The sequence below is a fragment of the Papaver somniferum genome, chromosome 11 (genome assembly GCF_003573695.1).
Source record: "Papaver somniferum cultivar HN1 chromosome 11, ASM357369v1, whole genome shotgun sequence".
Taxonomy (NCBI): Eukaryota; Viridiplantae; Streptophyta; class Magnoliopsida; order Ranunculales; family Papaveraceae; genus Papaver; species Papaver somniferum.
Window position 1 is genome coordinate 64,804,982 of NC_039368.1, and position 127,601 is coordinate 64,932,582.

General features: G+C 37.5%; 2 protein-coding genes and 1 long non-coding RNA gene across 8 annotated transcripts; all 3 read right to left on the minus strand.

Moving 5' to 3' along the window:
- Positions 1-5,037: 5,037 nt before the first annotated feature.
- LOC113322618 lies at positions 5,038-29,005 on the minus strand. 5 transcript variants are annotated; one of them, XR_003347240.1, is made up of 12 exons: positions 28,934-29,005; positions 28,772-28,793; positions 28,629-28,652; positions 21,932-22,037; positions 21,243-21,377; positions 19,927-20,045; positions 19,634-19,845; positions 7,137-7,184; positions 6,893-7,012; positions 6,588-6,798; positions 5,723-5,773; positions 5,038-5,198 (listed from the first exon to the last, which is right to left on the minus strand). It is a non-coding gene; the product is annotated as an uncharacterized LOC113322618 (long non-coding RNA). The 5 variants fall into 5 exon arrangements; XR_003347241.1 differs by having other exon boundaries at positions 19,927-20,057; XR_003347239.1 differs by having other exon boundaries at positions 19,927-20,060.
- Positions 29,006-39,889: 10,884 nt separating this feature from the next.
- LOC113320352 (haloacid dehalogenase-like hydrolase domain-containing protein 3) lies at positions 39,890-42,943 on the minus strand. Its single transcript, XM_026568267.1, has 6 exons — positions 42,576-42,943; positions 42,361-42,467; positions 41,751-41,859; positions 41,521-41,682; positions 41,260-41,433; positions 39,890-40,398 (listed from the first exon to the last, which is right to left on the minus strand). Exons 1-6 carry the CDS (start codon positions 42,858-42,860, stop codon positions 40,369-40,371), a joined length of 867 nt encoding a protein of 288 aa, XP_026424052.1. The 5' UTR covers positions 42,861-42,943; the 3' UTR covers positions 39,890-40,368.
- Positions 42,944-119,737: 76,794 nt separating this feature from the next.
- LOC113321555 lies at positions 119,738-125,753 on the minus strand. Of its 2 annotated transcripts, XM_026569450.1 has the most exons (8): positions 125,675-125,753; positions 124,973-125,403; positions 124,763-124,870; positions 124,442-124,609; positions 123,408-124,357; positions 123,140-123,323; positions 120,505-122,996; positions 119,738-120,408 (listed from the first exon to the last, which is right to left on the minus strand). In XM_026569450.1, the coding sequence occupies exons 7-8, from the start codon at positions 120,995-120,997 to the stop codon at positions 119,831-119,833; spliced, it is 1,071 nt and encodes a 356-aa protein (XP_026425235.1). In that variant the 5' UTR covers positions 120,998-122,996; positions 123,140-123,323; positions 123,408-124,357; positions 124,442-124,609; positions 124,763-124,870; positions 124,973-125,403; positions 125,675-125,753; the 3' UTR covers positions 119,738-119,830. The 2 variants fall into 2 exon arrangements, with proteins under 2 accessions (XP_026425235.1, XP_026425234.1); XM_026569449.1 differs by lacking the exon at positions 119,738-120,408 and having other exon boundaries at positions 121,006-122,996.
- Positions 125,754-127,601: the final 1,848 nt, after the last annotated feature.

Sequence of the window (127,601 nt, forward strand, 5' to 3'; positions counted from 1 at the left end):
GAAATGATAAAAATTAGGAAAGGTGTCGTGGGACCAAGCTCACTAGCCGGCCAGCCATGCCCTAGCCGTGGCCGGTCCCACACTTCATGGTTACTTATTATTTTTTTTATTTCCCTCATCCCATGAAAATTCTCTGATTTCATGATATTTCCCTAAACCCATGAAAAATAATATAAAATTAGGGAAACTCGTGGGACCGGGCCCTAGCCGGCCGGTCATGCCCTAGCCGGTCCCACACGCCCCTTATTTTGTTGTTGTCCTACCCGTCCTAGCTATTGCACATGACGTCACAATACCAATAATAGTAAGAGAGAGAGTTGCCTTTCCATTATACCTTGTCCTTCCTTATATAGGCTTTTCTAAAAACCCTTCTTTTTATGACATCATGCCACATGTCCTAAACCTTCTTAATTACCACTAATGTCATTCCTTAACATAACCTCTTCCTTCTTTGTTAATTCCTCCTTTGTCCTTCCACCCTTTATGGGTATCTTTTATGCGGGCTTGGGTTTAGTCCCCAAGCTCCTACGTCTTGACCCAAGTTTTATCCCTACTATTTGGGGCATCCCCATCCCGCTAAGGGGTGTTATTTTTCATGTATCAACATTAGTCCCCTAACTATTGGATTAATCATTGGATGATACAATAGTCAAAAGATCTTTTGGGGAGTCTCCCTGTGTCCACAACGAGCTTTGTTATCTCGTCGGACCGTGGGCGACGTTTCGATTCCTCATCGTGCAAAACTATTTTTCCTTTTTCAATATTATTCTTTCTTCCCCCTCTCTAAACACGCCCTAAGTTTAAGGGAATTCCGCGGAGGTAAACGCGTTTTCCCTCTAGAAGATGTTTTAGTTTCTCGTCTCTTAAATCCTTTTGTGCTGCCTTACCCTGCTGCTCCTGGATGACTTATACAACCTGAATCAGAGAGCATGGATGCCTTTACATTCAAAATTGTTCCTGAGATGTCCATTCATCGTGGCGATTGCAACCTTCCCTTTATTGATATTTGTTCCAAGTCCAAGACTCATCCAGTATGGCCACATTGGGCAGCTCGTATTCGTTCTAACCTTGATCATGTTGCTACGCTTTAGAAGACCGGCATTGATGAGGAAGAGGGCACTCTTGCATTGGCTCGTCGGGATCGTGACGAGCATGAGGGCACTCTTGCATTGGCTCGCAGAGCGAAGGCCAAGGGGAAGATCATTCGAGATATCCATAAACTATTGAGTGATGCCGATTGGGGACTGTCTCGAGCCAATATCCAATGTAGTGAGAGTAGGCTCATGGAGAAGGCCGTGGGTACGGACATTGCTCATTGTCACGCGTTGACGGAAAGTCCACTTCTGATCAACAAATCGCCAGCATGGCCAATTCTCTTCATGGGTATGTTCTAGCCTTGGCACCCATTCCCATGTTAGTCTCGGAAACGTTTGAGCGGGATGAGCTGAAACGACTTCTGCTCGTAAAGCCGATATTGAAGAGATTCGGGCCCAGAGGAAGGTGAATAGGGATGCTAAACGCGCGAGTTTCAGGGCACAGTATGAGGTGTACCAAGCTTCTCAGCAAGCCGAATCGTCCGGTCGGGTGTCGTTGGAGATCCAGCGGGGATTGGATGAGGCTGTTACTGATCGTGATGCGGCCAATCAATTTTTCGCGGATTACCTGATGATGGTAGATACTATGGATCGCGCCATCTCAGATTTCCCTCTTTGAATCTCTCATCAGGGGGGCTTACCACTTCTTGGACATACCCTGACCTTAGCAGCTGCATCCACGCTTGTATCTTACTCTTATCTCGAGGACGAGTTGGCTTGTTTATTGATTCTGAAGGAGGAAGCGGGTCTACTGTGGACGCTCAGGTTGATTCATCAGGATAAGGTGTGCAAGGAATACGACGATCATGAGGATACTCTTTCAGTCGCCCGTGGGGCCGGGGCTGAGAGTAATGTTATTCATGACATCCTTAAATTGGTGAATGAAGCTGATCAGGATCTCCGTTTGGCTACTGCGCAATGCGACGATGGCCGCTTGATGGTGGAGGCTTTGGACGCGGACATTGCTCGTTGTCGGGAGTTGATAGCTGGTTAGGTTGTGTGTCCCTTTGTGGGATGTCTTTAGTTATCTAGTTCTTTTGTGTGTTTTTTGTGTTTTCACTACAAAACAGAGTGCCTTTAGTGACGGTTACGAAACTGTCATAAATAGCAAAAATGGTCACAAATATCTAAAAGACCGTCACAAATGTGTCTTTGCGACGGTCAAAAATCCGTTGTTACTACTGGGATCACAAATGTTTTTTGTGACGGTTGAGATCATTTGTGACGTTTGATAAACTGTCACGAATAGTTATTCTATTTGTGGCGTTCGGTCAAACCGTCACAGGTTGTTTCCTTGCCAGCCGTCATTTTTTTTCCACAACGGCAGCCGTCGCCGGATTTTTCTGTGGCGGCGGTTTTTCGCCGGCGTTTGCCAGACACCAATGGTCGTCTGCCAGACATCAAAGGTCGTCTGTCGCCGATTACTTTTCTCCGGCGCCGGATTTTAGATTCTCATAATTGTAGAATTCTCAGAAACCATTCACACAAAAATTAAAAAGATTGTCAAAACTCGCATAACCTTCCATTGCAGAATTCTTATATCATTCATAACAAAGTTTTACATTGGCGCATTATAGGCAACAAAACACTCAGAGAGTTCAAAAAGCTGGTAACTAAGATTATCAACATCCAAAATGCCTGTGGAAAGTTTGGGACATGATAAGAACACAGCTGATGGCATGAAAACAAAAAAGAGAGATCCCATTCCCTTGTATTACAAAAAAAAAAACAAGCACCTGAGTCAATTTCTATGTTATGTTTGAGAAGATTATTTGCCCAGTATGGAAGTTCGTAAAAAATACTCAATTTCTTCAATTGCTTGGCATATTATTTGCGGCTCTACTTGATCCTCGCGATTTTCTCTTGCGTGGACGATCTCCCCTCAAATTGTTTCCCAAATGTGTGCGGAATGTCTTTCAGCAAGCTCAAGATATCAGGCCCTAACAATGGGTTTGGACGTGGGCTAAGTTCTACTTTGCCATCAAAATGTTTCTTAAGTGTGGTGCGAAACCTATGATAACAATTCAGACAATCAACTGTCAAATACATAGCCATTTCAAAACAAATATCATTAATACATTAAAATCCACTACCACACTGTGCTTCAAACATCTTATATTCTCAAAGTTTACTGCTAATCTTAGCATCCAGATGTGAGCATTCACAAGCTAACACAACTGCAATAACACTCATATATTCTCAAAGTTTACTGCTAAGATTAAATAAGTAATCAATATATCTAGAAAAGTTAAATAATAATAATTTTGAACAAACATATGTCACATGAAGAAATAAAAAGAATAGCACCAGGCTCAAGCACATGCGCAAACCTAAAAATCTAGCTCTCACCATCAAAATCTGAACACTGAACGGAAGAGACTTTATTCATACAAATCAGTCAAAACAGATGTTCAAAATAACAATCAATCAGTCCATACTATTAACCAAACATCCAAGAGATATTGAAAAGGATGAGTCTAAGTCAGAAAAGATTAAACTATGTTTTGTTTAAGATCTAGCGCATGAACCTTAATCAACCTTAATCACTAGTCTAAAGCCCTGTTTGATATTGTTTTCTAATATTTTTTTTCAAGTCTAAGGCCAGGAACAAGATTATATGTCAAACAGAAAGAAGTATGAAAGGGTCACCAGGTTGCACTGAAACATGATGGGGTTGGTTTGACCTAACTAATGTTTATGAGCTATCATGACATTACAAAGATTGAAAAAATAGAGAGAATCATTTTGACAGGGAACTCAGTTAAAGTATAAAGATTATTACCTATGATTCACGGTAAGAATCGTCGTTGGCCCATGTAGACTGTTTTTCTTCCATTCTTCAACCATTGGTGCCGAGTTTCTTCAAGACACGTTGAACATGCCAAATTACCTTTATTACTCCATCCAGAGAGCATTGCAAGTCCAGGATAATCACTTATAGTCCATAGCAATCCCGCATTCAGATTGAACATTTTATTTCGTGAGAAATCATACGTGTCCACCCCTTCCTCCCATAATTTCTCCAGCCCATCTATTAGTGGTCTCAAATAACATCAATATCGTTACCTTCAATTTTTGACATTGAAGGTTATGATCAGTTTCAATATTTGGTTGCGAAACAGAACATTAATTGTAATCTTGACAAAACAGATAAAAATTAAGATAAATATTATTACCTGGACTATGCAGGCCTGGTATAAGCAAAGATAATAAGTACGTGACATCAAAGTAGAAAGGAACATAAGAAAACTAGATTTACAGACATAGAGTAGAAACAACGGAAGCATTTAACAAAAGAAATTACATGAAAACCAAAAAAAAAGGACATCAACAAGAGCCAACTATGTTTCAGTGACATTTTAGAGTACCCAATATATCTACGTCATTAATCTCCCTTTTGGTTTATGCTCTTCACTAAATATTTAAAATGTAAAAATATTCATTCTATAACTTCATCCAAAACCATAAAACAGTCTATGGCACCCTATTCATTTATGCTAACCATCTTAAGTAAAGTCACTTAACACTAGTGGAAATCAGATGTTTTGTGACCGACAAAGCAAGTCATTTAACTCGTATCTATGACTTGCTTTGTCAGTCAAAGAAAGGGTCGTTGTTTGAGCGTCTTTTTCAACTATGACGTGTCTCTGAGGTCGTTGAAAATCTTATATCAACAACCGATTTTAACGGTAAATTTTTTATGACTGACTTCAATCAGTCATAGATGTAAATCTTAATATAAAAAAAAGATTCAGATTGGCTGTCTGGCCTGACTGAATCGGACTAAATCTGAAATCTAACCCAAATGAAAACCAAATTCAAATGAAACTCAAGTTACAATTCAAATGAGAATCAAATGAAACTCAAATTAGAATTCAAATGAGAATCAAATTAAACTTGCACACAAATAATCATTCAATTTAACATTCATTGATTCGTTGGTTTTAAATTAAACAAAGGATTAAAATATGTAGTTCTGACCAGTGTAATCTGTAGTTCTAGGATTCGATTACAAAACGATGAACTAAAAAACTATTGATTAAACAACAAAATTATAAACTCCGACGATGGTGAAGAACTTATTCCTACTTCATAATGGTGTACCTGCATAGCAAAAGCCATCAGCTGATTAATGTGGGGAGGTCACAATACTCAAGAAAATGCTTATAAAAAAAATAACCATGCACATGAGAGGAAAGTAATCTATAAAGGTACCATCATAACCAATATGATGTCAATCTGTTTACCTGCCTCTGTCCAACATCGACACAACGGCACAAACGTAACTAGTTCATTAATTCACGACCTTGACATATCTCGAGCACAAGATACAGAATGGGTTATACATGGAATCCTAATGTAAGAACGATAACAGGTATTGCAGGTAAGGTTGCAGAGATGCCCCAAGATGAATAACAAAAAGAACTCAATAGTTTTGCTCTTCCTACTGATAAACCAGTTGTTATTAGCGCAGTGATTGAGAAAAGCATGAGGAAACAAAGAAACCTATTTTTTGAATCAATGGCTTTAAATGGGAAATAGGTTTCTTTAGGAGAATTTATCATTCATCAACTGATTATCTGAAAAGTCAATGAATCACACTTATGGGAATAGATAGAAAGACATACTTGTGAAGTAATCTTCATGTGTGGTCGTCTTGTAAAGTAGGACACCAGTAACTTCAACAAAAACAAAAACAAAAACAAAAATCAATAAATCATATTCCAGTACACAAACAAACGTCAAAACCTAGATTATACAGCAGCAGCTAAGATGAAATGCTGCACTAACATAAGAAATAAACGTGGGAGTTATTTCTACCATAAGTGATTAATAAATACGACAGAGGAACAAACTAATATATGAGATTAGTAATCAATCATATCACAAATTCCTCGTAGATCAGTTAAGCATATATTGTTAGCATGTTTGGTTTCATTATCACAATAAATACGACAGAAAAACAAACTAACATATGAGAGAATGCAAAAAAAAACATGTTCCAGATTAAATATTGTAACTCTTTAACAGGAAGTAAGATCTGCCAATATATTCATCGAGTTTTACGAAGACAAGCAAGAAGCAACAACAATATATTGATATAGACAAATTGTAATAGCATGTCCCTTGTAATGAACTAAGAGCAAGGTTAGGGGTCTCTTTAGACAACTAACATCTCTTTTCAACATGATTAGCAGCTTCCCTCAGTAAACCCATGTCTTCGTTCATTTCTATATATACGGATAAAATCAGTTTATTGGTTCTTTAACTTTTACAAATACAAGTTCATTAGGTTTAACTGCGTACATGGTAATGAGTCAACAAGACCAGAAGCAGACATGGATTTAGACTAATGATATCCCAATTATCTAACTGCTAGAGAATACCTCTAAGCTTTACTAGCAAAATGCCTAACATAAGCACAATATTTCCAACCCTAACAGGATCTAAAACACCATGTTGAAGTAAATATTTTAAGCATCGTTTCTTTACCTTATCAATTAATGGAAATGCTTGTGAAGGATATATATCGTTCCGATCACCTCCCATCTTCCTCGAAGTGAAAGAAGTATAGCATGTGGCATGTGCCATTTACATCACCAAAAGTTACAGTTAAACTCTAGAACGAGAATTTTTTTTTTCCGAGGTTGTGTTCTTCCCACGTTGCCATGTCATTCTTATTTTGAAAAAGCTTGTTTTTCCTCTGTGAAAAATCAAACCAATTTATCAATTCACGAGACATAAATTGAACTTACAATTCAAAAATTAACACAACAAACACAAGCAGATGGCTTCACCTTCAGCTGCATCTTCCGGGTCTTCGACATATGCTTCGTTACTTGACCTAAAATGCTTTCTTGGGATTTTCTTTCTTTTCACCAGCCTCTTGTCTCCTTGCCAGCTGACAAAAATAAATCCTGTAATGCCAAACCTCTGTTACTACGACAGTATGAATTGTAAATCCAATCAATACTAAACAAATAAGCCACATTGTAAACTACTAATACAACTAACAAAAATAAAGTCTCATTTTCACATCACCTTCTTCATCATCATCATCATCATGCTAGGGTGTATTGCTGCTTGCATCTAGTTACAAACAAACCAAATAAATATTGGAACTAGACTTTCACAACTTGTAAGTTCTGAGAAGAGAGGATGTTCAGCTACAAACACCTGCAATTTGATAAAGTAAAGAACTACCACACTAGGAAGAAATTTAACAATTTGTCTAAGACTTTCATGAGTGAATATATTAGGGCTTTCACCCCTAGAAAAATGAGCACTGCGAGGACATGCACTCTTTTTCCTAGGACTGTGCCGAATAAGTAAGGAATTTTAAAAAATGAGGATGTTTTCATCAATATAAGGTGCAAAGCCAGAGAAGACAAGGATCCAAGATGTGTAAATTGTACTGTGATAGACACATTTTTGTATCTAATTTGTCCTCAATGTCAGTATTGTTGGAACTCTATTTTTGTACTAATATTGTGTTTTTATGTATTTTTAGGAAATAAACATTTTTGGAAAATTTGGCTCGAAAAGTTGATTTTGGCACCCGGAGGACAAGTGTTATTCGGACTCTCGCTTTTGGATAAGGGGTAACCTAATTACTAAGGGGCACCCCCAGAACACCTTCTTCTCAAATTCAAATAAACTTTTTGGCGGGAAAATTGGTTCATCAACTGGCAGAATTTCAATCGACAAAATGAAGGTGTTGTGGTGCGATTCAATGGCTCAAACTTGGTAGGAAGATGTGATATAGCTTAAGAAACACATTTTAGGCATCGAATTCGATGGGATTTGCCTGGATAATCACCAGGTGATGAAAACATCAAGAACAGTTTTGGCGGGAAAAAATTGTCTTGAACTGCCGTGACTAGGGTTGAGGATTCGAAGGTGTTCCAGTAAGATTCAATGGCCCAAATTAAATGGGTTTGTTCCTAGGGCCTAGACAGAGCTGGTATGGGTGTTGGATTCGGTCAAATTTGGTTAGATAATCGGTGGGAATCAAAACAGGGAAGATATTCTCAAATAGGGAAGATATTCTATTTTTGGAATTGTTGGATGGAAGAGACGTGCATGGGTTAACTCTATTGGCTGGAAACTTCTCATACAACTCAGAGATGATGCGTGAAATAGATAAACCAGGAAACAATCCGTAACAAATCAGAGAAATAAAGAAAAAAAATATCGGAAAATATTTTTTTATGGCCGGATATTCTTGGAGTTATTACAAGGATTGGAGTGACCTGTTGTGTATAAATAGGTCCCTAGGGTCGAGCAGAAGGAGTTAGTCAAGTTTAGGGAGAATTGGGAGAGGTTTAGAGCACTACAGAGCAAGAAAATCCAAGTTGCAGAGATTCTGCTGCTGCTGTGACGAGGAAGAACGTGAAGAACAGACTCTCCAAGACCGTGGTTTATCAACAGTAACATCGACTATCTGCTGTGGGTCGTAGTTCTTCAACGAAAATAGCACTTCAGCTATGTCGTTGCTTCTGGACGCCTTCTGTTGGTCGCAAAGTTCTGTTTTACATCAATTTCTTGTATTTCTCTTCATTGTAAAACACTTTTGAGCATCAATGAAATATTTTGAGAGGTTTTCCAACATGATGAGCGGCTAAAATTCTTGGTGATTGAGGCAATGGAGGATCTATTCACTCATGTTTGATTGGTAATATTTTTATTTATAATTTCTTTAATTATTTGCTTTATTTAATTCACTTGGATAAATATAAAAAAAAATGAGAAAATGGTTTTCTTAATTAGTTGTGAATCAGTTTGATGTTTTATGCTTAAAATAATTCTTTGATAAATCATGCTTAAGGATTACAACTTAATATTTGGACACCTTTTAAATTAAAAAGTGATTTAATAAGAAAAAGAGCCTAATAATAATTTCTGAAATATTATTTATAACCAATCAACTTGGAGTGGTAGTGAATCCTAAGCCTTAATCCTTCTAAAATCTTGTCATTACTATTAATTTCCTTCATTTATTTATTTGTTTAAATCTTAAATAAAAGAGTTACCTTCACAAGTTCGAAAAGAACCCAGTTTTCACCACTATCTACAACAACATTTGAAAATACATCAAGTTTTTGGCGCCGCCGACGCGGACCTGTGCTTAGGAAGAATTTTTTTTAGGTTTATTATTATTTTTTTTCCCTTTTACGTTTCTTTTTGTCTTTGATTTGCAGGTTCGAAGTGGAGTACTAAGGACCATGGAAGGAAAAGCTTAAAGCGAAATGAGCGAAAGAGGAATTTTCTTTTTTTGTTTTATATATAGAAAAGAGAGGAAAAAAAAAGAGAGATTTTTATATATTTTTTTTTTAGGTTATTTTTCTTTTTCTTTTGCAGTTTACTTTATTTGGACTTTGAACAATTGGACTTTATTTTTTTTAACCCTACGGAAGGGTATTATTATTAAAAAAAAAAAAATTATTATATAAACTGTGTGCAGGGAAGGACGACGATTACTATATTTTCTCGGCCCCTCGGGTTCGCACACGGCATAGGAGTCGTGGCCCGAGTCGACGACAATGGTTCATCGCCCGTCTGGTACGGGAGGTAAGTACAATCGAAACACCCGCGAATCTCCTGCAAGCGGGTTACTGTCTGCCTTAAGGTGATAATTGTTTGAGGACGAACCAGACTGTCTTTATTTTCCTAGTAAAGGGCAAGGCCTGGCCTAAACAAGATAAGGGTTCGGATTTCATCACCGTTCCCTTCTTTCCCGCCTTAGGAAAACGAAACCTAACGCGAACCCAAGCTTAAAATTTGGAATAGAACGAGACCGATAGGGTAACGAGCTTAATAGGTAACTCGTTCGAAAAATATTGGTTGCTCTTTAAGCACACTCCAAAGTTCATGATGGTTTCTGTGAGTTGAATGCGTGACTGCGTCGCCTTGTGATAGCGGTGAGGCCTTGGGTATCAAAGCTCCACTGAGCTTCCCTCGCCTCAATTCAACTTACTTTGACTCGGATTGATTCCAGAGGGGTTTGCTCAAATTGCAACGAATTCCCTTTCGAAAGATAGAAGCTGGTCTAGAAACAATCTAAGTGGAGCCATCATGCTTTTTGTTTGCTAGAAATCTTTAGGTTTGCTTTGGTGGAGTCGAGTCGGCCTTGTTTGTGATTGTATAGAATCCCTCTGTAGTTTATATTTCTTCGGTGATGAATCCTTTTGAGGAGACGCCACCTGCGATGACGTTGCGAGAATATATGTCTAGAAATTCTCGTTATCAAGAGACGTCTTCGGAAATGACTCTTGGTGAATATATGCGTGGGCAGCGATATATGGATACTCCAACTTTTATTGAGGAATCACCTCTAACGATCTATGAGAAATATTATAAACATAGACCATGTAGTTTGGAACAAAGATTGAGAATTATTGAATTTCAAAAATTGTATCATGATGATGAGGATAGTGATGATGAAGAATCTGAAATATGTGGAAATAGTGATGAGGAATTTGTTACCCCAGTTGAGCCTTATAATGATTATATTATTTCTGGTTCAGATCCTAATAATTTTAAAAATTATTCACCTATTCAAAAGGACGAGGATTTGACTAGAGATACCCCCGTTTCAGACGATGTAGTATATCTTGTTTACGAAACCGATGATGGTTTAGAGGAACCAGTTTATCTTGAGATCGAGTCAAACGATTTAGAAACAATAGTCTTAGATGAACTCGTAGAGATTAGCGAGGATGAACCTGACTTAGAAAAATCAATTGCCGACCTAGAAATTAGGGAGGTTATGACCAGTCTATCTAGAGACGCCGAAAACTCTAAGTTTGGGGGTGAGTATCATTCTCCATGTACTTTAACTCTTAGTAAGGTCCCTCACTTGGGACTTGACATCAATGCCTCACCCATCTTACGAGATTATCTTCGTACTCGTTTTCCAGAACCTAATAATGTCCATGAAGGAGTTCAGTCGTTAGAAACCCATCCTATGGTTGATGTGGTTTGCCCAGGCTATGATCCCCAGATTGACTTTGTTTTCCCACCAAATAGTTTTCTTCCAACTGTGGGAACGTTTATATTCCAAATGTGTCGAATATTAAGTTGTGAGACTAGACCTAAATGCTTTAGGAAATTAGAATCGACACATTTGCTTAAGAATGACCACTACTCTCACTGTGGTCAATTATATAAGTCAAACCTGATTGACTTAGAGGATCCTCAGTTATTTAGGTTATTATTATTTTATGATTCTAAGTTCTTATTCGAGTTTTTCCAAACTCTAGGACCTAATAATTTGGATCCAACCTATGAGGAAATGCATCTGAGGAAAATATTTTATTTAGACCCTTTCATAGAACCTGAACTTGAACCACAATTAGATATAAATATCTTAATCAGGAAACTAGATAAGGGCATGTTATTCTTGTTCACTTTCTTGGGTTATTGTAGTTTCCTTTGGTCAGCTCTTTTTTGTTTTGAAGACCCACAGTTATTTCGACTGTTACTTTATGGTTCGAGTTGACTAATCTTTTCCTAAGTCTGGCAGGAGACTTTAAACTTAGCACTTCTTGGGAGGTAACCCAATATTCTTGCGACACGGTAATATCCTTCCTTATCTCTTTTGCTTCAAGTGGTAACAGTTTCTCCTTGTTCATGCTTTTAGTTTCATCTTTAGAACATTGAGGACAATGTTAGATTTAAGTTTGGGGGTATGGGAGAAACTTTTTAGTTGCAATAAATAAACTCCAGAGCCTAGAAATTTACGCCTATTAAGGATAACACTAACCAATCTAAGTGGATGGAAACATTTTTGTTTTAGGAGCTGAGGAACCAATCTGACTAGATGGAAACATCTATAGAGTCTATTCATAAAAGCACAGAGCTCAGGTGTTAGAAATAACATGATAGTTTCGCCATATCTCGTCGAGTCCTTTTCACTTTCTATTTTTAGTTTTCTTTTGTTTCAAGTGATTTGGTGGGGCACACGATTCAAGTTGTTACCATTGCTAGGGTGAAATAGAGTGATTGAGATACCCATAAAATTAAAAAAAAAAAAGTTATGAAAAAAAAAAGTTATGAAAAAAAAAAAAGAGAAAAATAAAAGTGTTATAAAAAAAAAATATTGAGACCAGACCATTAGACCAAACGGAATAAAATTCAATAAAGTCGACCACTGGTACCCTTGTATATGCCAGTTGTGTTGACCTAGAGTTAGGACTATTGACCACTGGTTCCCTTGTATATGCCAGTGTGTTGATATTAGTCAGACCGGTAACTCAGTCATTTAGGATAGGTTCACCTTGGCAGAGGCCTTCAGACAGATATGGGAAACACCGTTCACTTTTCAACCATCTACATTTTTCTTTTTCCATCTTCTTAATCTTTTCATGTGATTAGTCTGACTCCGAGTATGATGTCCATCGTGAAACTATCTTAGTAGAGCTCTGTCACTTATATGAATTTTAGTATGCTTGAGTGCAAACTCGTATACAATAATTGGAATTTCGCGTCAGGGTACTTCCTCCTGTAATTAATAAGTATGCCAACCAAGGAGGTTCTTTAGTGCTTTCCAAGATTTTTCGTAGATATCTAAGGTCTGGAATATTGGTTTTTGTGGGTACACCTCTGATAAACCCACCCGAGATTAACTCGGTCACTTTTCAAGAATAAATTTGCTCGAGGACTAGCAAATAATAAGTTTGAGGGTATTTGATAGACACATTTTTGTGTCTAATTTGTCCTCAATGTCAGTATTGTTGGAACTCTATTTTTGTACTAATATTGTGTTTTTATGTATTTTTAGGAAATAAACATTTTTGGAAAATTTGGCTCGAAAAGTTGATTTTGGCACCCGGAGGACAAGTGTTATTCGGACTCTCGCTTTTGGATAAGGGGTAACCTAATTACTAAGGGGCACCCCCAGAACACCTTCTTCTCAAATTCAAATAAACTTTTTGGCGGGAAAATTGGTTCATCAACTGGCAGAATTTCAATCGACAAAATGAAGGTGTTGTGGTGCGATTCAATGGCTCAAACTTGGTAGGAAGATGTGATATAGCTTAAGAAACACATTTTAGGCATCGAATTCGATGGGATTTGGCTGGATAATCACCAGGTGATGAAAACATCAAGAACAGTTTTGGCGGGAAAAAATTGTCTTGAACTGCCGTGACTAGGGTTGAGGATTCGAAGGTGTTCCAGTGAGATTCAATGGCCCAAATTAAATGGGTTTGTTCCTAGGGCCTAGACAGAGCTGGTATGGGTGTTGGATTCGGTCAAATTTGGTTAGATAATCGGTGGGAATCAAAACAGGGAAGATATTCTCAAATAGGGAAGATATTCTATTTTTGGAATTGTTGGATGGAAGAGACGTGCATGGGTTAACTCTATTGGCTGGAAACTTCTCCTACAACTCAGAGATGATGCGTGAAAGAGATAAACCAGGAAACAATCCGTAACAAATCAGAGAAATAAAGAAAAAAAATATCGGAAAATATTCTTTTTATGGCCGGATATTCTTGGAGTTATTACAAGGATTGGAGTGACCTGTTGTGTATAAATAGGTCCATAGGGTCGAGCATAAGGAGTTAGTCAAGTTTAGGGAGAATTGGGAGAGGTTTAGAGCACTACAGAGCAAGAAAATCCAAGTTGCAGAGATTCTGGTTCTGCTGCTGCTGCGAGGAGGAAGAACGTGAAGAACAGACTCTCCAAGACCGTGGTTTATCAACAGTAACATCGACTGTCTGCTGTGGGTCGCAGTTCTTCAACGACAACAGCACTTCAGCTATGTCGTTGCTTCTGGACGCCTTCTGTTGGTCGCAAAGTTCTGTTTTACATCAATTTCTTGTATTTCTCTTCATTGTAAAACACTTTTGAGCATCAATGAAATATTTTGAGAGGTTTTCCAACATGATGAGCGGCTAAATTCTTGGTGATTGAGGCAATGGAGGATCTATTCACTCATGTTTGATTGGTAATATTTTTATTATATTTCTTTATTATTTCCTTTATTTAATTCACTTGGATAAATATAAAAAAAAATGAGAAAATGGTTTTCTTAATTAGTTGTGAATCAGTTTGATGTTTTATGCTTAAAATAATTCTTTGATAAATCATGCTTAAGGATTACAACTTAATATTGGACACCTTTTAAATTAAAAAGTGATTTAATAAGAAAAAGAGCCTAATAATAATAATTTCTGAAATATTATTTATAACCAATCAACTTGGAGTGGTAGTGAATCCTAAGCCTTAATCCTTCTAAAATCTTGTCATTACTATTAATTTCCTTCATTTATTTATTTGTTTAAATCTTAAAAAAAAGAGTTACCTTCACAAGTTCGAAAAGAACCCAGTTTTCACCACTATCTACAACAACATTTGAAAATACATCAAGTTTTTGGCGCCGCCGACGCGGACCTGTGCTTAGGTAGAATTTTTTTTAGGTTTATTATTATTTTTTTTCCTTTTTACGTTTCTTTTTTCTTTGATTTGCAGGTTCGAAGTGGAGTACTAAGGACCATGGAAGGAAAAGCTTAAAGCGAAGGAGCGAAAGAGGAATTTTCTTTTTTTTTTTTTATATAGAAAAGAGAGGAAAAAAAAGAGAGATTTTTATTTATTTTTTTTTAGGTTATTTTTCTTTTTCTTTTGCACTTTACTTTATTTGGACTTTGGAACAATTGGACTTTATTTTTTTAACCCTACGGAAGGGTATTATTATTAAAAAAAAAAAATTATTATATAAACTGTGTGCAGGGAAGGACGACGATTACTATATCGTCTCGGCCCCTCGGGTTCGCACACGGCATAGGAGTCGTGGCCCGAGTCGACGACAACGGTTCATCGCCCGTCTGGTACGGGAGGTAAGTCAATCGAAACACCCGCGAATCTCCTGCAAGCGGGTTACTGTCTGCCTTAAGGTGATAATTGTTTGAGGACGAACCGGACTGTCTTTATTTTCCTAGTAAAGGGCAAGGCCTGGCCTAAACAAGATAAGGGTTCGGATTTCATCACCGTTCCCTTCTTGCCCGCCTTAGGAAAACGAAACCTAACGCGAACCCAAGCTTAAAATTTGGAATAGAACGAGACCGATAGGGTAACGAGCTTAATAGGAAACTCGTTCGAAAAATATTGGTTGCTCTTTAAGCACACTCCAAAGTTCATGATGGTTTCTGTGAGTTGAATGCGTGACTGCGCCGCCTTGTGATAGCGGAGGCCTTGGGTATCAAAGCTCCACTGAGCTTCCCTCGCCTCAATTCAACTTACTTTGACTCGGATTGATTCCAGAGGGGTTTGCTCAAATTGCAACGAATTCCCTTTCGAAAGATAGAAGCTGGTCTAGAAACAATCTAAGTGGAGCCATCATGCTTTTTGTTTGCTAGAATCTTTAGGTTTGCTTTGGTGGAGTCGAGTCGGCCTTGTTTGTGATTGTATAGAATCCCTCTGTAGTTTATATTTCTTCGGTGATGAATCCTTTTGAGGAGACGCCACCTGCGATGACGTTGCGAGAATATATGTCTAGAAATTCTCGTTATCAAGAGACGTCTTCGGAAATGACTCTTGGTGAATATATGCGTGGGCAGCGATATATGGATACTCCAACTTTTATTGAGGAATCACCTCTAACGATCTATGAGAAATATAAAATAGACCATGTAGTTTGGAACAAAGATTGAGAATTCTTGAATTTCAAAAATTGTATCATGATGATGAGGATAGTGATGATGAAGAATCTGAAATATGTGGGAATAGTGATCAGGAATTTGTTACCCCAGTTGAGCCTTATAATGATTATATTATTTCTGGTTCAGATCCTAATAATTTTAAAAATTATTCACCTATTCAAAAGGACGAGGATTTGACTAGAGATACCCCCGTTTCAGACGATGTAGTATATCCTGTTTACGAAACCGATGATGGTTTAGAGGAACCAGTTTATCTTGAGATCGAGTCAAACGATTTAGAAACAATAGTCTTAGATGAACTCGTAGAGATTAGCGAGGATGAACCTGACTTAGAAAAATCAATTGCCGACCTAGAAATTAGGGAGGTTATGACCAGTCTATCTAGAGACGAGACGCCGAAAACTCTAAGTTTGGGGGTGAGTATCATTCTCCATGTCTTTAACTCTTAGTAAGGTCCCTCACTTGGGACTTGACATCAATGCCTCACCCTCTTACGAGACTATCTTCGTACTCGTTTTCCAGAACCTAATGATGTCCATGAAGAGTCAGTCGTTAGAAACCCATCCTCTGGTTGATGTGGTTTGCCCAGGCTATGATCCAGATTGACTTTGTTTTCCCACCAAATAGTTTTCTTCCAATGTGGGAACGTATATTCAAATGTGTCAATATTAAGTTGTGAGACTAAACCTAAATGCTTTAGGAAATTAGAATCGACACATTTGCTTAAGAATGACCACACTCTCACTGTGGTCAATTGTAAGTCAAACTGATTGACTTAGAGGATCCTCAATTTAGGTTATTATTATTTATGATTCTAAGTTCTATTCGAGTTTTTCCAAATCTAGGACCTAATAATTTGGATCCAACTATGAGGAAATGCATCCGAGAAAATATTTATTTAGACCCTTTCATAGAACCTGAACCACAATTAGATATAAATATCTTAATCAGGAAACTAGATAAGGGCATGTTATTCTTGTTCACTTTCTTGGGTTATTGTAGTTTCCTTTGGTCAGCTCTTTTTCGTTTTGAAGACCCACAGTTATTTCGACTGTTACTTTATGGTTCGAGTTGACTAATCTTTCCTAAGTCTGGCTGAAGACTTTAAACTTAGCACTTCTTGGGAGGTAACCCAATCTCTGCACACGGTAATATCCTTCCTTACTCTTTTGCTTCAAGTAACCGTTTCTCCTTGTTCATGCTTTTAGTTATCTTTAGAACATTGAGGACAATGTTAGATTTAAGTTTGGGGGTATGGGAGAAACTTTTTAGTTGCAATAAATAAACTCCAGAGCCTAGAAATTTATGCTATTAAGGATAGCACTAACCAATCTAAGTGGATGGAAACATTTTTGTTTTAGGAGCTGAGGAACCAATCTGACTAGATGGAACATCTATAGAGTCTATTCATAAAAGCACAGAGCTCAGGTGTTAGAAATAACATGATAGTTTCGCCATATCTCGTCGAGTCCTTTTCACTTTCTATTTTTAGTTTTCTTTTGTTTCAAGTGATTTGGTGGGGCATACGATTCAAGTTGTTACCATTGCTAGGGTGAAATAGAGTGATTGAGATACCCATAAAATTAAAAAAAAAAAGTTATGAAAAAAAAAAGTTATGAAAAAAAAAAAGAGAAAAAAAAAATGTTATAAAAAAAAAAAATATTGAGACCAGACCATTAGACGAAACGGAATAAAATTCAATAAAGTCGACCACTGGTACCCTTGTATATGCCAGTTGTGTTGACCTAGAGTTAGGACTATTGACCACTGGTTCCCTTGTATATGCCAGTGTGTTGATATTAGTCAGACCGGTAACTCAGTCATTTAGGATAGGTTCACCTTGGCAGAGGCCTTCAGACAGCTATGGGAAACACCGTTCACTTTTCAACCATCTACATTTTTGTTTTTCCATCTTCTTAATCTTTTCATGTGATTAGTCTGACTCCGAGTATGATGTCCATCGTGAAACTATCTTAGTAGAGCTCTGTCACTTATATGAATTTTAGTATGCTTGAGTGCAAACTCGTATACAACAATTGGAATTTCGCGTCAGGGTACTTCCTCCTGTAATTAATAAGTATGCCAACCAAGGAGGTTCTTTAGTGCTTTCCAAGATTTTTCGTAGATATCTAGGGTCTGGAATATTGGTTTTTGTGGGTACACCTCTGATAAACCCACCCGAGATTAACTCGGTCACTTTTCAAGAATAAATTTGCTCGAGGACTAGCAAATAATAAGTTTGAGGGTATTTGATAGACACATTTTTGTGTCTAATTTGTCCTCAATGTCAGTATTGTTGGAACTCTATTTTTGTACTAATATTGTGTTTTTATGTATTTTTAGGAAATAAACATTTTTGGAAAATTTGGCTCGAAAAGTTGATTTTGGCACCCGGAGGACAAGTGTTATTCGGACTCTCGCTTTTGGATAAGGGGTAACCTAATTACTAAGGGGCACCCCCAGAACACCTTCTTCTCAAATTCAAATAAACTTTTTGGCGGGAAAATTGGTTCATCAACTGGCAGAATTTCAATCGACAAAATGAAGGTGTTGTGGTGCGATTCAATGGCTCAAACTTGGTAGGAAGATGTGATATAGCTTAAGAAACACATTTTAGGCATCGAATTCGATCGGATTTGGCTGGATAATCACCAGGTGATGAAAACATCAAGAACAGTTTTGGCGGGAAAAAATTATCTTGAACTGCCATGACTAGGGTTGAGGATTCGAAGGTGTTCCAGTGAGATTCAATGGCCCAAATTAAATGGGTTTGTTCCTAGGGCCTAGACAGAGCTGGTATGGGTGTTGGATTCGGTCAAATTTGGTTAGATAATCGGTGGGAATCAAAACAGGGAAGATAATCTCAAATAGGGAAGATATTCTATTTTTGGAATTGTTGGATGGAAGAGACGTGCATGGGTTAACTCTATCGGCTGGAAACTTCTCCTACAACTCAGAGATGATGCGTGAAAGAGATAAACCAGGAAACAATCCGTAACAAATCAGAGAAATAAAGAAAAAAAATATCGGAAAATATTCTTTTTATGGCCGGATATTCTTGGAGTTATTACAAGGATTGGAGTGACCTGTTGTGTATAAATAGGTCCCTAGGGTCGAGCAGAAGGAGTTAGTCAAGTTTAGGGAGAATTGGGAGAGGTTTAGAGCACTACAGAGCAAGAAAATCCAAGTTGCAGAGATTCTGGTTCTGCTGCTGCTGCTGCGAGGAGGAAGAACGTGAAGAACAGACTCTCCAAGACCGTGGTTTATCAACAGTAACATCGACTGTCTGCTGTAGGTCGTAGTTCTTCAACGAGAACAGCACTTCAGCTCTGTCGTTGCTTCTGGACGCCTTCTGTGGGTCGCAAAGTTCTGTTTTACATCAATTTCTTGTATTTCTCTTCATTGTAAAACACTTTTGAGCATCAATGAAATATTTTGAGAGGTTTTCCAACATGATGAGCGGCTAAAATTCTTGGTGATTGAGGCAATGGAGGATCTATTCACTCATGTTTGATTTGTAATATTTTCATTTATAATTTCTTTAATTATTTACTTTATTTAATTCACTTGGATAAATATAAAAAAAAATGAGAAAATGGTTTTCTTAATTAGTTGTGAATCAGTTTGATGTTTTATGCTTAGAATAATTCTTTGATAAATCATGCTTAAGGATTACAACTTAATATTTGGACACCTTTTAAATTAAAAAGTGATTTAATAAGAAAAAGAGCCTAATAATAATTTCTGAAATATTATTTATAACCAATCAACTTGGAGTGGTAGTGAATCCTGAGCCTTAATCCTTCTAAAATCTTGTCATTACTATTAATTTCCTTTATTTATTTATTTGTTTAAATCTTAAAAAAAAAGAGTTACCTTCACAAGTTCGAAAAGAACCCAGTTTTCACCACTATCTACAACAACATTTGAAAATACATCATACTGCCTGCCGCCTGATTTGCTTATGCTTCTCCTGCATTCTTGTTCATACTGACTTCGAACACCACCATCGGTAATCAGGACTTAAACTGCGGCTCTTACTACGACTTCTCCTTCTACTTTCCCGACCCCAATGCTCGTCACGAGACCTGGAACTAGAATGGTTTACAATCAGCGATACTGATTTCATAAATTATGTCTCAAAATATAGTCAAAATAATATACAATACCTTCGATGGGGGCTGCGACTTCTAGACTGTTCCAGACTCCCTCTAGCCAAAATAACAGATAATATATTGAGATCGATCAACCCACGACTTAGTGTATTTGCCCAAACTCCAGAGGTGGCCTGAAAAGAATCCTTCTTCAATGGATGATTAGAATCTGTTGAAGTATTTTGGTCCTGGTTTTCAAGGCACCTCTCACTAATAGAACTTTGCATTTCTATAGTTTTCTGGAGATTTGATCAGTATAAAAATTCAATGCATCAAAACGGTCATCAAAACTGTTCAGTTGCTTTCCAGAAAAGGGATCAAAAGCCTGTGAACTAATAGACACTTCAAAACTGTTCAGCATCATTCCAGAAAGGGATCACCAGTTTATGAATTAATAGACGCATCCCCGGTCTTGGTTTTAGCGTGCAAAACTGGTCTTCGAGTGGCGAAAAAATCGATCATTTTTAAAGAAGATGCAGAACTACCGGAAGGCATCGCAGAAAATATATCAACACTGGACTGCATAAATGGTACAAATAGATCTTGCTTGGTCAAGATGCCAAACAAATCTACAAAGAGCATCAACATTGGGACTTGGTTTGGGAAAAATATACTTTGGTGGGCAATGCAAAACGGACTTCTTAATGGCAAGTCATTTAGGCCACATGAAATTTCCAGTATGAATATGTAAATCTTTATCCAAAAAATATTGTTGTACAGGACATGATGAATATAACTCGCCCGAAAAAACATAAAACCATCACAAGAAAAATATGAGGAGGCTTCTACTTTAGTTCATCCATGCACTAGAATCCGGAGAGAAGCATAATATGTGTACAAGACTACAAGTCCAAGAGTTCTGTACCAAAAATGAAATGAGCATAGTTTCACTTCTCTCTATTATATTCAAATATGATCAGATTGAAAACTGTGCTGAGCCTTGGAGGTAACTCCATAAACAACATGCGGTGTTGCTGATAGAGAAATTGTATCCTCAAACAGATCAACCTCATAGAAATGATTATAGGTGTAGGGTTGTTGGTCCTCTTTTCTTCGAGACTCCCATTTTATTACATAACCATATATAAAGAGGAAACATATATCCAGACCACAAAAGTATATCATTCTAAATAAAAAATTGTTCCTGGTTAATAGTTTTCAGTCAGTGTACTATGATTATTTGCCAGACCAGGTTCCTTGAGAAGCCCAAGAGACCAACAAGTGCAAACAGGAACTGAACATATTTAGATATCCAGCATCATATAAAAATTTTCACGGAGCATCTTGGATTCTATTAGGAAAATGTGAAAATATCATTAGCTATTACTTACTAGCAGTTGAAGTTTTCTCGGGGATCAAAGTCATCAAAATCATCTTCAGCGACAGCTGTTGCAGATAAGACTTAGGAGAGACTACAATTGGAAGAAAGGGCCTCTGGAGAGCTGGATGACAAAGCAGTGTTATCCCTGAGACAAATTCAGTGTACAAGAATATAAATATCAACCAACACTTTTAATAGGCAAAAGAAGTTATCCACTATCTCAATTCCGAAACCTAGTTATTCTTCAAGTAAAGCAGAACAAGGGCCACTTAATGTTAAACCAAGGCCAACTGAACTTATAATACACTCAGGAATCGGCACCATAGATGGTTCAGATCCTTTCTTTTAAGTGGCAACCCCAACTAAAAGAACAACCGATACAAATTACTCACAACTTATTATCATTGAATATAACAACACAAACCCTCCATTCTGTGCAGGCACATCCTTAGTAAGAGACAATTCACAACTACACTACTTTTATACAACAATGAAGAACTTGAACTATAAAAACATATTATACTTAGATATGAAAGTTTTATTTACATTCGCCCAGCATTCAGACCATACTTTGCAAATTGAACCATATTATCTCTTCCATCACATTCCTTCCTACAAGTACACAAAAACAAACCCTACGAAATAAAGATTTTAAAACTAAACAAAGCTCCAAGCTCCATAAGGATACAATAAACTCACCATCAAGCTTTTCAACAACTTTTAAAGGTGCACGCTTGGATGAAGATAATCCAGTAGATTTAAAACCATATGATACCACCAGGACAGGCCACGCAAACACCCAAACCTATAAACAACAAGCATCATCACAACAATAGCAACTACTTAATACAAAACCTCAATCAATTCAAGAAAAACACTAAATGAAAAGGAGAATAAAAGTTGAAAACCCATATCTCATATCTCTTAAACAAAATCAGTAAATTTGAGTTCTATTTGAACCTTCAAATCAAAAAATTCCCAAATCAAGGAAGAACAATAAATATATCCTTAAGAAAAAGAAATTAGTGCAACTAATCTACAATAAGTCAGAAATTACCTGCTGATGTTCTTGCTTAGAGTATATCAAGATTGACAAAACGGAAAATGAAAAAATAAATAAATTGATACAAAATCAATTTCTGCAAAACCCATTAAATCAGTTACAAAAGATTATTTGAAAACCCTTAGCAAAAATCCCCAAAATTTATGCTAACCCATAGCCAAAACCCCCAAATTCCGAAATTGAAATCTTAACAAAAAAAAAAAAAAACCTTCAATACAAAAAATCGAAATTGAAATTGAAACCGGGTGATGCTCAAGATAGTAACGAGAATGGTGATTTAAAGAAGAAAAGTGTTGAAACAGGTAAAAGAAAAGAGTGATTGGTTCTTCTTACTTAGGTCTTTGAAATCGGTACAAGAAACAAAGTTAGGGTTTGGTCATTATTCTGTGATGATGGTGAGGAAGAACGAATCCTAATTTTGTATTGAATGATAATAACCATGAGCTGATCATCAATCATCATTATCTTCAAGAAAATTGGTACTGGTTTTAGTGAGAGGGAGATTGGATGTGAGGTGCGGCGTGAAATAAGACGGCTAGGTTTTTTGTTTTTGCTTCTGGGAGTGAGCGGTAATAACAAGAGAGACTGGTTGTTGTAGATGGTGGATTTTCAACAAAGGTCAAAACCGTAAAATCATGATACTGCATGTTTCTGACACGGCTTCAGGGATCCATGTGACGATTCATGTTTTACGAAGTATGATGCATATGTCGCTCGAAAGGCCTCTCCGTAGCGTTCGATACCGGGCATTTCATCATAGCCTCTACGTAGAATAACGTAATTGGGAGGTTCTCAGTAAGATTGAGATCTTAACGCCTTCAGGATGCCGGTGACACTCACTGTTTCCTGACTACATAGAGGAATTCGCCTCTACATAGAAGAACAATTGGGCGGTTCTCCATAAGATTGAGAGCAATAACGTCTTCAGGATGGTGATACTCATTGTTCCTGACTATGTAGAGATACCCGTGTATAGACTCGGGCGGTCCTCCATACATGAAATGTTGAGAGGGCAATACGTCTTTGGGACATTAGCAACACTCGCTGATTTACTGACTATACGCAAGAGATTAAATTTTAGGTCATATTCACCACTGAATTCCTAGAAGATAATCTATCTTATCTCATTACTCCTATTTCATGATCGAACTGGTAATAGATAAATGTATTACTCCGATTTCATGATCGAATTCACGGCTAATCTCATGAAATGGTAATAGATGTTACTCCGATTTCATGGTCGAATCCACGGCTGATCTCATGAAATGGTAATATCACCACTTATTTTATTACTCCGATTTCGTGATCGAATCCACGACTGATCTCATGAAATAGTAATAGATATTACTCCGATTTCATGGTCGAATCACCACGGTCCCATGGAATAATGATATCACCGCTCATTTCATTACTCCGATTTTATGGTCAAATCTGCGATTCCATGAGATGGTGATGAAATTATCATTTTATTATTCTGAATCCATAGTCCAATCCTCTGCTGATTTTATGGATTGATAATAAAATAACTACTCATCTTATTACTCAGTTTCATGAATTATTCTCCACTGAATTTCATAAATCAGTAATAAATACCCAACAACCAGGCATCTGGACCATCACTGAGTAAGCCCCACAAAAATGGTGCGAGTGTACTCGACAATGATGCACGACTGAGCACCCGGATGCACGAACGAGTGTCCAAAAATATGAAATAATGAGGAATCCTTCGCAAAACAGGAGAAAACAATGAATATTAATAAAATAATAAGAGGCGCCCAAGGCCGGACCCTAGCCATGGTCGGTCCGTGCCTCTCCCATTATTTTCCTTATTTTTTGTTATTTCGTGAACTCACGAAAACTCCTTGGTTTTAGCAACTTTCCTTGTTTTTGCAAAACTCGTGAATTCTCCATAACTTGGTGAATTCACGAAATAATATTATTATAAAATAAGGAGAGGTGTGCGGGACCGGAAAACCTAACCGGCCGGCCATGCCTAAGCCGTGGCCGGTCCCACACCTCACAATCCTTAGACTTTTACAATTATTATTCCCTAATCTCACGAAACTCCTCCGTTTCAACAAAAACTCGTGGATTCTCCATAACTTCAAGGATTCATGAAAAATAATAAAATAGGGAAAGGTGTGCGGGACCGGGCAACCTAGCCAGCCGGCAATGCCCTAGCCATGGTCGGTCCCACAACTTGCAATCCCTAATCTTGCATAATTATTATTTTCATCAATTCATGAAACTCCTGGGTTTGAGCAAAATTCATGATTTCTCCATATTTTCTCAAATATTGCTCAAATCACGAAAAACCAAAAGCCAACATAGTCGCACGACTAGCTAGCCTCTCACAACAATTCTAAATATTAAAACACTTTTATTTTATTATTTTCAAAATATTGATGAATTGAGCAAACATGCTCATTCCAACAAAAATCGAGAATTCTCAGTCAAGATGAAACTCTTCTGAAAATTCACTATGTTGCTCGAACGCACATTAGAAAATACTGAAACTCTCAATGGAAACACGGACACCACGGTAACACGTACACGCCTCCATGACCGACCAGAGTTATTCCTAGGGATTGCACAAAGCCGGTCTCACATGTTTTCATAATTTTGACCTAACTTGTTCAATTGCTCATACCGGACCCGAACTCTCTCCAACCAACTGAGGAACCCTTCAAATGACCAACAACTGGTCTCATGACCACCAAGAGCCGGTCCCATGCTCTCTTGGTCGGTCCTCATCTCTCATCCTAGGTTTGTCACCTAACGCTGAATCCAGCAATATTTCAATAAATGATGAAACCTACATTTAATCATCGTTTTTTCGCCAACTCTCAAACTGAGAACCCTGGTGCGTGCTCACTCGAGCACTGGGCATCACATGGACGCTCATCATCCCATGTGGTTGGTCACTCTTCACTCATGACCAATTTTCAGCAATTCACCAATTTTTGAAGGATTGATCAAAAATTAGGGTTTCGAACAAACGCTCCACGAATCACCATTCTGAGCAAGTTCAAACACAAAATTATGTTGATTCAGCAATCAACATCCAAATTAATAATATTCGGTAATTCACCAATATTTTTGATTAATATTTTATTTGGTCACGGCACCAGTAAATAATTCTTTGAATTGAGCAATACTTGCTCAGTTGCTCGAATATTGATCCAACCATCAATATTCGGTCATTCATCAGTAGTTTGTCGAATTGAGCAACACTTGCTCAATTGCACGTCAAATTACCAATATTCATTATTTTTTTGAATTGAGCAACACTTGCTCAGTTGCACACCAAAATCATCGAATTCGTCGAATTGAGCAATACTTGCTCAGTTGCTCGACAAACTCCCGATATTTGGTAATTCGTCGAATTGAGCAATACTTGCTCAGTTGCTCGATGAACTCTAAAAATTCGGTAATTCTTTGAGTTGAGCAATACTTGCTCAGTCGCTCTAGTCAGTAATTCATTGACATCTCATAGAACTACATGTTCAATCCTTGAATCACCGAGCATTCACCACTTATGCTCGATTCAACAAAACTAGACTCACAGTCTAAATCAGTCAACAACTGAATAACTAATACACGTCTGCCTTGCAGACTCCACAATCGTGAAATATCAATCACGTCACAAATGGGGAGATATCACTTAGGGTTTTGGTCTGGCGGTCTACGGCACGTGGATTTATGCACAATGAAAATGTGCGTAAGTCGTGTAAACGGTTGAAGGAGTTAGCAAAGTAGTGGGTGCACGATCAGTCAAGTCTCCACACGACGTGGAACTGACTTTACCACGATCTCCCACTTTCCCACTCTTTCACTCAAGAAACCGTCACACTTACAGGGATCAGTGGTGCATCATTCTTGCAAGATAAATAAGTCTAAATCGAGGACAACATAAGGAGAGGATATCATCAATCATCGATCATCATCATTATCCGTCAACAACTCGATATAAACTTATTCACATAACTCAACTTCAGCAGTTCAGCAATATTGCAGAAACCTTCAACACACCCACAATCCTTGATCATCACTAATCCCACACAATTCTCAGCTTCCCTCCTATAGATCAACCCATCTCCCTCTTTGCGACCGAATTGACTCTGGAACGGCCATTGTCTTGGTTTAGGCCGGAGTCATACAGATTGATTTCCCGAATCTAAGCACCCCCTTTGCAGCGGTGCATCTGTGTGAGGATTAACCTTTTGCCCGCTGAGGAGTCTCGACAGCACGCTCGACTCTTCACTTTTCCAAAAAACCGGCGGCTCGTTTTTCCCCATCTACAGTTGTCTTCAAACCCGTTTACTTTAGTCTACTTAATCGAAAGTGTGGGACCCAGAAAACCATAATCATAGATCATCAGTCCCATAATGAGTCCTTCAGTGAGGGACAAAATAGTAAATATTCACCGACGGATATTAACTCTTGATTATATCCTTGACTGTCTTGATCGGTACAGGATCACTTGACCGTCGATGGGTGTCGTGGATGTGGGTTGAAAATACCCCTTTTTCCACTAGCGTAAAATATAATAAAATAAAATAAAAATAGCACTCATATATCGACATTGTGCAAGTACAGTCTAGATTATCAAGATAGGATAAGTACAGAAACAACATACGGTAGAAATCAAAATGACTACACAATACACTTAAACCATATTCAGTACAGCAAAAAAAAAATGTAGGCTAAAGGAATGAACTTAGAGCACTAGTCCAATGCCTAAGGAACACCTGTTACTAATCGTGAGTGGAGTTTTTAAATAAAAAGGAGCATACGATGCTTTAGAAAACCAAAAGGGATATTAAGTAAAAATGATGATCTTCATATTACTACTACCAAAGTGGAATTTGAATACCCACACAGTACACTAAAACTATATTCAGTACAACAACAAAAATTGTAGGCTAAAGGAATAAACTTAGAGCACTATTCCAATGCCTAGGGAGCACCTGTTACTAACTGTGAGTGGAGTTTTTAAACAAAAAAGGGCATATGATGCCATAGAAAACCAAAAGGGGTATTAAATAAAAATGATGATCTTCATATTACTACTACCAAAGTGGAATTTGAATACCCAGTTCAACAAGATCACTAATTTGCATCCAGTAATTGTAAACTTAACAATGTGCAAGACAGAAAGCTAAAAGGAGTAATACATGAAAGAACCTGCCAATATAATGATCCTAGAAAACAAGAATCTCTAAACAGACCTACCAGCATGTTGACGAAAAATAAAGTTCAAAATGCAGTCTAAATAAACATCCAAAATGAGACTCAGGCCCTCTGTTTCGAGCATAATAAAGTTTCCACTTACAAACCATGAAAGGACTTTCAACTTGATCCCATCGTATATACAACAACAAAACACGTCAAAATAAACATGGGACAATAGTAAAATTCAGCTTCGTTGGAAAGCCGAGAGAGCCGTCTTCAACAAAAACATGGTAGCAAAAGAAATAAAGTATGTAGTTGCTCCAGAAAGATGCAATAAAACAGGGCAGAAACACTTTAAAATTTCAGTTTTGACTGTCTGTAGAGTCAAATCAAAAATATAAAAGACTAGTGTAATTTCTCAGCAATCAATCATAGATATCACAGTTGGAGGAAGATTTTAAATACCCATTTAATGAAAACACAAGGATTAGGATTAAACAAGAAGAACAGGGTCAATTTTCAGGCTGCATTGCATTCTCGAAAACGTAGCTCACTTATTCATTTTTACAAACAGGAAGTATGCTACTTTGGAAACAAAACTATAACACTTGATTTGAGATAAAAATAAGAACTTGGATATTTTCAGACCCTACTGAATCTTTAGGAAAACCAAAATATAAATATTTGAGAGCAATCACAGTTCCAAAGTTCATAAAACAAGATAGCATAATAAAACCCACTTAATAATAGCAAGCATTATCAGCCAGAAATCACCCCTCTGCAAATTCAAGTAAGGCTAACAATACCAGGATGATTATTAAATACCCATTTGGTGAATTTCATTTAACAGAAATTAGAGACAACAACATAAACACAATCAGAAACCAATATTTGTAAAAAAAAAAAAACACATAAAACTCAAACCCCAGTCAAATTTCTAAGCTCAAATCAAAGAAATTCAAAGCTCAAACCTCAATATCAAGTTCCATCAACAAAAACCCATATCCATATTTTGTTTATAGACCACAAATCCATAACACAAACCCTAAGAAAATAAAATTCTCCAGTAAACCCTAAGAAATTGAAACTAAAAAAAAAAACAAATTTAATTTTTTTTATCACAGTAGTGAATACAAAGAAAAGGTCTAGAAATTTCACCTGAAAATATTACTTATTTAGATCCTGCAAAACAAAGAAACAAGAAAACAAGCACTTAAAAGCAAAATCATCCCTCAATCAAAGAGACAAAGAAACAAAATGAGATTAAAAGTAATACTAATACAAAAAAGGGGGGGAATCACCTTCGATTGACTCCTTCAGATCCTGCAAAACAAAGAAACAAATAATTAAAAGTAATATTAAGCAAAAGAAGGAAAAGAACCATTAATGGATGAGAGTAGGTAAGAGAAGCAAAACCCATTGATGGTTACAGACGAGATGGGGAGAAGATAAGAGAAGCAAACCTCTGCAAACTTCTTCGACAGAGAGAACAAGAAGGTTAGAGAGAAGAAAATCAGATCCATCTGAAAGTGAGGTTAAGAGGATAAGAGAAAGAAAGAAAAAAAAATAAAGTAGGAAAATTGAAAAAATCTTCTTCTGTCGGAAATTTAAAACCGACAAAAAATAGCTTGGACTTTGACTAACCTAAATATTTGTGGCGGTTGGTCCAATAACCCTCACAAATAATAGTGTCTGACCCTTGAAACTGACTGACTTTGATTTGACTTTGACTGACTTAAGTATTTGTGGTCGTTTGTCATAAACCCTCGTGACGCCCTCTCTAAAAAACCCTCACAAATAAGACCTCTTTTTGTAGTTTTTTTTTTTTGAATTGGTGCAAGTGATCTTCGCTTTTTAATTTGAAAATATTGTTGTCCGTTTGTATAGTAAGGGGTTATTGGATGGAGTGTACGTTTGCTAATGCGCTTACTCCTTCCCCTTTTCCCCCTCTTTTTTTTGTGAGGATGGTGAGGTGGACGTTTTCTAAACGCACCTGTTTTCCCACCTTTTTATGCAGAGATTCCTTTATTTCAAGGATACTGGGTGGGGCAGTCATTGGTTAAACGCGCCTACTCTCCCCCTTTTTTGTCCTTTTGTTTCAAAGATACTGGGTGGGGCGGGCGTTGGTTAAACGCGCCTACCCCCCTTTTTGTCCTTTTGTTTCAAGGGTTTTGGGTGGAGCGGGCGTTGGTTAAAACGCGCCTACTCTCCCCCCCTCCCCCTTTTTGTCCTTTTGTTTCAAGGGTTTTGGGTGGGGCGGGAGTTCTTTTGTTTTAAGGGTTTTGGGTGGGGCGGGCGTTAAATGCGCCTACCCCCCATTTTGTCCTTTTTTTCAAGGGTTTTGGGTGGGGCGGGCTGGTTAAAACGGCCTACTCCCCCCGTCCATTTTGTCCTTTTGTTTCAAGGGTTTTTTGGGTGGGGCGGGCGTTGGGTAAAACGCGCCTACTCCCCCCCCCCCCCCCCCCCCTTGTTTTTGTTATTTTGTTTCAAGGATATATTGGGTGGGGCGGGCGTTGGTTAAACACGCCTATTCTCCCTCTTTTTCTTGCCTCAAAATTGATCGGTTAACCAGGCGCCTTCGGCTGCCCTGAGACTCTTTTGAAGAGTTTAAGGTTTCTGCAGGATTTTTCAGTCAATCAGGCACCTTTGGCTGCCCTAAGACTCTTTTGAAGACTTACAGTCAACCGGGTGCTTTTGGTTGTCCCGCGGTTTTGTATAATGTGTTAGTCGATCAGGCGCCTTTGGCTGCTCTGAAACCTTTTGTAGAATTTGACAGTCGATCAGGCGCCTTTGGCTGCCCTGAGACCTTTTTGTAGAATTTGCCAATCGATCAGGCACCCTTGGATGTCCTGAGACTCTTTTGAAGACTTACAGTCAATCGGACGCCTTTGGCTGTCCCGCGGCTTTGTATAATGTGTTAATCGATCAGGCGCCTTTGGCTTCTCTTAGAGTCGATCAGGAGCCCTTGGCTGTCCTGAGACCTTTTGTAGAATTTGTCAGTCGATCAGGGGCCCTTGGCTGCCCTGTGACCTTTTGTAAAGTTTGTCAGTCGATCAGGCGTCCTTGGCTGCCCTGAGACCTTTGGTAGAATTTGTCAGTCGATCAAGTGCCCTTGGCTTCCCTGAGACCTTTTGTAAAGTTTTTCAGTCGATCAGGCGCCCTTGGCTTCCCTGAGACCTTTTGTAGAATTTGTCAGTCAATCAGACGCCCTTGACTGTGCTGAAACCTTTTGTAGAGTTTGTCAGTCAATCAGGCGTCCTTGGCTGTCCTGAGATCTTTTGTAGAATTTGTCAGTCAATCAGGCGTCGTCGGCTGTCCTGAGACCTTTTGTAAAGTTTGTCAGTCAATCAGGCGCCCTTGGTTTCCCTGAGACCTTTTGTAGAATTTCAGTCAATCGAAAGCATGTTTTATTTTTGGAACTTACTTTATTTATCGAGGAGAGCGTTTACATGGCATGACTCATGCGTAAAATTTCTTCAACCATTTGTCATTGATGGGCGTTTTAACTTTAGTTCCGTTCATGCGTCGAAGCTTGTAGTATTCGCTTTCTGCCGCCTTTCTTATTGTAAAAGGGCCTTCCCAATTTGCCGCGAATTTTCCAGCACTGGCATTCTTTTGTACGTGCGGGGCGATTTTTAAGACTATCTCACCGACCTTGAATGTCCTCTCTTTTACACGCTGGTTGTAGTAGTTGGTTGAGCGCTTTCTGTAAGATTCCGCGAACCTTTCTGCCCGCGTTCTTCTTTCCTCTATTGTATCTAAATGGGCAAAGCATCTCACTTCATCTGGCGTGGTATGGCTAGCCATTGCTACTCTCGTGGATGGGATTGCCATCTCTGCAGGTAGAATTGCGTCTTCTTGTGTTCCTATGTTAATTTCTTCCATCTCATCCACAGTGAGGTTCTCTGGTGTTCGCTCTTCGTCAGCCTTTATAGTGACGCTTGCTAACTGATCGCATAATTCTTGGTCATTAATCGTGATGTAGGGAAGTTCGGTCAGGTTTTGGTTTGCGTATTCATCGGGAATCTACGCTTCACTCATTAACTCGTCAGCATGGTTTTCTCACTCGTGGGTATTCCCTCGGTTAATTGCTATAACCGGTACACATGTCCTCTATCAGGCCTGGAGAAGCGTTGGAAACTAGGTTCTTCGCCATGCTTTCTCTTCCTTTCTGTTGGGAACACCATCCTTGACGGGATGAACACAGATTTGGTTGGTTCCGCTTTCTCAACTTCTTCCCACTTTGGCAGTGGGGTGAGTTGGACCACAGGCACTTTATCCTCCTTTCTCGGCTCATTATAGAAAACCGCATCATCCATGTATGCTTCTTCCGGGTCGAAAGGGTTGCTCGTGGCGGGGATTCGATACTGCTTGCCTCTTATGTTGGTTTTTACGCATTGATGGTATTTTGACGCAACCACCTTTTGATTGAGTAGCCAGCCTCGCCTAAGGGTGCACACGGTACGGTTCGGCTCGGTTCTTGCCGAGGCCGAGTACCTGTACCCCCCAGAGGTTGGTACTGAACTTTTGGACCGGTACCGTGTACCTCGGTTTCGGTACCATTCGGTTCCGTTCCGGGACCGGTACCAGTCGGTACATTTTCAGCGAAAAACTGACTGCCTTTTCTTTTACCTGTTTTTTACCTGTTTTTTTCTATATAACAAATTCTCATTCAAAGCAGCAACTAATAAGTAGCAATATTACTAACAAATCAAACAAACAATGTCTTGAAAATATGGAAAAAAAAGTAGCAGTAGCCACAGACACACACACTAAGTCTTGAAAATGAGAAAATATGAAAAAAGAACAACTAGCAGTGCAGCTAGTGCTGCAGTAGTCTTGAATCTTGATCTTCTAATCCATGTCAGCAGCACTTGTGGTGTCATCAGTGTTGATAGGACCAAGTAACACTGCAAAAACAAATAATAGCAGTTAGTAACTATTAGACTATATCTATTACTGCCAAACACAAGTAATAATGTAATATGTTACCTTCTTCAACTTCAACATCATCATCTGGTATGTAATCAGATAGAAGATCAAGTTGTATTGGCTTCCTTATCCAGCTTTGTGTGCAAAGCAATGCCTCAACTGTCCTTGTAGATAAAGAGCTTCTACAAGGACTTAAGACTCGCTTTCCTGTGCTAAAAGCAGACTCAGAGGCAACAGAAGACACAGGAATGGCTAATATGTCCTTAGCCATATGTCCAATTATCTTATACTTTGTACTGTTGGTCTTCCACCAACCCAATAAGTCAAACTCCTCATCATCATCTTCTCCTTCACCTTCTTCATAATCGTCAATGAAATATTTATCCAACGTTGCAAGTGGCTTCTTCAACATTTTTCCGAGTGAAATGGCGTCATATTTCCATCACTGACAAGAGAAAAGACTTTTAATGATAACAAAAAGATACAACAAAAATTACTCAAAACTGAGTATGCAGCATAGCAATTCAAGGAGCATTAAGATAAAATTTAGACACATTTGGTTCATCGAACAACTTATGAAGTAAATGGCATAGCCCATAATTACTATCACACACACATTACACAAGCAAGCTGCTAGATTAAGTAGGAAGCACTATATATGCATGTTAATGTGAAAGAATGAAAGTTGTGTAACTTTTTACACAGACAAATATGAGAAACATTTCAACCATCATAAAATTAAAAACTCAAAACATCATAAAATTAAAAACTGAAAACAAAAAAATTGGTTAGCTCCAAAGATCTAAAAGAAGTTAAAAGAACACTCAAACAGTATTAATTAAAAAAATTATAAAAATCCTAAAGAAATACAAAGTACCTTAATGGGTTTCCTTCAGCTTCTTCCTTGAATCCTTTCCCTTCGTCTTCTCCCTGACGTGATTGATAACTTACCCTGTGAAACTGAAACCCTAAATTAAATTAATCAAAAGTCCTAGGATCATCCAGAACTCGACTTCATATAGAAATCCATAGTCCTAGGATTAAAATTGGAGAAGAAAAAAAGCAAAAAAAGTAAAAAACTTACACAAATCAAATCATTGAAATCACTGACTTTTTCTCCTTCTTCTTCTGGATCGAGAGGTGTTGTTCGGTGTTCCGTGTTCACTGATTAATGGAGTTCACTTTCAGACTTCAGAGAATCAGAGACTCAAGAACTCAATTCTCTCTCTATATCAGTCTCTCAGAGGGAAGAGTCGAACTCGAAGACGGAAAAGAAAAACGAAAATGGGAAAGAGAAACCCTATCGTTAAGGTACTATATATACCCCACCCCCCCTAATCTAACGGCTATATTTGTTCAGTACCCCTAAATCTAATGGCTACGAATGATCGGTTCTTTCGGTCCGGACGGTACGGGACTTATACAGGACCGTGTACCTGTACCTCATTAGCCTCGGTTCCTATTTTATGGACCGGTACTTGTACCCCGTTCCTCGGTTCGGGAAAAATATCGGCTCGGTTCCGCCGGTTCCGGGACGGTTCCTCGGTCCAACTCGGTTCCTGTGCACCCTTAGCCTCGCCCGAGTAGTACGTGGAAGGTGGTATCATCTTTTAGAACATAAAAAGGCATGGTCCCTCGGATAGGACCGACCTTCATTGCTAGGTTAATGATTCCAATAGTTGTTTGGGCATGTCCTCCAAATCCCTTCACCGTGGTGACTCGCATTCTTATCGCGGACCGTGGTATGCCTAAAATATCGAGCGTGTGCGTCGAAATTAAATTTAAGGACGCGCCCCCGTCAATAAAATCCCTCTTTAACGGTTGTTTGTTGATGTAAACAGTGAGATATAGTGGTCGGAGGTGCTCTCCCGGGTAGCATATGTCTTCATTGGTAAAAATGATTGCTTCCTTGGGGAGGATACCGCAGGGCCTTCCTGCTGCTATGGTTGTTATGGCTTTAGACACTTCCTTGATTTGATCCTCACTAAAACCGAGTGAATCGAAAAATTGTTGGGCCAGTACCGTCTTAGCGAATTGATGATCCACGCCATCTGTGTTAGCGAAAGTGGGGTTTTCCACATACAATTCACATGCTTCCTCGTCTTCAATTCAGGGTCTCCAGACATCCCCGCTTGGGTCATGAGACAGCATCATCACATTATGTTGGGTTGCTTTGCTGTCCTCCGCCTTGTGCATTTCGATCTCCCCTATTTCCAGCTTCTTCTGAAACATCCTCCGCAGGTTAAAGCAGTCAACTGTAGGGTGTTGTATCCTTCGATGGAAGTGACAATATCGCGCATCACTTTTATCGAGGGTGCTAGGATCCACCTTTGTTGGAGGCAATTGCGTTTCCTTGTTTTCTATCCATTGTTCTAGAAGTCCAACAATCTATTCCTTGCTGCAAGGCAGAGGTGGTGGAAGTGCTTGTGCTCCCCAGCCCTCACGACTATTGTTTGGACGAGTATTTCTTGGCGCGGTTGATACAATATTAACTGAATTATGCCAAACATAGTCCGAGCTTGGTTCTTCAACGCAATCAGCGGTCCTTGCCACTGCCTCCTCTAAATATACGAACGTGGGGAAGCGGAAGTTCACCAGATTCTTTTTGAAGGATGGGGTCATTCCTCGAACGCAAATTTCTACTAGCGCTTACTCTTTAAAATCTTCATGGAAATCGAGAGTGAGAAGGCAGAACCGGGTGATGTATTTTTCTATCTCTTCACCTAGGCGCTGATTGCACTTGATCAAGTCTATGGTTTTGACCTTCCTTTTTGTTGAATATAACTTCCTGAAGAAAAGTGTCGACATGGCGGACCATGAATGTACACTTCCTGGCTTGAGGTTGTCGTACCAGGTGAATAACGTATCAGTCAATGACTTCGGAAACTCTCTCAGACATAGCTTTACATTTGCCGCGCGATCATTCATTGTAGACAGGAATCGACTTAGGTGTTCTCTCGCGTTACCTTGGACATTGTAGACTTTGAATTTTGGTGAAGTATAATCCTCCGGGTACTGGTATTCTATGATTTCCGAGGATTAAGGGCTCGCCATGAAGTTGTAATTGTCTTTCTTCACAATTCTGTAATTCGCTTCTAGGTATCTTGCAATCGCCTCTTGCTTCATAGCCATTGGTTCGTCTTCTACTTCTTCTTCAGCGTCTTGTATTGTTTCTTTGATGTTTTTCCCCGCGCTGGCCATCTTCATGAGTTTTTTCAGCTCTCGCTCCCTTCGTACATGCTCTTCCAATTCTTTTTGCATCTACTCGAGGGAGGGATGAGCGGGTGATGCTTCCTCGCTCTCGTGTTGTTTATCTCCTTCACGCGGAGCACTAGATTTCTTCGCTTGCGTAATCGGGTCTATCACTATACCAACTCTCTCTCCTTCTGGGTTAAGCATGGGTGTGCTTGGGTTTCCGGCTGCGCCTGAGTTAGCGCCTTCTGTATGGGTCATTGTGAACTAGGCACGAGCCTCCGGGTGTGGTCGCCAAATGTTAATACCCAAATTTCGGTTTAGGTCCTACCCGTCCTAGCTACTGCACATGACCTCACAATACCAATAATAGTAAGAGAGAGAGTTGCCTTTCAATTGTACCTTGTCCTTCTTTATATAGATTTTTCTAAAAAAACGTTTTTTATGACATCATGCCACATGTCTTAAACCTTCTTAATTACCACTAATGTCATTCCATAACATAACCTCTTCCTTCTTTGTTAATTCCTCCTTAGTCCTTTCACCCTTTATGGGTATCTTTTATGTGGGCTTGGGTTTAGTCCCCAAGCTCCTACGTCTTGACCCAAGTTTTATCCCTACTCTGTGGGGCATCCCCATCCCGCCAAGGGGTGTTGTTTTTCATGTATCAACAGTTGTATCTCCTGTTGAGTTGTCCCACCTGTTCTTCAAGATGTCCTTGAAATCTGGATGATCAGTCCAATAAAATTCGAATTTGTAATGCGGAACTCTTTTTGGTGATTTTCTCATTGTGTTCAGAATGATTGGAGCATGGTCATTGTCGATTCTGGGGAGGTGTAATACTGCAGCATCTGGGAAAAGGATTCTCCATTTTGTGTTGCATAGTGCTCTGTCAATTCTTTCAAAGATTGGTGGAGATTGAGAGGCATTGTTTGACCATGTGAAAGCTGGACCAGCATAACCCAAATCTAAGATGTCTCTTTCCCTTATTAGAGTTCTAAATTCACTGCAACTAATATCTGTCATTGCAGAACCTCCATGTTTTTCATATGTGTACATTAGAACATTTAGACCTCCAATTATGCACCAAGGTGTATTGATGGTAGTAATGGTATTGCTAACACTTCTCCAGAAACCATTTCTTTGAGGATGTGCAGGAGGGCCATATATGCAAAGTAAGTCCCAGCTAGTGTGCTAAGATGAGATTCCACTGTGCAATGAATTAGATTCTGAGATTGAGAGTTAATCAGCAAGTTCAGATTATCTTTCCAAAGAAGAGCCAGACCTCCACTTCTTCCATTAGCCGGCACAAAAATAAAATTCTTGTAATCCAAAGAGCTTCATAACCTTCTGCTGTTACTCTCATTTAACCTTGTCTCAGATAGGAAAAGTATGGAAGGGTTGCAGCTGCGCATGAATGATTTTAATGTTAGAACTATCGTATCATTCCCTAATCCACGACAGTTCCAGGATTGTACTAACATCTCCCTTGAGACTTTTCTAGGCAAGTCGCTACGGCCTCTTTATTTGAAGCGCAGTGCTGCTTCATTGGTGGATCACAATCCATAGGTTCAACATTTCTTTTACTACCAATTTGCTCCAAAGTGATTGAATTGGTAGAATTTTGATTTCTTCTGGAAAATCGTTTCCACTGTTTCATAGCTTTAACTTGATCATCCATCAACTGGTTGGGATTTGGGGTAGTTGTGATATTTTGGGTAATGGGTGGTGAGGAATTTTGGGTGGTTGTGGTAGGAAAGGGGATGATATGGTGGCTTCCAGCTCGACTGTAGGATGTTTTGTGCTGGTTCGTTTCTTTTTTGATGGGATGGGTTTGGGTTGTGATTTGGGGCTTGTGGGTTTGGTGCTTGGCATCTTGGTTAAGTCACTGGGTATGGGTAAGATGGGTTGAAGTTGGTTTGGGTTCTGTTGGATATGAGTGGAGGGTTTTTGGTGATTGATGATTTGGATGCCAGGTGGGTTTACCAGGGTGGACTCAGGGTTTTCTCTGTTCTCATTAGGGCTTGACCTTGAAGTTTTCTCATGCAAGAATATTTCCTCTCTTAATGGGTGGTTATTTTGCATGCACATACTTTCCTTGTTGGTGGGAGGAATTGCCGAGACTGAAGAATATTAATTGATATTCTCCAGTTGTTGGGTCAAAGGAGTTGAAGGATTGTAGGCTTTTTTGGTAACTGATTTATGACTCGTAATGGGTATATTCTGAATTTTAGCCGGGGATATGGGAAAATGGGTGTCATGCAGATTTTCTGGGTAACTTTATGGTTTTGATCTGGTGTTTTGATGTTGGCAAGGTATTTTGGGTCTGTAATTTGCATTGATTTCTTCAGTGAACCGAGCAAGTTTTGAATCCTGCATCTTTTCCATGAAAGTTTACGGAGAGAAAAAGACCATTTTCTCGCGTTCCTTGGACAGCTCTGGACAAAGTTTCATAATGTTCCCAAATCTTCCACAGAAGAAACACACTTTTGGAAGACGCCCATACCTTAATTTCACCGTACACTTCTTTTTTGATGGGAGGATAAAGGACAACTCTTGTCTGATAGGTTCTGTTATGTCAATCTTCACTTTGACTTTGCAAAAGCTTCCCCATTTTGCTTGCTCGGCTGGTTGTATAGGATATGGTATACCAATCTTCGAAGCCACGAATTCCACCATCTTGATTTTTTGATTACTCATTGATAATCCATGAACTTGAACTGTGAAATGTGCAAACTTAAACTCATACTCATGTGGTTGCTTATCTGGGTCGGACACGTCAAAAAGGAGAAGGTCTTCATTTAAACCCCATGGAGATCTCAGTATGACATTGTTGTAGTCGCATCCAAGTTCGAACTTAACCCTGTAAATAGCTTGACCAAAACTGGATATCTCAATGCCTCCAGGTGGTCTCCATGATCTTTGGAGCATATTGTAGAGAATGCTGAGACCGTATTCACGTCGTGTGACAGTGGTAATGATCAACTACATCACATGGTTCAACTACATCTTCTGGTACTTCAAAAAACAGATCATCTTCCTTCAATAATGAAGCCATCTTATTTGTGGTGTCATTGTAATCTTCCTCTACCGAAGAGGATGATTCGCCCATGTCTTCAAGATGGTCCCCAAAAAATTGAATGACTTTATCTATAATCCACAACTGATGAGTCAAAAGAGAGATCAAGAAAATGAAACCAAACTCAAGTTAACCTGCAAAAATCACAAAACAAACAACTAAAACACGTTAGCAAGAGAGGAGAATCGTCCTATAGACGAGAAAAATATCATCCAGAGATGAAAGAAAGATCTCCTTTTTTTAGGAGAGAGAAAATCGTCCTATAGACGAGAGATATAAGTCCGGTTTTTGTCATGGAAATGAACCATCAACAAATTTCATTACCCGGAATTTGCGAAACTAAGGTAGCATCAATGTTTTTGACATGAAAAGTAGTTATCATCCTTTGACTCCAAAATGATGATATTTGTGATTGAGTTGAGCGAAAGCTTGAGATTCGAGTATGTTTCATGATTAAGCACAAGGTAAATCAAGAAATCAAGATATGAAATCGAAAGACCAAACAATCGAGAAAGACAAGATCTACAACAACATTGAACAAACAAACCAAATGAAAACCATAACTCGATCAAACCTGAGTAAAAAGATCTTCGTGATTTACCAACGCTTCTCTAGGAATCAACAAAACTCAACGGAAGAAGATAATGAACACACTCTTGATGAAAGATGATCAGGAAAATTAGATGATCGATTAGTTGAATATCAATGATAAGACCGTGTCTTATGGTCCAAGTCAACAGTGTAGACCTGATACGCCATTCAAGCATATTCCGCGTATATGATCTTTTATACGGGTCAAGTCTCTCAAGATTATGGAAGCCACCCTGACTAGCGAACATTGGACGCGACGAGTACACAAGTTTAATGGAGGCACAAGGCGTTGGATAATTGTAGATTATCTATTATTAGGATAATATTTATTTAGGTATTTTATATTTGAAGTATCTATTTTATTAGGAATTTATATTTATTAGGAGTAGTATTGTTTTCTTATTTTCCAAGTAATGTAGCCTATTTATAGGCCTTATCAATTGATTAATCATAAGAAGAAAATTATTAAGTAAATTGCTACTTTTTGGTTTATTGATTTCTTTGAATCTTGACCTTTTGAACTTGAATCTGCTGGTCGTTGAATAAAAAACAAATCATTCTTATCAATCAGCTTTACCCTTATGATACTATGATAACACTCATGCATGTATAGGAGATACAGAAATGGTGAAAGAGAAACCCAGATTTTCATTAACAACTAAAGAAGTTATTACTGTTATTACAGGACTTAAATACTAATCATTCACAGATTAATATTACTGACTTCACTAAGAGAAAGAGAAGTGTAAGGACCACACGTTTACATTAACACGAAAACACAAAAACTGACACCTCAGATACACCTTAACCTACACTACTGAAATATTGCTTATCCTGCACCGCATAAGCTTGCAGGCATATCTGTGTCAATAAGCATCTTCACTACAATCTTGGACTGTTGTGCAGAACTTTAAACTCATGAACAAAAAGATAAATCCAACCAGCTGTCAACATCGAGACGGGAAACACGGAAGTAGTAAAAGCTCTCTTACTAGTTACAATCATTCTAGACTATACATATTTATTACAACAAAGGAGCAATATTTACAAGTAGTACAGGACAGCGTATTCCTTGGAGTGATGGGGCAATCTCTTTGATCCACTTCAGACTTGGACGCCAATTTTCTCCGCTACCTAAGACAAGAACAATTCAGATGAGTCACAAAACATTTTGTAAAAGTTTGTTCTTTTGTGACCAAATATGGTGCGTAAGTACGAACATAACCACCAGGAGGTGTAAATTTAAACTGGGTTCAAAAAGAAAAAGAAAAAAGAATACGGGAAATAGAAATAGAAGGAATGAAACAAACATATAGACAGAATTCACCAAGAATTGTTTATTCTGGGAGTGGGTAACATTGCTACATTAAATAATAACACCACTGGTCATTGATCTTCCGTAATAAATCTTTTTCTGTGGTACTCGAGGTGAACATAGTATGTAGAAAAGTAATACTGACATCCTTTATCTGTTTCTCTGGTACTTTCAGAGTGAACATAGTATGTAGGAAAGCTTTTACTGACAATACTTGCCATTCATACAAATTTTGTATGAAGCATCATTTTCTTCCTCATCTAAAGACAAAAAAGATTTGAACACCACAGGAGTCGCTCTTAAAACAGAAATTGTGCTTTGCTCAATTCTGAATGTGTATGTAGAATAACCTTCAAATAGAAAACCTACAACAACCTAGCTACTAAGCTACTGCACTTAAATAATATGGTTTGAAGAAGTGACAAAGACCACATGCTGGGTATCATCAACAACCTTCCTAAGTGACATCTTCTTATCAGTTTACATATTATCTTACAGTAGATTCCACGGGGCTTGTTTGAAGTAACACACATTCCATGTACTGTTACTTCTGCTACTGCCCAGGTGGGCACGTCACTGTGTCACCACTGATAAATTAGCTAGTTCTTTATTAGGTCAGATGTTTTGTGACTGTAGCAGTGATCTATATAAAGTTGAGGCCAAAAATGGGTTCTTCTTACCTCCTTAAAAGAGTTAACATCACTTCCCCACAACCAAGCATCACAACCGGCATCTCTGGCACCCCAAAGATCATTCCTACGATCATCCCCAATATGTAGAGCATCCTCAGGTTTAACCTCTAGTAAATCGCAAGCCTTCAAAAATATTGTTGGATTTGGCTTCTCTGCTGCGACCTGGTTATCAACAGAAATGTTTAATTGGTTCAATAATGCAATTGATGATAAGAAAAGCAAAGTGGCCAGGAAAAGAGCAACACTTACTTCAGCAGACACAGCCACTGCATCAAACCAGTGATCACAATTCAAAGCCCGTAAAACTGACCGTAGTCGTGTGTCGAAGTTCGAAACAACAGCTAACTTGACACCAGCTTTTTTAAGGGCCATAAATACTCTCTCAGCATCAGGATCACATAGGCGCCATGCCTGTAAAACAAATGTTAAGAATTAAAATCATCGTACACCGTTTGCAGAGAAAGACAAAAAGACCCCACCTTGTCCGTTGCATAATAGTGATAAAGTTCTTCAAAGTACTGAGAATCTGAACATCCAGTTGACTGACTGACTATATATTGCCAAAATGGTCTTCCATCGTCAACATATCTGCAATTAAGAAAATACCTGAGTAAGAACTTACAATTCAAGCAGATTGTACGGGGTGAGTTACACTCAATGAAGTTGAATCTGATTAGTGAACTTCACTTGTGAGTTTTAAATTTTATTGTCATCATACAGGGAAATATGTGACTCAGGAGGCTAATGACCGACTCCAAATATATTTCAATATACCTAAGCTTGGAAATTCTGAACGATTTAAATTTTGATTAAGGTCCAAAAGCTTGAAAGAAAAAGGTAGAAAGACACTAAAACCACCTTAAAGTGTAGGGTATGGCAATAACTATACAGGCAAGTGGAGAACAAATTTTGCACATCTCCACTCCAAGCAACATACTTATGCATTCACTTTCCATCTTTTTGATTTCATCTGTTCTCAATAATATTTTATTGCAAAATTTCAAATCATGATGCTACTGACAACAAGCTGATTTAGAGGACAATATGAGTAGAATGCAAGAAATTTTAATTGAGATCTAGAAAACTAACCTGAGCCGAGAATTACCCCAAGGTTTTTCATAAGCCCATCTATAACGGTTCAGTATTTCACCTTCTGAATATTCCACCCCATATTTCTCCCCAATCTGTCTATAAATCTACCAGAAGAAAAAAAACCAACAATTAATTACAGCAAAACAATATTGAATTCAATACAAAGACACGAAAAAAAAAAGAATACCGATATCTCTCTGTGTCTAACTTACTTGAGCCATAGGTTGAGCAGGAACAACAAGAGTACCAACAGCATCAACAAGGAGAGCTTTGTGAGTAATATTACCACCATATAAAGACCTTCTGTACTCTTCATAATCTTTAAATCCTCCTTCTGATACCATCGTCTTCTCAACAGAAGCAGATGAAGCGAAAAAACATGGTTTCCCGAATTCTCTTCCGTTGAAACAAAAACCGCTTCTGGAATTTGATCTTTCATTTGAAGATAACAAATTCCTGATTAACAAACTAGAAATTGCTTTTGTGTTCTTCGCCATTTGAGCTTCAGTTTTTCTTCATTAACAGAGAAGAATATGATATAATGATATAAAGATTATGGAGATGGAGTGGAACTCGTTTTTTGTTCGAGTCTTCTATTTTATTATTATTCCCTCAGCTCACTGTTGCCTCGACACTTGTACGTCACTGGGACGGCTATGACCTCGAAATTACAAAAGCGGGACCACTGTGGGCTTGGCTGTTTCCATTTTTATCTCTTTTAGAATTCAGATTAGAACAGAACGAATATGACAGATTTAAATTCACGTTTGAGTAATGCCACGTGGGATGACTTGTCAGCTTGGTGAGTGTGGATGAGGAGTGAGAACTGTTGGTTAGGATAATCAGGTCCCATACCGCATAACATATACCACAAGTTAAGGTTGAAACTGTTGGTTAGGATAGTTGAGGTCCCGTACACCACCACCATACACCACATGTTACGGTTGAACTGTTGGAAAGCTAGATAAGCAAGCGGCTTAGTAGCCGCACGATCATTCCGCTAACCGTTGGATTAAAGTTATTAAAATTATATACAGCCGGTAGATTTGCGTAATTCAAAATAGGTCTTTTTCTAAGAAAACTCATTTGGTAACTGGTCCCGTGTCCTTTTTCTTTATCAATCTAGTTAGTTCTCGATGAGTGTTTCTTACTTATTCCTCTATATATTTAATTTTCGTTGACGGAGAATTTACTAGCAATAGATTTCAATGAGTTATGAGCGTGTACTGCAAGAAAAAATCAGTCCAATTAATGGCGAAAAAAATTGGAGAAAAATTACATGAATATTACTTAATCTATGAAAAGATTTGGGTTAACGGAGAAATCTCTAAATCAAGTCAAAATTTTGATATTTGATGTTTTCTTAAGAGCTCAAACGGATTTGTAGAAAACAATTTGCTGATATTGAATATGTAACCCAAACTGATATCAGATATCGATTAAGATTTTGAAAGAAAAATCAAGATTTTGTTAAAGAAAAAGCCCTGGTTTTTATGAACAAGTTTTCTAGAAGTTCTGGATTGAACTTCCAAACCAGTATGACTAAATGCAAGATCCAAAGACTAAAGAGAAAATCTATTGTTTTCGAATCCATCAAATGGGTTTTATACGAAATAACAGTGTTGCTTCTAAAAGAAAAGAAAAAAGAAAAAGAAAAAAAGGGGGGGGGGGGGGGGGGGGGGGGGGGGGGTTGTTGTTGTCTGATCTTTGGTAAAATCGACCGTTGGTGTGTGTTTTATCTCTGTGTCTCTCAAATTTTTATTCGCAGGGAACTTGCCAGAGATAGATAATTTGATAGAGACGAAGAGCATAGTACGAAATGAATTTTTTTTAGAGTATTTACTTATAATAAACAAAAGTTTGCCGACTGTTTTTAACAGGAAAAGCTTTCCTAATGTTAATCCAACGGGTAGCGAATCTATCCGACGACTACTAAGCCGCTTGCTTATTTAGCTTTCCCGCGCAGCACTGCTCTATTTTAAAAGAGTAAATTTTTTAGAAATGTAGACGTACTCTCTCATCTCTGACCTAGTTCAAACTTCAAACTTTGCGCCACTCTCAAACCAAGGCAGTGACTAAATACATTTGCATTTGGGTTAGGTGCCATTATTTTTTTTATTTTTATTTTTATTTTTTAAGCATTAATAGAAGATTAGGTTACAATTTGATGTGGGTATGTGGTACCCATCGAGTCATGAAAGATAACTTGACTAATACAAATCGGGATCTCCTGGTCCCAAAATTTGATTAAAAAGTTTCTCATTTGACTTTCGTCTGCCGCCTGATTGGCCAAGCCATCTGTCGCTTGATTTCCTTCTTTGTAGTTGTGTTGGATAGCGACCTGCGGAATTTGTCGTATTTTATACTTTATTTCTTCAATCATCCCTGAGATGTGCCAAGGGGGTTCAGTAGCGGATGTGACGAAAAGCAGAAGGTTTTCTGAATCAATTTCGAAGAGAATTTTTGGCCATTGTCTTTCTGTTGATGTTCTTGATGCCAAAAGCATAATCAAGTTTCTGCATTTAAGGATGTTTTAATTCCTAGAGGTTGAGCTAAAGCCATAATTGTTCGTGCTTCATAATCTCTGCAAATGAAACCCGCCTCTGCAAAACCTAGATGCCCCATTTGTGTTAATCTTAATCCAATTCAAGTTTGGTGTGGACCACCCTACCGAAATTGTTGAGATTCTTTTGGAATTTCTTGAGTGGTTAATTACCGGAGAATTTCCTGGTAACACAGGAGGTGAGGATTCCATTGCCATAAAATACTCTTGTTGTTGTTTTTTCGCCCAAGCTAGGATTTCTTCTGATGTTGTTTGCTTTTGGAGGTAAATTAGTTCATTCCTAGCCAACCATAAGGTCTGGAATAGAAAGCAGATAGAAGAGACGACAGATACTGGTGCTGGTTGTTGTAGAATTTGGGAAATGGTTGTTTGAGGCGTTAAAGGACATGTGGGGTTATAATTGGAGTTTTGTAAGGTTGGTAGATGAATGAATAAGGTGTTCCAAGCTGAAATCGCAGTTGGACAGTGAATTAGCAGGTGAGACGCTGATTCCTGATTAGTGTTGCATCTGGGGAAAATATCGGAGTTGGTCAGATGGATGTGATGTAGAAGAAACAAGGTTGGTAGACCCTCATTGATTGCTTTTCACAAGAAAAGTTGAATTTTTAGTGGACACGGTAAAGTCCACAAGAATTTTGCTGGTGGAAGGGGGTTTTGAGTAGGTTGACCTCGGATTAGACATTTGTATCCCGATGAAGTAGTGTATTTTCCAGATTTTGAGTGGGGCCAGATTATTTTGTCTTGGGGGCTATCTTGAGGTAGGTGGATGTTTATTATTTTTTGAGCTGTAAGATTTGGTAGGGTGTTTAATTTTTTCTGGTTCCAGTTATGATAGATCTGATCAATGATATCAGCTACTTTCCGGATAGGGTAACATTGAGCTGGGTCTAGGTTTGGGGAGTGTGGAATCCAATTGGCTTATATTGGTGTTGACAACTCATTTCCAATACGATGAAAAATCAATTGTTGCATGAGAGGGACGAGTGAAGCTAATTGTCTCCATTGAGCGCTAGAAGAAGACAGTATAATATCAATTCCCTGTAGAATTGGTTGTTGATTGAGATATTTTTCATTGCAAAAACTTCCACGGATGAAGTTAGGTTGTTCATGTAAATTCCAGATTTTTTTCATGAGAAGTGGCTTGTTATGATCACTGATTTTTCTTATGCTTAGCCTTCTTTCAGATATTGGTTTTATTACTTCATCCCAACCAATAGGATGAAGCTTTTTAACTGACGAATCATGTCCCCAGGAAAAAAATTCCTGGTGATACGATCTATTTGTTTGTGTACATTTATGGGTAGATTTTGTGTTTGCATTAGGTACATTCATGTGGAGGTTAGGGAGGTTTTAATGAGGGCCAATCTTCCAGCTGGAGTCATACATTTTGTCATCCACCCTTTAGCTTTCGAGCTAATCTTTGAAGAAGACGCGCAAATGTGTGATTAGATGCTCTTCCTTGTTTGAATTGGACTCCAAGATAGATTGGAGGTTTTGATGTGGACAACATTTCGAAAAATTGTTGCAGATTACTTATCTCAACTGAATACAATCTCGGATGATGAATAATTACTGATTTGCAGGTATTAATTACCTGGCCCGCCGAAGTGCCGTAAGAGGGAAATAGGTTCTTGAGATGGAGATTACTCTGAGAAGAGGCTTTATAAGTGATTAGCAGGTCATCGACATACATTAAATGAATAATGGGTGGTGCTTTTCTTGAAATGTTAAGTCCTCGAACCAACTTTTGGTTATGAAAGTTTCCCAGATTTGTAGACAGGATTCTGCACATATTATGAATATATAAGAAGATAGTGGGACTCCTTGTCTAATACCTCTAGTTGAGCTGATATATTCATGAGGTGTACCATTTATGTTGACCGAGTATGTAACTGTTGTGACGCATAACATAATGTAATCTACATAGATTGTTGGAAATCCAAGTTTGGTGAAGGTAGCTTTGATGAATCCCCAATCTAAGCTATCGTAGGCTTTCTGGATATCCAGTTTTAAAGATATTTTTGGGTCTTTGGTGGGGCTTGAAGTTTTTATATGATGGAATAACTCTCCAGAAATTGCTATGTCATCATGAATTGATCTTTGTGGTACAAAGGAACTTGAAAAGGGTTTATTAGAAAAGGAAGTAGGGGTCTAATTCGATTAACTAGGATTTTTGCAATGATTTTATTAGTGATGCTACAGAGTCCTATGGGTCCGAATTGAGAAGGCTTTGATGGGTGGTCCACTTTGGGTATCAATGTTAGGTTTGTGTGATTCATGAGTGGATGTATATTAAGATCATTGAAAAAACTGCGAACCCTAGCAATCAATTAAAGGTGAATTGTGTCCCAAATTATTTTGAAAAACTTATTCGTATAACCATCTGGACCAGGAGCACTTTCGGAGTTTATGGAGAATAAAGCTTGTTTGATTTCTACTGCAGTTACCTCCTTGGTAAGAAAGTCCATTTGTCTGGGAGTTAATCTGGGATTGATATCTGTGAAAAGATCTTCATTTATGATTGTAGGTTGAGCCGCACATTGTTGGGTGAAATGGTCAAGAATAAGTTGAACCACATCTTCCTTCTTGTTAACCCAATTTCAGTGGGTCTTGAAGTTGTTGTATATTGTTGCATGCTCGGTGGATGGTTTCTTTAGTGTGGAAGAAGGTTGTGTTGAGATCACCTGATTGTATCCATTGAATACTAGATCTATGTTGCAAGTATGTTGCGTGACATTGTAGCAGTTCTGTGTGATCACTTCTTAGTTTTTTTTCCTGACCCAGCAAAAATTCTAGGTCGTTACCCGATTGGATATCACACTGATGTTGAGCCTCTTTTATCTTTGCCGTCGATTTTTTGATCATAGTTGGAAGATGGACAAAAGTTTCCTTGTTCCACTCCATAAGGGTTTATCCGATTGTTATTAGCTTTAGTTGAAGGTCCAAGGTAGGTTCTGAATCCTGTTGTACCCAAGCCGAATCAATGATAGACGCGTTTATGTATCTATTTTGATCTCAATTTCATATATCGTTAGTACCCATTTCTGTACTTATTTTGGCATTTTGTGTCTTTGCAGGTGTTTTTGGAGAAATAAGATTTTGCGGCGAAATTGGCTCGAAAAGTGGTTTTTGCGTTCGTAGGAGGACATTTGCTATTCAGACTCTCACTTTGAATAAGGGGTAACCTAATTACTAAGGGGCATCCCATTTCCAGGCAGCCGCTAATCGCATCCCTACTCTGGTTAGGGGGCATCCATGTTCTTCCCCATTTGAACTGAATTTGGCGGGAAGACCTGGTTATTCCTGCGTATTCTCTTGACATGATTTTGAAGAGTTTGAGACGGATTTAGTTTTTGTTTTTGATTGGTATTGTCCTATAACGGCTAAACAGGGATTCTAAGTGCTTTAGATTCGATAAAGCAAGGATGTACACCGAGTTGTATCAAAATAGAGAGTGAGACTTTCACGGGAAAATGGTTGTTGAACTGCGTACTTTCCAGAGAGGCTTTCCAGCGAGATTTGGTCGGATATTTTCTCTGATTTAGATTGGGAGTGACGTGAAAAGATTGAACAGGGAAGGTAAGGCGGCCAGATTCGAAAAAAGAGCAATAGTTGTCGAGTTGGGATAAAACATAGGAGGTTTAATATCACGGGATATCTTTGCTGTATTTTTGGAAAAAATGTGGTGAGATTCAAAGAGAATATACTCTGCAAGATTTACTGATATTTTTAGAAGAGTTTGCATCAAACAGAAAGCCGCGTGAGAAGAGAAAAAGGAAATAATAACCAAACTTGCCGGAACTTGGAAAAGAAGAAAAAACAGGGGTGTTCTCGGGATTTAATGACCCTGTGAAGTATATAAAAGGAGTTGGGAGGTTCAAAGAAGGATATCGAGTAGTTGGGGGTCGGTACGAAAACTTATGAGAAGTTTAGAGGAGAATAGAGAGCTCCAGAGATCGAGTTGCAGGAAAAATACAATATTTTGCTGCTGCTGAAGAGGAAGAACACGAAGAACATTGACGCACAAGCAACTGTCGCAGCAAACTATCATTGTTTCACAGCAGTACCTATCTGTCGTTCATCACAGATGTTGCATTAGGTCTTTAGCTATTATTTCTCCCTGTAACAGTGAGTCTGCAACACCAGCAAACAGTTGTGAATCGTCCGTATTATCACTTTTCATCTTTTTAATCATCTTTTGAGCCATAAACAGTTACTTTGAGATCATGATTAATATGAGGAGCTAAACCCCATTGCTGAGGCGATATAGGAAGCTATTTTTCCAACAAAATGCGGTACAATCTATTTTATTTAATTTATTGTAATTATTATTATGATTATTTTCCTTGAACTATTATTGAATATGATTTTTATTTGAGTGATTGTAATCTATTTTGATGGAGTATGTTTAGTTTATAGACTCTTGATGGTTCATACTTGGTATTTACAATTATTACTTTTGAAAATCTATTAGTTGCAATATTTTAGAATCAGATTAAACGAGAAAATTGCATGAATATAAATATTTGGACCAAATCACTTTGAACTTGGAAAATAGTGGAATCTTAGCCTCAGTGTTCTTTTAATATTGATACCAACTTTGTCGGTGTTTGTTATAATTATTAGCGAGTTTTCTATTTAGTTTTGAATTTAAGTCTAAAGTTATCCTTCACAAGTTCGAGAATCGAATCACTTTTTACCACTATCTACAAATTTTTCTTTTCCTTTTGGACTTTGGGACATATTTTTTTATTACCCTACGGAAGGGTACTTTAAATATGAACTGTTTGCAGAGAAGGAGGACAATTACGACATTGTCTCTGCACCTTGGGTTCGTACACTTGACATCGGAGTCAGTGGCCCGAGTCGACTACAACCGATTCATCCCCCGTCTGGAACGGAAGGTAAGATTCTAAACACTCGCGAATCCCCTGTCAGCGAGTTACTGGACTCCTTCGTACGCATATATGTTGAGGACTGAATACGGACATTTATTTTTCTAGTAAAGGGTAAGGCCTGGCCATACAAGATAAGGGTTCGGATTTCATCACCGTTCTCTTCTTGCCCGATTTAGGAACACGTAACCTACGCGAACCTAAGCCTAAAATTTTGACTAGAACGAGACCGATAGGGTAACGAGCTTAACAGGAAAGTCATTCGAAAAATATTGGTTACTCTTTTAAGCATACTTCGAAGTTCTTGACGGTTTCTGTAAGTTGAATGCGTGACTGCGCCGCCTTGTAATACCGGTGAGGCCTTGGGTATCAAAGCTCCACCGAGCTTCCCTCGCCTCTATTCAACTTACTTTAACTCGGATTGATTCCCGAGGGGTTTGCTTAAATTGTAACGAATTCTCGTTCGAAGGATTAGAAGCTGGTCTAGAAACAATCTAAGTGGAGCCATCATGCTTTTTGTTTGCTAGAAATCAATAGGTTTGATTTGGTTGAGTCGGCCTTTATCTGTGTTTACTTACCCTTCCAATTTAGAAAATTCTATTGTATGCCTGAACGTAAAAGAGACGCACTAGGTAGATTTTTTAAAGAGAAACCTAGTAGTTCGAAGCGTCTCGATTACCTTAATCTAGAGAGTCCGACTTTTGAAGAGTCTGTTTTTGAACGTCCTTTGACTGAGGAGAGAATCCATGTTGCTCCGATAGCGCCAGAAATGGCAACTTTGAAAGCTTTGTTGAATCCAACTAGGACTACTCGTCCCTCATGTATCAGGTTAGCTGAGACGGAAGCAACTTATGAACTTAAACATGGGACCTTACAACTGCTCCCAATCTTTTTAGGGAAAGAAAATGAAAACCCCTATTTCCATGTTAGAGACTTTGAGGAAATTTGTAGTACCCTCAGGATTAGAAACCTAGATGATGATGCTTTGAAACTTAGGTTATTCCCCTTTTACCTGAAAGATAAAGCTAAATCGTGGCTATATAGTTTGGCTTCCGGGTCAATCGAAACGTATGAACAACTTAGATCTGCCTTTTTGAACAAGTTTTTTCCTAGGCACAAAACATCGTCTATTAGGACACAAATCTGCACGTTTTCTCAACAGGAGGGAGAAACTTGGTATAGGTATTTGGAAAGATTCAATGATTTATTAGCCCAATGTCCTCATCATGGTTTAATTAGAGAAGGTTAGGTTAGTTTAGATCCTTTATGAGGGTTTAGATTATCCCACCACAACCACAGTAGAACCTATGTGTACTTGTGGATTTGAGAACTAAACAGTTGATGACGCGATGACATATTTGCATGAAGTCGCCGAAAAAACCCAACAATGGGAAAGTAGTAGAGGACCTCAGAAAACAATTCTTCTCGGCAGAGGAAACGTTAATAGGGTAGAAGGAGGCTATGAATCAGATTCCAAAATTGCTGCTATAGCGAAAAGGTTAGAAGCTTTAGAAGTGGGTAACACTAGTGGTAGAGTGGGGCCTTTTTGGGAAGGCCAGAATAATGAAGAGAAATCCAATGCTCTATATAATAATACTAGGTTTGATAATCGTCAGAAGTTTGACCCATATTCAGAAACCTATAATCCTGGTTGGAGAAACCATCCGAACTTTTCATGGTCTAGGGCCAGAGTCAGGGTCAGTCTAATAATTCTAATGCTCCCCCAAGTTTTGGCTACACTAGGAATACATCAGGCCCAGAAAATAAAACGACTAGCTTAGAGGAATCTATTAAGATGTTAGCAAAAACTCAGGAAATGTTAGCACAGAGCCATGTTAGTTTTCAACAGGAAACCAAGCAGAATTTTCAAACTAATGCTCAGAGCCTTGCTAAGTTAGAACTTCAAGTCAGAAAAATAGCTAAGACCTTAAGTGAGAGATATAATGGTAGGTTCCCTAGTCAGACTAATCACAATCCTAGAGGAGTTCATGAAGTAGGTACAAAACCATCGAATCAATTGAATGCTATTAGAACCCTTAGGAGTGGTAGAATAGTAGACAATCAGGTAACCATGCCCGATAGTGAACATACTGTAGTTCACCCCTCAGGACCACTAGCTAAGGAAACTAATAAAATTTCTGATGATGCCAGCTCAGTTCCTGAGAGGTCTGATTTTGTGCGTAGAGCCCCATTTCCTCAGCTATTAGTACCAACAAAGAAGGAATCGAACTTTAATGATATATTGGAGGTTTTTAAGCAAGTTACCATAAACCTTCCTTTATTAGATGCAATTAGGCAAATTCCTGCTTATGCCAAGTTCCTTAAGGATATGCGTACGTGAAAACGAAAACTTAGCGTCCATAAGAAAGCCTTTTTAGCTAGTCACGTAAGTTTAATTATTCAAAACACTACAACTCCAAAGTACAAAGACCCAGGTTCCCATACCATTGCTTGTACAATAGGTAAACATCGGGTAGAAAAAGCTTTACTTGACTTAGGAGCCAGTGTGAACCTACTTCCGTACCATGTGTACTTACAGCTAGGACTTGGTGAAATGAAACCTACTCAGATAACACTGCAGTTAGCTGATAAGTCTGTTAAAATTCCTCGAGGTGTTATTGAGGATGTCCTTATTGAGGTCGACAAGTTTATCTATCCAGTGGATTTCGTGGTCCTAGATACTCAACCTGTCCCTGACCCAGATAACCAGATACCTGTGATTTTAGTTCGCCCGTTTTTAGCCACGTCGAATGCGATCATTAACTGTCATAATGGTGTGGTGAATTTATCTTTTGGTAATATGACTATAGAGATGAACATTTTTAATGTCAGTAAGCTACCTTATGAGCTAGATGACACATGTGTTGAAGAGGTGAACATGATAGAAGCCTTAGTTCAGAAGTCATTATCAAACATTTTATTTGAAGACCCATTAGAAAGTTCTCTATCCCATTTTGGTTTAGATTTTAATGACGATAGCACTATTGAACAAGTGAATACTCGATTAGATTCTACCCCTGTGTTAGACACTGATAGATGGAAAGCTAGGTTCGAACCGTTACCAGTTTCTGAGACTATCATAATTACTTCTTTAGAAGAGCCCCCAAAGTTGGACCTTAAACCACTACCCGATACTCTACAGTATGTGTTTTTAGGCCCATCTCAGACTTTACCTGTGATTGTAGCTTCCGATTTGGATAGTGATCAGGAAATTAGGCTAGTAAAAGTACTTCAAGACAATAAAGAATCTTTAGGGTGGACTATAGCAGACATTAAGGGTATGAGTCCTACTGTGTGTATGCATCAGATTCATTTAGAGGAAGACTCCAAACCTTCTAGTGATATGCAACGTCGACTGAAACCTAACATGAAAGAGGTAGTTCGAAAAGAGGTGCTTAAGTTGTTAGATGCGGGTATTATTTACCCAATTTCAGACAGTAAGTGGGTCAGCCCTGTTCAGGTTGTCCCCAAGAAATCAGGTATCACTGTAGTCCAGAATGATAATAATGAATTAATCCCAACCCGAGTGACCACGGGATGGCGTGTGTGTGTTGACTATAGGAAATTGAACAAGGTCACAAGGAAGAATCACTTTCCTCTTCCTTTTATCGACCAAATGCTAGAGCGATTAGCTGGACATAGTCACTATTGCTTCTTAGATGGATACTCCGGTTATAATCAGATCGTTATTGCCCCAGAAGACCAATAGAAAACCACTTTTACCTGTCCCTTTGGTACCTTTGCGTATAGACGCATGCCTTTCGGGTTATGTAATGCCCCTGCGACTTTTTAGCGTTGTATGATGAGCATATTTTCTGATATGGTATAACGGTTTTTAGAGGTCTTTATGGATGATTTTTCAGTATTTGGTTCATCTTTTGATGAGTGCTTGCATCATTTGACATTAGTGTTGACTAGGTGTAAGGAAAAGAATTTAGTTCTTAATTGGGAAAAATGCCATTTCATGGCCGAATCAGGAATTGTCTTAGGGAACATCGTTTCTTCAAAGGGTATAGAGGTAGACAAAGCCAAAATTGACCTTATTAAGACTCTATAGGTCCCAAAAAACGTAAAAAGGTATTAGGTCATTCTTAGGGAATGCAGGTTTTTACCGTCGATTCATTAAGGATTTTAGCTTGATTTCTAGACCTCTTTGCAATTTTCTTGCAAAAGATGTTAAGTTTGTCTTTGATGATGCTTGCCTAAAGGCTTTTGATAAGCTTAAAACTTTACTCACTACTGCCCCGATAGTCCAGGCACCTAACTGGAACCTACCCTTTGAAATTATGTGTGATGCTTCAGATTATGCTATAGGCGTTGTGCTAGGTCAGCGAGAAAAAAATTACTCCATGTGATTTACTATGCTAGCAAAACTCTGAATGATGCCCAAATGAACTATACAACTACCGAGAAGGAATTGCTAGCCATCGTGTTTGCCTTGGATAAGTTTAGATCCTATTTATTAGGTTCTAAGATCGTAATCTATACTGATCATGCTGCTTTGAAATACCTTTTGTCTAAGAAGGATACCAAACCTAGATTGATTAGATGGATCCTTTTGTTACAAGAATTTTGTCCAGACATTAGAGACAAAAAGGGTGCAGAGAATGTAGGCAGACCACTTGTCTAGGCTAGTTGTTAGTTCCCCTAATAATTCCCTTCCTATAAGGGATAGTTTTCCTGATGAACAATTGTTCTCTGTTTCCCAATCACCTTGGTATGCAAATATAGTGAATTATCTTGTTACTGGTCGAATGCCTCAACATTGGGGTAAGCAAGATCGTTCTAGGTTTTTAGCCGAGGTTAAGCATTTCTTTTGGGACGATCCTTATCTGTTTAAGTATTGTCCGGACCAGATTATTAGGAGATGTGTATCTGAGAGTGACCAGTCTAGTATTATCTCCTTTTGTCATGAACATGCATGTGGGGGTCATTTTAGTGCTAAGAAGACTGCTGCTAAGATTTTGCAGTGTGGATTTTACTGGCCTTCGTTGTTTAAAGATTCCCATAGTCATTGTGTTTCTTGTGAGCGTTGCCAGAAGTTAGGAACCATTTCCCGTAGAAATATGATGCCTTTGAACCCTATTTTAGTGATTGAGGTCTTTGATGTGTGGGGCATTGATTTTATGGGTCCATTTCCTATTTCGTTTGGTTATCTTTACATACTTGTCGTGTGACTATGTGTCTAAGTGGGTTGAGGCGGTTCCGTGTAAAACGAATGACCACAGGGTCGTAGTCCAGTTTTTGAAAGAGAATATACTTACACGTTTTGGTACGCCGCGAGCTATAATTAGTGATGGAGGTTCACACTTTTGTAATAGACCGTTTGCTCTTTTAATGAAACAATACGGTATTACCCATAAAGTAGCAACCCCATATCACCCTCAGACTAGTGGTCAGGTAGAGGTTTCCAATAGGGAAATTAAACGTATTCTAGAGAAAACAGTTAATCCAAATAGGAAAGACTGGTCGTCGAGGCTTACTGATGCCTTATGGGCTTACCGTACTGCGTTTAAGACACCCATTGGAATGTCACCTTATCGTTTAGTGTTTGGAAGGCATGTCACCCCTGTTGAGTTAGAGCATCGAGCCTATTGGGCTATTAAGAACTTAAACTTTTCACTTGACAAGGCAGGAGCTCAAAGAAAGCTCCAGCTCAATGAGTTGGACGAGATTCGTAGAGATGCATACGATAGTGCTAAGGAGTATAAGAACAAAATGAAACTTGTGCATGATAGGAATATTTTACGAAAGTCATTTTCTCCAGGTCAAAAAGTTCTTCTATATGACACTCGTTGCATCTATTCCCCGGGAAGTTGCGCTCTCGATGGACCGGTCCTTTTGTGGTCCGTACTGTTTTTCTCATGGCCTGTTGAGATTGAGACACCAGATGGTAGTAGTTCTTCGAAGGTTAACGGTCAGCGATTGAAGCCCTTTTTAGAGCCTTTTCCTACAGGTGATGTTGAGGAGGTCCCTCTGGAGGACCCTGTTTACCTTGATTGACCATCGAGGCGATTTTGTATGTTGTATATTATTTTTGTAGGTTTTTGGTTACACTTCACCCAGGTACTATCTTTCCGACTTCTCTCTTTACTATTTCCTCATGTTACTTATATTTTTGGTACTGTTCTTTAATTAGAAACATTGAGGACAATGTTAGATTTAAGTTTGGGGGTGGGGTAGAACTTTTTGTTACCTTTTCGTTGCAATAAATAAACTCCAGAGCCTAGAAATTTATCCTTATTAAGGATGGCACTACCCAATCTAAGTGGATGGAAGCATTTTGGTTGTAGGAGTTGAGGGACCAATCTGATTAGATGGAAACATCTAAAGAGTCTATTCATAAAAGCACAGAGCTCAGGTGTTAGAAATAACATGGTAGTTTCGCCATGTCTCATTGAGTCCTTTTCACTTCTATTTTTATTTTTTTATTTTTAAAATATGTTTCTCTAAGTGATTAGGTGGGGATCACGATTCAAGTTGTTACCATTGCTAGGGTGAAATAGAGTGATTGAGATGGGCATAAAAAAAAGTTGAAAAAAAAAAGAGAAATTGAGACCAGACCATCAGACCAACTGGAATAAATTCAATAAAATCGACCACTGGAACCCTTGTATATGCCAGTTGTGTTGACCTAGAGTTAGGATTATCGACCACTGGTACACTTGTATATGCCAGTGTGTTGATATTAGTCAGACCGGTATCTCAGTCCATTAGGATAGGTTCATTATGGCAGTGGCCTTCAAACAGATATGAGAAACACCGTTCATCTTAGTCAACATCAAAACCATCTATGTTTTTCTATATCCATCTTCTTAATCTATCCATGTGATTTGTTTGATTCTGAGTTTGGATGCGACTATCTGAGTGGAGCTCTGTCACTTCATATGAATTTTAGTATGCTTGAGTGCGAACTCGTATACGGCAATTGGAATTTCGCATCAGGGTACTTCCTCCTGTAGTCAATAAGTATGCCAACCAAGGAGATTCTTTAGTGCCTTCCAAGGTTCTGTGTAGATAGCTAGGGTCTGGAGTATAAAGGTTTTGTGGCTATACCTCTGGTAAGCCCTCCGGAGACAACACTCCGCCACTAGGGCCACCTAGGGGTTTAAAGGCTTGTTGCATACGCTAAATGCAAACGACGATGCCTGCGACAGTGAGTTAGGATTTTATTTTGCAGATTTGATTTGCTCGGGAATAACAAATAATAAGTTTGGGGGTGTTTGATAGACGCGTTTATGTGTCTATTTTGATCTCAATTTCATATATTGTTAGTACCCATTTATGTACTTATTTTGGCATTTTGTGTCTTTGCAGGTGTTTTTGGAGAAATAAGATTTTGCGGCGAAATTGGCTCGAAAAGTGGTTTTTGTGTTCGTAGGAGGACATTTGCTATTCGGACTCTTAATTTGGATAAGGAGTAACCTAATTACTAAGGGGCATCCCATTTCCAGGCAGCCGCTAATCGCATCCCTACTCTGGTTAAGGGGCATCCATGTTCTTCCCCATTTGAACTGAATTTGGCGGGAAGACCTGGTTATTCCTGCGTATTCTCTGGACATGATTTTGAAGAGTTTGAGACGGATTTGGTTTTTGTTTTTGATTGGTATTGTCCTATAACGGCTAAACAGGGATTCTAAGTGCTTTAGATTCGATAAAGCAAGGATGTACACCGAGTTGTATCAAAACAGAGAGTGAGACTTTCATGGGAAAATGGCTGTTGAACTGCGTAATTTCCAGAGAGGATTTCCAGCAAGATTTGGTCGGAGATTTTCTCTGATTTGGATTGGGAGTGAGCGTAAAGATTAAACAGAGAAGGTAAGGAGGCCAGATTCGAAAAAAGAGCAATTGTTGTCGAGTTGGGATAAAACATACGAGGTTTAATATCACAGGATATCTTTGTTGTATTTTTGGAAAGAATGTGGTGAGATTGGAAGAGAATATACTCTGCAAGATTTACTGATATTTTTAGAAGAGTTTGCATCAAACAGAAAGCCGCGTGAGAAGAGAAAAAGGAAATAATAACCAAACTTGCCGGAACTTGGAAAAGAAGAAAAAACAGGGGTGTTCTCGGAGTTTAATGATCCTGTGAAGTATATAAAAGGAGTTGGGAGGTTCAAAGAAGGATATCGAGTAGTTGGGGGTCGGTAGGAAGACTTAGGAGAAGTTTAGAGGAGAATAGAGAGCTCCAGAGATCGAGTTGAGGGAAAATACAATATTCTGCTGCTGCTGCTGAAGAGGAAGAACACGAAGAACATTGACGCACAAGCAACTGTCGCAGCAAACTATCATTGTTTCACAGCAGTACCTATGTGTCGTTCATCACAGATGTTGCGTTAGGTCTTAAGCTACTATATCTCCCTGTAACAGTGATTCTGCAACACCAGCAAACTGTTGCGAATCGTCTGTATTATCACTTTTCATCTTTTTAATCATCTTTTGAGCCATAAACAATTACTTTGAGATCATGATTAATATGAGGAGCTAAACCCCATTGCTGAGGCGATAGAGGAAGCTATTTTTCCAACAAAAAGCGGTACAATCTATTTTATTTAATTTATTGCAATTATTATTATGATTATTTGCCTTGAACTATTATTGAATATGATTTTTATTTGAGTGATTGTGATCTATTTTGATGGAGTATGCTCAGTTTATAGACTCTTGATTCTTCATACTTGGTATTTACAATTATTACTTTTGAAAATCTATTAGTTGCAATATTATAGAATCAGATTAAACGAGAAAATTGCATGAATATAAATATTTGGACCAAATCACTTTGAACTTGGAAAATAGTGGAATCTTAGCCTCAGTGTTCTTTAATATTGATACCAACTTTGTCGGTGTTTGTTATAATTATTAGCGATTTTTGTATTTAGTTTTGAATTTAAGTCTAAAGTTATCCTTCACAAGTTCGAGAATCGAATCACTTTTTACCACTATCTACAAATCACATCAATCAACCACATGTTTGAGTTGCGGGTGTGAGAGCCATAAATGTTCAAATTTGTAAATTTTTTGTTCCTTATCAATCAATTTCTTTTCCTTCTCGAACAACCATTATAGGATTGGGGCACATGATCAAATGTGAATTGGGGCACATGATCAAATGTGAATGTTGGAAGATGAGTAACTGTTGCATGTGGATTTGCAGTACGCCAATGATGGGTTTCCATTGCTCTATCTAATCTCTATAGAATGTTATCTTGCCTATCTGGTTGTTTGTCCATGTGTATGGGTCGCCTCGGAATCCTAAATACATAAATCTCATCTAATCCATCATTGTGAGAAGATGTTGGGATTGTGTATACGTTACTTGTCTTCCTCCTTCCTTTTTCTGATTGATCCAGAACATCGTTGAAATCTCCTAGCAAAAGCCATGGTATATCCGGGTTGGTGTTGTAGAAGATTGACGGAAAGTTTTGCCAAAAGTTTTTCCTTATGTCTGGGCATGGTGGACCATATATACCCGTGCATATCTAGGGTTGTTTAGGGAGAGGTGGCGTAACCAATGCGTGAATGAAGTTTTGTGAATGAAATAATATTTGTATATTTAGGTTATCCTCCCACATTAGACAAATACCACCCCGCCTTCCAATTTTTGGGACAGAAAAATGGTTATAGAACCGAAGAGATTGGGCCAAGCTTCCCATATGATGATCAGTTGCAAAGGTTTCATAGAGGAATATGATGTTGGGTCTGTGAAGGGAAATCAATCCCCGTAAATGTTGTTTGGATGATGTTTGGTTGATTCCTTGACAATTCCAAGCTAGGATGATCATTACCAATCTGAAGAGGTTGACTGATGACTCCCATCAGAGTAATTTGAAGTACTCGCAAATATGAGAAAAAGTAAACTATAACCTAGTAGGTGTGCTCTAGATTACAGCACTTACAAAAATATCTTATGAAATACAATTATAACCTATAAGGAGTGCCGTAAAATTATAGCCTAGGCGTGCTTTATAAAACAACACATACAAATTGATATACAACTATGACTTAGAAGGTGTGCTTTATAAGTCGGCATTTACAAGGAGTAGTACAAGAGACAGAAGGTGGAGAAACGCTAAATTAAACACTTCAAAGTTACTTCCTAAATGCTTTAATACTAAACTTATAATGGTTGTTCGAGAAAAGGAAGTCGTGAAGCACCTCCTAAAGCCTTCATACTAGAAAAATATACCAGATTATTATTAAATCGAAAGACCTATTACACACTTGAAAAAGCAAATGTGAAAGGATTTCTAGCAAAACTTTAAACTAAAATAGTAGGGGAATGTCGATTTTTATGTATTTTGATGATTCTTTTGGAGATATATGAGCATATGATTAGAGTTTCTCATATAAAGCTCCTAGGTATGGAACAAGATTGATTCTCAAACTTACTGTTCTTATTGACGTTCTTGCTCAACTTACAATGGATACAGGAACTTCCTATTTATAGGCTTCACATACCGACTAGGACTCTTTCTATAAATCTCTAGGTTACTCTGACCAGACCCTTTACTCTGAGATATACACTTTCTCTAGATTTTTATTTTACATAAATTATTAGGACCGACCTTCACTTGTTCCCATTACAGAACTCTTTAGCCTACTCTAGAGTCTTCTAACTTTTGAACCTCGTTCATACTTCTCAAGCTCAAAATACAAAACTTGACACATTTAGACATTATAAATTACATTATTCCAACACTCCCCCATAATTTGTAATGGGCTTCGAATCTGTTCATCACCCAACCTTCTCCTGGCAGTTCTTGTTTTTGGTTTCACTTGCTCGCAGTAGTTGTTCTTCATGCTCAACGCCTCGTCACGCTGTCGCCATGTCTTCTTTGGTTCTTGTTCTTACTAGCATAGCAGATAGAGTTGCACAAGACTCGCCCAACTTACCCGTACCCGCTAAACATGTGGGTTTTTAATCCGAACCCGCCCATTTTGGGTGCGGGATTGGTTATGGAAAAAAAAACGCTATAGTTGGGTTGATAGTTGGTATTAGCTAAAACCCGCCAGAAAAAAACCCGCTAAATATACGCAATTGATAGAACTAATCCTAGCCGTCCGTTATTGAAACCCTAGTGGTACTAGTAGATAAGATAACCCTCTTTCTATCCACTTTCTAGTCTCTTCCTCTATGTTCGGCCTCCTCAGTTCTTCTTATTCGCCTATGACAACAACAACAACTGCGTACTTCGAATCTTCAGCAACAATCGACAACAATAAAGACTTATGTTTATGGTTTGATTTTTTAAGTAATTAAGAACTTAAGTAAGAAGTGTTCTTAAACTTTATAACATGTGTGTGTGAATGATCATTGAATATAAAACAGGTACATATATAAACACTACATGTGAAAAACTTGCAGAAAATATTGAACTACAATCTGAAGCGGGTTTAAACCTAAACCCGACCGACCCTTAGCAGGCGGGTCAAAAATCCGCCAGTTGTTTGTGGGTGTGGGGTTGGTTATGAAAATAAAAACCCGCTATAGTTGGGTTGGTATTAGCTAAAACCCGACCCGCCCGACCCATGCGCAACTCTAATAGTAGATTGCTAGCATCTCTTTTTTCCAGTGAATACATGCCCACCATCTTTGTCGCGAAGCTTGATCATCGCGATTCAGAGGCTCCTTGCTGCTGTTCTTTTTTGTGGGTTTTTACAAAACTTAACCACATAGTTGGTTCAGAGGTTCCGCCTTTATCCAGCCATTTTTTTTTTCTTATCACGAGTAGAAGTTAGAATATCGTGACAAACATGGCACCCTGCCTTTTTTTTCCAGACAATTGAGGAAGCAATCTGTATTGCTCTTACCCTCAATTTCTTGTTTTTTTCGATTTGAGGAAGCAATCCTATTGCTCTTACCCTCAAATTCTTCTCTGGTCACTTATTAGGAAGTGACCCTCTTTTCCTTTTTTTTTTTTTGGGGGAATTTTAATCAAGTGCCACACTTCCAATTTCCAGTTTAAAAAACTGCCATCGTTTTTTTCAGAATTAATAAAGCGCCACAACTGTTATATGTTCCGTTAAGGCCCACATGATTGGTCATTTATAGTTGACCTGGTCAATTTTTCATGATGCAATTACCTAATTATTCTTCCATTTGGTTATTATCTAATTCTCATTGAAGAGAAAATCAATTCTCTTCCTCTCTTGTTATCTTCTTCTTCACCTGCTCTTCATCTCTTTTCTTTTCTGATTTCAATACCAGAGAGTTGAACTTTAATTTGCGCAAGAACTTTATAATTTAGTGAATTCAAGAGAGTGTTTATGAGATTATAGAGTTGTTCTTTGTCAGAATTTATGTTAATTGAGGAAATGTAAATTAAGGTTAGGGTCTCTCTGAGAATCGAGGATGAAGATGATAATTCTGAGGCTTAGATCGAGAGAAGAGGAAGAAAATACAGTAATGATTGGTGGGAGTGAAGTTGATTTGAGAAAATAAACAAGTTAACCTCAAATTAAAGGTAAATCAAATATTCAATTTAGGGTTTATGTTCTATTTTGGGTTAATATAAAATTGGTACTGTTATTAATCCACAAATGATGAGTTTTCTGATGTGAGAACCATGAAAAAAAAATTAACATATTATAATGAGGATTAGAGAATTAGGGTTCATGAAATTGGAATAGGGAAAGAAGATAAACTACTGTTATAGATGTAATTAGGGGTTTTGAAGAATGGGTATGAATCAGAGATAGGGCTTAAACGTGATTTAGGTTTTTTTTCTTCAATTTTTGCTTTGTAGATTTCCATTCTTATCTCTAACAGACAATTTAATTCTTTTTTTCCATAATTTTTCTCTGCTGATTTTGGAACTAAGGAATTGCTTTTGAAACATTGAGAAGTTTATGTTTGAATTGGCAGAACTTGATGTTGTTGTTGAGATAAGATTCAGTGCGATTTTGGGTCTTAAAAGAAATGATGTTTGCTGAGATAAACAGAGAACTTGATGTTGCTGAGATATGGTGTTGGTTCTGTGGCTAGTGGTTGTTCAATCTCGACACTATATAAGAGATATCATAGGTGTTTTACAAGAGCAGAAGGAATTGATGTTGGTTGAATATCAGGTGGTGGTTTGAGGTGTTATTTTCTCTGGAGAGTACAAATGGTGTCGTCGAGTGGAATATAGGGAAATGAGTTGAAAGATAATGCTGCGTAGGTGCTGGCTGTTATGGAGAATGAATAGATGAATGTTACGATGGAAATGTGCAGGGAAGAATAGCCTGAAACAGGGTGTAGAATGACCAGAAAACAGTCTAATCTCTTAAAGATCGTTATGATGACTTGATTTAGCTCTGACTCACAACTTAACCGGCTAATGACTCGCTATGATGACTTGATTTAACTCAGTATAGTGAGACGATTTGGGGGCGTTGATGTCTTTTACTAAGCTGGATAACTGCCACCTATGCACTAACGGATGTTAACTGTTTTTTTGAAAAAAATGGGATGGAAAAGGTCAAATGTGTGGCACTAAATAAATTCTGAAAAAAACAATGGCACTTTCTTGAACATGAAATTGAAAGTGTGGCACTTTATTAAAATCCCCCTTTTTTTTTCTTTTCTTGTTTTCTTTGTCTTCACGGAGACGTATTTGATCTTCAAACTTAATTCTTCTTAGTAAGCCACGAGCAAACTTTTTCTTCTTCTTTTTTTTTTCTTCAACTTTCATCCTTTGTAGCAATCTTCATCTTCTTTTTTTTGTTCCTCAAAAACTTTTTCTCTTGATCTTCTTTTTTTAGACACTTGATTTGGGTGATGTTTTCTTAGCATGTGGGGGTTTTATCCTCTCATCTTCAACATCGTATCTTTCTTCTTGTCGGAAGAAACTTACGCCCATCTCGGATCGAACGATGCTCTGATACCACTGTTAGATTTTGAATGTTTGGAACTCTCATAGTTTGATGGAGTTGTATTTGTTGGACAAATAGTGGAGCAAGATTATTTTTTGTAAACTCTCTTATTAGTATATTTGCTTGCTCAAGTTGTTACAAATTCATTCACTGCCTATTTATAGGCTTAGTTTACCGACCTAGACATTTTCTATAGTTCATTTTCTTTTTCTTCATTACGCTATTTTGACTGACCATTACAACAGACTCTAGATAATTCTTTTTTCCATCTTTATCTTGACCAACTAGTTAAATTTTATACTTTTCACACCATAACACCCGACTCATTTCCATATCAAGTATTCTCTAGAGATTTCTAACACTTGCTGTTAGAGAACTTCTTTCACACTTACTCAAACCAATCTAGATTACAAATTAGTTTCCAACATCCCCCGGTAATTTGTGATCTCCATAGAAGTTGTATTTTTATCTTCACCCAATCTATACCAATACCAGCTTCTTATCCTGCTCGTGTAGCTTTTTCGCGTCCAACGTCTCGTCACGTTGTTGTGCCTTGTTTTCCTGCAGTCGTCTCCATTTTTTGTCTTTTGTTCTTTTTTTCTAGCTAGCTTAGTAGTATACCAGCATCACTTCTTAGACTTCCCCTGGCCTGTACGAAGCTTGACCACTATCAATTCAGAGGCTCCGCCTTTAGTCGTTCGTTCCAGTCGAGCTTTTACGAAACTTAACCACTCAGCTGGTTCAGAGGTTCCGCCTCAAGCTGAAAATCTTCACGTTGGACCTTCTATGAAACTTAACCAATTAGGTGGTTCAGAGGTTTCTCTTGTCCAACTTTTTTTTTTCGATTTGAGGGAGCAATCAACCATTGCTCTTACCCTCAATCAACCATGTTGATTTTTTGTATTTTGATGATTCTTTTGGTGAAATATGAGCATATGATTAGTGTTGCTCATATAGAGCTCCTAGGTATGGAACAAGATTGATTCTCAAACTCACTCTTTTTATTGATGTTCTTGCTCAACTTACAATAGATACAGGAATTTCCTATTTATAGGCTTCACATACCGACTAGGACTCTTCCTAGAAATCTCTAGGTTACTCTGACCAGACCCTTTACTCTGGAACATACATTTTCTCTAGATTTTTCTTTTACATAAACTATTAGGACCGACCTTCACTTGTTCCCATTACAGAACTCTTTAGCCTACTCTAGAGTCTTCTAACTTCTGAACCTCGTTCATACTTCTCAAGCTCAAAATACAAAACTTGACACATTTAGACATTACAAATTACATTATTCCAACAGGAATTAGACGAGTGATAAAGCAAATAGTTGTAAGTGAAAACTAGAAGTTCAAGTGAACTTACCTGGGGGATTATATTGATCAGAGGAGCTTGGGGTTGGACTGAGGATGAAATCTTCATTTGGACACAATTATTTGCAGGTAAAACACAACTAACAGCTCAAAATGCATACCAGATATCTAAAATAGGTTCAAACATTAAAATCAAGATGAAAACAGGCAACTATAACTAGAATTCACAACATATATAACATAATTACAACTTATGATTTTATAAAATTTAGAGCTAGGCCCAAAAAAAGGGTGTCATCCTATATTCAGAAAATCCTAGAAGAAAAGGCTTAAGAGAAACAAACGAAGGAGCAGAAAAGAAAAGAAGTAACCACATAAACTCAAACCAAATTCAGATCAGGTAAAAGTGTACAATTCCCAAGCAATTCAAGAATACCTGAACTAAAGAGACTTTCAAGGAATTAAATAAGAGACAAGAGGAAATGAAGGGTAACAAGCTCAAAAAGTTTAAGCAAAAAACAAAAAAACAAACACATATTTAATAAGGCCACAATCACAAATGGAACAACTACCAACTAGCATACTCCTTCTTCTGAACGAAGCCGCAAAGAAGAGAAGATACACTAACAAAAAGGCCAATAGTTTACAACAGCCTACATATAAGAGCATCTACTACACGAGCAAATTAACAGAAGGAGCTGGTCATGAGGTGATCGAATTTTATATAATGGTAAGAAAGTTGTAATTCACTCGGACTTGATGAGATTGATTTTAAGAATTAATAAACTAAAATAAAAGAAAAATATATACAAAATATTGTCACAAGATGAAAAGAGTTACTGGGACTAGGATTTCGTCAAATTCATAACATAGGGTTCGATTTATTTATTCTCAACAATTAAAGCTCAATAAATAAAATTAACATGGACTCTGATTTTGCCAAGGTAGATTCTCAAAAGATTAGTTGTAAATCCTAAGCATGATGTATCAAAATATTTAAGCTAAGCATACTTCATCAAATTAAATTACAACCAATTAAGTCAAATCATATTTCAATTAAAATTAATGCAAAAGTCTTAAAAAGATTACATAATTTTACCCATGTATGACACTCGTCTTCCTCCATCGTCCCAGTGTTGGGGATTAGCTCAGCACGTCGAAAACACACTTAAAATATTTATTCATGGCTCAAAAAACTGGTTTACAAATGATGAAAATGTGAGAAAATTATTAAAGCAGTGATTTTATTTTCTCTCCCAAACTCCCAAACTTAAATCTAACATTGTCCTCAATGTTCTAAAGATAAAATTAAAAGCATATGAACAAGGAGAAACTGTTACCATTTGAAGCAAAAGAGTTAAGGAAAGATATTACCGTATTGCATGAGATTGGGTTACCTTCCAAGAAGTACTAAGTTTAACGTCTTCAGCCAGACCAAGAAAGGATCAGTCACCTTATAGAATCATAAAGTAATAGCCGGAATAACTACGGATCACCAAAACCAAATAGAGCTATCACGAGTAAAAGGAATCCGCAACATGCCAAGAAAATTAACAAATAAAGCACAACCTTGTCTAGTTTCCTGTTTAAGACAACTACATCTAGCTGTGGTTCATGTTCAGGTTCTATAACATGGTCTAGATAAAATATTTCCATGGGTTGCATTTCCTCATAAGTTAGATCCGAATGTTCAGGTTCTAGAGTCTGGAAAAACTCAAATAAAAACTTAGAAGCACATAATAATAACCTGAATAACTGGGGATCCTCTAAGTCAATCATATTTGACTCACACATCTGAGCACAATGAGAGTGGTGGTGTTCCTTAAACAAATGTGTCGACCCTAATCTCCTAAAGTAATTAGGTTTAGTCTCAAAACTCAATAACTGACACATTTCAAATTCAAACGTTCCCACAATTGGAATAAAAGTTTTTGGTGGGAAAACAAAATCAATCTGGGTATCATAGCCTGGGTAAACCACATCAACCATAGGATGGGTTTCTAACAACTGAACTTCTTCCTGGACATTATTAGGTTCGGGAGAGCTAGTATGACGGTAATCTTGCACAATGTTTTAGGCACATATATCAAGTCCCGAGTGAGGGACCTTTCTAAGAGTTAAAACATACAGAGAATGATAATCACCCCCAAACTTAGAGTTTTCAGTGTCTCTAGAAAGACTAGTCACAACTTCCCTGATTTCTAGGTAATCAGATTCCTGGAAATGGTCAATTGATTCTTCTAAGTCAGGTTCATCCCCACTCATCTCTAGGAGTTCACTTTCTTTGTCTAAGACTATTGTTTCTAAATTCCTAGACTCAAAATAATCTCGTTCCTCTAAACCTTCGTTGGATTCATGAAAAGGAAAAACTACATCGTCTAAAACGGGGATGTTTCTAGTCAAATCCTCTTCCTTTTGAATAGGTGAATAATTATTAAAATTATTTGGATTTGTACTAGAAATAATATTATCATTATAAAGCTCAACCGGAGTAACAAATTCCTGATCACTATGCCTACATATTTCATATTCTTCATCAATACTATCCTCATCTTAATCATCATTATATGAAAATGATTGAACCTCAACTAAACAAGTAGTGTTACCAATTCTAACCTCGTCATCTTGATTATGTGAATAAAAACTATCCTTATTTTCAAGGGTGGTATTGGGAACACTGTATTGGAATTTAAGACTATCTTGAGCAAATTTTTCCACAATCATATTTGTACTCTCAGTAAATTGCTTGAGGGACTCTTCTAGAGACATCTTAGTTGACTGCTCTACGGACTCTTCTGGAAGCGGAATATTATAAGTCTCCTTCATAAATAAGTGAAACTTCTGTGTTGACTCATTGAAACTCTTGAGAGACTCTTCTAGAGAAATAGGAGGATCGTTTTGCTCGTATAACCCGGGGGTGTGCGAATAGTAATTGGGCTCACCATGGTATGAGCAACTTTCAATAGGTTGATGTTCCCAATCACTATTCACATTATGGTCAAAGTAATAATGTCCATTTTGTTCAGTCGGATATTCGTTGTATTGGCTATTATAATACCAGTTCGACATTCTTAACACAAAATAAAACCCACTGACAGGGGATTCGTGGGTGGATAGAGTCTTACCTCCCATACCAGACGGGCGATGAACCGTTGAAGTCGACTCATGCCACCGACTTCTATGTCATGTACGAACCCGAGGGGCCGAGGCGATATCGTAATCGCCGTCCTTCTCTGCAAGCAATTTATATTTAAACTACCCTTCCGTAGGTTTTTTTTAAAAAAAATAAAGTCCCAAAGTCCACAGTCCAAAAATATAGTGCAAAAGAAAAGGAAAGTCTAAAAAAAAAAGTCTAAAAAAAAAAGTCTCTCTCTCTCTTTTTGTTTTTTAAATATTTTTCTTCTTCTTTTCTTTCGCTTTGCTTTTACTCCAAATCTTTAAGTATTCACCAAAAGCTTTGGCAAATTTTTCCTTTGCTCCAAATTCCAAAATCTGTAAGGAAAAGACAAAAACCAAAAAACGTAAAGAAGAACAAATAAAAACCTAAAAAAAAATCTAAAAACTCTAGCCTAAAGACAAGTTCGCGTAGGCGGCGCCAAAAATTGATGGGATTTTTCAATGATGTTGTAGTAATAGGTTCATTGAGACTTGTGAAAGCAAAAGATTCTAGATTTAATTTTAAGACTAAAAATATAGCAAACTAAAAGTGATATGAAAAATATGGAGAAGACTGGGGCTATGGATTCCACTATTTACCAATATCAAAGTGATTTATATTCTCTAATTATAATCATGCAAATCATGCATTCAAATTGATTCTTAATATTGCAATAGTTGATTTTTTAGAAATAACAATTGTAGATTGAAAGTATGGGACATCAAAACCCTAGGCTAGCATGCTCCATCAATTGAAATGACAATTGTTTGACAAAAACCATTTTATCAATTTATTTATCAAGGCAAATAATCATATAATAATTGCATAAATTAGAGATTACCACTTTTCATTGGTGAAATAGCTTCCTCCTTTGCCCCAGAGAATGGGTTTAGCTCATCATTGTGTAAACACGCTCAAAATATTTGTTCATTGCTTAAAAAATTGTTTACAAATATGAAATGGAGAGAAATAATGAAAATCGGGTGTTTGCAACGTTTTTAATTGTTGCAAAACACTGTTACAGAGAACGATAAAAAGAAATTGTCGTTGTTACTGTAGCATCTAGGACCCACGCCTCTGTGTCGTTAACACTGTTGATAAACGACTGTCTTGGTTGGTCTGTTCTTCGTGTTCTTCAGCTATGCAGCAGCAGAAATGGTAGCTCTGCAACTCGATTTTTCTTTGCACTGTGGTGTTCTAAACTCTCCCAAACTCTCTGTCACCCTTGTACGACCCCCAGACACTTCTTTTATACTCAAAAGGACCTCAAAATATCACTAGTTAATGCCAATATCTTCTCTTTACTCACTCTGCATATTACCGAGATTTCTTTCCTTGTTTAACTCCTACACGTTTCTGTTGCATCCAAACATACTCCAATTTCTCTCAGAACAAGAACAGAAATATCCCAACACTTCAGACACACGCAATCCTCAAACACTTCCATGCCTTGGCTCTAGATTAGCCTATCGGCAATCTGCTTTGTCAATCACCAACTACCGTATCCAAGAAAGCAAATGAGCGCTCAAAGATAAGTGAATGCAGGTACGAAGAAATCCTTGTGATTCAATATGCACTACTGAATTTGGGAATTGAAGACCGAGAATATATTTCTTCCCTGTATGACTGAAACACCGAGGAAACTTCATTATTTCTTCAAACTAACCGGGTTACCAGTCCTGTTTCGTCTTAACATGCCCATACAACTCCAAAACCATGAAAGAATCCCCACAAAGTCTCCCCAAACTTGATTCAGCAGTTACACAGGTGACAACATATTTCTCCCGTGCACGAACTGCCCTGGTTTGATCCCTTGGATTATCTAGCCAAATTCAGCCAAAACAGACAATCATACCACGTGTTACGCACAAACAACTCATCCCAAAGAATCTCATCCATTGAATCTCTCTAAAACAACTCTAAATCACGAACCCTAATTCTGATAATAGTCTGCCACATTCTCCCGCCAATTTCAAATTTGAATTCGTGAAGAAGAAGGTTTCCCCCTATCTGAGACTTGGGGTGCGAATAGCATGTGTAACTGAGGTGCCCCTTATCCAAATCTGGGGTCCGTATAGCAAATGTCCTCCGGGGTACCTTTAGCAGTTTTTCGAGCCGAATTTTTCAAAAAATGTTTATTTCCCAAAAATACCTACAAACACACAAAACACCATAATAAGTACAAAATCAAGTACCAACATAGTGAAAATTGAGGACAACTTAGATATAAAAATGTGTCTATCATGAGGCCAATAGCTAAACATAATCCTCTTTCTTTCTTTTTATTTATGCGAAAAAGAGATATTGTTAACCAAGGTTGATATTCAAAGACATCTGACCTTCTAATACACCTGGAGGTTCATACCAACTATCGGAAATGTTATAATTCCTACTATATTTTGCAAGCACATCTGGGTTATTACAATTTCCTAAAATGTATGTGTTTAGCTAAATACAACCCAAGTCACTTTAGAAAGAAATATACAGCCTAAACATGTTGATTTATTAGTATTTTGTCAATATTTCATTTATACCTTCAAACCTTATTTGCTAGCTTTTTCTGCTAATTTAATGAGTGAAAATTCTTCACGAACACATATGGTTTCATAACCTCTCGACATCCTTGTAAAAATTCATTTAAATAATTAGTCACCACCCAAAACAATAAAAAAATTCAAAACCCCAAAGTCATTTCTTCCTGCGCCACCAAAATCATGGTGAATTGCATATGTTTTTATCATTCTTTCTTCCCTTTACAGAAATGAACACATTTGCATCGTCGTTATCAACAGGGACAGAACTAGGATTTGGAACTAGGGGTGGCTTGGAACCAGTTTGTGTATACTTGTAGTTTTCTACCCTGGCTTGATAACAATTTCAGTTGGATTTTCATTTGATTGGGCTAAGCTCAACTATCCATTTAAAAAATATTTTAGATTGGGGGTGGCTTAAGCCAGCCTTAGTCTACATGTAGATCCGCCCCTGGTTATCAAAATCTCTAATCAAACTTGATGACTTTATTACTTGATTCATTAAATTATTACCTTAAATATCTGATCAAATGTGATGACTTTATGTTCAATATCATAGTAAAACTAACTATAACTCTAGAGAATGGCTACTGATTTGTTTTTATGGTTCTCCTAAAAATTAAAACTACAGGTTATGTGTAACACCCCGTGTTTTTTAGCATGGCGCATGCTCAAAGATGTGCCATGGTCTGAGATGAAGCTTCATTTAAAGATTTCGTTGCGCTGAAAAAGGAGCATTGGCCTATGACAACACGCTGCCAAAATGACATATTGCGTGGACATATTGGTCAAGGCCAATAGGGCACCAAGAGGGTGTAAGCTGTAAATCATATTGGCCAAAAGAAAATCTCGCATCAAATGATGCATCATGACAGTTGGGAGGATGGCCTGGAAAAAATTTGCGCCAAAATGGCGCAATACGCAGGTAATTGGCCTATGGTCAATATCGCACCACAATGGTGCAACAGGCCAGAGCAGGCTGGCCTTAGAAATGTACATCCATCATGGTTGGACATTGGAGTGGCCTATGGGCCAAAGCTGGAAATACAGCCATCACGACCCTTCACTGGACATGGCTCATGAAATGTTCATCCATCATGGTCGGACATTGGCACTGGCCTGTGAGCCAGAAGTGAATGTACAACCATCTTGGTCGGTTATTCAGAAATTCATGGCAACGACCATGAATAGTAAAATTGGGTGTTGATGGATGATTTTTTCTCCCCAACTTAAGTTGTAAAAATGTCAAGTTAACATATATATGGAGGGGTAGTTGGTTGAAGGTACATATGCGGACCATGTACCAAGTAAGCTTCATAGCTCAGCCGAAAGAGTATAAATGATGCTTAGGCCTCATTTATAGATGCATAGCCTTACAAATGGAGCGTGTTAAGTATGGGCTTCTGTAGATACCCCAATTTTGCATAATCACAAAAGTATGCCGTGAATCGTATCCGAAGAGGGTCAAGTCAAAAATGAGTCACGGTGTTGTCGTTTTAGTACAAAATAGGCTTAACCTTGTTAAACCATAACTTTGCTTAATATAGGCTCTCCATGATCACCAAATTAGTTAACTAGTGGGGCTAGCAGGTCCATTTTATGAATCCCCATGTTCGACCATTTTTAGGAGTCCACTGGTTAGTCCTAGGCTAACCCTTATAGGCTAGATTAAACTGCTAGATTGGCCAAAAAGTGTTACAAATCAAGAAAAAAGTGTGGGAAAAAAGTTAACACTACTTCTGGCTACTTCTCTCTCCTATCATTTGCTCGCAGTTCAACTAGCAGCGGGATTGAAACGCTGAATGATTCAGCGCTCAAAAAGTGGTCCCAACGCTGAACGATTCAGCGTTATGGGAATATTCCAGGGCATCAACGCTGAACAATTCAGCGCTCTTCTAGACGTTGTTCCATTCCGCGTTAGAGATTGACACTGCACCATTCAAAAAATTAGGTGTTTTAGACAAGAACGCATAAATACTAGATATAAAATTAGGTGTTTTAGACACCTATCAAATGCCCCCACACTTAGACTTTGCTAGTCCTCGAGCAAATCAAAAAAATAATAATTCTAAAACATACATACAACTCCGTGTCTCCGAGGATACGGATGCTCTTAGCATGAATAACAGGCCTTTAAACCCCTAGGTGTCCCTAGTGGACGAGTTATAGTCTCTTGAAGGTTTACAAGAGGTCTACCTACAAAACCTATATTTCCAACTCCAGCTACCTGTGACAAATCTATGAACGAATCCAAAATGGTTGCAAAAGGAGGTACCTTGTTATGAATCCAAATTAATATATATAAATTAAGCTCTGTTAAGAAAGTCGAACAAGCCACAATCTCGGAAACTAACAAACCACAATCACAAATGAATAGATAAAGATGATGGAAATAGATATAGATGGTTGCGATGTTTACTAAAGTGATCGATGTTTCCCATATCTGTCTGAAGGTCGCTACCAAGATGAACCTATGGATCCTATTGGATTGAGCTACTGGGCTGAATTCTAATATCCACAGCTGGCATATACAAGGGAACCAACGGTCGACAATCTTAATTCTAGATCAACTCAACTGGCATATACAAGGGAACTAGGAGTCGATTTTATTGAACAATAATAATACTTTTTTCTTTCTTTTTCTTTTATTTTTTCAATTTTTTTTCAAATCGACAACATGATTGGATTTTATTTTTTTTAGAATCCAAGCGCATGATTCTTGTCAGCAGATTACATGGTAATTTCCTTGGATCCTGCACTCCACACTTGCTTAGGCGACGGAGACAGGGAGAACACACACATATTGCTTTATCCAAGTGTCAAATTTATTCCGTTTGGTCAATTGGTCGGTCTCTTTTTTTTTATCTTTTTGTAGTAACTCAATCACACCATTTCATCCTAACAGCAATAACAAGTCGATGTTAGTGACCCACCAAATCACATAGATATAACATAAAGTTTGAAAAAATAAAAACAGAAAGTGATATGGTGATATTCCGAGATATGGTAACAACTTTCATACTATTTCTAACACTTGAATAATTATGTCCCTTGTATTTAATGGGTTCCTCAACTCCCGCAACCAAAACGGTTTCATCCACATAGATTGGTAGTGTCATCCTAAAGGCACATATTTCTATGTTTTGGAGTATCATCATTTATTTATTTTTAATCATAAAAGGGAAAAACTAACAAGGCTAAAAACTCTATATTTAATCATAAAAGGGAAAACTAACAAGGCTAAAAACTCTATATGCGAAAACACTCCCCCACACTTAAACTTCACATTGTCCTCAATGTAAATTAAGTCATCCAAAGTAAAATTTATGATGGGAAATTCATAACATGATACATATACACAATAAGAAAATAAAATGCGTGATAAAAAACTGATATTCCAACTCATAGCTATTTCTGAAAAATAGAGGATAAACACTAAACAAGCTATTTAGTTGGCATCTAATCCTAACTCAGCCAATATATATACCTCATTATCAAGAAAAAATTCCATCTACTTAGAAAGACTAGTGTTTATTCTAAATTGTTCAAAAATTTCTAAAAGTTGGAGTTTTGATATGCAAATATCCAAAATAAGAAAATAAAGATAAAAGACTTGAGAAATAAAAAGATAGAGATAAATAACAAAACCAGTGGGTTGCCTCCCATTTAGCATTTGGTTTAAAGTCGTCAGCGCGACATGCAAGACTGATTCCCCATACACCAATAACCTGAAAAGTTGAGGATCCTTCCATAGAACCTGTTTTGCAAACACTAGATTCGCACACATATTAGTAATATAAAACATAAACGAAGCTATTAACCGATAAAAGTTTCCCCCACACTTATTCTTGTCCACACTTGGAAGTGGATATAAAATATAGAATTCGGCAACTTTCATGGTTTCTTGTTCACAAACCTGCATAGCATGAGAATCAAATGTTTCCAATGGAGGATATCGAGAAACAAAGTCATTCAACAATGTTTTCGAAGCACATACATTCAAACCAATAAGAGATAAAGGATAAGAAACAATATGCAAAGGGTTAGAAAAACCTTGCACAATCTCTTGTATTACGGAATCCTCTTCATCCTTGAAAAACTCAAGTGAGTTATTCACCTCTTTTATATCATGGTCCTCTATCAAACCTTGAAACCATTCTTCGTCTGTTGCTGCCTTAACCAAAGTCTCGACATAAACATCATCATTACAATCCTTTGCAAGCTCAATTGGGTCTTCCACAATATTGGTCATATCGGTTTCATTCTCAACACACTCCTCTTTGTTGCAAGGTACATACTCCACTGCGGATTCAAGTCTCTCCATAAGGAACTTTTTAAGAACATGCGATGCATCATCCTCAAGCTCTACATTTTTTTGAATATGTTCTTGATCGTTATAAAGATCAATGCTCGAGTAATCTACACTAGTGTCATCACATTCCTTTTCATCTTCACCTTGATCGCAAAAAGAATCCATTGTACACTCCTCGGGGATGTCACCATAAATTGGTTCAAGCGTTGTACTTTCATAGTCATCGTCACTATCATAGTTGACATAAGATTGGCTACCACTTCCCAATGATTGGTCTTTCGCAGAATTTTGCATGTCCTCTTTGTATTCTTCAATGCCTTGTCTTAAAATGGAAACACCTTTGTGAATCTCCTGGAGTGATCCATCCAAATTTTGAAAATAGTGTTCCATTTGTTGGTAAAGCTCGTTCGACAAGGAAAAGTAGAATCACTTACTTCAGTATTGCTAGGCCAATTATCTTCCCTTTGAATGGGTGAATGATCATAACTACGATCAGAAATTGGGCCAAATATATTATTAGCATATTTGGTCGACGAAATTGGTTCCACGCTTGGTTGTCTACAAACTGACTCCATGCCGACCATAAATTTTTGCATCTCATCTACCAAACTCGAAGAAATATGAATAGGAGTACAACTAATCTCCCCTCCTTGTGGTTGCCCACTTACATACCTACCGTAAGAAGGTTGGTATGTATGAGAATAACTCAAAGGGTACGTAGAATATTGACCATAACCAAAGGATTGGTTTTGATTGTATTCTCCGCAAGGATGATAGTTGTCATAATTTTGTTGAGGTTGAAAACCGTACCCACTGTTCCAATATGCTCCGTCCATAGTAATTGGTACCTGAAACAAAAGTTCTCAAAACAAGGTTAAAAACCAGAAAATAAAGACAAAAACAAAAAAACAAGACTAAAAACAAAAATAAGAAACCAAAAACAAGTGACAACCGCTGCCTCCCCGGCAGCGGCGCCAAAATTTGATCGCTGTCGTATGCGTCAAAAATAAATTACGCTTTCTTACTACTCAAAATATATATATATAAAGGGAAAGAAAGGATCGTTCCCACAGAGAGGACTAAGTTTGTCAAATTGTTTCAGTTTCTTATTAAATACCAATGGGGGTTTTCTGATTTTTATGTACTAAAATAAAATAAAAGCAAAAAAAGAAATAAACACGCAAATCAAGGATATAAAGATATTGGTTAAGGATTTCGTTTTCTTTCACTAACATGCTTTCTAACAATAACTAAAATTGATATTTAATCTCTCTTTTATCAAAGGCCCTAAGATACCTTGATCGCAAGTATATCCCGCAAATCTCCTATTTTCATCAACAAACACAATAAAAGATGCGAGTATGAATTCTACCTTAGAGAACAACCTAACGTGTAAAAGCACTAATCAAGTTTAATTCCCTAGATGCATTAAGTTCTATGAAATCAGGCCAATCAAAGCAATCGAACGTGTAAAAGCACTAATCCGATTTAACAAAGGTTATGACTCACTTGTGACTACTAAGATGTATCACTACAAGAAATAATCACAATTATGCTATTTGTATTCAAGGTGTATCACGTTTACGTATAATAAACCCTAAACTAGCAATAGATATGATTACGAGTTCTACCAATTATCAACTTGACAAAACTAACAATCAATCATACATGGCGATATTTCTAGTGAATCATAATCGATAAAATTGAGACAAAACTAATTTATTGAGCACAACCCATGTTTGAAAATCCAACTTATTCCTTAACCAAAAGATAATTAGTTACACATGTTCATGGAGTTCATGACAAGAATAAAGAGAAGAATCATGTCTCTAAACCCTAGAACAAAAGTAGAAGAAGATATCCCCCCTACTGTTGTGTGAATAAGCTTTTTATATACCGAATTGTTCCAAATCTCGACCAACTCTGCTTTCATATGGCCCATGAGTGAAGCCCAGTAAAAACAAGTCCAAATCCATCTGAGTCAAATCGGATCACCGAGTCAACTCGCCTTAGTAGAAAACCCGGTAGAATCTCCTTTTTTTCAGACAATGCTCAGACCAATTTCTGGTCAGTTTCTTCCTCTCTGCACAACCTAAACATTCATCTATTCATCTTAATCATTCATTCAGGCCTAGCCATTACATTACTGAAAGTAACAACACCTCATGTTCAGTACCATGTCTCAAGATATACTCATAGCAACAACTTCACTTGGTCTCAATTCCATGTTCTCTATCTCTGCAGCTTCAACTGCATTCTTAGCTGCACACCAACTCCATCACAACAGAACCACCACGAGCTAGAGCACCAGTTCAGCTTATCTTTGATCCTGAAAGCAGCCTCACATTAACATCAATACCAGCAGCAACACAGAACTCAACTCCAATAGCTAATTCAACACCAAACCCATATCATCTCAGGTCCTGCAATACATCACCAACATCTTCTCCATCCATGAAATGAACATCAACCCTTGTAATCTTCATCTGCAAGAACACCAACACAAACCCATCTTTGTATATTCAACAAACGAAATCATTTCCTCTCCTTACAGCTCTAATTCTTCCATCTCAGGCACTCGCCAGCAACAAAACCACATCAATACATCCTCGGCTTCGTCACTTGCAATTTCAGCTTGATGTATATTCAAATGGTTGTTGTAGTGATAGTGGTAAAAAGATTCGTTTCAGATTTATGAAGGAAATAATTTTTAGATTTAATAAAAATAAAGCAAATTAATTTTCAAAGAGTGATGTCAAGATTTAAAATGGACTAAGGCTCCGGATTCACTATTACTTCAAGTTGATTGGTTACAAAAATATTTCATAATTATTACCTAGCTCTTTTTCCATTAAATCACTTATTAATCTATAAGGTGTCCAAATATTAAATTGTAATCCTTAAGCATGATTTATCAATGAATTAATTCTAAGCATAAAACATCAAACTGATTCACAACTAATTAAGAAAACCATTTTTATCTCTTTTTTTTATTGATCCAAGTGAATTAAATAAAATAAATAATTAAGAAATTATAAAAAGAATTTACCAATCAAACATGAGTGAATAGCTCCTCCGTCGCCTCAGTCACCAGGTATTTTAGCCGCTCATCATGTTGGAAAACCTCTCAAAATATTTCATTGATGCTCACAAGTGTTTTACAAATGATGAAAAGGAAAATAATTGAGTAAATCGGGTGTTTGCAACACTTATAATTTTTGTAGAACACTGTTACAGAAACGATAGAAATAAACTGTTGCTGACGGTAATTCTAAGACCCTCACGTGTTAGTCGTTATCATTGTTGAAGAACGACTGCCCTGGTCTGTCCGTTCTTCGTGTTCTTCAATGGCAGCAGCAACAGCAGCAGAAACTTTCCTGTAACTTAATTTTCTCGCTCTGTTAATGCTCTATACTTCTCCCAAACTCTACATCCCCTCTATGCTAACCCAAGAGTTATATTTATACACCTTTGGACCAAGAATAACTTCTCATTAATCCAAAAAATCTTCCCATTACTCGGCAGTGAATGAAAATATTCCCAAGAAATTTTCTTTCCATGCACACGTCTGTTGGCTTGTTTTAACCTCTCCAAAATCTTCATAGGATGTACCCAAATCAAACAGAATATCTTCTTACCCATCTGGTCACGTAACTTCTATAATTGGAACCAAACAGGACCCGTAATAACTCATGGCTCTATTTTTCCGAGAACAAATTAACCAGCCCAATCTGCTTCGTGAAATCACTTGCACTAGCCATGTTTAGCTTAATCACGTTTAGCCCAGCTGTTTCTAGCGATTGAATCTCTTAAAATCTGCTCCAAAATTCGAGTCCAAAATTATCCAGTGAATATGCATGAAATAACCAGTTTTCCCGCCAAAATTCTTATTTTCCAAAGGTGCCTACAAACATATAAAACACCAAAATTAGTACAAACTCGAGTGCCAACAATATACAGTATTGAGATCAAATTAGACACAAAAATGTGTCTATCAAATACCCCCAAACTTATTATTTGCTTGTCCTCGAGCAAATCTAATCTAGAAAGTAAAATGACTACACTTAGCACGTGCAGCAAGCCGTTAAACCACTAGGTGGCCCTAGTGGCGGAGCGTTGTCTCCGGAGGGTTTACCAGAGGTGTACCCACAAAACCATTACTCCAGACCCTAGCTATCTATGTCGAACCTTGGAAGGCATTAAAGAATCTCCTTGGTTGGCTTACAATCACTGACTACAGGAGGAAGTACCCTGATGCGAAATTCCAATTGTTGTACACGAGTTTACACTCAAGCATACTAAAATTCATATAAAGTGACAGAGCTCTACTCAGATAGTTGCACTATGGACATCATATTCGGAGTCAAACTAATCATATGGATAGAAAAAAGATATGGAAATAGAAAAATGTAGATGGTTTTGATGTTAACCAAATGATCGATGTTTCACATATCTTTCTGAAGGCCACTGCCAGAATGAACCTATCCTAATGGACTGAGATACCGATCTGACTAATATCAACACAACTGGCATATACAAGGGAACCAGTGGTCAATAACTTAAATCTAGATCAACAAACTGGCAAATACAAGGGAACCAGCAGTTGACTACACAGAAAAATAACCATTTTTTTTATTTATTTTTTTTAACTTAACGGCATGAATAGATATTTTTGATTCAAGCGCATGCTTCTTGTCAGCAGATTACACGATAGTTCCCACGGGTCCTGCATTCCACGCTTGCTTAGGCGACGGAAACAGGGAGAACACACGCATATTGCTATCCAAGTTTTAATACTTATTCCGATTGGTCTAACTGGTCCGGTCTCTCTCTCTCTCTTTTTTTTTTTTTTTTTAGTAACTCAGCCACTCTAATTCACCCTAGCAGTGGTAACAACTTGAATCGTGTGCCCCACCTAATCACTTAGAGAAACATAGTTTAAAATGAAAAAATAAAATGAAAAAAAATGAAAAGGACTCAACGAGATATGGTGCAACTATCATGTTATTTCTAACACCTGAGCTTTGTGCTTTTATGAATAGACTCTATAAATGTTTCCATCTAATCAGATTGGTTCCTCAACTCCTACAACCAAGATGCTTCCATCCACTTAGATTAGTTAGTGCCATCCTGAATACGCATAAATTTCTAGGCTCTGGAGTTTATTTATTGCAACTGAAAGCTAACAAAAAGTTTCTTACCCACCCCCAAACTTAAATCTAACATTGTCCTCAATGTTTCTAATTAAAGAGCAGTACCAAAAGTAAAATAACACGAGGAGAAATTGGAAAGATAGTACCTGGGTGAAGAAAATCAAAAACTAATATATAACATACAACTGCCTCGATAGTCAATCAAGGGTAAACAGGGTCCTCCAGAGGGACCTCCTCAACATCACCTGTAGGAAAGGGCTCTAAAAAGGGTTTCAATCTCTGACCGTTAACCTTCGAAGAACTACTACCATCCGGTGTCTCGATCTCAACAGCTCCATGAGGAAAAAACAGTGCGAACAATAAAAGAACCCGTCCACCGAGAACGTAACTTCCCAGGGAAAAGATGCAAGCGGGTATCATACAGAAGAACTTTTTGACCTGGAGAAAATGACTTCCGTAAAATGTTTCTATCATGCACAAGTTTCATTTTGTTCTTATACTCCTTCGCACTATCGTAAGCATCTATACGAATATCGTCCAACTCATTGAGCTGAAGTTTCCTATGGGATCCTGCCTCGTCAAGTGAAAAATTTAACTGCTTAACAGCCCAATAAGCTCTATGTTCTAACTCAACAGGTAAGTGACATGCCTTGCCATAAACAAGCCGATAATGCGACATTCCAATGGGGATCTTAAACGCAGTACGGTAAGCCCATAAGGCATCAGTAAGCCTAGACGACTAGTCTTTCCGATTAGGATTAACTGTTTTCTCTAATATAAGTTTTATCTCCCTATTGGAAACCTCTACCTGACCACTAGTCTGTGGATGATACGGGGTAGCTATCTTATGTGTAATACCATATTTCTTCATCAGAAGCTTAAAAGGCCCATTACAAAAGTGCGGCCCTCCATCACTAATTATAGCTCGTGGTGTACCAAAACGTGTAAGTATATTATTTTTCAAGAACTCAATCACAACCCTGTGGTCATTGGTTTTACACGCAACCGCCTCAATCCACTTAGAGACATAGTCTACGGCGACAAGGATGTATAGGTTACCAAAAGAATTAGGAAACAGACCCATAAATTCAATACCCCACACATCAAAGACCTCAACAATTAAAATAGGGTTCAAGGGCATCATGTTCCTACGGGAAATGGTTCCTAATTTATGGCATCGTTCACAAGTAACGCAGTAACTGTGGGAGTCTTTAAACAACGAAGGCCAATAGAATCCACACTGCAATATCTTAGCAGCAGTTTTCTTAGCACTAAAGTGACCCCCACAAGCATGATCATGACAAAAGGAAATAATACTGGACTCGTCACTCTCAGGTATACATCTCCCAATAATCTGGTCTGGACAATACTTAAACAAATAAGGATCATCCCAAAAGAAGTGCTTAACCTCAGCTAAAAATCTAGAACGATCTTGTTTACCCCAATGTTGGGGCATTCGACTAGTAACAAGATAGTTCACTATATTCGCATACCAAGGTAATTGGGTAACTAAGAACAATTGTTCATCAGGAAAGCTATCCCTTATAGGAAGGGAATCATATGGGGAACTAACAACTAGCCTAGACAAGTGATCTGCTACAACATTTTCGGCACCCTTTTTGTCTCTAATGTCTGGAGAAAACTCTTGCAACAACAGAATCCACCTAATCAATTTAGGTTTAGTATCCTTCTTAGACAAAAGATATTTTAAAGCAGCATGATCAGTATATATGATGATCTTAGAACCTAAGAGATAGGGTCTAAACTTTTCTAAGGCAAACACAATGGCTAATAGTTCCTTCTCGGTAGTGGTATAGTTCAACTGGGCATCATTCAGAGTTTTGCTAGCATAGTAAATCACATGAAGTAACTTATTTTCTCGCTGACCTAGCACAACACAAATAACATAATCTGAAGCATCACACATGATCTCAAAGGGTAGGTTCCAGTTGGGTGCCTAGACTATGGGGGCGGTAGTGAGTAATGACTTAAGCTTCTCAAAAGCCTCTAAACAAGCATCATTAAAGGCAAACTTAACATCTTTTGCAAGCAAATTGCAAAGAGATATAGAAATCAAGCTAAAATCCTTAATGAATCGACGATAAAAACCAACATGTCCTAAGAATGACCTAATATCTCTTACGGTTTTTGGGACCGGTAAAGTTTTAATAAGGTCAACTTTAGCTCTATCTACCTCTATACCCTTCGAAGATACGATATGCCCTAGAACAATTCCTGAACGAACCATGAAGTGACATTTCTCCCAATTAAGCATTAAATTATTTTCCTTACACCTAGTCAAAACTAATGACAAATGATGCAAGCACTCATCGAAAGACGAACCAAACACTGAAAAATCATCCATAAAGACCTCTAAGAACCGTTCTACCATGTCGAAAATATGCTCATCATGCAACGCTGAAAAGTCGCAGGGCATTACATAGCCCGAAAGGCATGCGTCTATACGCAAAGGTACCAAAGGGACAGGTAAAAATGGTTTTCTCCTGGTCTTCTGGGGCAATAACGATCTGAAATATCCATAGTAGCCATCTAAAAAGCAGTAGTGACTATTTCCAGCTAACCTCTCTAGCATCTGGTCGATGAAGGGAAGGGGAAAGTGGTCCTTCCTAGTGACCTTGTTCAATTTCCTATAGTCAATACAAACACGCCAACCCGTGGTCACTCGGGTCGGGATTAACTCATTGTTATCATTCTGGACTACAGTAATACCAGATTTCTTGGGAACAACCTGAACGTGGCTGACCCACTTACTGTCTGAAATAGGGAAGATACTGCCTGCATCTAACAACTTAATAACCTCAGTTCGAACTACTTCTTTCATATTGGGGTTTAGTCGACGTTGCATTTCCCTAGAAGGTTTGGTATCTTCCTCTAAATAGATCTGATGCATACAAACATTAGGACTTATACCCTTAATGTCTGCTATGGTCCACCCTAAAGCTTCCTTATTGTTTTGAAGGACGGTTACTAGCCTATTTTCCTGATCTCTATCCAAGTCGGAAGAAACAATCACAGGTAAAGTCTCAGACGGGCCTAAAAATACATACTTCAAGGTATCTGGCAATGGTTTTAGGTCCAACTTAGGAGGCTCTTCTAAATAAGGAACTAGGGTAGACTTAGAAACTGGTAGTGGTTCGAACTTAGGTTTCCATCCATTACTAGTATCTAACAAAGGGGTTGAATCTAACAAAGCATTCACCTCATTAATCACCTTATCATCATCAAAATCAATCCCAAAGTGAGCTAGGCATTTCTCTAATGGATCTTCTAACAAAGTGTTTGGTAATGACTCCTCGACTAATGTTCCTATCATGTTCACCTCTTCTATATTCGAGTCATCTAGTTCAGAGGGTAGCTTACTAATATTAAAAATGTTCAGCTCAATAGTCATATTACCAAAAGACAAATTCATAATACCATTTCGACAGTTAATGATCGCATTGGATGTAGCTAAAAACGGGCGACCTAAAATCACTGGTATTTGGTTCTCTGGGTCAGGGACAGGTTGGGTATCTAGGATAACAAAATCCACCGGATATATAAACTTGTCGACCTCTATGAGAACATCCTCGATCACACCACGAGGAATTTTAACGGACCTATCATCTAACTGAAGTGTCATCTGTGTAGGTTTCATCTCACCAAGTCTTAGCTTAAGGTACACATGGTATGGCAGTAAGTTCACACTGGCTCCTAAGTCAAGCAACGCTTTCTCAACACGGTACTTACCTATTGTACAAGCAATGGTAGGGGACCCTGGGTATTTATACTTAGGAATAGTGGTATTCTGAATAATAGAACTCACATGACTAGCTATGAAGGCTTTCTTCTGGACACTGAGCTTACGCTTTCGCGTACACAAGTCCTTAAGGAACTTGGCATAAGAGGGAATCTGCCTAATTGCATATAATAATGGAAGGTTGATATTAACCTGCTTAAAAACCTCCAATATATCATTAAAGTTGGACTCCCTCTTAGTCAGAACTAGCAGCTGGGGGAACGGGGCTCTGGGAACAAAAACGGGCTCATCAGGACCCTCATTGGTCTCTTTAGAGACTCTATCAGTCTCCTCATTTTCTGTCTCATAAAGGTGAACTACAACATGTTCACTTTCAGGTATGTCGACCTTATTATCAACTTTCTTTCCACTCCTAAGGGTTGTAACAGAGTTCACATGATTGTACGATTTCTCTCCTCTAGGGTTAGGATCAGTATGACTAGGGAACCTTCCTTATTCTCTCTCATTGATAAACTTAGCTATTTGGCCGACTTGAAGCTCTAATTTAACAAAATACTGGGCACTATTCTTAAAATTCTGTTTGGTTTCCTCTTGAAAATTACCCTGGCTTTTTACTAACATTTCCTGGCTTTGTGATAGCATCTCCTGGCTCTTCCTTAATATACTAAGGGTTTCCTCTAAGCTAGTTATTCTATTCTCAGATGGGTTCTGGGTATGACCTGAAGAGTTCTTAGTATAACCAAAACCTGGGGGAGGCTGAGAATTACTAGACTGTCCTTGATTCTGTCCCTTAGACCAAGAGAAATTAGGATGGTTTCTCCAACCAGGGTTGTAGGACTCTGAGTATGGGTCAAACTTATGACGGTTTTCAAACCTAGCATTGTTATAGACAGCATGAGCTTGCTCTTCACTAACCCGACCTTCCTAGAATGAGTTATCGGGCTCTATTCCACAACTAGAGACTTGAGAGGCTCTATTAGGTTCAACAAGGGACTTATTTTTAGATTGACCCATTTCCAATGCTTCTAACCTTCTAGATAAATCAGCAAACTTAGCATCTGACGCAAAACTCGTATCTACCATATTGGTGCTACTTCTATTGACCAAGAGTCTTTTAGGGGGTTCAACACAAGACTCCCACTGTTGGGGTTTTTCAGTGATAGCTCCTAAGAAGGTAAAAGCATCATCAGCATTTTTACTAGTGAACTCACCAGCGCACATAGACTCGACCATGGCTTTGGTCGAATAGTCTAAACCATCATAAATAATCTCTACAAGTTTCATCTTATCAAATCCATGGTGAGGACACTGCGATAGGAGATCATTGAATCTCTCTAAAAACCTATAAAGAGACTCTCCCTCTTGTTGCTGACTAACACTAATTTTCTGCCTAACAGCTGCAGTTTTATGCTTAGGGTATAATTTCATATAGAAAGCAGCAATAAGTTCCTGCCATGTTTCAATGGATTCAGATGGTAGGTTGTCCAGCCAGGTCTTGGCTTTATCTCTCAAGGAAAAGGGAAACATCTTAAGTTTCAAGACTTCATCAGTAAGGTCTTTTATTCTAATTGTCCCACAAATTTCTTCAAAGTCCCTAATATGGAAATAAGGGTTCTCATCATCTTTTCCTAAAGAATATAGGGATCATCTGAAGAATACTAGGTTTTATCTCGAAATTAGCCGTAGTGGCTGGCAATTTAATGCACGAAGCTCAATTGGACCTAGTTGGGAATATGTAATCTTTCAAAGTTGTCATCGGTGGCACAGCAGAAATACTAGGGGTACTTTCCTCACGAAGAGACAGATTCTCAAAACTGAAGTTTCCAAAAACGGGGCTCTCAAAAGAAAAGTCTTCGAGCTCCCCGCTTCCACAAGAAGATCTTTTAGGCTCGTCACTAATCAAACGGCCAAAATTATCTCTTTTCCAAGCACGCTCTGTAAAGGACTCGAGCGCTTTTGGGATACACAAACAAAAATCCTAAGGAAGGGAGGTTCTAAGCAAACACACAGCAGGCCGACTCCACCAAATCAAACCTAAAAAGTTCTAGCAAACAAAAAGCATGATGGCTCCACTTAGATTGTTTCTAGACCAACTTCTAATCCTTCGAAAGGGAATTCGTTACAATTTAAGCAAACCCCTCTGGAATCAATCCGAGTTAAAGTAAGTTGAATCGAGGCGAGGGAAGCTCAGTGGAGCTTTGATACCCAAAGCCTCACCGGTATTACAAAGCGGCGCAGTCACGCATTCAACTCACAGAAACCATCAAGAACTTTGAAGTATGCTTAAAAGAGTAACCAATATTTTTCGAATGACTTTCCTGTTAAGCTCGTTACCCTATAGGTCTCTTTCTAGTCAAAATTTTAGGCTTAGGGTCGCGTTTGGTTTCGTTTTCCTAAGGCGGGCAAGAAGAGAACGGTGATGAAATCCGAACCCTTATCTTGTATGGCCAGTCCTTTCCCTTTACTAGGAATTTAAAGCAACTGGTTCAGTCCTCAACATATAATCACCTTAAGGCATACAGTAAACCCGCTTGCAGGAGATTCGCGGGTGTTTCGAAAGACTTACCTCCCGTACCAGACGGGCGAAGAACCGCTGAAGTCGACTCGGGCCACGACTCCTATGTCGTGTACGGACCTGAGGGGCCGAGACGATATTGTAATCGTCGTCCTTCCCTGCAAACAGTTTGTATTTAAGGATACCCTTCTGTAGGGTTTAAAAAAAATAAAAAAAAATTTGTCCAAATGTCCAAAGTAAAGTGCAAAAATATTACAAAAATTTCCTAATACAATTCTAAAAAAATTAAAAATTAAAAAAATAATAATAAAACTAAATCCTAAAAAATTATTTGTCTTCTTTTTTTCTTTTCTTTTAGCTTTGAGCTTTGTTCCAAGTCCTTAGTGTCCAATCTTCAAACCTGCAAATCAAAGACACAAACAAAGAAACGTAAAGAGGAACAAATGAAAATAATAGAAAATAATAAAAACCTAAAAATTCTACCTAAGCACAAATCCTCGTCGGCGGCGCCAAAAATTTGATGTATTTTCAAATGGTTGTTGTAGTGATAGTGGTAAAAAGATTCGTTTCAGATTTATGAAGGAAATAATTTTTAGATTTAATAAAAATAAAGCAAGTTAATTTTCAAAGAGTGATGCCAAGATTTAAAATGGACTAAGGCTCCGGATTCACTATTACTTCAAGTTGATTGGTTACAAAAATATTTCATAATTATTATCTAGCTCTTTTTTCATTAAATCACTTATTAATCTATAAGGTGTCCAAATATTAAATTGTAATCCTTAAGCATGATTTATCAAAGAATTAATTCTAAGCATAAAACATCAAACTGATTCACAACTAATTAAGAAAACCATTTTTATCTCTTTTTTTTATTGATCCAAGTGAATTAAATAAAATAAATAATTAAGAAATTATAAAAAGAATTTACCAATCAAACATGAGTGAATAGCTCCTCCGTCGCCTCAGTCACCAGGTATTTTAGTCGCTCATCATGTTGGAAAACCTCTCAAAATATTTCATTGATGCTCACAAGTGTTTTACAAATGATGAAAAGGAAAATAATTGAGTAAATCGGGTGTTTGCAACACTTATAATTGTTGTAGAACACTGCTACAGAAACGATAGAAATAAACTGTTGCTGACGGTAATTCTAAGACCCTCACGTGTTAGTCGTTATCATTGTTGAAGAACGACTGCCCTGGTCTGTCCGTTCTTCGTGTTCTTCAATGGCAGCAGCAGCAGCAGAAACTTTCCTGTAACTTAATTTTCTCGCTTTGTTAATGCTCTATACTTCTCCCAAACTCTCCATCCCCTCTATGCTAACCCAAGAGTTATATTTATACACCTTTGGACCAAGAATAACTTCTCATTAATACAAAAAATCTTCCCATTACTCGGCAGTGAATGAAAATATTCCCAAGAAATTTTCTTTCCATGCACGCGTCTGCTGGCTTGTTTTAACCTCTCCAAAATCTTCATAGGATGTACCCAAATCAAACAGAATATCTTCTTACCCATCTGGTCACGTAACTTCCATAATTGGAACCAAACAGGACCCGTAATAACTCATGGATCTGTTTTGCCGAGAACAAATTATCCAGCCCAATCTGCTTCGTGAAATCACTTGCACTAGCCATGTTTAGCTTAATCACGTTCAGCCCAGCTGTTTCTAGTGATTGAATCTCTTCAAATCTGCTCCAAAATTCGAGTCCAAAATTATCCAGTGAATATGCATGAAATAACCAATTTTCCCGCCAAAATTCTGTTTTGAATTTGGTAAGAAAACTGATCTCCCCCAAATCCAGTTATGGTGTCCCTTTAGCACATGCCCCTCATGGGGTGCCCCTTATCCAAAGTGAGAGTCCGAATAACACTTGTCCTCCTGGGAGCTTTTACCGAATTTTCGAGCCGAATTTTCCAAAAAAATGTTTATTTTCCAAAGGTGCCTACAAACATATAAAACACCAAAATTAGTACAAACTCGAGTGCCAACAATATACAATATTGAGATCAAATTAGACACAAAAATGTGTCTATCACAGCTCTAATCTTCTTTTCTTGCTCCACCAACAACAACATTTTCTCCTCAAGTCACAACTGATTCTAGCATCAATTAACAGCTTCAATAATTCTCCTCAAACCCATTCAGTCATCCACCAATTTTCCGAACCAAAATCAAGTCGAACTCTAACCAATTTCATCATCTACAGCTTCATTTTCAGCTTCTCAAACTTCTCCATTACCAACTGTTCACAACCAAGACCACCAAAAACCCATCAAACCCATCTTTTCAAAACTTGCATCGAAACAACAGTTGGTAACAACTTCTTGTTTCTTGCCTATCTTCTCTGTTCAACTTCACAGAACCCTAAATATCGAATCCTAATTCCTTCTCAGTTCAGAACCCCCTTTTCTCATTTAATCTTCATATAAATCCACCAGGTTCTTCCTTCAGAATAGAAAATCAACACAAACCCCTTGTTTCAATTCGCACCAGATCCCCTTTCTCAACTCTAATTTCTTGATTCGATTGAGCAACAGCAAAACCCTAAGTTTCTTCATCTCAATTTCTTCCCGATTCACCCTTTCTTTCTTGAACATCATCTCTGCATGTCTGAATTCGAACAGTGTCTCCCTGAATCTCTTCATCATCTCTCAATTTCTCTACTAGCTTCTCGATCTGATCTCTAGCAGGAGCTGCTGCTTTTCTTTCTCAATTTCAGGTAACTGTAATGAAATGAATGAGAGGTAGAGATTTCTCAAATCTCGATTATAGGGTAGGATTTGATTTAGACACCTCAGTCACCTTGATAAGGGCTACCCAGATGGCAACCCCCCTTAACCATAGCTGGTTGTCCTTTAGTACTCCTCCAAAAGAGTTGTCCCTTGTCCTTAACTGGGCTCCAGATAGTGTTCTCCCATGAAATGGCAAGTTTTCCCTTTTTTCTCAAATTGTGTGATTTCTTCTTCTTTTCCTCCGTGCGACTCCAGAATATCTATAAAACTCAAAAGCAAACATAAGATACATAATTTACAAGAAAAGTAGCAAAGAAAGCATAAATACTAGATATAAAATCAGGTGTTTTAGACACCTGTCATAAGAGAAATCAAATCTTCCATTACATTGCAAAACAAGGTTACAATGTTTTTTGAAAAAATTTAAAAAATACATTAAAATTAAAATAACCTAAAACATAAAAAAAAATATACATTGAAATTGAAATCTTACTTCTAAATAACTTAAAACATAAAAAAAGTACATTAAAATTGAAATCCTACTTCTAAATAATTTAAAACATAAAAAACTACATTGAAATTGAAATCCTACTTCTAAATAACTTAAAACATAAAAAACTACATTGAATATGAAATCCTACTTCTAAATAACTTAAAACATAAAAAACTACATTGAAATTGAAATCCTACTTCTAAATAACTTAAATTATTACTAATATATCACTTTAATTTAGGGGATAAGTGGCAATCCATGACGGGCCAAAATATCGTTCTTCCATATTTTGTAGACGGGTTTCTCCCATTCCTGTAATTCATCCAAGGGTTGTCGTAGGATCTTCGTGTCCGATTCTCTTTGTTGTTTTTGTGCCAAGATTGAAGAGTTTTCCATGTTCTTCTTCAGATACTCTTCCTCTGTTTCATACTTGGCCACTCTTTGTGCTTGTGCGTTTTCAAGAAGTTCGATGAGTTTATCCATTTTTTCATCTGCTTTCCGCGATGCTTTAGCCTCACGAGCCCTTTTCTTTTCTTGATCTCTCCCTCCACTTCTAACGTCATCTGTTTGTTCGAAATATCGTCTTTTCTTTGATATGTCTGAGGTTTCATAATTATGAGTAGATGAAGTGCTACCAAACCTTGCCATATTTTCCAAATCTTCATCCATATTATCAGCTTCATTTTCTTGAGTAGCTTGAGTTTGTTGAGTAGGTTGAGTGGAAGTACCGGCTCCATCATCATTATTCACCGCTGGGTTGTAATCGGGTTGATAGGTCTTCAGGATCTGAAAAACCGACTCGTGCTTCCAAAGTCTTCCAACCTCTGCTTCATAATTTTGTTGTCCAGGACGATACTGGGAAAAAAATGAAAGGAAAAATTTAGAGAAAGAAAGAAAGATATCAAAATGGAATAAAGAAAACATTAAAAAAAATTGAGGTACTTACATAATCCTCCTCTATCAACCCCGTAGGTCTGTTTCGGAAGTAGGGCCTAACATGTGAAAGATATATTTTCACTTCGGCTCTCAATGTGTTGCACTTTGTTTGCAATGCCCTTTTATCTCTTTCGACACCATCAGGGCCTTTTCTTTTATCGTATTCTTCAATAATCTTCCTCCAAAATACTGCACCTTTTTTTCTTTTTCACAAATCGGATCGTTGCTTGCTATAACCCAACCATAAATTAGTGCCTCTTCTTCTTTTGTAGTAAAGTGTGTCATAATTTTGTATGAACAAAATTATGTGAAGAAGAAAAATAAAATCAATGAAGAAGATAATCAATTGATTTTTGTGTGAGGGATGAAGGAGAAGTAGTTCTCTATTTATAGGGTAGCCTGAAAATATAGCTGTTGAGGTTTGAAACGTCCACTAAATCAGAACCGTTGAAATTCAACGGTCATATTTGATCTAATGGATGAGATTGCTCAGCGCTGGACTGTTCAACACTGCAGCGCGGAATGGTACAACGCTTCATTTCCTGCTGTTGAGATTCAAAGGTCACTTTTGATCTTGCGGCTGTTAGGCAAAGCGCGGTTTGGTTCAGCGCTGGACGTTGTTTGGTTCAGGCTTTGACTAACGGCTACATTTTCAGCCCAAACTCATATCACTTCATATCTCTATATAAACTCAACACATGAACTTAAAATCCCCACCCCAAACTTGTGAAGTTTCACTCTCTTCTTCTTCTCCTAAATTCTCAATTCAAAAATCAACCATGGTTGCATTCTCAATTTACGAAGACAATGAGTTGGTGAGAAGTTTTCAAAAAATTAACATGTCTCAAACAACCAACATCTTTTGGGAACAAGTTGTTGAAGAATTTGTGAGAATTTATGGTAATGCTAATGGTAGATGCAAAAAAAAATTACAATCTCGGTTAGCAAACATCAAGCGTTATTGCAAGCTTTTTGTCATTTCATTAAGGGCGTCAAATGGTAATCGTGAAGATGCTATGGATTTATACCAAACGGATAATGGAATGTCGTTCATTCATAACACCGCTTTGGAGATATGTGGTAATGAAGCATATGCATGAAGAAGTATATGCATGAAGAAGTATTATGAAGTTTTAGTTAAATATGTAATGTAATTGTAAACGTACTTAAGTGAAAAATGAGTATTATGGGGTTTACAAGAACTGATTAAAATGTCTACTTATTAATGAAAACGTGCTTGATTAAAATAAAGGAGTATTATGGTTAAATAAATTGGTGAATAGGAAATTTACTCTCCATTTTCATAAAATGTACCATCTCCTTGAGGGTCATATTGGTCTTCATCAGTGTCCACGTCGGTTGTACCCTCATGAACTTCCGGTAAGGCATCACCCATAACCATGTTTGAAATATCATCATCTCTCAAACCTTCTCTGTGTTGTTTCCAAGTGTGTGTAGTGAGTTTCAAGCGAAGTTGTGACCAAATCACAAGGTTGTACAATATATGAGGAGCTAGCCTTACGTTTCCTTGAATTGGCGGTTGAGGTTCATCTCCATGATCCTCCCCCAATCCCTATTGCGATATTCCAGCTAAATTCGTACCCTTGGTTGACCAATCGTCGAGATATTTATAGGTATTACCTAACGAAGATAGACCCCAATCATACTCCCCAACTCTATCTAGGTCCGCCAACAACAAAACCCAACATTTATCTACTTTTCCAGTGGAATACGCTAGAAGAAAATGACCAAAACACCACATAAAGAATGCTCGTGTCAATGTCTCTGTACACCCAGTATTATCCTGGTCTTTTCTACTTTCAATGTAGTTTTTCAAGATAGCCAAGGAAAATGAATTTTTCTTAGAGTCCCATGCACCATGATTTTTGATATCCGAAAAATATAAATCATCCAGAGCAGGATATGTTAGATCACTACCCAACTGCGGCATAACTACTGGTTATTTACTATGGTCACCAGTGGGAATTCCCGTTAACATGTACCAATCTAAAGGAATGAGGCCAATTTCAAACTCCCTAAAATGAAAGCTCTTGGTTTTTGACCACCATCTCTCAGCTATGGCTACAACTAAGGCTCTATCCCCATTAGCGAAATCAAACTTAAAAACAGAAGAAAATCCACAATTGTCACAATATCGTTGTACCATCAGATTATCTTTCACTACAATTTTGTAATACTCTTCAATATCATTCAAACTACCTCTAAAGCTTAGTTTGCGAGCGTCTTTCATAACAACGTGACATACATATCTATCACAATTCTTTGATGAAACTACATCCAACCGATCTAGCATTTCATCCATACTCATACTACAATCAATAATAAACATGAAAAAAAAAATATCATTATCATTCATTTTCATCCATACAAACCAAATTATCATTAGCAATTTATCCATACAAACTAAATTATCATTAGCAATTCATCCATACAAACTAAATTATCATTATCATTCATTTTCATCATACAAATAATCAAATTATCAAAATTTTATTTTTTGTTCATCACAAATACTCAAATTAAACCCTAAAAATTCTAAAAATCAATTTCAATCACATATCATTCAAATCACGTAATCATATCATCTAAATCATGCATTGTATCAACTATCAATCATCAAATTTTCATCATAATCAAAAATCAAGAAGAAAAAAAACCTAAAAATTTAAATCCTTACCTCAATCAATTTCGTGGAGGGAACTGAATGAAAATACTCTCAAACGATCAAGGATTCGATGGAGAACAAACCCACAGAAGGATTTGAGAAATAAATTCCTAGAATGATTGATCTGCAAAATCCATTTTCGGGTGTGTTTGAGAAACAAATGAAATAGGGAAGAACTGAGGGAAAAGGCTTCTGCGCTGGAGAAAACCCGATTCTTGGACGTTGAATAGTTCAGTGTTGTCAACCTAGCTGACCAAGTCAAACGCTGTCTGGTTCAGCGTTCACCTCGACGCTGTACTGTTCAATGTTCGACGCTGTACCATTCAGCGTTTCGCTGCTAGATTCGCCACACCATAAGACTTAGGAGGTTGCGCTACCTGACGTGGATGGCCAATCTAGATGCTAGATTAGAAGACTATAGGGGTTAGTCCAAGTCCTGTTACCTAAACATATGAGTTCGACCAAAATTAAGTCCACCTAAATTTGTCCATATCCACTACTCAGTGCCAAATTAGTTAGACAGTAATCCCTACAGTTCGACTAATCATGAAAGACCACAGGTCCTGTCCATTTTCTAAAGTGTCCGCTTGTTATTTCCATTAGCTAGACGGCTACCGCAAAATGTCGACATACTTTTCACATTAGGTTTTAGAGTTCCACCGTTTAATCGCAGGCATTCAATCCTAGGGTCCTGGATGGTTGTAAGAGACTATAAATAGGAAGCTATATCATGAGTTTTGGGAGGGAAAAATTTAGAGGAAATTGATCATAAAAATCGTGGAAAGGGAGGAGAAATTCCGAAGTAAGTTTTAGGGCGTTAAAAGATCAGTGAGTCCCGGATATGATTTTGCGAAGGCAGACATACAATTGGATCCAAATAATCTAAATAACATTTATAATCAATTGGCGAAACAGTGGTTCTAAACGGATCGAGAAACTGAACCACACAAAAACCATGCTTGAAGAAGCTCTCATAGTTTTTATGGTGGATCCCGATGGGCCCCGCCAGAGAGCAGCAAGGAGGCCATTTATGGTGGAGGCCATTTATGGTGGAGCCCATTAAAAATTTTGTGAGGAGTAGTTTTCACGTAGTTTAATTTTTCCGTTTAAATAGACTTTTTGTTGGCGAAAACAGGTAGCATCTCTCAAGTTTTAAGTCTTTAATTATGTTTCCACTTTTCTTTCTTGAGAAAGGCTTTCTTTTCTTTATGTATTCGCCCAGTTTTAGGCTAAAAAAGAAGTTAGAAGAAACAGCACACTTATTCACCAGCTTTATCTCTGGAGGTGTAGGGTGATGCAACGCCTTTAACAGTTCAACTCTAACACAACCTAATCTAGTGAAAACCTGAAAGCTCCACAAGAGTCTGATTCTGACCAGTACACAAGCAAATGAGACGCTTGAAAGTGGCAATCATAACAAGAGAAACGAATCAATGATGCGGAGGACAGGGGATCAATTGACTTGTCATTATTATTATTTTGGTTAGTAAAGAATGCGATTATATAAAGGATATCCCAAATAAGATGGGGACCAAGAAGCAATACAACAGCAAGAACGAAAAGATAAAAGATGTCCAGACAAGACCCAAAGAAACACCATCTAATACAGATTATGAAGGGTCGAAGAATTTCGACTTAGCAAAGGAGCATTCGAGGAAGAGACGCAGAAGTCTTTGGCTGCTGATGACAAAGGAGGCAAGAGTTGGCTATTGGATTTCCACTATGAGAAAGCAAGCAGCTGTTACGTTGATGTTGGCTGTTAGAACTTATCATCATTAGATGAAAATACATTTGCTTGGTTCAAGATTGCATCTCCCTGCAGACACTGCATAGTGCTTACCACTCCACCAGTACAAAATGTAATTAGCACATTCGTCCCATGATAATGGAACCCCTCCTATAGGTTATCTTCCTCCATGCCCTTGGATAGTTTCAAGTTCAAGTCAGTATATGCACACATCATACATCTTTCCTTTTCAATTATACTTGCATATTATGCTACTGTACCCAAACCAATTAGTGGTATAGAACTAGTGTAACCCAAATGTTAATATGTATGATGTTCTGTAATGGGAGATAAACCGTATTACGAATTGCGACAAAAAAAATCATCAGTAGGTATGAGATTAATAACGATGTCAGCAATTAGTCTAACTCTATGCTGCATCGTTTAAATTATATAGTAAAGCATATGGAAACTGTTGTTAATATTTGAAGCTTGATAGGCATAGATTAGCTAATCAGTAGCGTAAACATAACCCATTTATCATTTGAACTGATTTTCTAATATAAGATTTATTTTCCATTTTGTAGCACTATACGAACTTACAAAGATTCCAAGAAAATACTAGGTTACCATTCAGATTTAATTTAAGGATAGAGTCTACAGAATATGCAGTGGTGTACAGATGCATTAAAACTCTAAGAAGACAAGTGGCATAACAAAGGCAAATTTGCACCAGTCACAAACCTAACGGGATTACCAGAGCTAAGAAAACGAAAGAGCTAGCATGTACCTTGAATTGAGTTCTGATCATCGATTCGAGATACTGAAAAGAACTAAAATTTCTGGCAATAGCACATGATGGAAAAGGAGAATGCCCATATCCTATCTCACGGTTTAAAATTCTTCAACCCATTTCTAGGATTTCAGAAACAAAACTACGAGTTCAATAATCAAATCTTATAATAGCATACGTAATTTCTTTAATTCACAAAAGCGAAAACAAACGAAATGAAAAAAATACATAACAGCAGGAAACTTAATCGACCGAAGATTTTTAACTTTTTCTCCGTTCTAAAAGTGGGTAAACCCTTCTCATAAAAAAGAAAAGTGAAAATCAAAGTACACGTAAGCAGAAAGAGAAAACCCAAAATATGAAAAAGTCTTGCCACATCATCCGGTGGGATTGACCGTGGGATTTTTGGTGGGTTGAATAGAATTATTGTTATTTTATATCGTTTAGTTGTTTTCGTGCAGAGTATTCTGAATCAATACAGTTAATAAAAATTGATTGTTTGGAGTACTACGTAATGGTCAATATTTAATTGATTAACAATTCTTTAATTTGACTCTTTGCTTGATCGACATAAGTGAATACATGCATGAGAAAACTTAATGCAAATTAAGTATTGGTGGTGTTTGATATCAATAGGTGACCAGTGATCTGTTGAGTCCGTTAGTATAATCTTGGTTAGTTAATTGAAAGTGGTATATAAAGCATGCATTAGATGTTATTCATCTGTCACATGAACTTGATCCGTATCAGTTGGTTGCACGTCTTTCTTTGGGTTAGTGCGAACTAAAATTGCTTTAGCTAGGTGACAGTAGCAAATCGGTAAGACCACTAATTCTGGATTTAATGGACCATAATATTTTGAGCACGCGTTGATGTTTATATTCATGGACCATAATATTTTGAGTCATATTAATGATCTCCATCTTCATTAAAGACGGGCACCTAGCTCAGCTCGTCATTCCCGTTTTCCAAAGTTTCATGTGCTCCAGGAGGTGCCAGGTTCGAGCTCCCAATGACGTAATATTGTAGAAACTAACATGGAAGGTAGAGTTAGCTTACCCCCCTTGTGACACAATTTCAGTCCCCATCCGCTTCGGCTCCCTTGGCTAGGTTACCCATGAGGCTCGCTGGTAGGTTAGCACAACAACCTGTTCAACTAATGTAGTAGTATGTTATTGGAGCTTTAGCTTATTAGGCTTCCAACTAGTTAATGTAATACTCTTTATCCAATAATAATAGAAATTCAAATAAAAAAATAATATTAATATAATAATAAACTAATAACTGGATAAAGAGTATTACATTAACTAGTTGGAAGCCTAACAAGCTAAGCTCCAACAACCCACTACTACACGAATTGAACAGGTTGTCGTGCTAACCTACCAGCGAGCCTCATGGGTAACCTAGCCAAGGAAGCCGAAACGGGAGGGGGGGCTGAGATTGTGTCACAAGGGGGACAAGCTAACTCTACCGTCCATGTTAATTCCTGCAATATTACGTCATTGGGGACTCGAACCTGAAACCTCCTGGAACGCATGAAACTTTGGGAAACGGGGATGACCAGCTGAACTAGGGGCCCGTCATGTTATAATAATAATAATATTTTGAGTCATAATAATGATCTCCATCTTCATTAAGTGTTGATCTCCATATTCATTAATACTATGGTGGTTAGTAGGGTTGAGAAGACAGTTCACCTGATGAGCAAAGTACAGCAGCTGAATGACTCACAGTGTGAGTTATCATTATTACGCAATTGCATTTCCAGGCTCTACTTCACGCTGCGTACTACCAACCCTATGGCCATCCAATCTGTGACCTCTCTTTATGATCAACACTTAATCCATTACTTACGTCAGTTGGTTGTGGGAGACAGCGCCGACTTTGGTCCTGCGCAGCAACGATCGGCCACCTTACCTATCAAGTCCGGCGGTTTTGGTGTTTACACTATGGAAGATACTGAAAGTATTGTTATCTTGCCTTTTACGCGCAAACTTTGTCCTTACAACACAATATTTTAAAGCTTGCTTCTCCTTCAAAACTAAGCACTTGTTATGAATATGCTTTGCAGACATTTATACAGGCTTGTGGTACTACAGTTTCCAACTTCGATATCAGAGACGCTGCCCCCCAGTTTATGAAGACCTTGGCAGAAAAATACTTTGATTTCGTCAAGAAAACCTTACCCTCAAGCTTTCCCTTGAATGAAAGAGAAGCTATCTTATGGCAACACAACAGAGACAAGCATGTTATGGACTTCTTAAAAGCCATTCCTATCGCCGGTTTAAATCAAATTGTTGGGACGAGACAATTTAGCGTCGTACTTCAGTATCGTTTAGGCATACCCTTGTTTGAAGCCGGGAGCTCATGTTCTGTCTGTAGACGGCCAATGGACCAATATGCTGATCACGCAATACATTGTGCAAGTGAAGTGGGTATCCAATTTAGGCATGATATGGTTAGGAATGGTTTTGCTGACATATGCTATAAAGGTGGAGTTGCCACAAGGAAAGAAGCTTCTTTGGGCTTACTTACCAACAGATCCAAATCTGCGAAATCAGCAGACGTTTTGGTTTATAATTGGATAGATGGTAAATATGTTTGCTTCGACGTCACAGGGGTCTCTCCATTTACAAGTGTTAGAACTCGCTCTTTCACTTCCGACCATGCCATTTCTACTGTTGTATCACGCAAGTTGCATAAATATTAAGAATTGTGCGCAAGGCATGGTTACGGCTTCCAGGTTTTAGCCTTTACTTCCTTAGGTGAACTAAGTGAAGACACTGTCACTTTTCTAAAGCGTTTGAGGAACTGTTTTGTTAGAAATGACGCCAACTATAAATTTGGTAATTCACTTTTTCATAGAATATGTATTATTATTCAAAAAGGTGTGGGTGCCCAGCTTGTCGCTAGGATAACCACCATTTCTTGTAACGTTGATCTTTCCTTTTATGAATAAAATAATAATAATAATATTGCAGAAATTAACATGGAAGGTAGAGTTAGTTTACCCCCCTTGTGACACAATCTCATCCCCCATCAGCTTCGGCTCCTTTGTCTAGATTATCCATGAGGCTCGCTGGTAGGCTAGCACAACAACCTGTTCAATTAATGTAGTAGTATGTCGTTGGAGCTTAGCTTGTTAGGCTTCCAACTAGTTTCGTGTAATAATGGTTATCCAATAATATAATAATATTTATAAATAAAAAATATTATTTTTGTTTTTTAATAATAATAATACTATTCGCTTTCTTTGAATTTTTGTTCCTTTTCCAATAATAATAATTCAATCGGGGTATCTAATATTTTGGTATTTTGCAGGTGATAATTGTACAAAATTGACATTTATGTTGCAGGGGCTATGGCCCATAGATGTGCCGCCCAACTAGATAGTTAGGGTTTTCCCATGGTTGTATATAAAGCATACTCTGCTATGTAATATGGTTGATGCCTATCAATACAACCTCTCTTGTCGTTTCTCATTCTCTTGGTCTTCTCACTGTTTTCCCTTTAAAACGTTATCATGCACGATCTCTTCCCTGCCGCCAAATTTTTTTTTTTGGAGTTCTCATCAATCAGAGGAGATTTTGTTTTAACCATGAGAAGCCTACAAATAAAAATTTAGGGATTTGGATTTACATCAAGACAATTATGCGGTCATCGTCAAAGATAAGTTGGGTTTACTTTATCGCATTTTTTTTTCTATCGCCTGATTGTCTCCTTATTAAGAAAAAAAACTATTTATTAAAATTTAAATCTACCAAGAATCAATGATAATGATGGTCGATGCGTTTTGATTGTATATTGTACTGCACTAATTTGTCTCATAAAATTGGTTGTCCATGTAATGAAAATCTGTTGTTGGAGTTTCCAAGGAGACAAATCTGTTGAACGAAAAAAAAGAAGAAAACCATGTCTGTTCAGATCCTGTATGTCCGCGTAGCTGTGAGAATAAAAGGAAGAGAATACGGGGGTTGCTGAAAAGAGGAAGAAAAAAATCTATTCGTGACATCTACCCGTCTCCTGAAGAAAAAAAATATGTTCATGATATCTACTCGTCTCCTGGAAAAAAAATGTTCGTCTCCTGCAGCTCATCCATGCTCGAGCCGAGCCGAGCCGGTCGTGTCCGGTTCTAACCGAGCCAGTCCTGTTTCGATTTGGTTCTGCTCCGTTCAGGTTATCCTGTCCCGTTCCGAACTAGTTCTGGGGCGTGCGTGATTATTGTCGTTCTGGTACGTAACAATGATTAATTTTTGGGCTCACTTATTTTATTTTTCATTATTTTTGTGTTTGTTTTAAGATAAGTCCATACCATATTAGCGGCCGGTCAACTTAAATTATGATCGTTGATCTCGATCATTAAGAAAAGGTGTATATCCCATATAAAACTCTCTACCAATGATAATGTACCGTCTAAAAGGTGGATCCATATGTCTCTACGCTATGAAGAAAATTTAAACACTCGTGATTTTATTTTATTTTTCCCGGAGTATGAATCTCCAGTGGGATGAAATCCGCTTATTAGATTGTTGTATTATAAACAGTAGCGTCAACAAAGTTATGTTCTAGTTAAAAACACATGAATCTCAACTTTGTTGAAGGACTCACAGAAAGTGACATGAGTCGGATTTATTTTTCTTCCATTTTTTTTCTTCTATTTCATTCATAATACTAACGAACCAGTATAGTTAAAGTATGCAAACAAGAGATCCACTATTTTTTTTAGTAAGCTATTCAACCTAAAGCAAGTGGTTGACATGCAAAATGGGATTCTCTTGACTTGTTGAGATAAAGAAATTTCTCAAATTAAGTTAAATGTAGCTAAATTGAAAATGGAAAGAACCCCGAAGTAATGAGGGTTAGACGTACCGACTCATATAAAGCATGTGAAAAGGGACATATATATCATGAGACAAGGATGTATTTTATTTTCCCCACGGTAGTAATGACACCAAAATACAGGTATCAACCGAATATGGGATGAAGCTAAGATGTAATTCTATCTCTTAGCAAAGAGTTGAGAATGAATCTTCTTACCGGTATTGGTACAAGCAATGCAATGCGGGTACGGACCGTAGTAGTAACAAATTTCCATATGAAGGTAATACTTACAACATCAACTTTAATGATAAAAAGAACTTTGCTTGGCCAATTGATTATTTAATTGAACTACATCAAATTTCTGTGGTTAAGGAAAAAAAATACATCATTGCCACGAGACATAAATTCTCTAAAGCACTTGAGATATATCAAGATGAAATATAACATATATTCGCTCTAAAGTAATTAAGTTGAATCCTACTTTTGTTACGTAATAAGGCCACACCACTTATTAAATTACTCAAGACTCAATGTCTAACTAATAGTGGTTTTTCACATACTAATTTAAGGAATATACACTAGTTTTTGGACTAATTTTTTTTATAATGATTGGATCATCGAGCGAAGTAATGCTCAAATTTTGTTTCCAAGATGGAATAAAGATTAAAAGTCACAAAAGCTCTATATGTACCGAGAGCTAATCACCTTGTTAAATTTCAAAGAGACCCATGCAGGTGGATATTATATGGAAACTCACAATGATGAGAATGTAACTGATTGCATCTTGTATAGTCTCTAATATATTTGGAAGGACATATATAGTAGATAAACTAATGAGTCAATATAGTGGAATGTAAATCACTATAGTATTTGGATTATTGAATCTATATTGACTCCGACGATGAAATGTTGGGAATTGACTCACATAGGCTTTGACATAACCATAAAGGCATTTTAGTTGTGACATGATGTTTTGTTTTGAAATAAATCATACGTACATCACTGTGTTTGAGTGGATGAGACAATGGGAAAAAGATTGACAGAATGCGAAGTGACGGCATTATCTCTCAATAAGTTTTTTCTAAAGTACTAGATGCACAACCCCCTTCCCATTATGCTTTTAGGTAAGAAATCATATCACTCATTTTATTGTAAAAAGGATTGAGACCATCTGAAGATGCAAAAGGTAAACAACCTATATTACAAAGAAAGCGAGGTGAAATTTTTAGAAAAAATATTCATACAGAATGCGGACTATTAAAGTGACTTATGGCTCTGGTGAATGTTTTGACATTTTGGAATAGTTATAGTTCCCAAGAACTTTCCGTTTGAGAAACTACTAGCACATATTTTACATGTAACGCTCACCACCTCTTGTAAATGCTAGTGAGTGTACATCAAAAGGACTTGATGGTTATTGCATGTTTAATAGGATCAATGAAGAGCATCCTATACCCTATGGTCTCGCAAAGGCTATCATCAAAGGTTACATATAGTGCTTAAGGCATGGTTATGTGTACAAACTTACCTTTAACTGCTTGGGGAATATGCAATATTACACGCATCTCCACTTATTCGTTTTAGACCCACAATTGGTCAACCATTCTTTGCCTACCAGTTGGTAACTGGATATAATCCTGACATTTTGTGTTCTTACGCATTTTTGGTTGCACTATATATGTGCCCTTACGACCCCACATCGTACTATGATGGGTCATCGAAATGATTAAGTGATTATGTTGGACAAGAATTTCCAACAATTATCCGCATTTTAAAACCTTTGGCAGGAGATCTCTTACCACTAGATTTGCGGATTATCACTTTAATGAGACAGTCTTCCCATCGTCATGGGGGAGATAAGAAAAAGTATTTTCGAAGGGAACGAAAGGAATTGTCGTGGTGTGTTCCCACTGTGTCTCATATTGATTCTTTTACTCCACAAATGTAAATGTGAAGTGAAAGAATAATCAATTTTCAGAATGTACATTGATGTCGCTAAAGTGATGAGATCACACATACTGTCTGCAAACCTACCTGCAAGTTTACAAATCCTCAATAAGGGATATACACCATAGACTAAGGTGTTGCAACTACACTTAGTGGAAGTATGGTTGAGGTCGTGGCCCCATAAAGGAAGTTGGAGAGACCACTTGGTTCGATCAATCCTCAACTAGAAAGAAAGTAGGTGAGGAAGGCACAACTTACTTATATCGTCAGAAATCATCTCATAAGATTGTCTCTGAATCTGTCCATGAATCATACAGGAGGACGCTCCAAAGTTTAATGATTCCAGAGAACAATGACATCCCAAGTGGATTATGAGAATGCGCACGAGTCACTGGAAAGATCATGCGAGCATATTGATGATTAACTTCATATACATTTGATTAATGAAATAAAGCAAGATGAGATCGAACCAAGCTCCTTGTTGCTTAATTTCAACGAAGGGCGTATTTGGCCTATACAATCCAGGTAGAACTTGGTTTTTTGACAAATATACAGGTATTTGGTGTGGTAGTGCTAACCAACCAAGTGTAAAGTCTATTGGACATACTTGATTAATTTTTCACAAAGCATAATGAGAAGAAAGCAGTCTTAAAGTATAAAGACTCGCCTTGTGGCGCGAGGTTTCTCACAAAGCCCTGGAATTGTTCTCTTGTAGTGAACTTTATAATGGTCCGCTACTTAATGAGCTTGGTAATTTCAATGGGACTTGAAATGCAGCATATGTATGTGGTTGTTACGTATCTCTGAAAGAATCAAGAGATAAAAGATATTTACAAAAGTACTTGATAGCCTTTTATTACCCAAATCAAGTGACTCTAAACCACAAAGTGCGTTTATAGTTAGATATAACGCTCACTTATAGATTGAAGCAATCAGGCGGATGTGGTATACCCGTCTAAGTGACTGTTTGATTTGGAGGGTGTAGAAAAGTAAGTTATTTTCATTGCATATTCACAAGAAAGTTCCTTATTTGGAATTATAGCTATCTATGTTGATGATACAGACATGATGGGTACTCTTGATGTGATAAGAGACCTTGAAAGCTAGTTCAAATCCGAATTTGAGATGAAAAATCTGGGGAAAGCTCGACCGAATACTGAGCTTGTGGTATATTATTCCACCAGTTTTCATATGTCTAAAGTTGTCAGGCGATTTAACAAAGACATGCATCTTGATAGCACTCCCATGATTAGTCGAGGTTCAAATGTAACTAAGTGACCATTTCGTCTAAAGGAAAATGACGAAGATGTGTTGGGAAATGAAATTCCCGTATCTAAGTACAATAGACGCACTGTTGTACTTAGTGTAATAATGTACTCGATTAAATCTTAAATCCTCCGGGAACTTGTTAGATAGATATAGCTCAGCGCCAACGCAACGTCATTGGAATGGCACAATGAATGTAATCATGTACTTAAAAGTAACCATTGACATGAATTTTTTAATCACTGCAAAGACATAAAAAGGAATGCTAAAGGAACTGCAATCCAAAAGTTGTTGATTATGAAGGAACAATAATATCTCTTCTCCAACGAAAGTAATCAGGGGGAGATATGGTAGACTATTTTTTAAGTCATTACTGATATTCAGTTTTGAAAAGTACATGACTAAAGGAACTGTTTGGAACAAATCCGAAAGTAATAAGGGGGAGATGCCGACATCAGGGGGAGGATCCAAGGATATGATGTCAACATATTTTACTTCGAAATTGAAGCTGTGTTGTACTCTTTTTCCCTTCGATCGAGAATAGTTTTTCTTTGAGGGTTTTGCTACTCGACAAGGTTTTTAGCGAGACAACACTAAAAGCATCAAGTATGTTGAACGTTGAAGACATAAAGGTCGCGTTGATATTACTGAAAATATATGAATCAAAGAAATGAAACGCGATAGTCTGTTAAGCAACGTAACTTCCAGAATCAACAACAAGGTCTTATAAACATTCAAGTCACCAAAGTAGAGTGTGATAAAATTATTCTGACTGCATTAGACTAATGAAGATTGTCTGACATCAGGGGGAGCATCTAATAGTGTGTTGAACTATTTTCCTTCACCGAGGTTACTTTTTCCTACAGGGTTTTGTTACTCGGCAAGGTTTTTAATGAGACAACAACAAACACTGGTAATGTAATTTCTCAGCTAAGGCTATTGTCTTTTCCACATAGATTTTCTTCCTTAGGAGTTGTGAAGCAACTAGTCAACTGCAACGGACCAAAGTGATCAGCTGCAACAGATCATCTTTACTTGCATCTTTCACGTTGTACTCTTTTCCCTTCGTCAAGGTTTTATCTTATTTGGTTTTCCTTGTCAAGGTTTTAATGAGGCAACGTATACTCATCCAACTATGCTCTAAGTTTAATTGATATTGTACTATTTTTCTTTAGTTCAGGTTTTGTCCCTCTGGGTTTTTCATGGCGAAGTTTTAACGAGGCATTTAACTTACTTCATCGATCTTTGAAGATCGTATTGCATGTGATGAAGTACATGTAAAGTAAGTGACAACATGTGAAGTACTACATGTGAAGAATTTTACCTAAGTTTTATCCTACTGGGTTTTTCTTTGTCAAAGTTTTAATGAGGCAATTGATTTCGGCACAAGTCACCAAGGAGAAGACGACCTTTGAAGAACTACATTAGAAGCACTATATGTGAAGCACTGCATATGAAGTTCTATTGGACCGCGCAAGGGGGAGTTTTGTAGGGGCTATGGCCCATAGATATGCGGCCCAACTAGATAGTTAGGGTTTTCTCATGGTTGTATATAAAGCATACTCTGCTATGTAATATGGTTGTTGCCTATCCATACAATCTCCCTTGTCGTTTCTCATTCTCTTGGTCTTCTCTCTGTTTTTATGCATTTATTTATTTTATATATGGTAATCCAAACCATAATATCCCAGTTATAAAGTAGAGGCCGATCTTCGGATTGTACGGGTTGGGTGCCTCACAACTTCTTAATCCGTATCTTGATTTCCGGACCCATTCTCTGAAATTGGACTAGTGTTTCTTTTGGGACCCAACTCCCTAAGTTGGGTGGCGACTTCCCCTAATAATAAAATCCAAGTGTATTTTCCCATTTAGATATTTAGAGATCCTAATGGATTTCGACGGTATCTATAGTGGCGACTTCACTAAGGACTTAGCAATCCCCAGTAACACTGTAGAAACCGTCGAAATCCGTTAGGATCTCTAAAATATCTAAAATGGAAAAACACAAGGAAATAATTATTATTCGAAGCCGCCACCCAACTTAGGGAGTTGGGACCCAAAAGTAACACTGGTCCAAGTTTCAGAAATTATGTCCGGGAATCAAAACACGGACTAGGAAGGTACGAGGCACCCAGTCCTTCTAATCCGGAGGTTGACCTCTACTTTATATTTGAGATTTTAGAATTCTAACTTACAATAACAAATAAAGATCATGTTCACTAATTAAATTATAAGCCAATAAAATATTCCACTAAATCTTGTAAAAGAAGCAAACTTCAATCAGTATCCCAAAATTTCATTATTATTATCAGATTATTATTATTATTATTATAAGAAAATATTATTTAGGCCGAACAGAAAATCGAAACATCAATCAAGCCAAAATTATTACTATTATCAATTATTATTATTCCAAAATCTGATGGAACTGGGAACGCAATATCAATCCATTTATTATTATTCAAAATCCAGTGGAACAGCAACCAGCTACATCAACATAGCATTGTTATTATTAAACAAGACGTGATTTCATACCGTATAGACCAAGCAGAAATGCATTTCCTTAATCACTGATAGCATGCGAACAATGGTCATGTGACGCAATGAATACCAAACACAATCACTAGCCTATTGGACGACACTTATCAATCTCTCGACACCTAGTCAGTAAGTGCCTCGACAAGAGCTCTCGCGAATTGGCAGAACACAACTTAGAGAGATGGTTGGTAAAGACAAAACAATCACATTCATGCCCACATCAATAGCACAGGTTCACTTAACATAGGAAAATAAGCATGCAAAGAAAAGTGGACCGATTATATAACGGAGATTCACTAAATGTACATATAGCACTCAGTATCAATGATTTTCCATTTTATTAGTGAAACGAGAATCTATACTATCATGTGATGAAGCCGACAGTTGAGATGTGATACGAAAAAGATTAAAAAGCGAGTGTATAGAAGAGGACTAGTACCTTCATAAACAGACGACAAAAACATTCCATTTCATTCCATCGTATGATCATGATAACATCACTATAACACCGCTACCACGGTGAGAAAATCTACCGAAAAAAATCGAAACACCGTTATAATTGGATCGTTAAAAAAAAACAAAAGTACAAGCAAATCTGATTACTGGTATAATGAACGGCTAAATAAGAGGCAAAATGGTATTTGCGATGAAAAGCTCGAACTCGTCATATCACGTTACCGATAATAACACCGCAATACTCAACCATGTTAACCTTTGCTTAATTTTTTCAGTGTCACTCTAAGAAAAAGAGTGGAGGGACAGAGAATTATTCTAATTGTTAAATTACTTAGAGGCAAATGAATGGTAAAGAATAAGGGGATCTGGTGCTCTTAAAGTTAAAGAAAATAGTTGGTGACGTGTCAATGTCTACGACACGTTTCATGTTCTTATCCAGCCGTACCAACAAGTCAAATCCCATTGCTCTGAACTCATTACAAATACTTGGGACTCTTCTTCGGCTGATCTTGATTTAACTCATAAACTTTGCGATGCTGAAAAGGAAACTTTCTAGGTGGAATACAGAGTATTTTGATAAAATTGGTTTTCACTTGAAATACATCGAAAATCAGTTGTTTTATCTCCAAGATCAATCTTATAGTGATGCCATCTCTCAGAAGATTCATCTTACTGTTCAAAGGTTGAACTATTGGAAAAAAGGTAGAGGCTAACTTTTGGCAACAAAAATCAGGAGATTATTGGCTAAAAGATTCCGACAATAATAGGACTTATTTTCATTCTTTAGACAACAGAAGAAGGTCTAGGAATCATATATCGGCTCTTAGGGATGATCAGGGTAATTGGTTTCACTCTCATCATGATTTAGAAGCTCTTCTTACTAATCATTTTTCATTTATTGCTAAGACTATCAATCCTCAATTTAAGCAAAAGTCATTTGATATTATCTCACCAGTTATATCTCAAGAGGAAAATGCTTCTTTACTTTATATACCTACTGAAGAAGAGATTTTCAATGTGCTTAGAGATATGCCAAGTTGGAATTCACCATGTCCAGATGGATTCCCAGCTGAATTCTACTTATCCCAATGGCAAACAGTTGGTAAGGATGTAGTCAGGTTAGTGCAGCAATTCTTTACCACAAAGCAAATGCCGCAAAATATAAACCAGACTGTTACCTGCTTAATCCTAAAAATAAGCATCCATCAACTCTGTATGATTACAAACCAATTGGTCTGTGTAATATATCATACAAGATAATCTCAAAGCTCATAGTTATGAGAATGAGGCCTCTGATGGAGAAAATAATTTATCCGACTCAAGCTTCTTATGTTCAAAGGAGATACATTAATGACAACATTGTTATGGCACATGAATTAATCCATTCAATGCAGAAATCTAAAAAGAAAACTGGTATGATAACATTGAAATTAGATACGTCAAAAGCTTTCGACAGGGTTGAACGGTGTTTCATTGATAGAATGCTTTCTTCATTAGGATTCTGTGAAGACTGGCATACTATCATCTCTCAGTGCATTTCAACAACTACAGTTTCAATAAGGATTAATGGTAGCACATGCCAATATTATACTCCCTCTAGAGGGCTGAGACAGGGGGGTCTATTACCCCCCTATCTATTTATCATCTCTATGGAATACCTGGAAAGATTGTTGTTGCAAGATGAAGCTAACAAATCACTATGTGGTATCCATGTGGGAAAAAAATCGTTGTCTATTAATCACCTACTATTCGCTGATGATTGCATCTTATTCTTTCGGGCTGATCAATCAAATATTGCTCAAGTAAAGTCTTGTTTACAAGATTTTTGTAATATTTCTGGCCAGCTAATTAATTTTTCAAAATCATTAGCATTTGTTACTGGTGACCTATCTGAAGAAGCTAAAGCGTCTATTGGAAACAGATTTGGAGTGAAGCAACTCAGTTCGTCAGATAAATATTTTGGTTTACCTATTTTGTTAGGTAAAGCCAAATCTAATTCTTTCAAGTTAATTCAGGATTCATATGAGAATAGATTCCAAGGATGGTGCTCTAAAACTCTAAATCAAGCTGCTAGATCAACATTAGTGAAATCGGTTCTTAATTCCATCCCTGCCCATTATATGAGTAGTTTCAGATTACCCAAAAATGTTATCCATAAACTAGACTTGCCACAAAGAAAATTTTGGTGAGGACACAAGTCTAATCGTGGTTTAAACATGGTAGCATGGAATTCTCTATGTATCCCTGTAGATGAAGGAGGTTTGTCCTTTAGGAATATGGAAAAATTTAACTTAGCTCTCATCATTAAGTTGGCCTGGAGATTATGTACAGAGGAAGATAAACCTTGGGTACAAATCATGAAAGCTAAATACTCTCCATATTTCAGTTTTTTTCACTTACAAGAATCCCCTTATAATTCTTCTTGGATTTGGAACGGTTTAGAAGATGGTTTGTTTTATGTAAGAAAGTTTCACAGATGGGATGTCAGAGATGGAACTAGTGTTTTAATTTGGTATGATAAGTGGGTAATTGGCCTTGACACTCCACCTATACCAAATGCATCTTTTTGTGAGCCAGCCAGATTGGTTTATGTATCTGATTTGATGCTGCAGAACCCTAGAAGATGGAACACTAGTCTTATATCTGATCTCTCCCAGAGGACACATCACAATTAATTCTTAGAATACATTTAGTTCAACATGGTAAAGATAGGTTAATATGGGAACCAAGTCGGAATGGTATCTTTACGGTTAAATCTACTTACAGGGATTTAACAAACCTTTCAAATGAACCCCAACTGAGAAACACAAATAGCTTTCAAGTTAGTTGGAGAAAACTGTGGAAATCTTTATCCCCTCATAAGGTTAAGTTGTTCATCTGGAAATGTCTTAAACATATTGTTCCAACACGAGTAAAGCTTGGTAGTTATATGGAAAACAGAGACATTACTTGTCCTAGATGTTTTCAAGCAGAAGAGACACTACATCATATGCTAGTACAATGTGATTATTCTAGATCAGTGTGGTTAGCTATGAGTATAAATGTATTAACTTTATAAGATCAGAATATTGATATTTCAGTCTGGATTGCTAGCTGGTTTAATGATCATGTTTCTTTTTCTTCAGAGGATAATCAAAAATGGGTACTGAATTTAATGATTACAACATGGTATATTTGGAAAAACAGATGTTCCAAGCTCTTCCAAAGTAGGAATCAAAATGTACTCATAACAGTTTCTTCAATTCACAACATGGTTTAGAGATGTTTAAATACTAGTCTAGTGTCACAAAATAAAATACATCAATCCTGGTTTCCTCTTCTAGGCATGTACTGAAAATTAATATGGATGCCTCATTTGATCTTCACACTTCTGAATTTGTAATTGGTCTCATAATTCGTGATTCGAAGGGTCAATGCCAAGCCATCAGAGGGAGATACTTCAATGGAGGAATAGATGCAGAACAATCTGAAAGTCTAGCCATGAAAGAAGTTATTTTATGGGCTGGGCAATGTGGTTTGCAAAAAGATATATTCGAAGGAGACTGTCTCAATGTAATTAGTTCTATCAAGCAGGATACTACCTCAGTTCACTGGATGAACCAGGGGATAATAGATGAAGTTAGACATCTGCTAAATGTTTTTTCTTGGATTTCTGTTAGTTATGTTAAGATAACAGCTAATAATGCTGCTCATATCCTCCAGGAAGGATAGATCTTCTTTTGATTACTCTCGTAATTTCCCAGATATTTTTTGTCAAGCTATAAAAGAAGATCAACTATCTTTTGTCCGTAAGTTATGTAAATTAACTTTAGTAATATATTAGTGTTTTGCATAAGAAAAAAAAAACAACTCCGACCCCATTTTGAGAAGCTGCAGGCAAACCATGTTTCAGTTTTTGTACCATTTTCTTATCCGTTTCATTTATAATCAAGGAAACAGATCTGAGCTCATGTCGAGAAGCTGCAGTTAAACCGAGTTGTAAACGTCAAGGATTTGATAAAGGCGGTAATTGAATAGGGAAAAAAAAAAGATTTTGCGGTTTGATATGGACTGAATTTTGGGGTTCGATATGGACTGAAATTGGGTTGAAATGGAAGTGCATGAGACGGAATTGGTGGCAGTAGTTGTTACAGCAACACATCAATGGGATTTGGGGGTAAGTTTTATTTCTTTATGTGTGGTCTTGTTGTTATTGCAGGCAGTGGTGGATTGGATATGCTGTGTTGGTGTTGAGATGAGAAATGAATGCATCATACAGTCGGGAATTGGAACCTAAATTGATTTAATGATGGAAGAATACACAACGGAGGTGAGTGGAGATGGAAAAGACTGATGTTCAAATTCAATTAAAGAGGAATCGATAAATTGATTCACCAAATCAATTAGGTGAAGACATGATCAGTTGGTTGAGATTTATGAGAAGATACAGATGGTGGAGGAAGTGAATAGATGGGGACTGCCGTTACTGGGAATTGAATAGATATGGTTAGAAGCAATTGAATTGATTAGTAGTTCTAGCGAAGAATTAAGTGGCTGCAGTTCTTAAAATGGTGATCGTATGGGAAGTTTGAATTGGAATTAATCTTCTGGTGGTGTTGCTTGTGGTGGAAGGTAGTGGTGGTGCTGGTAGCGATGGTGGTACTGGTTATAGTGGTGGTGGTGGTAGCGATGGCGGTAATTGAATAGGGTGGTGGTGTTCTTAGAGCGGTGGCGGTAGGAGTAGCAGAGGTGCTTCTATGGTGCTGGTAGTATCGGAGGAGGTGCTGCTGATTATAGTAGCAGTGATAATGATTTTGGCAGTTGTCATGGCTGTGGTGGCGGTGGCATGGTACTGGTGGCGGTGGCAAAGTGTTGGTGCTGCTGGTGATGGTGATTGTTGGTCGCCGCAGTGTTGAAGTCGTGAAAAATAATACAGAATGGTGGGGAACGAATGTTAATAGAGATATGAGATTATGGAGGAAATTATTTTCTAAGTATTAAGGCATTTTAGTCTTTTCATCTCCCAAAGATTACCACCGATATTTCTAATCTTTTTCTCAAATTGCAAATTTTCGTTAGAAAACATTGACAAAAAAAATGGCTATAAAAGGAATTTCCTCCCTACAGGCTTTTCGGACCCTCCGGTCGGTCCAATTACACAGCAACTGTAAAACCAAATCACATATTAGCTCAAAGGGTTATGTTGTATACCTCTTTCACCGATGATGGAAATGTAACTTGGATTAATTGAAACTAACAGATGATTCTTCCGTGAACGGAATCAAGCAACCGTAATATCACCGTTTCAAGCTTATTTCTTATGTAACACGAATTATTTTTCTCACAGTTTTCCTAGCTCTATCTCTATAAATACTTCTCGTACTAGAATGCTTATCTCTTCCAAAATTTTCCTCCCAAAATTCATGGAAAATCTCCCTGTTTATAGTCTCCTCCTATCAACAAAGGCCCTACGATCGAATGCCTAAGATTAAACGGTTGTACTCTAAAACCTAAATATTATTACTCATTTTTAAAAATATTATTTTCATTTTCATAAATTTATCGGGTATTACCAAAATACAAAAGATTTCATTTAAATCTAGGATCTTAATCGGAAGGAAAGACTTGGGAATAAAAGAACCTAATATCAAAAACATGTCGACACTCTGGGGCGACGACTGGCTAATTGTAATGACTAGCTTGCTTATGGGAACGGACAGGACTTGGTGGACCCAAAACATTTGGTCGCACTATTGGGGACATACGTCCAACTATTGTCGTTTGGATACTAATTAATGGATTTTCAAAAATGGACTAATCTAGTTTAGTCCATCATATTGGGCTTACCGTGCGTTTGTTGCTAGATTCGGTTCGCGACAACATTTTCAATTTATACCCGACGTTTGTGTGAAATTGGGGTGTCTACAGCTTCACTATACCATGTCGTAGACCAAGTATTTATCACTTGGATGCATTTTGACGGAACGGCCTATACGGACTAGGCCATTACCATTATAGCTTGGCCACGACCATCGGGCCATACAAACGAGTTGGCTTAAGCTTTTGTCCCTTCGATAATGAAGTACGGTATGTGCTTGATCCCTTTAGAGTAGGCAACGGTACGTAGGCAGTCGCAATGAGTTGCAGCGTTGTCGGTCCAGCACGTTGGCCCCTCATATCATCTAAGCTCGGTAGATGCAATAGATGATTGGGACTGAGCTTGATGAGGCTTAGTTGCATGCCAGCAAGTGGATGCTCATACTTCCTATCAAGCTACAAGAGTTGGCAAGCGAGGTAAGGTAGGGAATGACAAAAGGCTTAGAGCGGCCGATGCCCAAGGCGTATGCCCTATGCCTGGACAAGAATCGGTAGTTTGACGGTTGCTCAGCTAGATAAGAAATTCAGTAATGAAATTCCTAAGTAGAGACAAAGCCAGTGATGCATGCAAAATGCATTAGCGTTGGCCTTATGGCCTTACACCCTTTAGCGAACAAGGGTAAGTTTAGAACGGTGTGTAAGCTAAGTTAGCTGCATCATGCTCCACGAGCATGTTTGCAAGGGAAAATGAACGTGCATTTTCCTAGCCTTAAGGCCCGGATCGTAGCTTCATTATGGCACCGGGGAAGTTACGGCCAGCAGGGCGACGCACCAAAGGCGTAATTTTCCAGTCCGTCACATTATGAGTCAATCAGAAGACATAGCAGCTCAATCCAATCAAAGCTCTATGCCCTAGTTAGTAAGGAAACCTTAATGCAATCTTCAATAGTAAAGAAAAAGAAGGAGGATTACCTTTTAAGAAAAAAGAGTTACAACCTATCCTAAACTTAATTCACATAAGGCTTAAAAGAATTAAGTTTTTCTATAAATATTTTTACTTGAAGTAATAAAAGGGAAAGAACAACAAACATAAAAACAAAGATTAGACATGGGTATTGCTAATGCCGATGGAATCTTGAACTCAGTGAAGCTAAGCTTACAAATATGGTAGCAATAGGTTCAGATCATAGTCCCATTTACTTATCCTTAAGCATTATTTAGTTCACATGCCTCCTTTCTTAAAGTTTTATGATACTTGGCTTAAAGAGTCATCTTGTCTTGAAGTGATTCGAAAAACTTGAAATTAAGATTGTGTCTATTCAGACTTAGTTTTAATAAGCAATCTTCAAAAACAAGGAGTTAACTTAAGTTCTTGGAATAAGATTGGTTTTGGAAAACCAGCTAAACCGGTTAAAAATACCCTAAAACAAATAGAAATTCTATCAACTAAACCTTCAAATGATAAAATTTTACATTTAATGAACTCAAAATTATTAGAGTTAGAAAAATTATATGACATATAAGAGTCCATAGCTAAACAATAGTTTAGGAACAATACTATTACTCTTGGAGAAAGAAAAACTAAATATTTTCATGTAACAACCATAAAAAGGAGAAAAAGAAATAATATTGATTGTATACAAGATAAGAATAATCACCTAGTCACAAAGAAAGTTGAAATATAGTCAGTTTTAACATACTATTATAAAGATCTCTTTACCCAACAACTATCTGTTGAAAATTATGAAATTTTCTCTCATTTCCCCTCTCAATTTCTTCTCAACAAAACCATGCACTAACCAGCATACCTTCTTATTAAGAGACCTGGTAAGTTGTGAAACAGTTGAAACCAAATAAAGCATCAGGACCAGATGGTTTCCTGGTTAGTTTTTTCAGAAGCAATTGGGAAATTGTAGGCACTCAATTGGTTGGTGTCATCCGAGATTTTTTAAAAAACAGAATCCAAATAAAGATATCAATAAAACTTTTTTGTTTCTAATTCCCAAAGGCAAGAATCCAAAATCCTTCTGATTATTGGCCAATAGGTCTGACTAACACACCATACAAAATAATCACAAAGATTCAAAAACTCCCTATAACAGATTCAAAAACTCCCTATAACATATCATATCCCCTCTTCAATCAACTTTCTTATCTCCGAGACAAATCTCAGACAACATTGTTGTCGCTCATGAGGTTTCCAATTCTACGAAAAAAAGTAAAAAAAAAGTTGGTAACATGGGTGTTAAAGTAGATACTCAAAGGCCTTTGCCAGGGTAAACTGGCAGTTCATTATAAAATCTCTAAAAGCTTTGGGTATTGCGATGCTTGGTGTGGCTTAATATTCCAATGCATATCTACTTATTATATTGTTGTTTTGCTTAATGGTACCTCTGTGAAGATTTTAACCCTTCTAGGGGTATTAGGCAAGGGGATTCTTTATCCCCTTACCTATTCATATTATGCATGGAAGTCTTTTCCAGATTTCTTATCCATTTAGAATCTAAAAAGAAAGATCAGGGGATTAGGCTTACGAAAAATGCACCAGCCATATCCTATCTTTTTTTCGCTGATGACCTCCTGTTATTCACAAAATCGGATTTAGATAGTTGTAAAAATCTTTTGGATACAATTAATTCTTTCAGTACAGCTTCAGGGCAGGTTATAAATTTTGCAAAATCTGGGTTAATCTATAGCAAGAAAGTACATAACAAACATAAGGGAATCATATCTAGACTGATGAAAAAAAATAGACAGAATAGACACTCATCTAGGTATTCTTCTCTTTATCGACAAATCAAGACTCCAAACTTTTGATGGTATCATAGAAAAAATGGAACAACGAGTTAAAAAAGAACGCGCGATTGGGGGATAGAGGAAAAGGACAAAAACGGGATCCAAATATCAAATCAGGGTCACTCCTTATCTATGTATTTTACCTAATACCTAATCTACCACTCACTAATCAGGTTTAGTGATTAATTATAATTAGAAAAAAACTTAAGTATTTGTTAAATGATTAGTGTGTATATTTATTTGTATTTGGGTGAGTGAGGTGAGAGTAGAAGGAGGGAAAAAGTATTTGAGAGGGAACTTTTTTTGGTGAAAATGGAGGATGATTGTGAAGAGAGAATTGCTGCTAAGAGGTTGAAGAATTGATTTTTTTTTCTTTGTATCCACCATTTTTGCAGCTGAAAAAGCTCGGTACCGGCATGGACGTGGTATTCTCTGCCGGCACATGGTATTCATACCACGTCCATGCAGGCACCGAGCTTATCCCACATTTTGAAATTCAAGTCGGCATAGTGTTCAACCAAAAACCATGCCGATACGCTATGCAGGGGGTCTGGGGGGGGTGTAGGGGGCAGTGCCCCCTAGCAAAGTGCGAGACAGCGTCTCGTAGATTTTTTTTCTGGTTTCCGTTTTGAATTTTTTTCTGGTTTTAACCAGTCTTCCGACACAGTTAATTAATTCTTGAGCATGCCGGTACTGCTACCGGCATAATATGTTGCTTAAATTTCTCTGCTGGCACATGATATAAAGTATCCAGGAAACTTAATTTTTTTTTCACTCGACTATCGGCATTGATAGATTTCTATCGAACATGCCGGCATTTAGATACGGCATTGAATGTTAATTACCAAGCATGCCCGCCGTTTTCCGGCATGGTCTTCATCAATTCCGGCATGGTCTTCATCACTTCCGGTGATGTAAAAATAAATATATCCGAATGGTCTTCATCACTACCGACATGGTCTTCATCACTTCCGGCATGTCTTCATCGCTACCGGCATGGTCTTCATCACTTCTGGTATGGTCTTCATCACTTCTGAATGTAAAAAAAAAAAATCGTTTTCAAAGTGAGGAGCCAGCAGAGAAGGAGAAGAGAATTTGAAAGGGAGTGGGAAAATTTTAGAATTTGAAAGGGAATGGGGAATATTTGGGTTTCAAAACCCTAACCTCAAAGAGATTAATAAGAAGTGAAGATGGAAATTGAGATATGATTTTGTGTTTTGATTTTAAGTTTTTAGATTTTTATTTTGAGGGAAGGGTATTTTAGTATTTTTGTCCCCAGAAAACACCCCTCAGTAAAGACTACTGGTTGGGGGAAGTAATTTATATCCCCCAATTAGTTTTAATATCCCCTAATCGTGGGTTCTTAAAAAATGGCTAGGAATTATGTTGTCTCAACCAAGTAGAATGGTTTTTAACAAATCTGTTTTATCAAGTACGCCCATTTACAGCATGGGCTGCTTTGTGCTATCTAAGAAAATTACAGCTAAGATTAATGCAATCCAGCGTGATTTATGGTAGGAGGAAAAACAAAAATAAATAAATCTAAAGGTATCTACATCAATTTTTTTGAGTTCTTATGTAAACCAGTTCATCAGGGGGGCTTGGGTTTCAAGGATGCTAACAAGGTAAATCAAACAATGGTTAGTAGAATTGCTTGACGTCTGGTTAGCAGTCTATATGATCTTTGGGCTAAAATTTTAAAAGGTAAATATTTTTAAAAAAAAACGGGCGCTTTCACTATAAGAAGATGAACAATTCTTCTTGTTATAAAAGTGTATTCTGCAGGGCATATAACATATAAAAAAATTCAGTATATGGGAAGTAGGTGATGGAAAAGCCATCAATCTATGGGAGGATAAGTGGATACCAGAAAGGGATATCACCTTACCTGAAATCTACCCTCAAAATTCTATAAATCTAACACTTGTGTCAGAATTAATCAATCCTGATACTCATAAATGGAATCTTATTATTCTGAATGCTCTTTTTAATAAACTTATAGTCACTGGCATCCTTAATATCAGACTTTACACTAATGCTGATGGATTGCTGAAACCAGACATGTTAAGATGAACTCTTACAAAAGAAGTAAATTTTTATGTCAAATATTTATATGCTAAATTTCAAGATCCAACTAGCTTCGTATCTGCAAACTCAAAGAGATTCTGGAACTCTTTGTGGAACATGGATACATCATAAAGGGTGAAACTGTTCATTTGGAAATGTATCCAAGATGCACTCCCAACAGCGCACAAGCTAGGATCTACCTTAAAAGTAGAAATTAAATGTGTTTTCTGTAAGAATGCAGTATACACTTCTCAACACCTGTTTTTCGATTATGCTTATACAAAGGAGGTTTGGAATCTGGCACCCTGTGCTTCTCATGGAGTAATTTCTAACACTGTCGATGCTCCTTCTTTCTTAGATGTTTCTAATAAATGGAGATCAGGAATGGAAACTTAATCTTTATGGCCCTAGCCTCTACAAAGTGTTAGTTTATCTGGAAGGAGAGATGCTCTAGAATCTGCAACGCCTCAAATATCTAAACCTGCTTAACTGATAGAATTACAACCAAATTGAAGCATTAAATAGATATTATCGATTATAAGAATCACAATCACGTGAACTGATTCCCAAACAAACCTATACACTTTGCTATGATATAAGTGAAAATCTCTCGAATGATATGAATATAGTAATATGTTGTTTTACGTAACATAAAAATAATCTAATAACAAAGACAAAAAACATCTTTAGATTCGATGAAGCTTTAAGCTATGGAAACGGATATCTTCGCGTGCGCCATTTCTTCAGACTACTGAGACTGAATTGGAAACGAGTGAGCGCAGCATCCTAAAGGATGCCCAATGGAAACATATAACTTCCAAGTAATCACTAATATGCTTCGTAGTTTTAAAAAATAGTAATTAAAAATGTCATCGTGCATAGCATGCATAAGAGCAAATTCCCCAAATACCTCGATATAATATTGCCTCATCTGAGCTATTAATGAGATAAATTAGGATACGCGCTATTTGACTTAGCAAGGAGCTGTGGGGAGACCACAATCACTCCTCGTGGGGAAATCACACAAACACACATCAAATTATTCACCCAGCAATTAACAAACATTGCATTATGACATTCATGAAAGAAAGGTTATTCTAAATCCACTTCCTCGGATATTGCGTACCATAATAACAATATCCGTAAAAGACCACCACCGGATAATCTACAAAAGTAATGCTAAAACAAACCAAAAATTTGTCACTCTGACTTCACCCTTCTAATGAGAGAAGACGACAGTAGAATAACTCCAGACTCGAATGATAGCGCCATCCACAAAGAATGCCCATACAAACCATGATTCAAGAAACTACCATCGTAAGTCCCGAAGGTCTTACATTCAAGCATAATATGCAAATTATCTTTTACCTGACAGTTATGTTATTCGGATCTTGTTCTTACTGATCTCTTAGTTTCTGAACTATAGATCATGAACTTGATAGATAAAAATCACAAAGTACTTTTCCTCCTAGACTTTGAGATTCCACAAGATAGGTATCTAAATCACTTTTGTTCTTGTGAGGTAGAATTAATCAACCATCTCTATAACTTTTGAAGATAAGTTCAACTTAATATTGATATTCAATTGTACAAATTCCATACTACATCTTATGCAACCAAAAACATAAAGAAGACTTGAATTACAATTGTCGATTTGATCAAGCTTTATGGGGAGCCACTTGAACATATGGATCTTATATGAATCGTACGATGAAGTACCACATGAGTGGATATATAGGAATCAAAATCTGCCGAATCACTCATGTTACGATCTTCCCAAGTGCGGGCTGTAGTCAGGCCCGCGGAGACGTCGTCCCCTCGATCGTGGTGAGCAGCACACGCCTCACAGCTATCTGTCTTGAATTTTCTCTTTGAATAACAATGTTGCTCATCTCAATATCAAGCAACACCCTTATCGACTTTATCACATAGCTAATACCTTGTGGAAAATTTGGTTAAGCATGTGTCAATAGACCCTATTAACCCCACTGCCCTAATAAGGTCCATCAAGCATTAGGAACATTCTCGCAACCTTCGCTTTTTGGGAATGATTACCAACCAACCCTTGACACTCATTTCAACTAAACAATGGCAATCATCACCATTGGGGTATCTTAAACTAAACTTTGATGCATCATTTACACCTTTTATCTTATGCAGTACTAGCCCGACTTTGTTTTGTAACAAGTATGCAGGCACGCGCTATGCGCGTGCTTTTATTTGTTGGCAGTTGCAAGATGATATAGACACAATACTTAAGAACACCAAAAAAAAAATGTCGTTTGAAAAGAACGTAGTATAAGTAAACAAAATACCAACTCAAAAACAATTACAGTCATGCCTTCCATCTATCCTGAGTTGCAAGAAAACGGAACTTCTTTGTAGACCACATTTTTAGTGAAAGTAGAGTTTCCTCGTTCTTCATTAGTCTTTTTTACCAAAACTTTTGTAGTTGCTTTGGATACTCCTCTTGACAGAGCGACATAGAGTTGTCCGTGGCTGAAAACATCTTCTGGTAGATAAATTCCTACATTTGGAATGGTTTGTCCTTGCGCCTTGTTGATTGTAAGTGCAAAGCTCAACCGAATCGGGAATTGCTTTCTGATTAACGTAAACGGAAACTTTATATGTTCTGGAGGTTTTAATGGAATTCTTGGGATGAAAACTCTTTTACCCGCATAATGCCCCGTAACTATTTCAGCATCTATCAAGTGCCTGTAAAACCCTTTGCATATCAGTCGTGTTCCGTTACACGGCCCATTTTTCGGATCAATGTTCCGTAGAAGCATTATCGGTGAACCCAACTTCAACACTAAAATATGGGGCGGCAAACCTCCAGGAGACATTGAGTTTAAAAACTCTTGTTGGTATAAATTACGCGTATCATCTTGAACTGAATCGAAGGAATGATACGTGACCTCATCACCTGAGAAGCATTAATAAGTAAACAAATCGTCAGACCAATTTAAAAGTAAAAAAGACTTGCGAGGAGAAAAAAGGTAAGAAAAAAAAATACGGATACCTGGAAACATGTTGATAATATTTCCATTAAGTTTATCTACATGCTCATTCAGTGGAGTAATTAGACCTCTAACAACCATGTAATCTTTATCCATCCCTTTGTCAAGTAAATTAGGGAAGACGACTTCAATTAAAGTGTCCACGGAATCTTCACCTTGCCATGGTATAACCATTTCATCTGGAACCTTTATCAACTCACCATCTAAAGATGGCTCCTCGCCATCTCCAACACGTAACAAAAATTCTGAAAATGATGGATCATCTCTAGCAGGCATATTTTCTTTTAAACGCAACACTTCAAATTTCTCCCATAAAGTTGATCGAACCGCACATGCATCAACTGTTTGAGCCCTTGTACCATTTGGGACTACAGGAAGTACTTGCCTAGAAACACCACCTAAAATAACGATTTTTCCACCAAAAGGTAGATCTTTATCCATTATATCTTGCAGAGTTATGTCTAAAGCTTCAAAAGCATGGCGATGTGTCATCATTGCTTCATCCCAAATGAGTATAACAGACTGACGAATAAGATTTGCAAGTTCTGATTGTTTACTGATCGCACATGTTGATGTAGGAATAAGAAAAAGTGGAATCTCAAACCTTGAGTGCGCAGTTCTCCCACCTGGTAATATTGTTGATGCTATCCCAGATGTTGCTGTTGCAATCGCGATATGTCCTTCGCTTCTGAGTTTAGCCAAAATTGAGCGGTATAAAAAGGTTTTTCCAGTTCCTCCTGGGCCATCGACAAAAAAAAGTCGCCTTTCTTTCCGTTCAACAGCTGCAATGATTGTATCATATGCACTTCATTGGTCCGTATTAAGATTCTGAATGGCAAGCATGTCTTCTTTCGGGATCGAAATGAACATTTCATCTTGAATCAACCTTGATGCACTTAAACCTTCTTCATAACCTGCACTCATACGCGGAAGATCATAATCATGAACACTTTTGTTATGTTGCATCAATTGACTATTAAGATCAATTAATAGGCGGTTGATCAACATCACAGTATTTGTAGTACTCGATGATGGATAATCTTCGATCATGTATTTGAAGAATTCATCCCATAAATTTCGCACACCAATTCGCTTGCAGTAAACTAAAATTGTCACAAAGAGTCTTCTAAGAGCTGACGGCATTTTGACGGAAGATGCTTCCACTGAACATGTTCTGATACTCTGGTTATCTTCCAACAAACCTAGTTTCTCGGCAACCTGCTTAAAAGTTGGATATCTGACATTTCCAACCTTTAAAAGATCATCAAATGATGTTGGCCCTCTGACATGATTAAGAATTAGACGCAAGAAAAATCTATCTCCTCTAATGGTGATACCGTATATATCCTCGCAATTACCTTTTGACGTGATTATCTTCGCCTCCAGATTTTGTCGCTATCAATCCAACGATAATGTTCTGGAAATTCACAGTATAAATACTGTCGAGCGCAGACATCACTAAGATTTGTTGAAAAAAATTCTGTCAGCATTGTCCTTGAGTTTCTGTCATCATTCAAAACATCGGTAACAGATTGGTGAGCATAATAAGTTACATGCTGCTTATTTGGGAGATGAATCTGGAAACGCTTTACTGACGGATATATCCTATTCAATGAAAATTTATATATCCTCCACAATGCTTCAGGAGCACAAACCCATCTTGCATCCACAAATTTTTGGATCTCATCATGTTTTCGCCCAGGTATAACTTCAAAAGGAACTTGATCAGGTCCTTTGTAAACATACTTATATAAGTATTTCACGCTTGTTATACTGCTGCATATCTCTACATTGATGTGACAGTCATATTTTCGCAGCAACCATGCATTATAAGGAACAACCCATCTGTTGTCAACCATTTGATCACCTTTACTGTCTAAACACACTAATCGACCGGTGTCTCTTCTCCGATAAATTGGGTAAGAATCGTTTCCTTGAAGTGTAGTCGGTGCAAATGGCTTTGGATATTTCTTTTTGCAAGTTCCACCTTTCATGCAAGGAGCATTTCGATTTTGCCTTCCACATGGTTTGTGTATCATCCACTTAATTACTGCGTTATATAACTCTGGTTCCTCGTTCTTATCCGGTATTTCTGCTGGAACTATCCGATCATAATCTTCTGGTGTGTGCAATTTATCTTGTTCGTCGAGAATTATTAACATATGAACATGTGGTAATCCCCTTTTTTGAAACTCGACCACGTGTACATGTGCAACTACCTTTCCTAAGACCCCTCTGTTGAAGATATCTTCTTTAAATTGTTCATACTTTGCACGGAATACCCTTGTTGTCAAATCTGGACGGTCTGATGGTGTTTGGCCTGGTTTTAACGCATTTGTGATCTCTGGCCATCCAGGATTGCACGTCATAGTTATAAAGAGATCAGGTTTCCCGTACTTCTGAACTAAAGCCATTGCATCTTGGTACCGTTGGTACATATCTCTCGGACCTCCAATATACCATGAAGGAAGTATTGTTCTCCTACCAATGGTTCCTATCAAAAGATATGTATAAATATATAGATATTACAATGTAGATTTGATGATAGCATAATCCATTGTAAAAAAAGGTGGAGTTGTAAAGACATGACCAAGCTACTCAAAAAATTAAGTATTTCAACCAACAGAAACCACAGACCTGAATCGTTTTCTCCTGCTGCCAATGCATCTTGTAAACCTTGATACATTTCTGCCCGAATGGCTGGTTGATTATTCTTCATCCATCGCAGCCTATCAACATCGATTTTTACGAAGTTATCAACTACGTACTGCTGAAATAATCGGCCCCCTCGGAGAAAAAGAGAATCATCACTGTCGCGGATCTAAGTTAAAAAAAAAAAATGTAAACAGATCAGTTTTACATAAATAAAATCTCATGAGGAGTAGCAAGTCATATTATACTTCACCTGTAATTGGCAAGAATAGAAATCTCTACAGCTAATCTTCCTCCCATTGTTATGTCTGCTATGTCTGTCCCATCCGTAACTTCCACAAGGAAGTAAAAGTGGATACTGTAATTGATCATAGTATCCAGCAGTTTCAGCGATTCGTAGTAGATCTCCGCCCGTTGTTTGGAAAACAATATCTCTTCCCTTTATCAGTTCATTCTGACCACCTTCAACAACTATGGCTGCTACTTGGGATGCCGAGGGGAGAGTATACTGTGGTTGATTCTTAGGCTGTTATTTGATACAGAGCTTGCAATTTTCGATATCTTGGCGTTGCCCAAGCTGCCTAAGTTGGTGTACAAATGGATTTATTGAGTCTAATATGTTCTTTAATTCCTCAGCAACATCTCTATGTAATAAATTATTTTATGCAATTCTATGGTCAACTTCATGATCTGTATCATATATGTATAACTGGATAAACCGTGGCCTATTTCCTGGGGTTGGTAACAAACTGCCAATCTTATGATAGATAGCTCCTTGAGCACGAAATGAGTACACTCCATCTTTACCATTAGCCAAGCCTTCATCAATATGTACGCCCATTGAAGTAAATGCAAATATATGGTCATATGCTTGAATATGGTGTCTGAAATGCTTACCTTTGCTTGTACTGTCATTAAATAACAACAATAACTCCGGTGGTGATGGTATATGAGGCATGATTGTTTTACCATTTTGACAACAAAAGTCACGACTCTCACGGAAAAATAACTTTGCTTGGCAATGGAAGCACACATTTGGAGGGGGGAAAGAAAATGTATGAAACCCAATATAATCTCGAAAATTTCTCGCACAATTGCGGTATCTAAATGTTGTTCTTGGGCGCCTTTGAGCCGGAGCATTGACAACTTCATTTTCATTGGCAAACTCAATTTCTTCTACAAACTCAAATTCCCCGTCTTGCTCTGAATCAATTCACCTTATCTTAATTAGCCAAGTAAAAATGTTAAGTAAATAACTAATGATTTTTTAAACCAATGAGTACTTACCGATTGGAATATTGGCAGATGTGTATACATGTGAAGGTTCATCCCCATTATTTGGTATGCCAACAATTTCCTCAGTAGGTGAGTGGTGATTCCGTGCTAGTCTTCTTATGCTACTTAACCTCACAACATTTCTGACAGATTGACCAACCCCATTCACATATTGTTGTCCTGTTTAGATAACCAGAAATAAGCAAAATATATACCGTAACATCAATGAATTTTTTACGATCCCGTAAATAAAATATTTGGAAGGTAAACTTGAATTGCTAAAATTTAGATTAGTATTTTACTGCTCGTGTTGTCAGAGATACAATTCTTTACCAAAAGTTTTCATAGTAGTAGAACATTGATCTCGTGCCAATCTTATTATGATACTTAAGCGCGCACCTCTTGGGATACCTGCACCTATGTTATTGATCGGTTGTTCCCCTGAATAAAAACCATGAAAACCCAAGCATTTCATTAGAGTGGTGATAAATTTGGGTTGCTACAATTTTAATTTCGTAACTGCTAAACATAAGGACAACTTACACGCTACTACTCTATGTGCAGGGCCAGCATTAGTTGATCGCGCTCTTGTGACAACGGATGCCGAACATGTTGTCTTTCTAGCTCAGATGTTTGTCTTTGTAATCGGATTTGTCTTCCAATTTCTGCACGGTCACATAATTGATATTGTCTTGCACGACGCCTTTGTCTCTGAGATTCATTACGCCTTGCAAGCCAGCGAGATCTCTCCTCAGCCGTTAAATTGGATAAACGTTGTTGTGCATTCAATCCATATTTGTTGCCTTCGGCGGTGCTCACTACTATCATCATTAGTTGTACTACTACGAATTTCTTCATCCATAACTTTCAAATTATCAAAGGGTTTTAGGCTGGGCCATCATCATGGGGTTTACTTAGTGCTGAATGTGAACAGTTGATCCCAGCTACAGCTCCTAATTCCTCCCCTTTAATGACTGATTCCACAAAGATGGAATAAGTTAAACATAAAGCATTAAAAAATTAAACTATACAGATAATTAAAATAAGTAATCATAAAACAAAGTTAAGAATCAGCCATAAAAAAAAATTAAAATTGAAAGATAATTTAGGTAAAAATTGGAGTGTAACTGTAAATATGCATCAAAACTGACTAAGAATCAGCCATTGACGAAATCAAAATTGGAAGATAATTTAGGTAAAAAATTGGAGAGTGTAAAAACAGGAAACATATTGACTAATCATTACCTTTGATGCTCAATGTGTTACCCAAAAAGCTTGATCAACCTTCCACAAAAGCACGATTAAAAGATAACGAAGGTAAAAACTGGAGTTTGTAAAAATGAGATCTGATTTTCTAGAGGGATCTTTCAGAATATCTACTGGGAGAGATGGCCCACTCTCAATTTTCACTAACCGATACATGATTTTTTTGGTTTTTTTATTATTATTTTGACAATGCTCAGGGAACCAATACATTTAGACTCTACAGCGTTTAGACTTTAGATGCATCTAGAAAAGTTAATCTGTCAATGTCCAAACTATCCCTATTTAATACCAAAAATATGTATAGATGAAAATAGTTGATGGGGTCAAAACGGGAAACAATTTTTACAGCTTCAACTAACCATAATTGGCTTTATATAATAGAATAGATACCGAAGGTCACTACTTAATATCCAAAACTCTCATCACCTATGCAGTCACTTCAAATCAAACAGAATCATGGGCCATTTTTAGCCGCTCTCAAATGATGTCTTTTGCATAATTTTCGGCAAGTTTTGTTTGAAATTGACATTAAGTCCCTCTCCCTTTTCATTACTCAATCTACTTTTCGTTCTCCTCATCATAGTATGTCTTTAGTAAGACAATATAAAAATATACTCCCTCCGTCCCATTATTAAGTGACCTAGTTTAAGTTTGCACAATTTTTAAGACAAGCAAGGAAAATAGTATTTTTAAATATTTTGTACAATTATACCCTTATGGATAATAACTAGTGAAATCTAGAAATGATTTATCTCTCAAACCACTCCACGGATGTTCGCAAACTTCATATCATTGAAAAGCATTTTAAAATACCTACGAAACGAATATAAACATGCTTATCAAATTATGAATATTTCTTATATTTTTTATAATTAACTAAAAGGATAATTTTAGAAATATCTCCTTGTTTAGTGATATAGGTCACTTATTAGTGGGACAAAATCTAAAATCAAATAGGTCACTTAATGGTGGGACGGAGGGAGTATTTTAAAATCAAGGGTCCGCAGCATGCTAAATGATGCATTATCAAGGCAAGCTAAAATAAATTATTATATCCATCATGAATGAATGATGACATGACCACCTCTCTGGCTGGCCCTTAAAAGAAGAAACTTTTCTTGTGTGTCTGGATGAGTCTGAATTTACGCACATTCCTTAACGAGTTTGCAAATAACTTTCAATATCTATCATTGATTTAATTCAGGAAATTATGTAACGAGTCGACATTCTATACATGGAGGATAATGAAACCATCAGTTAAATAATCAACCAATCGGAAGAAGTAAAAACTACCGTCACACCCATTTTTCCAAATTTTTCCACAGAGAAACCCAGTCGCGGAAAACTTCACGCACGCACCCTTTTTGTGAGAAAAAATTATTCACATGCCCTTATTTTCAGAAATTATGATTTCGTCATAGAAAATGTCCGGTGATATCTAAATCTGTTTTTATGTTCTCACAGTTTAATCAAGCTGAGATTAAACTTCTATCCAAATGCAATCAAATAAACGCTTTACCAGTTCATCGAATCATCCGTTGGATCGTTTCCATATTAAGAGACTAATCAAACAAAAAAACACAGAGAAAAATAATGAAGAACATGGCACATTCCAACAAAATTTTCATCAATTTTTTCAATTAACATCAACTTCTCCAAATAACCCATTCACCAATTTTATCCACATAGTCTAAAAATTATGAGGTAATGGATTTGGAACAACATTGATTAATTAATCAATCAAGAAGAAGAAGAAAGCCAAATCTTTTCGATTACAGAAGACGAGAAGACGCATAGCACGTAGTGTAAATTGACAACTTTAATGGAAGAAAATAGATGTTTTCATCCGCGGAGAGTTCTGAAATGCAACGGAATAGAAAAGATTCATAGAGCTGGCAGGTTATTG

Bases quoted from the DNA above. Each gene is read 5' to 3' on its own strand.
- LOC113320352 (XM_026568267.1), bottom strand. From the start codon at position 42,860: ATGGCGAAGAACACAAAAGCAATTTCTAGTTTGTTAATCAGGAATTTG. The intron at 41,683-41,750 runs GTGGGGTCTTTT...TTTGTTTTACAG, and splicing joins ACTATTATGCAACGGACAAG to GCATGGCGCCTATGTGATCC. The intron at 40,399-41,259 runs GTAAGAAGAACC...TTCTTGTCTTAG, and splicing joins ATGTTAACTCTTTTAAGGAG to GTAGCGGAGAAAATTGGCGT.
- LOC113321555 (XM_026569449.1), bottom strand. From the start codon at position 123,221: ATGAAGAATAATCAACCAGCCATTCGGGCAGAAATGTATCAAGGTTTA. The intron at 122,997-123,139 runs GTCTGTGGTTTC...ATCTTTTGATAG, and splicing joins AGCAGGAGAAAACGATTCAG to GAACCATTGGTAGGAGAACA.